Here is a 144,179-nt window from a genome sequence, read left to right on the forward strand (position 1 = left end):
GATAGAACCTGGCCCATTAGGGGGTTAGCCAAGTGCAGAGTCTTGAAATTTCAGTCTGAGCCATGACATTTCCTCTTGCTTTGGACAGTCACATTGGAATTTAAGGGTATCCACAGAGGGCACCACCATTTCTGGCCCATAACCCTGTGCGTGCTACGTCGCTTCAGTCCTGTCTGTCTGACTCTTGCCGTAACTTGCCAAGCTCCTCTGTCCCTGGGATTCTACAGGCAAGAATACTCAAGTGGGTTGCCGTGCCCTCCTCCAGGGGATCTTCCTGACCCAGGGATCGAACCCAGGTCTCATGTCTCCTGCACTGGCAAGCAAGTTCTTTACCACTAGCGCCACCTAGGTAGCCCTCATAACCCCAGAGGCAGCTATCTGCTCAGATCCCCTGCAAACAGCCCCTTTTCTCTGATCCTGCGGCCCAGGATCCCCACCCTACCTCAGGCAAAGTCTCAGTGGGGCCCATGTCCCTGCCCCTGGGCCACCACAGCTCACCCAGCTTATTGGAGTCTTGTGCTGTACCGCCTAGGATGAGGTGCAGGACTTCTCTGGGCTCAGTTCTCCCGCTTCCCTATCGGAGGTTCAACAAGATCGTCTGTCTCTGAGGTGCTTGAGCTCAGGGATTAAAATGCTAAGATTCTGAGGACCCATCTGAGATGCCAAGAGTTTTAAAAGCCCGTGATTCTAAAAGTCCTTTGTTTTCCCAAACCTGTGGTTCTCCAAGCTCCATAAAAAGCCGATCTAAGTCTCTTGTTTGGCCTCCGCAACTCCTTCCCTGTCTCCTTTCTGTAGCAGCTGAATGTTTCCAGACTCTTGGGCAGGGTTCCAGGTGCAGCTTGCTGTGGTTCGGAGGACAGAGGGACTGCTCGCCTCCTCCATCCCTGGTCATTTCTCCGAGCTCTGGTAGCTGCTCCCCCTTCCTACACAGTCAGGTCGGGCCTCCTCACACAGAGAACTAGCATGACCTCCAGGCAACAAGTTAGGCAGCCTCATTTTCAGATGGGGAAACTGAACTGGGAAGGGATTTGACCAAAGCCTCACATGGAGCTGGTAGCAGAGACAGGCCTGGACCCTCTATAGTGGCAGTCCCCTTTGGCACCAGGGACCAGTCTTGAGAAAGACAGTTTTTCCACGGACCAAGGGAAGGGAGTGGAAGTGGGGAGGATGGTAATGCCAGCAATGGGGAGGGCTATAAATACAGATGAAGTTTCACTCTCTGGCCGCCACTCACCTCCTGCTGTGTGGCCCAGGGGTTGGGGATCCCTGCTCTATAGGACGTCTGGTTAATGGCCACTACTTGACCAAAAAGCATATCCCCATTTGGCCTATTGAGTGCATGTGAAATGCCACCATTTGAACTCCAGAACTTGGAACGGGGGAATAGAAGTTCCCCTTATAAAGAAAACATCTGCAGGGATAAGGGCATCCTGGGCCGCTCTAGCTCCCTCACTAGGTCCCCAGCATGGACCTCTGTGGGCTCGGATGGGGGATATGTGACCCTGGGCCCACCCCTGATCTAGTCCTGGGGGTCTCCGCAGTCATGCGAGGGGCCTGGCTGGGGCTATGATCCTAACGTCAGTCATCTGGAGCCTCTCTGCCCTTCCCCCACAACCTGGGCTTCGCCCAAGGAAATGGAAACTCTTTCCCTGTCCCCCTCCCTCTGCAGGTGTCCAGTTCTCCTCCTTGGATCTCCTGGACCCTGGGGACCTGACCTTTTCCACCCCCTCACCCCATGGCTCAGATCTGACTCAATTTACTTAGAATTCTCCATCTCCCCTCACAATCTATCCCTAACAACTTATTTACCTCCCTCCACCTCTGCCATGAGCTGTGATTATCCTAATTCTGGCCAGGCCTCTTCCCCCAGCACAAGGTCCTCCCTAATGTCTGCATCCCCATCCAGCCCTGCTGTCCTGGGAGAGCCGCTAGGAACCCCTGAATGTAACTGAGTCGGGGGAGCCTTGGCGCCTGAGCTGCTGCCCTCAGTTCTGGCCCACCATAAGGCACAGCTCCAAGGGGCACGATTCACAGAGCTAGAAATACAATATGATTAGTGCCCCCCTGCTGGGCACCCCATGGTTGAGGTTGGGAATCTGCAGGGTGGGGCGGCTGGCTGTAGGAAACGGAAAGCAGTATATCACCTGTCCTGCTGGAAGGAGGGACTAAGTATCCCGGCGGAGGGTAGTGGGGAGGGAAGTGGAGGCAGGAAAGGCCTCCTGGAGGAAAGAGATTCAGGCTGGGCCCCGAAGAATGGCAGAAGCCTACCCAGTGGGCCTCCACTATAGATCAACTTTCACCAGGCCTTTTCTCACCTAACGGGTGGGGTGTCTGGAGGCGGGCCTCGGCCTCCTCAACAAGACAAAGTGAGTTCGTTCACCCTGGCTGCCAATTTCCAGGAGGAAAACGAGACCCAGTGAGGAGCATTGGTGCCCCGTTTGCACTGGCAATGATGACTGGTCTCAGAGTAGCATCCAAGTCTCCAGTCTATCTTGCAACTCCCTCTTGGTTTGGAGCCCAGAGGGGCTGACCCCAGAAGCGGCTGGTCTGGCACAGCCCCTGCAGTTCCTGCGGGACACGAGAGACGGCGACACAGAGCAGCACGGCCGGGCTGCAGAGCTCCAGCTCGCCCCAAGGCAGCCCCCAGGGGCGGGGGCCGCGGGCCGGGCTCTGACGTCGGGGGCGGGGCCGGCGGCCGTGACGCGCGGAGGCGGGGTGTGCGTCTTCCAGGCCGGGGCGGCGATTCATTCAAAAGGCGCGCAGCTTGCGCGGGCGCCCGGGCGCTCACCGACACGGGCTCGGGCGCTGCGTCGACCCAGGAGGTGGGCTGCTGGAGGGGGCGGCCAGGTAAGGAGGTCGCGCGGAACCCCGGTCCGGAGTCCGTTCCCCGCGGCAGGGGCCAGAGGGATGCGGAGCCGAGCGGCGCCCCCTGCCTCCCCGCGTCTCTAAGGAAGTTCGCCGGCGCGGCGGATGCCGCAGCCCGGGGCCGGCGCCCCCCCGCCCTCGCGTCTTTTCGTCTCTGAGCCCCCCTGCCCGGGGACCTGTGCGTCCTTTGGCCGCGGCTCCAGGCCCGGCTGTGCGCGGTGGGGAAGCGGCGGCGGGACTTACAGTTTGAGGAGCCAGCGGGCCGCGGAAACGCCCCCGGCCCGGGAAACTTGGACGGCGGCACCTCAGTGCGGCTGCAGCGCGGAGCGACCGGAGGGGGCTCTGAGCGGTGTCAGCCCGTGACTGTGGGCGACACGGCGCGTGAGGCGGCCCAGCCGGGGCGAACGTGTGGCCGGGACTCTGGGCGGTGACGCCGGGCCGAGCGGGAGACACAGAGGGGCTCTGTGTGTCTGTGACAGGCAGAGTGTGTGCGTGTGATTGTGTGTGAGACACCCCGGGTCACTGCGGGTGACTGTGACCCCCCGCCTGCTGTGAGTGAGACCCCGGGTCACTGGGGTCACCGAGTGTGTTTGTGTGTGGCCTGGGGCGTGACCAGGGCAGGGCCAGGGCCCTCTTTAACGTGGGTGAGCGTGGAATAGAGGGACAGGGGCCCCAGGTGATTGTGAGAACCAGCCCCCAGAGCATAGCTTGCTGTGGGGTCACGTTGTGCCGTGTGCGCGCCTGCACCTCAGGGAGATGAGTACCAGGTGGGAAGGAGGGACCTCAAACACCCGCTAGCAGATGGAGGGCTGGAAGGAAGGGGGCTCAAGGGAGGGGACAGCAGTCTCTCCAGGACTGTCCCCAAGAGGGCACCTCCTCAGGAGCCCAGTTTAGTGAGGGTGACTTACCCTGGCAGAAGGAGAGGCGCCAAGGCTGAGTGGCATCTCCTGGGGTGCCAAGTCTGGCAGCAGCAGAGGGCCCCTGAGGTAGCCTCAGGCTCCACCCTTCTCTGTCTTACACACACACACACACACACACACACACACACAGGCTCCACCCTTCTCTGTCTTACACACACACACACACTCAATCTCTCTCTCTCTCTCCCTCTCTCTCTCTGGGAGGCCTGGCAAAGCTCTGCCCCCGGGTAACCTGTATTTTCACTGGGCCCAGACATAGTCTTACTCTCAGATCCCACCCTCACCGGGCCTCAGTCTCCCTGTCTGCACACTGAGGTGCTGGGCTGTGAACAGACTGTGAATCATCACTTTGGGATCGTCTATTGTTTTTGGGTCAACTGTCTCTGTTCTCCCCTACCTTCCTCAGGCGCAAAGACTGCAGTGGGGGAGGGGGGCAGGCAGTCTGCTAGGGACAAAGTGGCTCAGGGGTTGCACCCAGGTGCTGGTGACAGGACTGACACACCTCCCCGAGCAAAGCTGAAAATTCTGAAGCACAGACATGGGCTTCTCTGGCCCCGTCTCCCTTATTCAGTCCCCTTCACAGGGGGAGAGGAGACAGGTTCCCCGGGAGTGGCCTCTGATTTGGAGAGCTGGAACAGGGCCTCTTCACCATCTGGACAAGACCCTGAGGCCCCCTCCCCCACAAGAGGCTCTTCTAGGTTCCTGCAAAGTAGAATGGAAATTAGGAGAGGTAAAGGGACACCTGCCGAGGGGTCTGGAAGTTCTCTCATCTGCTGTCACCCTTTGAAAACGTTGACTGCATTCTGAGTGGGGGCGAGGGTTCCAGGTGCCATGCTGAAGTTTATGGCATGCTCTCGGTGAATCCTCACAGTGGTTCTGAGATGCGGTGACTTTTCCAGAGAAGGAAACAACCTCAGAGAAGCAAAGTGACTTCCCCAAGGTCACGCAGAGTCAGGTCAGTGCCGGGACTGGAATTCAGGCCTCCTACTCCTGAAGCCCTGTGAGCTGCTTGGCGAGGGCCACTTCCCTTCACAATAAGCTGCTCATGGCGCATCTGGGCTTCCTTCTCTCAACCTGGGCTGGCAACGTGGCCTTGGCAGGGGATATGCCATTGCGAGTTCTGAGTATGGTGTGTATTTGCTTACACGTCTAAAACATCATGGGTGGGTAGACTATGTGGCCTTTCTCCTCCTCCTCTTCTCTCCCCCTAGCTCTCAGCCCGTAGCCAGAGGTCACCAGAAAGGCCTGTCTCCTGCCTTCTAGAGCCTGTAACTGGTTTGGGGAGAGTCTGTATAGCTCTTGAGGAGTGTTTGTAGAGCTCTGAGGAGTGTTGGGCGTCAGCAGCATAGCCCAGGCTCCAAGGGTGGCAGGAGAATTGGAGTCCCACTTGACCTTCACCATACCTGTGAGGACCTATGCCCCTATCCAGAGTTGTTCCAAAACCACCCACATGCTGCAGGAGTTAGGGGACAGGCCGGGAGTGACCTTGAGCTTGTGCCTACACTCTCCGGGCCTCAGCCCAGAGACCCCTGCAGCTGTGTGGCTGAGAGCTGGAGCTGGGGATCTGGGTGTCCCTCTGTCCTCTCTGGAATGACTGGAGTTGTGCTTCTTGGGGCTGATCAGAATAGCTGTCTTGGTCTCTTGGGACTGAGCCTGGGTTATTTCCATCCCCAGCAGAGAGGTGGAAATAGCTCAGGGCCTAGGAACGGGAGGGCGAGGGGAAGGGTTAACCGAGAGTTAACCTCCTCTTCTGGTCCTGGCCCTACCCTGTGCCCTGCCCAAGCCAGACTTTTCTGGGAACTTGGGTTCCCTGAATGACAGGGATGGTGGGGCCAGGCTGGGTTTCCAGTGGGGCCCCAGTTGGGATTGGTGCAACAGTTGCTGAAGGGAGGTATCTGTTTCTGGCAGGAGGGGAAGCTTTCTGTCCCCAGCCACTGCTCACAGGGTTAGCCTCATTTTACAAGCAGAAGAGACAGAGGTTCTGAGAACTGCTGGAACTTACCCAAGGCCCCCGCCACCCTGATGCTCTGGCTCTCACCCTTCAGGCAGGGGACCTACCTTCTCTCCTGCCACATGTTCCCCAGCAGGCTGGACATGGCCCAGGACTGGGAGCAGGCCCAGGACATGCCTTCACAAAACCAGGGCACCTCTTATGTTCCAGCTCTGGCCTCTCTGCCTCCATTTCCAGTCCCACCCCCGCTCAGTGCCAGAGTGGCCTCCCTAAGGCAACCTGTACTTTTGGCCAACAAAGTACAGTCCAGACTCATCACCCTGTCATTGAGGTTTTCTTTCCAGGACCTTTTTGAACTTTTCATATTCAGCCTTATCTCTCTCCACCAGATGCTGTGGTTGTGCTGGCCTCTCCTTCTGCTGGCTCCCCTTTCTAGAACCCTCCTGATTGTTCAGGGTACAGCCCCACCCCCACCCCCTCTCCCAGGAGCCCTCCCAGCCCAGTGTTAGTCCTTCTTCGTTGTGTGGTCCACGTGCCACCTGCCCGCCTTCTCGCTTCTAGGAATAGGTCCAGGGGTGGATCCTCGTGGGCGCCGCACGCCCAGCTGGGTAGGGCCGGCCTGGCCCTTATCCTCTCTTCTCCCGTGGTCATATCTGTGTTAGCCAGGCAGGAAGGAATGACAGCCGCTGTAGGCTGAGGGCCTACTGTGTGCCAAGATGCGCAGGGAGGTCTGTCCCTGGCGTGTGCTGGGGTTGGGGGTGAGTCCTCAAGGTCACCCCTCTGTGTAGGGGCAAGTCTGGTGCTCACTGTGGGCTCCTCAGGCAAGGGTCTCACCCCGGGCCAGCAGAGGAGGCTCCCCGTGGAGGCCCTGCGGTGCGTCAGGCCCTGGGTGCAGGCGCTGACAGCACGCTCCCTGCTCCCCAGGCTGCTCCGGGGGGCCCAGACTCTGAGGGCAGAGGGTCCAGTCCGAGTTTGAGTCACACAGCGGCTGGTGCTTGAGTCTGGCACTCCAGTTCCCGCCCAACCCCCAGCCCCATCTCCGCCAGACCGAGCTGAGGGTTGTCTGACAACTCTGGCGTCGGTTTTCAAAGAAGGACCAGGCACCTGTAAGGGGAGCAGGGAGTGATGGTGCTGCTGCCCAGCCCCTGGCCTGGCTGGGCAAGGCCCACTCCCTCCCGTGGGGCAGCCTTTCTGCCAGGTAGGCAGTGAGGGTGGACCAGAGGAAGAGGAATTTTGCCGGAGAACAGCAGCAGGGCCCCCACTCAGGAGTGGGGGTGCTGGCATGTGATCCCTGGCAGAGCTTAGCACCCAGCTGGGGATGGGGTGGCCGGGAAGATGGTGGAGCCGGTGCTGCATTCTGGCTGTATGTTCAGCCCTGGGCAGGACCCTGAGGCCCATCAGCGGCCCGTCCAGGTACTGGCCTCGAAAAGAGGGTCCAGACCAGGGGAGGGACGGGCAGGACTCCAGTGTCACTGAGATCCTAACCCAGGTCTGCTTGCTGGAAGACCAGAGCTCTTTCCCAGGCCTCCCTGGGAAAGATGAGGGCTCCGTGAATAAGCTGCCCATGTGGCCATGAACGTGTGCCCTGGTTGCTTGGCACCAGAGAGAGATGGAAGGGTTTTCTGCAGCCTATAGAGTCAGGGTCTGAGTGTGTGGGTAGAGAGAGAAGGAAGGAGGGCTTCCAGAAGGAGAGACCTGACTTGGACCTCATGCCCTCACCGTGAGAAGGAGCGGCGAGCACAGTGATGGAGCCGTGTCCCACCTCCCGGAGCACCCGCTGCCTTCCTCTTTAGACATGACCAATGATGGCTGAGGGGGCCACGAGAGGGGTGGGGAGGCTGGGAAGGCTTCCTGCAGGAGGTGGCACCTGGAGTGAGGCCTGATCGTAAGAAGAGCCCTGTTCCCTGATGAACTGTGGATCCTCCAGCCATGCCAAGCGGTCGGCTGGACAGGCACAGTTGTCCCAAATTACAGAGGAAGCAGGCTTGGGGATGTAGGGCTGGGTTGGGACTACTTAGCCCTCTTCTCCTTCCTCACTGTGACTTCAGTTGGTGTGGGAGCGGGTGGACACGGGCCTGTGTAATGGCTGGGAAATGGGCACCCAGGGTCCACCTGGGGAGTCCAAGACTCGTCACCCATGCTTTTGGGACTGATGTCAGGTTCCCCAAGCTCTCTTGCCTTCCCGAGTCACTGGGTGACCTCGGTGGGATGCCGCTCTGTTCTGAGCTTGGCTCCTCCTCTGGCTCTTGTGGGCTGTTGAGAACTGGTACTCAGGAGAGGTCTGGTCAGCCCAGGCCCGGGCCAGTACTACCCACAGTGGCTCCATTTATCCCCTCAGCATCCCTGGAGACAGGGACCAGAACCCCTGTCTGCAGGGGAGAACCCTGGAGCTCAGGAAGGGTAACCGCCTGAGGTCACAGAGCTCCTAAGCAATGAGCTAGAGCTTGAACCCAGGTGTGACTGCTCTGGGCCTAGCCTCCCGTGACCTCCATACTCAGGCTCTGCTGGTTGGGGCCTGATTGGGATTGCTGGGGGCAGGGAGTCTCTTTCCTCCAGCCCCTTGAGTCTAGAGGAGCTGGAGGACAGGGCTGGTTGGGCCTGTGGTCTCCCCTCGGTTCTTGAAGCCTCGCCCGAGTCAGCCTGGCCAGGGTGCCAGGGCAGGGCCTGTGCTGGGAGCTGCAGGCTGTCCTGGGGCAGTAGTGATTGGCACAGATGCACGGCTGGGTGGGAGGCAGGGGCGGCCTCTCAGAGGAGAGGGCGGCAGTGGCGAGAGCTGGTGGGTGGAGGGCTGGGCTGGAGCAGGGTGCGTGGGTGCAGGGGACTGCCAGGTCTGGGGCGGCCAGAGCAGGGGCTGCCCGCCTGTCCCCGCTCCTCACAGGGAGACCTGTCTCCTTGGAGGCCAGGTGGTGACGGGGGACTACCAGCCTCTCTGCCCTGTCGCTTCCTCGTTTGTGGAGCCCAGAACCCTGTCTTGGAGGCCTGGTAAGGGAATGGGCATGTCAGTCAGTAGGTCAGTCAGTTCAGTTGCTCAATCGTGTCCGACTCTTTGCGACCCCATGAACCGCAGCATACCAGGCCTCCCTGTCCATCACCAGCTCCCGGAGTTCACTCAAACTCATGTCCATCGAGTCGGTGATGCCATCCAGCCGTCTCATCCTCTGTCGTCCCCTTCTCCTCCTGTCTTCAATCTTTCCCAGCATCAGGGTCTTCCTGGTAAGGGAATGGGCATGTAATAGGTTCTTAGTAGCAGGCAGGGGTGCCCCAGCTCGGCTTCAGCATGACTGGCTTATTTGGGCCCCCGGCTCAGCCCAGGAAGGGGGCAGGGATTGCTTCTGCACTCAGACTGGGAGGGGCGGGTGGGCCCTGTCTGGCTGTCTCAGCCCTTTTCTTATCCTCAAGGGCCAATTAACCACCCCCAGCCCCTGCCCCCACCCGTGCCCTACCTCCCCACCCCACGCCCCTGAGCCTCCCAGGGACGGGCCGGGGTGCAGCTGCTGCCTGGTGGGCGCTGGGGCGGGATTGGGGGGTCTGCATGGCCTGGCGTCCTCACCCTAGGGTTATGACCTGGGAGAGCTAGGCTGCCTGAGGCTGGGGTGGGGGTGGAGATGAGGGCGCCCTTCTCACCGAGTGGCCCCTTCATCAGTCCTGAGGACTTGGCCTCCCGGCTGGGCTGTTCCTCCCCTGGGAATCCCCAGGCTTCCCACAGGTCCCAGTGCCTTTTCCTACTGGAGCTGGTGTAGACGGGGGCAGTAGGCGAGTCTGTGCTGGAAAGCTGAGAGGCCCCACTGGGGGCTGTGCCTCCTTGCCGGGGGCCCTCCTGGGTGCTTCGAGATGGGCTTTCAGTTGAACTGCCCCTGTGTGCTGCCAGCTCCCTAGCCTCTGCCACTAGGTTGGCAAGCCCTCAGAACATCTGTCTTATACTGGGCCTGGGGCCAGAGAGATGTGGGTACCTGGCCTCCATCTCTGCTTTACCACTCCCTGGCTGGGTGGGGTGACCCATAAGGTGACCTCCTACAGCCTCAGTTTCCTTAGGGATGAAAGAGGCGTGCTCAGCTCTGCTGTGAGGAGTGGAGGCACCCCCGGATGAGGGCCTGGCCCGAGGGAATGAGGATCTGTCCCCTTCCCTGTGAGGGCGGAGAAAGGAGACAGCGCCTAGCTGTGGGCACTGCCCTACTTCAGCCCCAGTTGCCAGGGAACCACTGGGTTCCTTGCTAACCTGGATTTCTCTACCGATGGGAGGCCTTTGTCTTCCTGCTTGGGTGCAGCCATTGCCGAGAGAGGTCTGTGTCCAGCTGTGTTTCCAGGCAACCCCAGCCTCTGGAGGCTGCAGGAGGTCCACAGGCCATAAAGCCACTGTCGGAAACAAATACCTGTCTCCCACCCCCTGCTCCAGGTGGGAACCGCCTCCCACCTCCGTCTTGCCAGCCCTGCCCCACTTGGCCGGCAGCCCAGCAGGCCTCTGAGACAGGAGTCGTTCCATGCCTTTCGCTCCCCTGCTCACCCTTCAAGGCTCCGGTAGGCCCCGAGGGCGGGGGGTGGAAACGAAGGCTTCTCAGCTCCAGCCTAGACTTGGTGGGACCTGGGCTCCGCCCACCAACCTCTCCTCTCCCTTCCTGCCCGCCCCCCCCCCCCAGATGGTCAGAGTATCTAAAGGAGCACCTCCCGTGTACCAGGCTCTGTGCCAAGCATTGTGCATGAATGTAGGAGAATCTCATTTGTACCTCGCACATCAGGTGTGTGCCATAACCCCCTCCACAGTGTACACCGGAGACAGGCGTGGTGAGTGCTTACTGAGAGCTTGTTCTATGTCAGGCTCTGTGCTGAGTATTTTTTAAGAGGATTGATTGATTTATTAGTTTTTGGCTGTGCTGGGTCTTTGTTGCTGCACGCGGGCTTTCTCTAGTTGTGGTGAGCGGGGGCTGCTCTTCGCTGTGGGGTGCGGGCTTGTTGCGGTGGCCTGTCCCGTTGTAGCCTGTTCGGTAGCTGTGGTGCTGGGCTCAGTACTTGCAGATAGCTGGCTCTTGAGCCCCAGCTCAGTGGTTGTGGCACACGGGCTTGGTTGCTTCGAGGCGTGTGGCATCTTCCCGGACCAGGATTGAACCCGTGTCCCCTGGAAGAGTGTTGGCGCGCAGACTCTTAACTACTGGGAAGCCCTGTGCCGAGTGTTTAATGTGAATTCTCTCTTGTCCTCACAACAGCCCTCTGAGAGATGGGGAGCGGGGTGGGGTCCACAGCGGCAGAGCCAGTGAAGAGCAGAGCAGGAAGGCTGGTTCTCCCCGAGTTAGGCAGGGGGTTCAGATCTGGCTTCAGTGCCCCCGACCCCAGCCCCACCCGCTGGGCCCCGTAGCCTACGGCCTGCACTCTGGCCCTCTTGACCCTGGGAGAAGCTGGCCCCGCTCCTGAGCACCTCTTCTGATCCCCTGGTTTGGCACATGCCTCTTCGGGTGCTGGGGGCCGGGCATGGGAGTGGGGGGCAGCACGGCAGTGGGGAAGGGGCTGGGTAAACACCCAGGGCGACAAACCCAGGGCACAGGTCGGTGGTAGTTGGGGGCTTCCAGGGGGAAGCGGCTTCCAGCGAAGCTCTGAAGGGCGGGTGCCGGGTGATGGGAGAGGGTTCTGGGCAGAGGAAGCAGCAGGTCCCAGTGCCAGGGAGAGAAGGCAGCTCAGAGTGGCTGGCGCTGTGGGGAGGCACGGGCCCAGCCCTCGGTGTTGAGACACCTAGGCTGCAGCTCGGCTGCACTGGAGGCCACTGCGGGGCGGGCTGGGGGTGCGGGGAGCCGTCGGAGGAGCCTCCTGGAGGCGGTGACCCCGTGAGCTTCAATTCTGGGAAAGGGGAAGCTGCTGAGGCCTGAGGAGGCTGGGTGGGAACACAGCTTCCTCTTTCTCCGGGGCCTGCAGGGCTACGCCACGCTGGGGCTCTGGCACCTCCTGCGAGGGGCCCTGGTTGCAGCTTTCCTCCTGGGCTTGCTTCCAGGGAATTTCTGGTCCTAATTGTTTGGGCCTTTTTAGGAGGGTGGGGACGGGCCGTGTGTGAGGAACCCTTCCCCCCCGAGCCCCCAATATCCCCATGTTTCATGGAGGCCTCCTGCTCTAGACGCTGGCTGGGGGAAGATTTTGTGGTGAACGAGACAGACATCCCTGCCCTTGCTGCTGTCTGGTCGGGGGGCAGACACTAAGCAAGCAAGCCAACAAATAATTGCAAACTCTGGCGGGAGGCACAGAAGAAAAGAGGGGAGGCAGTCACAGGACCCATGGCAGGCTACCTCATCTAACCTTGTGACAGCCCTGCTCTGGGGGCACACAGCTCCCACTTACAGGTGAGACTGAGCCCCACTGAGGTGGAGCAGGGGCTCAGGTCCCCTGGGGAGCTGGGGACTGTGGGAACAGGCGCCAGGCTGGCTTTCTGGGAGAAGTGGCCTCTAAGCTAACTTCCTTCTGTGCCCCCGGGGCCCTGAGGGTGGTTCTGCTCTGCCAGGAACCCTGGGGCCAGAGAGGACCACCGTACCAGCTGCCACCCTTTTCAGGGCCTCAGTCTCTGACAGCCCTCTCCCAGAAAGCCCTCGGGAGGTGCCCCGAGATGCTGGGCTTTGGAAGGTCCCTGATTGCCCTGCCTACAGGAAGGCAGGGTTGGGGGGCGGAGGCTTCACCCACCGCCCCCCCCTCCGCCCACCCAGCCAAGGGCTTGATGGGAACTTGCTCTCCAGTCAGGATTCCAGGGCTCCCAGCATAGGTGCTGGAGGCCTGGTGGGGAGAAGGCTCAGAGGGCAGCCAGAGCAGCAGGTGTCCGCATGTGCAGGGGCTTCTGGGTGGCGGCCAGCAGCTGCCTGACTGGACAGGTCTGCCGGGGGCTCAGGCTGAGTGTGGGGGCCCGGGGAGCTGCTAGTAAGCAGAGACTTGGGCGGTCAGACTAGAGTAAATGCTGGTTTGGGGTAATTAGAAGGCGCGTAATTAGAAGGCGTCAGGCGTGAGGCGGCGAGTGTCTGTGAATGTGCCAGAGGGGGCCCTCACTGGCTTTGAGTCTGGGCCCTTGGACCCTACTTTCCTCCTGGAAGTCTCGAGCGCAGAGCTCCCCGTCCATCTGGAGGTCAGCAGCTGCACAGCCCCTGCCTGCGGGCACAGGTCACCCAGCAGGTGCCAGTCACGGGCTGGGACTTGGGTCGGGGCGGAGGCACCTCTTCTCCGTGGCCAACCAGCCTCTTACTTTCCACGCCTGCCCCAGCCCCCTGGGCCCACCCTGGGGATACAGAGGGGCGCTGGGGCTGGACAGGGCTGTGGGGCTGGCATTGAGACCTTGGGACTCGGGGTCGGCTGTGGGTGAGCTCCGTGACGAACAAAGGAGGGAGCCATGGCGAGATGGGCTGAGTGGGAGCGGGGCCTGGGAAGGGGAGGGACACGTGTCCCCACGCTGGAGGAGGCGCCAGTGGAGGCTGGGTCAGAGGATGCCCCCCATCAGGCACTGACGGCCAGGGTGCGGCATTCACTCTGCTCCGTGGCCGGACCTTCTGTCCTGGGTTTTCCCTTGAGCTGGCCTTGGGCCGAGAGCCCCCACCAGTGACCTGGAGAGTCCCGAGGTTGGTGTAACTCAAACCCCCGGTCCCACGAGGTCCATGCCAGGCCAGGCCCACAGCGCGGCCGGGTCGGTTTCCTCTGCCTCCCCCTTCGTGTGGGAAGTCCCAGCCTCTCATAGGCTGATGGGCTCTCCTGTGACCTGGGCTTTACCACAGGCAGTGCTCCTTCTGCCAGGCTGCCCGTCAGACTCTGAGGCTCCAGGCGGGGCCCCTCCAGACTCTGGGCTTGGCTGCTTGCTGCCCCACGGGGGTCACCGGCTGCCCGAGACGCTCTCTCTCTCTCCCTCCCAAGCCTGGAGCACAGCCTCCTGGGGGACCGTCATGGGACTCCCTGGCTCTGCCACTGTCCCTTTTGTCGTCTAAGCCAAATCCTCCTCCCTGCTCTTCAGCCTTGTCTGCCAGCTGGAGACTTTTCTCCCGGCGCAGCCAGTGCCCGTCACGCTCTGTGCCCTCGTGTGCCACGCTTGGTGTCTTAGCCCTTCCCTCCGCCCAGCACGGTTGATCTGTTGGTCGTAGGTCTTCCTGGGGTGTGAGCTCCCTGAGGACAGGGGCAGTGTCTGTCTTGTTCGTACGCTTGCCCATGCTGAGGGCGGTGTCCAGCGCACAGGAGCCACCTGGGAGAAGATGGAAGGCTTGAGTGCGGCTGCCGCGGCCACCCCCTCCCCACAGATCTGCCCAGGGCTCTTGAGGGGCAGGCCCGGCGCTCTGGAGAAGCCGGCCCAGTGTGGACGGTGGGCCCGCGGAAGGAGGGGCTGTGGTGGGGTCGGGCTGGGGGAGGCCACACACAGGCGCTTTGGGGGAAGGAGCATCTAGAGGGGCCTCCGGCTGTGTTGGGGTTTGAAGTGTAGCGGAGCAGGCCTTCCTTGGAGCAGAAACAGCAAGAGTGAAGGCAGGCAAGCGGAGAGGTGGGTGTGCTTGTGGCCCCCGGAGTTCTGAGAGGCGGGAGCCCTGAGAGCTGGGGATGAGAGTGGAGAGGTTGGGCGTGGGGGTGCTGCCAGCCCGCTCGTCCCTCCCACCCGGCCCCAAGCTGTCAGTCCCTTCCTCTCACACTTCCCTGCTTGGCCTGGGGCAGCTGCCTGTTCATGGATGAGGCCGGAAGCCCTGCTCCCCTGGGAAGCCCCCCAAGCCCGTGCTGCCCTGCGAGGCTGCCCCAGCCTTCTCCTGCCCAGCACCATCTCCCTACCTTCCCTCCCGTCCAGCCCCGTCCGGGAACACACGCCGGGAGGACAGCGGCCGCCTCTGTTCCATCTCCACCCGCTGGGGCCTGAGGATGAAGCTGAGCCCGCCGCCCTGGCCCCTGTCCTGTGTCCTCGTGGTGAGTAGGGATGGTACTGGGGGAGGCGAGTCCTGAGCCCTCAGGAGCCTCGTGCCGAGGTGGGTGCTGGGGTCGGTTACGCAGCCCTTCCTTTGAGGAGCAGAGACAGTCTGGCCCGCTCCTCTCCTGGTGCCTCTGGCCTCCCAGTGCTTGGCACGAGCTGGAACCAGGTCTGGAGCCTGAGGAGGTCCCTCACGCCCCCCATGTGACATTCCCTCTGCCCGTTTGGGCAGCTGGCTCGACTCTGCACCTGTCCCAAGCTGGGGCCCCATCAGAGGACTGGAGGAGGGGGATTCAGGGTAGATAGTTCTTCACACCTGGAATGGGAAAAGAGGGCGCTCCAAGAGGAATGGGTGGGATACAAATTGAGAAGATCCTTCCCTTGGGACCTGTCATGCCCTCTGTGGGTGCCAGGCTGTGAATGAGCCAGCCTTGCATGGCAGGGAGGTCATGGAGGAGGATATGGTCCCAGAGCCTTGGCCAAGGGCCCAGAAGCACCCCTGTAGCCCCGGCCCCAGGGATGGTGAAATGAGGCTGGTTAATGACATTCTCAGCTGTGATGTGGGGGCGAAGGCAGCAAGCAGGAAGTGGGGCGGAACTTGAGAGAGGAATTCGGAAGAATGTCCTCCTCATCATCCAGGATAGCTCAAAGGGTGTGACTCAAAGACCCGAGGGTTCGAGAGCCTGACCTGGCCCTGTCGGGGTCTTTCTGGCACTTTCCAGAAGCAGATGTGTTCCCTTCTCCCCTGGGCAGTGGCAATGCATCAGGGCTGAGGCAGGCAGATTGGACTTGGGGCACAAGGGATTGCGGCTTGAGGGTGCCCCCGAAGCCTGGGGGCGGCCCCATAACCGGAGGCCCCTGTGCCTGGGGCAGCGGACAGCGGGCCCGGCGCTGCCATGCCCTGGTGCTTCCTGCCCTGAGTGTGTCCTGCCCTGTGCCAGGGGCGGCGGGCAGCGGGTTGGTGGGCCCGGCGCCGCCTTCCCCGGTGCTTTCTGCCCTGAGTGTGTCCTGCCCTGTGCCCTTCCAGCTGCTGCCCTGGCCTCTGGCCACTGCTACGTCGACAGCCCCTCGGCAGTGCCCACCCGGGCAGGAGCCCAATGTGGTGAGCTCGCCCTGCCCGTCGGCCTCTCCTGGGAAGACTGTCGAGGGCTGGGGCAGGGACTCAGGCCTGGCTTCTGGCTCTGTTCTCACTCTTTCCCTCCTGCAGGAACCGGGGCGGGGCACATTATGTAGGTCCTGCCCCCCAGGCACCTTTTCGGCTTCCTGGGGCTCTCGGCCGTGCCAGCCCCACTCACACTGCAGCTCTCGAGGGAGGCTCGAGGCCCAGGGGGGCACGGCAACGCAAGACGCACTATGTGGAGACTGCCAGCCTGGGTAAGCCATGGGGTGGAGCGAGGGGGCTCATGACCAGGCGGCCAGGACTTGAGATCCTGGGGTCCCAGCCGCACTCGCCCCTGAGTGGGCCCCAGACTTCCCATCTGTGATTGGAGTGGGTCGGGACCGGTGAGGGTGCCTGTGGGGAAGGTCCAGCCCCTCTGAGGATGGCCTTTGGGCTTCAGTAACATCTTCCCTCCCTGCAGGTGGTTTTCCCCCGCAGAGGCCCTGGGTGTCCCCTGCCAGCCGTGCGCCCGGACCCCCCTGGGTGGCCGCAGCTGTCACGGTGAGTGCAGACAGGGGCTAGGACGGGTGGGGGTGTGTGGGAAGGGTTCTGGCGAGCTTGAGCCTGAGGGCCCCTCTGCGTCCATCTGGGGCAGTGGGATCCTCACTCCCCTAGCCCAGGCTATCCAGCGGGATGTGGCCACTTGGTCCGCTGGCTGTCTCTTCTCTCTCCATCTCCGAGGGGCAGAGATTGTCCAGCAGGTGCTGTCACAGCTGGGGGCTCACGTCCCAACCTGTCTCCTCTCCTTCCTTCTCCCCCTCAAAATGACCCACATGGACGAGTGTGAGCATACACACTCACACGCGTGCACCTCCTCTCACCCGTGGAGTTGGTCGCTTTCTGAGGACACTAACCCGTGGGCCAGGCTTGTGGAGAGGCAGGATCTGGTGTCCCTGTGTACACCATTGCCTTTTGTTTACCCCTCTGGCCTAGATGGGGGGCTCAGGGTCTAGCCATCCTGATGGTCAAGTGGCCAAAAAGGAAGGGGCTGAGCTGGCCTTGGCTTCCCCAGCGTGGTGGACGGTGGGTGGCTGTGGACCTGTCAGTGCCACAAACCCTACCCCTGCCCCATGGCTCAGCCCTGGGCCTCGCTGAGTGTCTCCCTCTCTGCCTCTGTCCTGCCTCCGTCCTCTGTGGTGCTCAGAACGGGGGCGACGGGCCCGACGTGCCCGACGTGGCGTGGAGGTGGCCGCAGGGGCCGGCAGTGCAGGGGAGACGCGGCAGCCTGGGAACAGCACGCGGGCGGGCAGCCCCGAGGAGACGGCTGCCCAGTACGCGGTGATCGCCATCGTTCCCATCTTCTGTCTCATGGGGCTGCTGGGCATCCTGGTGTGTAACCTGCTCAAGCGGAAGGGCTACCATTGCACGGCCCAGAAGGAGGTCGGGCCTGGCCCCGGAGGCGGAGGCAGTGGTGAGCCCACGCGAGGGTCGAGTGGGGAGGCCAGAGGGCCTGTGTTGGCCCAGCCTAGCTCAGCTTGGGGTCACCTGAGGGGCTCTACTTGGCCTGGAAGGGTGATCAGGAGAGCTTCCTGGAGATGCAGCACATTGGCAAACTGATAAAGTGGAAGGAAGGCTGAGATGGCCCAAGGTGGCAGCTGGGGCAGAACAGGCAGAGAGGAGGTCAAGGGGTTGCAGCGGGATTCCCTCCCAGCTGGAGGAGTGTGGACCCCTTTGGGGCTGCCGTTGTGTGTGTAGTTCAAAGGTTAGACTGCCTCCTGGGTACTCAGGGTGACCTCTGGCCTCTGGCCTGAAGGGCTGGCAGGGCACCTGACCTGGACAGGCACCATGAGAGGCTCTGGTTTCAGCTCCAGGCTGTGGTTTGAGTTACAAGCACTGGAACCAGAGGGAAAGATGTTCCTCCTGCCCTTCCCCTAGGGCCCTGGGGCCCTTTCCTTTTTTCCCTCCCGCCCCACCCCCCACCCCCACGCTGTCCCCTGAGAGCCAGCAGGGCAGGGCCTCTGCATGCATACAGTTCTGTTCACAGAACATAGTGGCCAAGTCAAGACTGAATCGTGCCTCCCATGCCAGTCCCCTTTCCAGCCCCTGACTCTGCAAGGCCAGGATGGGGACAGGACGGGAACTTTGGGCAGGCCATTTAGCCTGGAACCGCACTGTTTTCCTAGCCTAGGACTCCCTTTAACTGGCTGGCTGCTGCCTGGGCGCAAGTCCTAGGACTCTGCTGCTGGCCCAGGACTGATTGTTTGGCCCATTCTCGTGCCCTTGAGGTCTGGGCCCTTGGTTAGTTACGAAGAAGACAGGGCGGAGTGACAGGCCCAAAGACAGAGTGTGACAGGCAGTGTGTTGGGGCTGGCGGGGGTTCTGGGCAGAGAGCCCGCCCACAGCTCCCTGAGGCTGAGGAGAGGGCAGGCCCTGGGAGAGGCTGGCCCCCATCCCATACACTGTGTGCAGGATGGTGGAGTTCAGAGGGCCCTGAAACCGCTCAGCACCTGGGGCTGCCGGAGCGGTGGTGCTGAGCAGTGATGGTGGTAACAGCTCAGAGCCAGAGCTGAGGCGCGCACACCCAGGCCTGGGGCGCCCTCTGCTGCCAAGTCCTGGCGTAGCCGGCGAGCAGGAGAGGGTCCCACCCACTATCTTCCCTGGAATCCTGGTGGTTCTCTCTCTCCTCCAGGGACCAGCCCTGCCTGCCGGCCTGAGGACACCAGTGAGGACACCATCGGGGTCTTGGTGCGCCTGATCACAGAGAAGAAAGGTGAGGAGGGAGATCTGGCCCCATCCCCGCGCCGAGCGGTGCTTTGCCCCTCCCGCCGGCGTGCCTCGGGCAGCCTGGCCCTCTGACCGGCATGGCTGGCGGTGCTGCCCTTTCTTGCTCGGTGAGCTGGGGAGGAAAAGGCACACAGCCGGGGCTGGGGAGGGGTGAGTGGGCAGGGGTTGGTGCGGGGGCGGGCCCTCCCTGGCTGCCCAGAGCCAGGTGCTGAGAGCAGCTGCCCACAGAGAATGCCGCGGCGCTGGAGGAGCTGCTGAAGGAGTACCACAGCCGACAGCTGGTGCAGACCGGCCACCGGCCTCTGCCCAGGTGAGCGGGCAGGCGGGCCCCCGACCGCAGGTACTCGGCCTGCCTCTGGGGACTCGCCCCTGGGGTGCGTTTCCTCTCCTGTCACTGCGGGGTCTCCTGGGCCTGCCCCACCCCGTGACCCTCCCGCCTGTGTTCTCCACAGGCTGTCGCCGGGCCTCCCCAGCATGCCGCACGTCTGCCCGCATCGCCAGCACCTCCACACCGTGCAGGGCCCAGCCTCACTCTCGGGCCCCTGCTGCTCCCGTTGTAGCCAGAAGAAGTGGCCCGAGGTGCTGCTGTCCCCTGAGGCCGCAGCTGCCACCACTCCTGCTCCCAGACTCCTGCCCAACCCAGCCAGGACCCCCAAGGCTGGACGCCAGGGCGAGATCACCATCCTGTCTGTGGGCAGGTGAGGGGGGCACAGACCACAGGTGACCCCCTGATGGCTGTTGGGGAGGCAGGGCTGTAGGTCGATCCGTGAGCAGCAGGTTTGGTGGCAACCCCACCCTTCCTGGTCTCAGTGGGCCTCTCTTTGCAGTGGGGGTGGCCAGGGTCCTCGCCCCGATAACACCTGAGCCCCCAAGACACCTAAGAGCCTGGCCACACATGGCCTAGAGTTGGGAGCCCGGCAGTGGGTGGGCAGACATGGGAGGGCTCAGGCTCTGATCCAGGAACTTGCTGTGCGACCCTGGCGGGTGCTGCGCTCTCCATGCCTGGGGATCCCCCTTAACAGGGGAAGATGGCACCACTGCTCCTCACAGGTTCCGTGTGGCCCGAATTCCTGAGCAGCGCGTGAGTTCAGTGGGCTCCGAGGTGAAGACCATCACGGAGGCTGGGCCCTCAGGGAGTGAGCTCCCCAACTCCCCACGACCTGGCCTCCCCAGTGAGCAGCGGGCACTTCTAGGAAGTGGTGGAAGCCACACTAAGTGGCCGAAGCCCCCAGCAGAAAACAAGGCCGAGGTGAGGACCCGAGTGGGAAGGTGTCTTGTCAGCACCTGGGCCACGTTCATGGCGGACAATGCAAGGGTGGAAGTCCAGAGGGCACTGGGCAGGGGCTGCTTTCTTGGAGCCAGAAGCCCCGACAGCTCTGACCCCTCACCCCTGTCCCCCAGGAGAACCGCTATGTGGTCCGGCTAAGTGAGAGCAACCTGGTCATCTGAGGGGCTGTCCCATCTGAGGACCCTGCAGCCCTGCCCTGAGCAGTTCCAAAGCCTTCCTGGAGAAGGTGGAGCTGCAGCTGGGCCCATGAGGATCCAGAAACGCCAGCAGACAAAACCGCCAAGGCCTGGAGGTTGGAGTGTCCACCCTGGTGAGGAGACAGGCAGGCCGGCCGGCGGGTGCTGTGTGCAGGAGCAGGTGGAAGGCCCCCCGTCCCTGCCACCCATTTCCCTCCCCGCAGGTCCCTGAGCCTGTGCCCTGCCCTGACCTCTGCTCCACCAGGCGGCTAGGCCTTGTGGTGGGGAAGGGCCCTCTGCCTGGCACCCCTGGCCCCACCCTTGCCTCTGTAGGGGACCGCTCCGTTCTTTTCTGACAGGTCCTATAAAGGACCTGGGCTGGGAGCTGAGTTCTGGGTTTTCATCTGGGGCAAGCCCCTGGCCATTACTGGGTCCCAGTTTTTTTTGACTGTGAAGTGGGGGTAGCAGCTTCGCGGCGCACAGGGCCTTCCCGCCTCGCAGGCTCTGGGCTGGGTTGTGGGGGTGGAGAGCTCGACTCCACGCCACCCCTCCCACTAGTAGCTTTATCTGACCCAGTTTTTGCTGCTTCAGGGCTTCCACCTTCAAGTCTCCCCCGGGGCTGCCTGAAAGTGGCTCTGCATATATAAGGGGCCTAATGCATGTGCCTGCCCCTGCTGTTTTTATTGAAACTGAAGAAACAGACTTGATCTGGGCAGGACTGTGGTGCAGAGCCCCAGCCACCGCCAAGACCTCAGGCGCTTCGGAGGGAAAGTGGTGTGTGTGACGGGGCTGGGAAGGGGTCTTTGGCCTCGGTGGTTTGTGTCCCTGCGGTGTTGGTGTCTGTCCCCTGGCCTGGGCAGTGCAGGCGACTGCCCCGCCTCCGTCTCCACGCTGGCTCAGCAGTCTCGTTATTTATGTGGGGCTGTGCAGGCGCGGGCCCACGGCTGTCCCCGTATCTCTTATTTATTGAAACTTGGCTGTTGTCCGTCCTTGTGTCTCCATACCCATCCATTTGTTGAATAAAAATGTGGGAAGTAGTGTCAGGAGGAGCTTCTGTCCTTGCACCTCCTCCCAGGTTGCCCGCCCACTGCATAGTTCTGTCAGGCCCTGTGTGGGGGACATGCCATCCCTCCCCTGGCAGTGTCTGCTGTTTGGCAGGTGGGGCACCAGGTGAAGTGGGGCCAGAGGTGGCCTCGCAGGTCGTCTGGCCTTATCTTCCCTTGGATAAGGAAGAGCTGCAGTCCAACCACAGGTATAGGCTTCAGGGAGAGGGGGTTTTTAGTTAATTCCAGGTTCTTTTGGTGTTTGGTATTGTTTTAAAAGATGGAAGGGGACATATTTAAACACTAATGGCAAAGAGGCTCAAGGAGAGGCTGAAGAACCAAGAAGTGATGCCTGGTGGAACCTGGGGTGGGGGTGGAAGGGGACACCCTAGGAAGGCTCAGGCTTGCTGCACCTGGGAGATGGCAGTGGGCACACTAGGCATATGCCTGAAGCCTGACTTCACATGGGGCAGAAGCCATGGCGGGGCCCGGCCTGGCAACTGAGGGAAAACTCCTGCCCTGAGGGGAGGCTGGGCAGATTCGAGTGGAGATTCAACCTCTCCCTTCTTCTCACCTCTCTAGAGCACAGGCTTCTCTCTGCAGCTTCTCAGGTGGGCAGGAAAGGGAGGGCACCTCTGAGGATCCAGGGCACAAAGCATCACCTGCTCTCAAGAGGGAGGGAAGGATACAGGCTGGACATCATGAGGAATTTTCTGGAGCATCAGAGGTTCAGCATCATCTAGAGCTCCAGAGTCTAGAACAGTGTTGCAGGGGACCAACGGGCACCAGGGCACCCATGTTCCCTGGGGCCACTGTGGTGCTGTTGCTGTCCCTATTTGCCAGGGGGTGGTAGACTTGGCTGCCCCCTAAGCCAACCAACCCCACTTCACCGAGGGCCTGGACGACACACTGAGATGAGGACGAGATCGTGCCCTGGGTGAAAGGGGAGGCTGACAGAGGGAAGCTGGACTCTGGTCTCTGGGATGAGGCACATACAGATGGCAGTGAGGGTGGAGACTGAGGCTGGGTCTGAGCTTCCCAGGTGAGGTAATGGACACCCATCTCAGTGCTGGCCCTTGGGGTAATAAGCACTGGTCGCCTCCAGACCATGCCTACCACCCCAATTTCCTACTTGCTGGAAGGTAAGAAAAAGGAATGGCTCTGGCCCCAGTCTCTTCTCTTGATCCTTGGGGATACTGAAGCCACCTCCCAAAAGAGGGAGATGAGCTGAGGACCAGCTAGGGGTGTGTCTGATGCGGTTGACCCTGAGGACCCCCCCCCTCACCTGGAAGCTTTCCTGGCTCTAAAGCCTACTCTTGAGCTGAAGGTAGGCCGAGGCTGCTGGCAGGGGTGGGAGCTGGAGGACAAGATGGGGCCCTTGGTGGCCACTGAGGACAGTTCTGAGCTTGACCTCTTCTCACTCCGCCGCCCCTCCTCCACGGGCTAGAATGGTGTCCACCTCCCACCTGCTCCTGGGGTCAACCCTGCCACTGACCTGGAGCCGAGTCCCTGAACAAAGTCCCCTTCCTCTCGAGGAGGAACTGCTGTGACAGAGCCCGGGAACATGGTCCCCAACAGAGCTTTCTGCCCCCGTAGGGGAGGGAGGTTCTGTGGAGGCCCGGGGTACAGTCTGGCAGAGAGGGCTCCAGAGTGTTAGTTATAGCCAGGCCACTTAGCCTCTTTGGGCCTCAAGGATTCTCCCCAGTTGAGGAAGCTGAATACTTGGGAGGCTGGCAGGGCGTGGACGGTGGGAGCCAGGCCCTAGGAGGGAACAGTTCGTGCGATGACCAGGGAGGGAAATCAAGGCCTGGACCAAGGCAGTGGCTTTGCCCAGAAGGGAGATTAGAGATGTTTTGGACATAAATAAAACTGACAGCTCGTGATGACAACTTGGATGGAGACCATATTATCACCTTCAGCCATCCTTCTGGGACTACAAACCACTTCGCCCTATTAAGTGGATGTAGGCACTGCCTCCTCCAGGGTGGGCAGGAGAACTTGGGGATCGGCACCTGTGCTTTGGAGCCAGACCAAGTGTAAGTTCCAACTCTGCCCCTCGCTAGCTCTGTAACCTTGACCAAGGTACTCGCTCTCCTCAGCTGCTCCCCCTCCCAAGGCCAGGGCTACACAGGGCTCACCTTCTGTCCTGCCGTGAGGACTGCCAGTCACCAAGCATAAACCACAGCACCGGCCACACGGCGGGCACTCAGCAGATGCAGCCTCCATCATTCACAGCTTCCCTGCACTCCTGTGTCACACACCTTAGCCCAGGCCCCTGAACTGTGAGTGCCAGGGCTACCCTGGAGATGCAGCGTAGGTATCACTCGACTGGTGAAAACAAGTTTAGAATCAACTTGGGAGAAACCCAGGGGACACTCACCAACCCAACAGGTGTCTGTGTCTCCCTCTCCCAAGAACCACAAGTCTGGTCACTCCAGACTTTTTTTTGGAAACTTTTTTAATAGTTATTGAATGTTCTACAGCTTACAGTAAATATCATAGTTACAAATTCTTGGCTTCAATCTTTCAGAGTGATCACTATCTGATCTTCAAAACAAAACGGAACAAAAACCCAAAAGAATCCAAAACAACAGAACAAAACCAGATTTACACTTCATACACACAAGCGAGGCCGCGGGGCTTTCCACTCTTTACACTCCAGGCTGTGTTTTGAAAACACCTATAAGTTCTTTGCTCAAACTACTTGGAAGACACCGGTCAAAGGTTTATTATTATTATTTTAAATGTTTTTCTTTTTAAAATGTGAGTTCCAATAAAATTTAAAAACTAGATTCCAACCTGTAGATTAAAATGAATTAAAAAATACAAAATCATATACAACGCTCTCTCACAGGGATGATACATGCCACGAGAACAAGTTTCTCTGTCATGTGATATGAACAGGGATGCAGATGCCTTTTAGTCAGGAGATGGGGACAGGCCTTCGGGCCTTTAGAGGTCATGACAGACAACGCCACGTTGCTAGAGGCCTGGCCTTACCTCCCCTTGGGTAAGGAAGAGCTGCAGTCCCACCATAGATCCAGACAAGCTGGCTGACCCGAGAAGGTGGTCTCCGGCCAGTCCCACTCTTTCCCTGACTCTCAGGCACGAGGAGGAAGGCTGGAGCCTGGAGATGCTGGTCTTGCTGGGGTCAGGCCCAAAGATGACTTCACCCATTTGAGACCTATGGGCTGGTACTTATCAGCAAAGCTGTTATATGTGTTCTCTTCAAAAAGGGAAAATAGCCCCTCTACCAGGAGCTGGACTGGGTACAGGGCCTCAATGCCACAGCAAGAGGACCCAGGGACTACAGATGCAGCCACAGGGAAGCAAGCATTCTAGTTTCCCTTTCTGGCTCTGTAGCAGCCAGTCCTAATCACCAGGCCACTGGGCTGGACTCAACAGCACACAAGGTAGAAAATACCCATTGGAGAAAGTGAGGAGTGAGACCCAAGTCTGGGTCAGGCAAGACTGGTTATGGAATGTTGAAACTGACCTGCCAGGAAATTTAAAGGCCAGGCCCTAGAACCATGTAATGCCTAATTTCAGAAACAGGTTTTCTAGAAGGGGACGTGGACAGGTAAAGGACAGATCCTGCCGCCAACCTGGCACACCCAAAGGAGGCTGAGCTCTCTCAGGCTCAGCTGTGGAATTTGATGTTAGCCTGGCTGGGTCTCCACTGTGATCCAGCTTTTGGAGGTAAGTCTAGCCTGGATTCTCCTGGGGCTGGACACCGGCATGGAGCCTGCCCCTCCACTGCCCAACCTGCCTCCTCTGGATTCCCAAGCTTGGCAATCAGCTGGGGACCACATGCCCTACAGTGCTGTGGAATACAGGGTGAAAAGCAGAGCTTCCACGTATACTTTGAACTGCAATTGAGGAGCAAATGCCATGGTGACATCTCAGTGATTGATCCAGCCACAGTGCTGTGACCAAGACCTGTGCCCTCTAGGCCTTCCTCTGGCCTCCCTCAGAGGAGAGCTGAGGGTCTGACATGCAGGGCTCCAGGCCAGATTCAGCCAGTGCCCCTCTGGACCTCTGGCCGAGTCCTGTCTGCACAGTGAGGACATCAGAACTCGGTGACCAAAGGATCTGCACTACTCCTATGCTCCATGTGATTCATTTCTGAAGGGTACTTGGAACAAAGTCAGCCTCTCTGGACAAACTCCCAGATCTCTGGAACACTTTGGGTGGCCAAGGGTAAAAGTTGAGATGAGGTGGAAGGACTGCACAGTGTCTCTCTAGATCCTGGTCCTCACCCTTGGGAAAAACAAATCCAGGGACTGGATTCAGATGTACTTTTGACCATTCAGGGCTACACCAGGTCCCCTGAAAGTGCCAACTCACTGGATCTGGATAGTGGGCCGGCTCTCCAGGGTCAGAAAGCAAGGGTACACAGGCTTCCTAAGGACATAGGTCTTTCAGTGGACAGGTACCTGGGTCTGCCCCTGAACACGTCTTCAGTCCTAGGCATCAAGACCCCAAAGTGCTTTGCTCAAGTTAGGCCTCTTATTGCAAATTCCTGTCCTTCGAGTGCTGCCAGCTGGAATTGCCTCTGGGTTTCCAGGGCTCCTCATAAAAATCTGCTCAGCGGGGAAGACTGACTTCCCAGGTTTCCCTGGAGTGTTCCTCTGTTTAGGGGCAGACAGGTAGCCTATCCCTTCTGGATGCTGGCCACCAAGGCCTGCAGGTGTCAGCAGAAAGAGCAGAGGATTTGAAGAGTTGGCTCTTCAAATCTTGGCTCTTTCTCTGATGAGCTATGTGACCTTTGGCAAGTCTCTTAAGCCTTCAGAGACTTAGTTTTTTCCATCTATAAAATGGGAATTTTGGCAATCAATATCAAAGTACTTCGTACACAGGCAATAAACTACAGGTGAGTGTCCTTTTTCAATATATAGGGAGGGGGATATTCACTTTATAGTCACTGCCAGGAGAGAGAGAGGAAGAGCAGCAACTGTCCTGTCTTGCAGGGAAGAAAGGAAATCAATTTTTCCAAAATGTGGCAGAAAGATTAAATTTCATGCTTTTACCACTTGGGGGCACTCCAGATTCCAGACTCCAGCTTCCTGGGCCCCAGGCTAAGGAGAGGGAGGCAGGTAGAAATGGGGGAAGCTGTGAGGGTTGGCTGGTGACTGGAACCACCTGTACCCCTAACCCTGCCCACCAAGCTTGTGGCACTGGTGAGAAGCAGTGGAATGGGGTGGAGAGGGCTTTGCTGGCGCCATGCTGCAGCTCAAATGTCATGTGGGCACACCCCTTGTCCTCTCTGGCTTGCTGGACTTCCTAAAATGACAGGGCCCTTCAAGCTCTGACCTTCTGTCCAGCTCGACCACTGGGCCATCCAGTTTCTGTGGATGATGCTCATGGTACCTCCTGATGGATGCCTGTGACCCCACGTGTGCTCATCCTACCATAGGCACACGACTGCCTCGTTCTCCTGGGCTCAGTCCCTCTGCAGTGACTCCCCAAGCTTGGCCAGGCTTGTGGATCTCCGTCAAAGGAAGAGGGCGAGGCCAGCTGAACTGGGGCTCCGGTGCTCAGCCCGCAAAAGGGGTGCTGTGCCTGGGTTCTTCCAGACCCCAGCCTTTCCACACCTTGTTTTTGCCTTGGGGTCTGTCCTTGATCTTGGATTACATACAAGGGCCAGGAGAGGGTGCACAGCATCGAGTTTCAGTCCACAAGCCTGTGTGTGGAGTCAGACTGGAGGAAAAGAGGCCACAGACTGAGATTCAAATAGCTCTGCCACTTATGAGCAAGTCACTCTGCTTTTCCAAGTCTCAGTTTCCTCATGAATCAAATGAGAGAATCACCTTTTTCATGGGGTTAAACCAGATGATGGGTATGAAATTGCTTTGTGAAAAACTGAGGTACTAGATGTTAGTTTTCACATACTGGTACAGAATGAACAAAGGTAAAAAGGTAATTCCTAGATCTCCTTTCCCCTCCTCTGGTTCTGCCCCAGCCCATCTGGAGGCAGTGGGGTTCAGGGGAGCCTACTGGGGTGCCAGCATTCTGCTCACTTTGGGGCAAGTTCCTTTTCCTGCTATTAAATAGGACCAGTTTCTTCATTTGTCAAATGGGTGAAATAACTCTGACCTTGTCTTTCCCTCAGGGTCAGTAAATTAAAGGCTGTGAAGTGCTCTGAAGTCTATGAAGCACCTGACAAACACATATGTTTCCTATTATTATTATAATCATTATTATTATTTTGGCATTTTCTAAACATGACATAATCGAAAACAACCTTCACCCACCCTTACACAACCAGAGAGTAGGAGGAGGTATTTGCCCAAAAAAAGAGAAAAAAAAAAAAAAAAAAAGGATTAACACTGGAAAACTTTCTATTGTTTTAAAACAAAACCTTTTCAGCACCCCTGAGCAGACCGTTTAGAACAGCGGGGCTTCTCCTTACTGGTCCTGCATTTCCCAGGTCGAGGATGCTGCTGGGCTGTGAACCCCTGGGAACAGCCAGATAGCCTCTGAGGTCCTCCTGGCCCAGGGGTTTCCTGATTATTTCCTCCTTTAGGGAGACATGGGAGGTAGGGGTAGGGATATATCCACATATGCATGAATTTAAAATGAAGAGAGTTATTTGTAAGTTCTAAATGTCATCAATGATCCCATTTTGTTCAGTAAAATGTTCCTGTGCACGCCACCCCCACCCCTCCCCCGCCACCAAGCATCCCCGAAGGGGCTGCTAACCCCTCCAAGTGCCGGGTGCAGGGGGGCAGTGTTAGACAGCTGGGCTCCTGGCTGAGACCAATGGGGCCTCCTGACCCAGGGGTCCCTCTTCTCCCCAGAGAGTGCATGTTTCCTCCTCTCCTCTCAGGATGAGGGGCTACTGTCTTAACAGCATGGACTCCTTTTCAGCCAGTCCACCTGCTCCTCCAAGGGCTGGAGTCAGGTATAGGATGAGAGCTCCGGATGTCTTCACAGAATTTCCAAATGCTATTTCCTCATTTGCAATTTCTGTTCCCACCATCTGCCCCCATGTGACCTCGGCCAAGTCTTCAACCTCTGCCTTTGAAATCCATGGAGGAAAAGAGCAGAAACAAAAGCCCAGAGACTGTTCCAGAGCTCATCAGGTGTGGGCACTGCTGGCTTCATTTTTACAAAGCCAAGCCAATCCATCCCTAGGTAAATTTTTGTGGGCAACATGCCCCAGGCAGGAAGGTTGCATTTAATGCTAATTTACTGCAAGGTCTAGGGGAGTCCCTTCCTCTTCTCTGGGCCTCAGCTTCCTTATCTGTCAAATAGGGGAATGGATGAGATGATTGCTAAGGTCCCTTCAGTTCCATGAGTCGATGAAATGTTTATTGCTATTGCTTTTCCTTCACTATCCTGACCTCCAGAGCCACCAGCACCCACCTGGAATGTGGTTCCTTCACTTTGGCCATGAATGGCACAAGGTAACCAAGAACTTAGCCTGTCTGCCAGCGCCATGGACAGACAGGTGAGCCCTGGCTCTGGGAAGGACAAAGGGAAGGGAGAGAAATGCCACAGGTTTCCACTCTACTCAGGAGCAAGCTCCTCACCAGAGTGGATCCATGAAGGCGCAGAGGCCAAGGTCTAGATTACACTGGGCACCTAGCCTCCGAGGCTTTGGGAGGCTGGGATCCCACCATCCTGCAGCTGCTTGGCAGGTCTGAGGTCAAAAATCACCTTCTGAGGAAGTGCCAGGTCAGTTAACATCACTGTGCAAATTAGAGGGTCCGGGCCCAGACAATTTGGCCAGAGACCTTACAAGCCAAAGTCAGCAGGCAAGGGCCTCTCGACTCTCTTCCCTCTGCCTTCCCACAGTGCGCCCCTCCCCCCACCCTCCCTCAAGTTCTCCCAAAGAAAAAATCTGGTTTTCCCAGGTTCTCATCTGGGGTATTATTAAGCTGCTATGAACGCTCCTACCTAATCAGGTGGTTTTGTTCTTGGTCTGTTGCGATGGTTCTCAGAAATATCAGAAGATATTTCATTTGTGTCAGGATACAGCAGTGTCTTTAACTAATCCTGCTTGAGAAAAATCGAAAAAGAAACCATCCCTCAGAGATGTGGCTTGCTCAACAGTTCTGAGTTCCTACCCTAGACCCAAGGGTCACATCCACTATGCTCTTCAAAGGAAATCGCACCTGCAGCTGAACCACTGCAACAGACCCCACTCTCTGCCTGCCGCTAGACTAGGCTCCCAGGACTGAACGCTTGGGGGAGGAAAGGAACAGAGAGGATGTGCCTGGTCACGTAGGAGAAGGGTGGAGCTGGGAGGGCAGCGGCTCAGGGGGATGGTGGGGAGAGGCAGGAGATTAGAAAAAGCAGCTTTTACAAAAACCAAAAATAAAAACCAAAACCGTTAATGATGCATAAAGTGACCCTTGCACTTCCGTTGTCTCTTCTTGCAAATAGAGGTGGTGCTGCTAGGGAGCTGCTCCAGCACCTGTGTAAGACTTGAGTAGTTGCATACAATGTGTGACTCCGGGTCTAGGGGAGGAAGGGGAAAGCTGTTAGTGACAGCAGTATTCCTGAGGCCCTTCAGGGAGCTCCTGGACCCCTTCCCCTCATGCTGAGAGCCCTAAATGGAGTTGTCTGTGCCTTCCCAGTGGAGCGGCCCATTTCCCATCCAGTGCTGAGAGCTCTGGAGGAGGCGGCAAGGGAGACAAGGAGGCATGGCAGTGATTTTCAGTGACATCCCTGGAGCTCTACAGGTCACTGGCACTGCCTCAGGATCTGCAGAGGAAGGGGGAGCCTGGTGGTGAGGGTGACCTAGGGCTTCTGCCTGGCCCCAGTCGGAGCCAACATCTGACTGCGATAAAAGTTCATTGGAAGGATAGGCCCACAGTTAGAAGAAGTCTGAAGTAAAGAGTACAAAATTTAGTACTAGAGGATTGGAGTTCAAGTCCCAGGTTAGTTTTTACTAGTTAAGTGATACTAAACTATATATTTATCTGTAAAATAGAGCAACGATCCTTACTTCACAGAGCTACTGTGCAGATCATGAGATAACATATGTAAAGTATCTAGAATATATAGAAAATGACAGCTGTCATAAAGAGTGATACTGCTGAAGCTGGAGCAGGAAAGCGACTAGTAACTGTCACCTGCCCCTGCTGACAGCTGTGCTGGGCCAAGCCAGGGGCTGTGGGACAGTTCTGCTAGCTGGTCACCCTCCCACCTCGCACCCGGTCCCCACTCACTTGGATGGGTGCAGGCTTTACCAGTGCGGGGGCACATAGCTGTACGCAGGGGCCCCTTGGGCCCTGTATGTTGGCATGGAGACAGGGTGTGCCCCGATCGCGGTGTGCTGGGGTGCAGTCAGCAGGGTACCTGAGCATCCGGAAGGAGAAGAGCAAGCCTGATGAGGCCGTCCCAGGTGCTGGGGTGAGGAGGAAGGGCCGTGATCTCTCACAGCTGCTCCCCTCCCGCTCATGAGCTGCCGCCCAGCCCTCCCCACCTTGCCAGGAGCCATCTCCCGAGGGGAAACCTTCCTGATGCTCCAGGACAGCCAGTCTTCAGCGGCCTCCCTTCACTCTTCTCTGTGTGCCACTCTCACTGCACATCACACTGAGAGGTGTCTGCTGCTTTATGTGGCGCTGGTCGTCCCACTAACCTAGCTGTTCCTAAGGGTAGGCCTCTGGTTTGGTCTATCGGTATTTGGTCCCCAGGACCCAAACAATAAGGCTGGCACCCAGCAGATCTCCATCAGCTTGCTGACCTGATCCGGGGAGTGAGAGGCCTCAATGCTTACATAAGGGGCAGAGGAAAATCCCAACTCCCACCTCCTGCCCACTCAAGCCCTTGTACTCTCTTTCCCCAGAAGATGACCTCGCTGATTCTCTGAAAGTTGGGTCTCTAAAGGTTATTCAGGGCTCTCTTGTCTTCTCATGCTCTTCTTCTAGTGCCAACTCATCCAAAGACTTCCCCAAACCTGCTCTTCCTCTGGTGAAGTGAAGTCGCTCAGTGGTGTCCGACTCTTTGTGACCCCATGGACTGCAGCCTCCCAGGCTCCTCCGTCCATGGGATTTTCCAGGCAAGAGTACTGGAGTGGGTTGCCATTTCCTTCTCCAGGGGATCTTCCTGAACCCAGGTCTCCTGCGTTGTAGGTGGACGTTTTACCCTCTAAGCCACCAGGGAAGCCCGCTTTTCCTCTGGTGTCTCTCCCTAACTCCATCCTCGGGGCTTCTGGAGTAAGCCAGAAATGGAGAAGGGGTTCTCCTGGACTCCTGTTTCTTCCAAGACACGCAATTAGTTACTGGACAGGTCCCGAAGCTCCTGCCTGCTAAAGAACACTGCCCTGTGCCCTCCTGTTTGGAACTCTGCTGCTAGCAGAGTCCTAGCATCATCATCTGTCCTCTAAAGCACAGCTTTCCCCCCATGTCCCCTCGACCCAGCTGTCTCCACCTTGCAGTCAGAGAGAACGATTAGACAAACCTCTCTCTCCCATGCTTAAACCTCTCTGCTAGCTCCCTGTTACCTACGTATTCGAGACTCTCCACCACTTTATCTCTGACAACTGCTCCAGCCACCCTTCCAACTCCACGCTCTCATTTTCTAAGTGATTTATACCATGTCCATTCTGTGAATGTGCTTTACTCATGTTCTCTCCCCTGGACTGCCCTTCCCTCTTTCATCTCTCTGATTAGCCTCTGTTCACCTTTTAAGGCCTAGCTCACTACATCCTCCATGGTGAAATCTTCCACAGCCCTGTGGACAGAGTTAGAGGGTCCCTACAACTCCCAGGCACAGGATTCTTCATGTTATGCTACAGTCGATCCCATGACTGTGTTTTCCACTCTGTCGTGAGTTCCTGGAGGAAGGGAATGGACATTGACATAGATGCTGCCCTTACCTGCTGACATTGCCATGGTGGTGCCGGCCACCATTCCCATGGCCACGCCGTTGGTCCTGGGAGCGGCGACAGGCGCCGGGTAGATAGCAGAGGGAATGCTGTTGGGCTGGACGACCGTGGTGTGGTGGATGACATGGGGCTGGGCAGCATACACCGGCTGTGTATAGTAAGCTCCCTGGGGGAAGAGGGGCTGAGGTCACACCGGCTTTTGGAGAGGTGGGGAGAGAGGGGAGGGGAGCCTGTCTCAAACATTAAGCGATGGTGTCTGAGAATCTCTGGCCCAGGGCCACAAGGTCTGGGGCTCTGCTCGTGGAAGTACCGTGCTGGTGTGAATGCTGCCATTTTACATACTAGAAAAATGTCCTAAATGCAGAGCGCTTCCCCAAATGTCTCTTACTATATATTTCCTTTTAGGCAAAAAGGTTGACGATGGAGACAATGGTCTGAGGTGACACCCCACTGCCTGGATCACATGACAGCGTTCTGCCGTCACAGCCCACAGGTCTGCTGATCTCTGGGCAGAGTGGACAGAAGGCTTGGATCATCTTAATCCAGAGCTTCTCAAATGCTTCTACTAAATAATAACAAGAGCTTCTGACTGTGGACTGAGGTAGAGTGAGGGTGTGTTTAGGCTGTAAGGTTACTGCTTCAGTGACACAAGAATGACAGCTGATCAGAGCCACAAACTCTCTTTTCCTCCCCCTCCACCCCACCCACCCAGGCTTGTGGCTCCTTTACCTGCAGAAGAGGTGGACCCAGGCTTCTACATGAACTTACCTGGGCATACAGATTCTGCTGGGGGTAGGCACTTCTGATTGGATACATGGCCGTCTGGTAGGGGTTGGGTGAAGGGGAGTAGGGGGGCGGAGCAGTATTACTCTGGGTCGGTGGGACTTTGTATGGTGTCCCTGCAGTATATCCTGTACCAAGGCAATAAGAGAGACTTCCAATTAGTTGGCAGAACAGCATCGCTGGGAGGCAGCAGGTCCCAGTCACGACTCCCCAGACAAGCATGGGCTGAATCCAGGCTGGAAACACAGATGAGAACAGACAGAGTACAGGGCTCCACCCAGAGAGCCCTGGGCCCAGAAGCAGCTCCCTCAGTCCTGGTGCATAGGGCTGCATGTGTGGCATCTTTTGTTTCTCCATGTCTCAGGGCTCTGAGACACAGATAAGAGGCTGGGACCAGATGACCTCTTAAGGGGCCCTTGAAACTCGGACAGTCTAGGATTCTGAAACCTGTACCATGAGACAGGCAGGTACATGTGGACGGGAGACCCTCAATCTGCTTGCTCTGTACTGCACTCTCTCTTCTTGCTTTTCAATCTCTTCACTCAGTACCCTGGGGCATCTGCTGCGGCTGCTTCTGTCTTGCTTTCTCCCTTACTCTCTCTTTTCTCCTTATATCTCTCTCCCTTTATGAATTACTCTCCACCATACTCCTCCTCTTCCCTGTCAAGTTTTAAGGTGGAACCCTCAGACAAAACACCATTCAGAGATCCTCCTTTGGTGAGATGCTAAAAATCTTTGCTCTACATAGCTGGCTTTTCCTCCCCTCCTGGGGCTTGGAGGAGGGCCACCACTGCTTGAAAGACTGAAGTCAGGATAAAAAAGATTCACATCGACCTGGAACCCAGGCCACGTCTGGTCAGCAGGGTGGACAGAAGCTGGGGAGGGGGGCTGAGAAGTCAGGCTCCGAGAAGTTCACAATCAGCCATTCACACAAACTATGCTGCCTTTGAATTTCTGGAAAAGAGAGTCAGATCCTAAGTTCATAGGAAAAACTTGAAACATAAATCACTCAGGAACAAGGCTATGTCCTTAGAGAATCACAACATGGAATGATTCTATGGAAACTGAGCGATCATCAGGCAGCCCCACTCTCTGAGTTGAAGGGACAGTGCCAGGGGACCTTGGCTTTGGATCGCCAATGGGGTGTTGCTGGAGATTCTTCCCTGTGGTCCTCCATCCTGACTTAGTCTGGCTGACACATCACGAAACCTCTCTTAGCTTCAGGTCTTTTGCCTACAAGACACTCAACAAGGACCCATTCAGTAACATGGAGCTGTTTTTGTAAGAAGGAACTGGAGGCAGAGTAAAGAGGGTGCTTTACTGGAAGAGAAAGGGTCCAGGCTTCAGTCCAGGCTTTCCTCCAATTTACTGCCAAGTCTCTGGGCCTTAGTTTCTTATTTTGTAAAATTAGAAGGCTAAGAATGAAGATCTCTTCCTGAACTAAAATCCCATTGTTTTAAAGACACTGGGTCTCTTCTACCCTAACCCCCATTTAAAGCAGGCTGCCATACAGTCACAAATCTCTCTCAGGTCACACCACAGCTTGGGCATACCCTGATGAGGTACTCAGGAGGATGTGAAAGCTACTGTGTAGTTACCACACAAGGCACTACCAATAGGTGTCCTGTCCTCTTCCCTGGAATCATGCCATTTATCTTTCCACCTGTAGATTCATAGTTTGTTCTGTGAAAAACTGGAGAAGCTGATTTTGTGGTCAAACATGCTTGAGAAATAAGTAGCAATGAGGATGGAGTGGAGAAAAATACACTAATGAGAAGAGAGCATTGGTAAGAATTAGAAACTAACTGAAGTGGAGATGTGAGTCAGTTAAGGAAGAAGTCTACAGCAGATTCCTCCAAGATTCCAGACTGCACAGCTAATCATGAAATGTGGTCCCGGGAGAAGCAGATACTGTGGGGGAAGTCAAGGAGCGTAGGTTTGCACATGTCTAGGAGCTGTTTGAGCTGTATTTCAACCAGAGACAGTTTACTTGTCTGTAGAACAAAGGGGATTCTCAAGATGGGCATGTCCCAAGAGCATGGACTATGATGCTAAGGGAGCCTAATTGCTATTCTGCCCCCTTCCCCCAAAGAAGAAGAAGGTGGGAGAGAAAGGGAGAGAAGAGGGGAGGAGGGAGAGGAGGAGGAGAAATATAAAATAAAAGAGAAAGAGGTTTTATTCCATGACAGTGACAAGTTTTAAAGTAATAGGATGAAATGTGAATCTCAAAGGACAGGCATATGCAGGAGACTATTTCCAGATTTACCACAGGATCTTTTACTCATACTATTTACATTTGAAACATGCAAACCACAATTTGTGTGTGTGTGACTGCAGCTTGTTTTAGTAAATCAAGTTTTACTGTAACACAGCCATGCCCATTCATTTACATTCTGACTATGGCTGCTTTACTGGCTGAATGGTGGTTATGTCAGAGACCATAAGGCCTGAATACCCTAAAATATTTATTATCTGTCCCTTTACAGGAAAAGCCTGTTAACTCCTGACTTAAAGAAATAAAACACTATAGGGAGTCCTGCCAGAATGGAGAGCACCCCTCTTCCATGCAGGAGGGCAGGACACCCCCAAATCCTAAGAATCCCTATCTCTGAAAGCTATATAGCATAGGGTTATGGTGCTGAGCAGTCTGGAGTCAGACTGACTGCCTGGGTCTCCTACTTAACAGCTGTAGAATACATCAGTTTCATCATCTATAAAATGGGGATGATAATAATATCACTTACTTCATAGGGTTATAGTGATGAATACATTAATAAGTGCAAAGCCCTTAGAAGAAAGCCCGACACAATAAGAATAGTTCATATAGGTTACCTATTATTCCTTTCTCTCTCCCTGTAGAGAGAACAGTAAGCTTCCTGTCCTGGGAAGTGTACCAGCAGAGACTGATCTGAAAGCTAAACCATGACTTTCATGGTGGGATCCAACTTGGAACACAGACTTCAGGATTCTAAAATTTTTAACTTTAGTGGTTTAAAATGCCATGATTTTAAGATTCTTTAAAGTTAACACACCAGTGGTGCTAGACTCTCCTTTATGCTCCCAGACAATGTGTGCTCAAGTTCTATCCTCTGGGAAGCCTGCACTCACCTTCTGTGTCACAAGGACAACCACATCTCACAAAGTGTTGAGACTGTCCCTCTGAGGGAAATCAAGAGGCGCCCAGAGACTGCAGTAGAATTTGGTTTCTACATCTAAGAATAACCTTGTCTGAGAGTGTTTCCTTTCTTCATGTTATGAAATAGACACACATGAACTCAGAATACAAATCAGTTTAGCCTTGCCCATTTGTCCAGAGAGGTCGAGGGGGGAGAGGCGAAACTGCAGAGCTAGAAGACTTCTTAGAGAGCATCAAGACCAGCACAGATGTTTCTGCACAGAAGACAACGAGAGCAAGCAAGCGACTGCTGACGAGCACCCAGGACTCGGTGCTCACGAGCACCCAGGACTCGGTGCTCCCTCCTCGAACTACAGTCCCAAGTCCTGGGCTCCGTCAGTGAGTCACGTCAATTCTTCTCTTAAGGAATACGTTCATTGGACTAGATAATATCAGAAGATCTTTCCAGTGCTGATACTCTAAGCTGTGAGTATTTCAGTGAGACTTTTATGAGAAAATCCTTGTAGAGGACATTCCGTAACTGACTGACGGTCCTGTCCACACCTTTGAGGATCACTGGAAATTCCCCTGGGCTACCTCAAGTATCACAGAATTCAGGGTTTACTACTTTATGCACCTAAATTAAAGAGGAAAAAAAGCTGTTGGACTTCATACAAACAAAACAAAACCAAGTCAAAACAAAGACTCATTGATTTTGCTCAAATGAACTTAGACTCAACTCATCACTTGAGGCCTGGGTCTCCTGAAAAGAGTTCTACCTAAGTCTGAAGGTTACAGAACTAGGACTTTGGAATGCTATCCCTTAAGGACATTAGAGACTTGAATTCAATCCTCTCCAATTCAGGTGAAGAATCTAGAGCCCAGGGGAGCAGCAACGTTTCCAAAACTGTGCAGCCAATCAGTGCAGAGCTGGGCCCAGAGATCAGGGCTTACCATGCCCTGGGCAGAGTTCCTTTTGGATCATATGTCTGTCTCTGTAGTCCAATCTTGGGCATCTGGTATATTGGCCTTTGTGTCCCCATTTCATTAAAGGCAATATTGTGAGAGAAAAAAGGAATTCAGTCACTAGCAGTCCCAGCCCTGTCTTTTGAAAAAGGCTTTGTTTATGGTACCCTATTCTTTCTCTCAGGTTCCTAACCATATTTTAAAGTCCATCAAATAGGGTAATAAAGAGAGTGCGTATATTAGCAAGATAAAACCTTTTTAGCCCTCTCTTTAATCCTTCTGCACTGTCATAAATCTTTTTCAGCTGGAGAGCCCCTACCACTTTCAAATGCATTGATGCTCACATCAAGGATACCTTTTAGACTGATCGGTTTATTGACTATCAGATTTATATGTCTGGACAAAGCTCTATGTATGAGACTTGCCTTGACCCCCAAGTCTCCTTGTTGGCAGCTGAACAAGAGAGTGCTAAGTAGGAGGGAGACCTAATTACAAACAGGCTTAGCAAGTGTTAGTGAAATTAAACTGAATTTTTCAAAGGGTCCCGAGTTTTCTCTGGTATTAGAAGCCACAAAATCTGTGTGCTGGGAGAAACTCTGGAGGGATATGGGAGGACCAGTCAATCCTACCTCTATTTATAAATTATAAGAAAGGGGGTATGCCTTGGCCCTTGCTAGTGACTGTGAGAGCCTGTGAGAGGACAGTGGGCTATAGCTACTGGACAGTTCAGTGGAACTTCAGGAAGAGGTTAACATGGTGAAAGGCAAGGCCTTCTAATACAGATACTTCCCCGCTGTGGAAAGGACTGCCTCTGGAGGGAATGAATACTCCACACTTGGAGACGTGTGAACAAAGGCTAGTTGGCAGCTGGAGAGAAGGCCTCTGACGGGGTGGAGGATATTGGGTATATAGCACCAAGATGACCTAGTCTAGTCTCATTTTACCTTTGGAAAAAATAAGGTCCAAAGCATGGGAATTATTCAAGGTTACACAGAACCAAGTCTATAATCCAAATCTTTTGGTCTTCCACTCCAGGTTTCTTTCTGCTACATAGTAGGTGTGTCTGTATGCATGTACCTCCCTATGTGCAGATACAAGAGATGTATTATATGCCCGTGCACCTATATCATATCATAGGTTATCTGGAAAAACTCCCTACTGCTATTGTCTCTCTCTTAAAAAACAGTAAAATTAATCTCAAGAAAAAAGTCAGTAATAGAAACTTATCCTGGGTGAAACCTTTCTTCAGTTGTGCTGCATTGGGCATATTACCTTTCTGAGCTTCAGCTTTCGAAATAGAATAAAAATCCACCCAAATATCATGTAGATTAAATGAGAGGGTGATCATGAAAGCATGTTCTTCAAAAGGTGAGAGTTATGTTGTATAAACTAGTTTATGTTGACATGAAGGGGCAATGATAACTAAGGAAAAAATAACACTTTAATGAAAAACTTTAAATACAACATATTCTTCTAATTTACTTACTTAATAGAGTAATACTTCATTGAACCCCAGACCATGGGCCTAGTCTGCGACATCCCTCTGAGGGCCTGACCAGCCCATGTTGGCACAACTTAAGAAACAGGCGCTTACCACATGCAAAGCCAGCTATTCCTCTTTTGGACGGCTCCAAGAAAGCATGAAGATTTTCCTTACACAGAGTCAAAATGCCACTCAGTAATTTCTGAACACTGGCCCTCATTTTACCTAGTGGAGTCATTTTGTGTTAAAAATCAGAGGTGAAAGTGAAACCATCGGTCAATCCACTGAGCCTCGAGTGAATGGGACCCATCTGACCAGCCAGACCAATTTCCGGCCTCCACCAGGACCCCCTGCACTTACGTTGCTTCCATAGTGTAGCTTCCATGCAAGGGGCAGTGTTTCTTAAGCAAGGGGCAATTTTGTACAACAAAGCCACCTCCCAACTAAGAATTATCTGCTCCTGATGTCCACAGTGCTGAGGCTGAAAATCCTTGTGCTAGCTGGAGGAGGCCCCTCTGTCCAAAAGTCCACAAGCCTTTAAACTGCCCTCTGTCTTTTCCCCTGAAATGCAGTAACGGTCCTTCCCTCATCAAACTTATTGGCAGATGAGTACTTCCTTCTCTCTCCCTCACTGCTTTGTGTCTCCTCAAAGTGGGGTGCATGATTAAAGAGGATGATCTTTCCCTGTATGCTGCTGCTGCTGCTGCTAAGTCGCTTCAGTCGTATCTGACTCTGTGCGACCCCATAGACGGCAGCCCACCAGGCTCCTGTATGAGGAGGGCCAATTTTTCGGTGGGTAGGAGAGAGAACCTCTTAAAACATTGTCTTACAAATGTCAGTTTTTAAAGTTCCCTTTCCTTTCTTCCTAAGAGACAAATCAGTCCCAACCAAGGGGAACAAGGAAAGGAGGAGACAGGCTGTATTTACTGAAAGCCGCAGAGGATGCTTGGTAAGTTCGGTTCTCGGTCCCGGTGTCCACTGGGAGGTGGAAGGTGCCTTCAGTGCCACAGGAAGACGAGTTCTGTGGCCAGGCCTGTTTCATCAGCAGAGTTGCTTAAGGGAAGACACAAGAATGGCATTAGGCAGAAATAAGAAGTGGGCACCACCAATCACAGACACAAAGCAAGGGTCTTGGGCTGGACGGAAACATATAACCCAAGGGGCCCCGTTCAGACACACAGGATGGTTCAGCTTTTCTGAGATGGGTGAGTGGTTGGGAGGAGTGCTGAAATGAGCTTCTAAATGATTTGAAGCTGAGGAAATCTGACCTTACACTAATCAGGAGAGTTGGGATTTTCTACCCACTACTAAAAGCATGACAATGCTTATGAATACCACCTTCTACTGTCTGGCATTCTGGCCTAAGGCTCTGAGATATACCTTAGCCACTTTCTTGTTAATGTGTAGCAACTTGGAACCTCTGACTGCCTACTGGGCCAGATCAACTGAGTACTCCTTTTTCATGCCTGAAATCTCAGCTGGAGGTGTATTTAACAACTGCTTTCAAAGAGAGACCCCAGAATGCTAATTACCACCTGACGTGAACCTTGCTGGACTGCCATCTCTTGTAAAGGGACTGAGCTTTGGCAGCCTGGAAGGCACAGGCTGTCCAGCGGGACTCTCCCTGCAAACTCCTTCTCCTGTGCACCTAGCGGGGAGCAGGCAGACAGACCTCTGGCACACCCTTTGTACCTCCTGCTGCAGTGCTCCACCTGAGACATGGCCTCATGAATTAGAGACGAAATCTTCTGGGCCATCAAGAAAGCAACTGTCAACCTTAGAGCAGATGTGAAATAGAGATGAGGCCCAGTTTGAAAGAAATCTGCAGAGACTTTCCAGGCTGACTCAAAGCTCAGCTTGAGAAATTTGAAGGATGATGCTTCCTATGTTCTAGAAGTGGGGAGTGACTCAAAAAACTTACCTTCATGTGTCCTGTAGGGAGGGTGAGGAATACAGTTTCAAAGGAGGGGGCTGCTTAACGTTTTAGGTATCTCCCTTGATCTATTTTCAAACACTAGAGGAGAAATATTCCTGACCCAAATTTCTACTTACGACTAAAAAATGATTTTAGCAGTATCTTTTCCACTCAAATAAGGTCTTAGGAGTCATGGATATGGGGTGTTTTAAAGTATATTAGTATTGGCAACAGTTGGATATACTTGAAACATTTTAACAAGGGGCTGAGGTAGACAGGGTAGTAAGAGAAGCAAATTTGCCTATACTCTCTCATTCCATCAGGACAAGGATAGTCCACTCCAGACAGATTCCCATAAACCCCTCTGCCTGTCCAGGTAACTGGAAACGCCTTTGTGTCCTTCAGTCATCAAAATACTGCGGCCAGAGGAGGAGGTCAAAGACACTGCTGTTTTAGCTGAACCAAGGAAAAGAGTGTAGCTGTTCTGGGCTGATTCTGAGCTTGCATCAATGGCCCGCAATATATACAGCAGATGCTGAGAAATGAGAAGGAAATCATGGGCAGGGAAGTGACACTAAAAGGAGAATTCTGGTAGAAGAAATTGAGATCCAGCAGAATTCCATGCAGAGTCCAGGGCCTTTGCTAGACATTAGATCATGACTCTGCAGACAACACAGGAGGAGGGCAGTCAATTTTAAACAATTACCTTGAGTTTCTTTTCCTGAGGGGCGGGGATGGGGGGAGTGGTGGGGATTAATAAAGGAACCAATTAGTGTTGAAAAATCCTATTAAGATGGCTCCAAGTTTAGAACCTGCCACTCCACTTGGCTGGAAAGCCCTAACCACCTAAGTCAACTTCCTAAAAAAGTATAACACTCAGCTCTAAGAAGTCAGATAGAGCAAGCCCAGGCCCTCTGGACCCCACAGGAATCTACCAGAGGGCAGGAGCCTGAAATCTAACTGTGGAGAATTTGGATGTCCTATTCTGGTCCAGTTTCTAACCCAAATGGTGCATACTTTACCATAGTTTTAACCATAAACCAAAAGTCTGACATTAGCCTGAAGGACCATGTGACAAAGTCAGTCAAAATCAACCAGAGCACGACTGAGGCCTACACTGCACTCAGCACTGAGGGGAGTGCCACGGTGGACAGAAACACACGTGGGTCATGGGCACCGCACACAAGGTTATTTATGGTCTAGCTGGGGATGCAACACAGCCACACGCCAACCAGAGAGTGAACAAGACAGCATCACGCACAGCAAAATAATGCTCCAGGTTAGCCAGGAAAGAGGCAAGTGCGACTGTGCCTTTGATTTATGTGTTTCCCAACTGAGCCAGTGAACTACACTATACATGTTTGTGAAGAAGTGGATATTTTTTTCTGGTTTCATTATAAAGAACACAAAAACTAATATTTCTGTAGTTTTCTATATATATGAATCTATAATAATCTACATAACTGGATAAATATGAAGACTAAAAACAACAAATAGCAGCTGTCAATTTGCTCTCCTCATTAGATATACCATATGATCCTCCTTGTCCATGTACAATTCTAAAGTAACCTGCTGCTGGTAGCGATTCAGAACTCAGTTGTGGGATGAAGACAATCCAACTGAAGCTTTGAGAGGCATGGTTAACAGAGAAGGCTGCTCTGACAGGCATGCCTGCTCCTGGTGCCATAAAACGTAGCAACTCCTAGAAATGATCTATATTTTGAATAAATACATGTGTATATATTTGTCAAATATTATTAAGGTGCATGTGTGAGACTGGTGAAACTTTATGGAGTGCTGTATATGTACTATTCCTCAATTTAAAAAGAGAGAGAACCCGTGGCAGTGAAGGGCCACGGCCCAGTCACAGCATGCTGCCCACGTCCAAGTGCTGGGTTGTTCACATCCCTGGACACGGGGCCCTCACGCCCTCTGACACTTGAACAATCTGTTAAGCACACTTACAAGGAGGAGAGGCAGCAAGGGACCATCATCCTGAACAATGTAGTGTGTCAGGAAATCTGAGTTCTGGCCTGGGCTGTGCCACTTATTAGCTGTGGGACCTTGGGCAAGTCACTATACCTTTCTAAACTTCAGGTTTGTTGTCTCACAATGTGACAATAAATAACCACTACTTGATTGCTTGACAGCACTGATTGTGAGGATCAAAAATCAAGTATCCAGTCTCACAGTTTCTGATTCCGGGGCTTGCCCACTCCTCCACTCCCAGATGTGGCAGCTCCATGGAAGCTCTCATCACCTCCCTGAATTACTGCAACTGCTTCCTCACTGTTTTCAAACCTGCCAACTCCAATCTCCAAGCTGCAATCAGAGTGATATTTCTAAGACCTGTATCTAATCACAAAACCTTCTTTCTTAATATCCCATGGTCCTCCACTACCTAACTCCTTGTGTGGCACTTAAGGCCCCTCAAGATCTAGTCCTATGATCTCTCTAGATTCTTTTTGTTCTCGCTCTCAAACCCTACACGTCAGCCACATAAATCGCTCACCATTCCAAGACTATGCCAAGAAGCATCACTTCTCTGTATTTTTGCTCACACTGCTCACTCTTCCTGGCACATCTTTCCCCAGATGCTGCCTAGTAGACATTTACTAATCCATCAACCATGAGCTGAAGACTTGCCTCCACTATGAGGTCCTTTTCTCCCCCAATTTTTGACCATACTTCTCTTGTGTGCCCCATTTGTTTCACTATCCCAGTTCCTGTGTTTCTTAGAAGTTCCCTGCTGGTTTGTCTATCTCCCCTGTTAAACTGTGAGCTCCTTAAAAACAAGAACTCTGTCTTACTGAACTCTGCAACTTCAAAGGGCCCTGGCTTAGGGTCTGGAACAGAACCATCTGTGAAGAGAAGAGCTCCATACTACTCTGAATATTTCAGATGCTACAACTGGAGCGGAAAGGAAGCAGGAGTGCTTCTCTCACTTTCTATTTTGCCTTCTGTTCAAGTTCATATATTCTGAGACAAACAAAAATGATTCCTCATAAACAATAAGAGAAACAGGTCTGTGACTAGCAAAAATGAAATAATAAGATTTTAAGAGGGCCTTCTCTTAGCATTTAAAGGGACCTCAGAGATCATCTGGAATAAAACACTTTATCTATGGCCTGGAGATATTAGCAAATTGCCCAAGATCACGCAGTCTATAGCAGCATAGAGAGATTTTCACAGCTCATCTCCTAAAAGACGGGCCACACACAAATTCAATTTTCAACATCCAAATAATTCAAGGTTAAAAGTTGGGAAAGTGTGCAGAGACTTTACAAAAACATTGTCCTAAGCAGCCCAGGCAAGGGTGGTGAAAGCAACAAGTCCCCCCTATGGTCCCTTCCTGTCTATGACAAAAAAGGACCTAGTCAAGTTACACTGCTGGGACCCTCACAGGTGCCCAGGAGTTCCCCGTGGTGCCTTGGGCCTGGAGTCCACACTGCCCAGAGAATCCAGCTCTGGTCCCTGGTTTATTAGCACACTTGACCCTCACCTCTCACCATCTAGGAAAATGTCTCCAGATGAGCCAGAGCTCAAGATCTGGGCGGAGGGAATAGATGCATCTAAAGTCAACCAGGTCTTTAAACATGTGAGACTGCCAATGCAGATGGAAAAATCTGATCCTGGGCCAGACTCGCTTTTTTTGCGTTCTTACAGGCATAATCCAGGTATTCCTCCACAGGGGCTGCCACACAGCCAATGGAGGATCCATGGAGGCCCAGGGATTTTTGTTCATTGGTTTGAATTCAGCAGTCACAGGGTGAAGGTTTCTGACCTAGGTCAGATGGGACCCCGGAGGTGAGGAAAGGGAGAGACAGACGCCTTTTAGTGCCATGATCCTTCACTGCTGCCCTAGGGGACGGTTCATGTGTGTCTCCAACCCATGATTTTGCACCATCAGACATGTTCCTGCATGCTTTAGGAACTGCTGCTGAGCCACCTGGGGGAGCCCAAGCCTAGGGGATGGGATTTGGGGAGGAGAGGAGAGGGGATCTACTGTTGTTACGAGATAACACATTCATAGGCCATAATACAGATGAGGAAAAATAGCTTTCCTACCATAAGCTGAATGCAGGAACTGAAACTCTGTTGGATAGAAATGTTAGTTGAAATTACCACTAAGAATCTGTGCAAAGTAGTACATTGCAGTTACAAAAACAGACTTTGTCTCAAAATAGCAGTTTCCCCCAGGCTACATAAGAAAACTGTGAATGCAAAGGGTACAAAGTACCTCCACCCTGGAGAGGGTGACAGACTTGCCATCCAGGAAAGCCCACTCACTGGGGAGGGGTACCCTTTGGATGCCACGACATCTTCCAGGAAGCTGACCCATAGCTGCCTGGAAGTGCATATGTCCAAGTTCCTGCTCTTTGCTTGTTTATGCTAAGAATAAATTTCAGTTCTCCCAAGCACTGCAGAGGGACTTCACACATGACAGAGGTGGTATGTGCTGGATAAAAAGCTAAAGGTTAAGGGACAAAACCACCATCTTTGGTCTCTGAAGAGCTCTCTATAAACTGCTGGAGGGCTAGGACCAATGCAGGGGCACTTTATTCCCTAAAACCTCTGGGAGAGTGTGCTACTGTAGCAGGGGCAGACTGTGGGCAGTCAGACTGGCTTTGAATCTGAGCTCCACTGCTCTTTAGCTGTGCAACTTTGCACAAGTAATTTTACCTCTCTGAGAAAAACTGGAGACAAGAATCTCTAACTCACAAAACTGTAGGGAAAAAAAATTTTTTGTGACAAGACCTGCATGGTGCCTGGATCATGGGAGGTGTTCAGAAAACACAAATTCCTTCCCCTTCCCAGGTTCATCATATGCACAATGGGAATAATGTATCTAGTCTAGAAGGCTGCTATGAAATCAAGTGCGACAACAGATGACAATGATTTATAAAGACTTTTTTTGTGAGGAGGTATTTCATTTTTATCTGTTAGTTATTCTGTTTTTCCTTTCACTTCATTTTCAAGTCAGATTACCATTAATATGACACATCCTTTGGTCTCTAGATTCTGTAAAGAAGTCTCTGTTGGCTACACCTCCTGCGGGGCCAAATTTAAGGAAGAGCCCTCAATTTGTTAGAGCTTGGAAAAAAGCTCCAAGTACCCAAGCTGCTTTCAAAACCAATGAAGGAGTGAAACATTTCCCTGCATTCTGGACAGATGACATTGTAGGGTACTCAGTGCTGCTAAAAATAGCTCTTTTTTGAAGCAACTTCTTTGTCTCCTTGAAGAAGCTGAGAGAAATTTCAACCTGATAGCCTGGCCCCCCTGCAGGATTCTATCCTGCAGCATTTCTCAGCATCACAAATGGCAGCTCTGGCAGGAAGCTGAGAGCACCTACAACATCTTCGCTGTCCTTGAGTCGGTGCCTCCACCACGGTCAACAGACCTGGAAACACAGAGGCCAGCCTCCCACCGTATGCCACAGACCAGCTGTGTGCATATGTAACTCCAAAGACAACAGGATCTGCCAAGGTCACACCAGAATCAGTAGCAGAGTTAGTGCTACAACCCTGGTCTTCCAACTCCCAGTTTGGGGCTTTCTGACACAGCATGCTAATACCACCCTGTGTAGTGGACTGTGTGGGTTTCTGAGAAAATGATTTAGTCAGAGCTTAGAAATATGCTGATTTTTAAAAATACAAATTGGGGAAAATCAAGTTAGATGTGGGTTGATATTTTGTATGCATTAAAATTAAAACTTAATCAGTACTTTATACACGCTAGGAGCTTTCCAATCTATCCATTCTCCCCCACGCCGCCATCCCAGTCTCAGGTTTTTTCTATCTGCTCTCCCTTCCCTCTCTCACCTGACTGCTCTAACATCTCAATTTCTCTCTAGTTAACTGCAACTATAATGTGGTTAAGAGTGTATGCGGATGTGGTGGCTGGATGCCTGGATTGGGATCTTTGGGCTAGTTCCATTAACTTCTCTTAAGTTTTAGTTTTCCCACTTAGAAAAATGGGAATAACACTAATGACCTCAAATGTCTGCTGTGATATAAAACAAGTTAATACCCATAAAGAGCTTAAAATAGCCCCTGACACACTGGGACCATTCAACAAATGTTAGCTATTTATTCCCTGTCCTTCTGCTTTCTTGGTAAACTGATCCTAAATCTATCATCAGAAGTTTGGAACATTATGAGAGAATATCCCAGGGCTGGGGGAGAGCCTTGAGAAACACACAGTCTCCACCTCAGTTGCACCTCCAATGTTACATGGCCGTATTACTGCTCAAGTCTCCTCTCCTACCTTTCACAGTAAGGCTCATCCCTGACCTCTCTCGTTGAGAACACTCCCTCTCTCCTTGCTCACTTGTCTCAGCAAATCAAGATCAGGAGATAAGAACTCTGCACTTCCCACTAGACAAGTTATTATTAGCACATCCACCTGTGACCTTTCCTTTACTCTGAGAGGAAGAGCTGCTCTTCCATGGGAAGCACCCCATTCCATTAGCTTCCCAAAACAAATGAGAGAATCGAGCTATGGACTTCCCACACCATCACAGCCTCCTTGGAAGCCTGGCTCTGTCTGACACTTGTTCTTCTGTGTCTCAATGTCCTCTCCACTTGCTCCTTCTCATCAGTACTTATTTAATGTTCATTTCCAGAAAGAACAAAAACAAAAACCCCCATTTAACCCTGTCTCCCCTTCTACTCAATCCTCCTCCATCCTCCTTTTGCTAGTAGCCAAGACTCCAGTACTCTTGCCTGGAAAATCCCATGGATGAAGGAGCCTGGTAGGCTGCAGTCCATGGTGTCGCTAAGAGTCAGGCATGACTGAGCAACTTCACTTTCGCTTTTCACTTTCATGCATTGGAGAAGGAAATGGCAACCCACTCCAGTATTCTTGCCTGAAGAATCCCAGGGACAGAGGAGCCTAGCGGGCTGCCATCTATGGGGTCGTACAGAGTCGGACACGACTGAAGCGACTTAGCAGCAAGCCTCTTGTAACTGGAGGCTCCATCTGCCAAACCCACTCCTTCACTCCAGCCTCCCCTCCCCGACCACTTCCACAGAGGTCACTGATGGCTTCCTGACTATGAAGATAACGCGTCTCCTTCACCTTGGATCTTACCTGACCTTCTACACTACTCATCTCATTGTGTTTTAGGCTGGGTAGTTTACCAAGACAATTCACAGATTTCATAGCATTGAAATCATTTCTATACTATAAGATTAGTATCAAAACCACCATGGTTTTTAAGTATGATGGAACTTATCAAATTGGATTAAGTCTTTTATAAAAGAGAATTTCTGTAGTTTTCACTGCTTCTGCCTCCTAGTATATGTTTTTTGGGAAATATATACCTTATTGATTAAAGTGAGTATAGAATAAAATATCTGTGGTGAGATATCATTAGAGATTTTTTTTTGAGCCTGTGTGTCACTGTTCCCCTCACAAGCTTTTTGAGGGCAATGACTGCAGTTTCACAAATCTGAATCATCTATAGGGTCTTCCAGAGTGCCCTTGGCATAGCAAGGGCAAATGGAATAATGTACCTATGTAAACACTTTAGGGATTAACATCACTTATTTGCATAAAATGGTTCTTATTTGCCAAAAAAAGAGCAGGGCTCATGATATGCATGTGCATGTGAGTATAATATGATCATGACATTAACCCTACTTTAGGAGGGGCAACTGAGGCTCAGAGGTCAGGAGACTTTAAGATTGCTAATCTAGGAAGTGACAGAGTCAGAATGCAAATCTAGGTCTTCTGACACAGCCCATGTTTGTTTCATTTAAACATCCTGGAAGAAAGGGAAGGTCAGTGGGGTGAATCCTGGATTGGCACCAAAAATCCTGAGACCAAGAACCCTTAGATCTTTCTAGTCCATATGTTACTGTTGATTCGTTGGGTAAGTTGGATAAAACACTGCTTTTCTCTGCATTGTCAAGAGAAGGGACTGAACTGGAGGCTCTCTAAGGCCTTTTCAAGCTTTCTGACTTTAGAATAATAATTACTAAACATGAAAATGAGGATATTATCATGACATTCAAGGACTCTCCAAATCTGGCCCTCGAACATCTGTGATCCAGATTTTGGACTGCCCTGCCCAAGAGCCTATGCTTCAATCATTCTCACTACTTTGATGTTCTTCAGTGTCATTCCTCCCATCTCCGTGCTTTTGCCCAGGTTCTACTCCATCTAGAATGCCCAACTTTTCCTTTGTATGTTTAAAAAAATGCCTCTCAGCAATAACAACAAAACCCAACCAACTAAAACAAACACACAAAAAAGAATTCCTCCTAACAACAACAAAAAACCCTCCACCAACCAAACAAAAAAGAATGCTTCTTACCTCTCTCTCAAGTATCCACTGCTAAATCCTCTGTGAAGCCTTCCCCTACACTCTGAACCCCAAGCAGAGGATGTTCCCTCCTTTGCTTCCTCTCCTCTTATATGTATTCCTTTGACAATATTCATCACACCATACAGCCAGGAATTTGTTTACATGTCAGCTCCTAAATCAACTGTAAGCTACTTTAGGCAAAGATAATATCCTTCCTTTTATTCTGTTCTAGTGTGGAGGGCATTTAGCAAATACTTGTTGAATAAATGAAAAGGAACTTACACAAAACCATCTACAACAGTGAGGTAGGTAGCACATTTCTCAGGTGGGGTAACTTGTCTAAGACCTCACAGCTAGTGAGTTAAATAATCAGGATTTAAACCCAAGACTTACAAACTGCAGAGCCCACAATCTTTCTCTGGCCCCTTGAGTGTTAACGCACCAGCTGAGAGTAGCTTTTCTGGTGGGGGGTGGGGCGGGGGGTGTGGTGCGGGGAAATGGAGGTTAACATCAGTGCTAAGACCTCTGCATTGCTCCCGAACTGAAACAAACTTCTTCAATACTTTCTAACCAAGGAGTGTTGGCCCTTTGTTATTTTTGAAAACCAAGTTCTTTGCTCCAGCTTGGAAACCAGCTCTTTGTGTCTGGTGGCAAGTCTCTCACTCTCTTCCAGGTTCACATCCAGGACGTCTGCTGTGTAAGTGGGTGCTCGGTGTGTGTGAGTGTGCACACGTCAACGGCAGCCTCAGGGGAAAGGAGCAAACACTGGGTGTGGACATTAGGAGAGCAGGAGGTTCTGTGAGGAGGACGCATGTCTCAGGTACTCTAGCAGAAGAGATGACTAACTGTAAGTTACAGAGAACAGAGGAAATTCTGTTCCCGCCCCAACTGGAGGCTGAACTGCCCCAGTTCCCAGAGGGGACTCCTTGGACAATCAATCATGGACAAGCTAAGCCTAGAGCAGTTAAGGACATGGAAAGGCCAGCAGGTGTTTTGAGTTTATTTTTTCCCAAGTAGAGCCTCACCTCCCATCCCACTCATCACTACTGTCTCCACTTTCTCCTTACCTGGAGCATAACTGGGGCTATTGGTGGGGTACAGGCTGGGATTGTAGGCAGGGGCCGCAGCTGGGTAGGCTGTGGGGTAACCTATGAAAAGACAGGAAAAAAAAAAAAAAACCTATTTAGTTGGGCAAGAAGAATGATTTCTGAGGAAATGGAATCCAAGTCCCAGGCTTGGACTTAAGCCTCTTCATGAGCCATTTCAGACCATATATGTGGCTCGTTTTAGCCTTCTGAGAAAAATAGAAAATATATACATATTTTTCTATTTTTTAAAAGCAGTATAAGATATATATGCCTAGATGCTCACTGTAAAAAAACAACAACAAAACTGAAACACCATATAAGTATATATGGTAAAAGGTGTAACTCTACTTTCACATGCCTGCCACAACACTATTCTCCTCCGCAGAGACAGTAACAGTTTGGCATTTAAGTCTCCAGATAGTTCTCTATGCATTTTTATACACATATATTCAGTGGTGTGCTGGTAAATATTTAACAACTGGCCCAGGGAAACTGCAGTGAAGCCCTATTTTGTAGCACTTGCTGAGTTCCATGCTGTAAATACTCTCACCATGGCTGGTTTCAAGCCAGCAACATCATCAAATGAATAGCTGAGAAGAGATGCTCACAAGTGGCCCTAGAGAGCCCATACAAGCCTGATCCAGTCCACCACTCATAGTATATATAGGGATTAAAAATTTTTTCTATTGTGACAAAATATATGTAACAAAACTTGTGATTTGAACCATTTACATGTATAATTCAGTGGCATTCATTACATTCACAATGCTGTACAACCATCCTATGTATTTCTAAAACTTTTTAACTACTCCAAACAGAACTCTACCTATTAAGCAATAATACTCCATTCCCTCTTCCCATAACCTGTATTAACCTTTAATCTACTTTGTGTCTCTATAAATTTGCCTATTCTAGATATGGTATATACAGGGAATCAAATACTATTTATCCTTTTGTGTCTGGCTTCTTAACAGAATTAAGCTCATCCATGTTTTAGTATGTATTAGAACTTTAATCCTTTTCATAGATAAGTAATATTCCACCGTGTGTGTGTGTGTGTGTGTGTGTGTGTGTACACACACATTTTGTTTTTCTATTCATTTGTTGGTGGACACTTGGATATTGTGAATAATGCCACGGAGAGATTAAGATTTCCAGGGAGACTTAAAGGAAATAGTTAACCAAGCAGATGGCTGAAGGAAGAGCATTTCAGATGAAGGAAATACTCAGCACAATGGCCCTAAGTTGGGGGTATATGATATGGGACATGTCTGAGGAACAGTGAAGAAGCCAGTGTAGCTGAATTGGAACAAATGAGGAGGGAAGAGGCAGTAGATGAGTCAGATAAAAGGCTGGGCAGTTCACATAGGGGCCTTATAGGCACTGTAAGGACTTCAACTTTTACTCTGAGTGAAATGAGAAGCCATGACGGGATCTTGAGCAAAATAATAACATAATCTGACTTAGGTTTGAAAAACATCACTCAGCTGTGTGGAAAACAGACCATCATGGGGGAAGAATAGAGAAGCCTAGAGACCAGTTAGGAGCTACCGTAAACTCCTTGCATGGATAACGGGGCTCAGATCAGGGAAATAGCAGCAGAAATAATGAGAAGTGACATGCTAAGAGACTTCACATACTTTGCCACATTGCTTTCTAGAAGGACTATCAATTTGTACTCACACTAGCAGTGTGTAAGTGCCTGTCTCACTGCTCGCTACGGTTATTTTTAATGCTCATTGGTATTTTGACTGACAATGGAAAGCTGATTTTAAAAGTCAAAGATTAAATCCCTAAATCCCTACAAGCCTCTTTGGGATTTGTAAATACTGAGCTTTAATAATGTATCTTTGTTAATATGCCTTTTCCTAAATCCTTTCCAACTCCAAAGAAAATTCATCTCTCTTTACTCCCCAATCATTTTCTGACTTCACAGCCAAGGCAGCCAACTTGTTGTCACTTAATTAGCAATATGCTGCTAAGTCGCTTCAGTCGTGTCCGACTTTGCCCGACGCCAGCCCACCAGGCTCCCCTATCCCTGGGATTCTCCAGGCAAGAACACTGGAGTGGGTTGCCATTTCCTTCTCCAATGCATGAAAGTGAAAAGTGAAAGGGAAGTCGCTCAGTTGCATCCTACTTTTAGTGACTCCATGGACTGCAGCCCACCAGGCTCCTCCACCCATGGGATTTTCCAGCAAGAGTACTGGAGTGGGGTGCCATTGCCTTTTCCAAATTAGCAACATGGAGGTCTGCTAAAGTCAAGGGTTTAATCTGGAAAACAAAGTGATCTGGTCTCATGGCTGAAATCTGTATTCAGCTTCACATGAGAGATGGCACAGCAAAGAGTAATCCCACCCCTATTACATCATTTCAGATGTCTTTTAGGGGCAATTATAGGATCTTCCTTCAGTGTTTCTAAGAATTTTTTTTCACTTGAATTTGGCAGGTATCAAAGAACAGCAGCATTAGAAAGACCTTCATTTTCTAGGTGACATTCTCAGGCTGAGAGAAAGGCAGGGACTTAGGGTCACAGATCTGCAGAGATTAGAAGTAACTTCAAAGCCATTTGGTCCACCCTCACATTTGAGGCTAGGGCTCCTCTACAACACATTCATGGCATCATTCATCCCTGCCCTGGATTTCTACTGACCACAAAATCTTTCCTTTCCCGAGACTCAGCACCCTCCTCCACTGTGAGACTGCTCTGGTTGTCTGAAAGTGACTTCTCATACTTCACTGAACTCTATCTGTCTCTTCTACCCTGTAGAACAGAACAGATTTGAAGACACATGCATCCCCAATTACAAAACTTATCACAGTGTACTTCAATGGTTTCTTTACATTCCCTGTCCTTCCCCCTTTCCTCAACCTGCAAGTTTTTTGAAAGTATAGCTATGTCTCCTTTGCTTGTACACAGTAGTGCTTGATCAGGTCCTCTTTCCTACTCCTTGAGCAAACCACCACCTCCTCCCCTCAGCCGGACAGCAAGCATCCAAGCTTCTCAAACACAGGCTCAGTTTAGTTCAGTCGCTCAGTCGTGTCCAACTCTTTGCGACCCCATGAACCAGAGCACGCCAGGCCTCCCTGTCCATCACTAACTCCCGGAGTCCAAACCCATGTCCATTGAGTCAGTGATGCCATCCAGCCATCTCATCTTCTGTCGTCCTCTTCTCCTCCTGCCTTCAATCTTTCCCAGCATCAGGGTCTTTTCAAATGAGTTACCTCTTCACATCAAGTGGCCAAAGTACTGGAGTTTCAACTTCAACATCAGTCCTTCCAATGAACACCCAGGACTGATCTCCTTTAGGATGGACTGGTAGGGTCTCCTTGCAGTCCAAGGGACTCTCAAGAATCTTCCTCAACACCACAGTTCAAAAGCATCAATTCTTAATATCTTTTGCTTCTGTTAGGTCCATACCATTTCTGTCCTTTATTGAGCCCATCTTTGCATGAAATGTTCCCTTGGTGTCTCTAATTTTCTTGAAGAGATCTCTAGTCTTTCCCATTCTATTGTTTTCCTCTATTTCTTTGCACTGATTGCTGAGGAAGGCTTTCTTATCTCTCCTTGCTATTCTTTGGAACTCTGCATTCAAATGGGTATCTCTTTCCTTTTTTCCTTTGCTTTTCACTTCTCTTCTTTTCACAGCTATTTGTAAGGCCTCCTCAGACAGCCATTTTGCTTTTTTGCATTTCTTTTTCTTGAGGATGGTCTTGATTCCTATCTCCTGTACAATGTCACGAACCTCCTTCCATAGTTCATCAGGCACTCTATCAGATGTAGTCCCTTAAATCTATTTCTCACTTCTACTGTATAGTCATAAGGGATTTGATTTAGGTCATATCTGAATGGTCTAGTGGTTTTTGCCACTTTCTTCAAACACAGGCTAGGGATGAATAGACTGTGTGGCCAGTAGAGAATATCCCTTCCCCACCATCAACTTCCTCTGTCAAGAAAGAGTATCATAGGTAAGCTGGGCTTCCTCCCAACAATGTTCCTGGTTTTGTTTTGCTCATTTTGTTTCCTTGTCCCTAACTCATATTACTCATCCTACTGCCTCTTTTGATGCTGCTGGGATCTCTGGCACCTAGCACAGATAAGAGAATTTATTGTGCTTCAGTTGTTAAGTCATGTCCGACCATCGAGACTCCATGGATTGTAGCCTGTCAAACTCCTCCAGGCAAGAATACTGGAGTGTGTTGCCATTTCCTTCTCCAGGGCATCTTTCCAACCCAGGGATCAAATCTGTATCTCTTGACTCAGCGGATTCTTCACTGCTGAGCCACTGGGGACCAGATGCCATGACCCACCACTGGATGGGCATCCGGTCCCATCACTTCACGGCAAATAGATGAGGAAACAATGGAAACAGTAAGAGACTTTATTTGGGGGGGGTGCTCCAAAATCACTGCAGATGGTGACTGCAGCCATGAAATTAAAAGACGCTTCCTCCTTGGAAGAAAAGCTATGATTAACCTAGACAGCATATTAGAAAGCAGATACATTACTTTGCCAACAAGGGTCTGTCTAGTCAAAGCTTTTGTTTTTCCAGTAGTCATGTATGGATGTGAGAGTTGGACTATAAAGAAAGCTGAGCACTGAAGAATTGATGTTTTTGAACTGTAGTGTTGGAGAAGACTCTTGAGAGTCCCTTGGACTGCAAGGAGATCCAACCAGTCCATCCTAAAGGAAATCAGTTCTGAAGACCTTGATGCTGGAAGACTGAAGGCAGGAGGAGAAGGGGACAACAGAGGATGAGATGGTTGGATGACATCACTAACTTGATGGACATGAGTTTGAGCAAGCTCTGGGAGGTGGTGATGGACAGGGAAGCCTGGCGTGCTGTAGTCCATGGGGTCACAAAGAGTTGGACACAACTGCGTGACTGAACTGAACTGAGCCATCCAGGAAGCCCCAAGGCAGAGAATAGGTACTCAGTAAAGAGATTACTCAGGAATTGTATTTTGGAGCTATGAAAGGTTTAAAAACAAAACAAAACAAATCCAAGACGATCCCTGGCCTTGAAAAGCTCACCAAGTAATGAAAGAGAAAAACAGGTAAATGGACAGCTGGAATGCACCTCAAAGAGTGCCTGACAAGGCTGTCAAGTGAGCAGAGAAGGGCCCTTCAACAACCAACATTTATTTAGTACCTACTGTCTGCCAGGGATTATACTGGGTACTAGGTGTCCCTGGATGTAGACAAAAAAAGAGGGAGGAAGAATATTCCAGGCAGAAGCATGAAGGGTAGCATTTTGGGGACATCCATAAGAAGCTTGGCTTGTTCCCTCCCTGGCTCTAAGAAGCAGGACTGATGGGTTAACCACACCTGAAAGCTAGGTTGCCTTTTAGAGCTTGATCTCATCACTTTTTCTTCTTGTGACTATATCTCCCTTTATGGTCATTGGCCCCAATGTATCTTTTCATTTTCATGTCCACTACCTATGCTTAAGTTTCATACATCTAGACTGGACTTCTCTCCTAACACCTGACTCAAATAGTATCTAACTGCTTACTCAACACCTCCACTTGGATGTTTGCTAGACATCAAGTTTAGATGGCAGAGTGGCTAAGAGTATGGTCTATGGAGCTATATCTAAGCTTAGGTTTGAATTTCTGGAACATCACTAATTATTTGTGTGACCTTGGGCCATTTGCTATGCTTTAGTTTATGAGAATAATAATATTATTTACCTAATAGGTTGGTATAAGTATTAAATTAGTAAGACCTCAAAGTGCTAGGAGGCAGGCAAACAGTTAAGAGTTCAAAAACTTAGGAATTATTATTTTAAATTATGATTCAAAATTAAATACTTACTATCTTCTAAATATTTACTTTCTACCTTCCAAATCTGTTCTCCAAGCTTCTTCTCCACACCAGTAAATGACAATTCGTTCTTTTAGTTCCTCAGGCCAAAAATCTTACAGCCATCTTTGACTCTACTTTTTTCTCCTATTCACATCTAATTCATCAGCAACTCCTTTTCAGTTCTACCTTCAGAAAATACTCAAAATCTGACCCTATCTCATTACTTATATACTTTCCATTCTAGTCCAAGTCATCATTATTTCTCACCTAGATTATTGCAATAGCTTCTTAACTGGTCTCTCTGCTTCTTTGTTGCCATGCAGTCTATTTCCCACAGCAGCCAGAACAACCCTTTAAAACATTAAAGCAGATCACGACACTCCTCTCTTTAAACCCCACATAGCTTCCCATGACAACCACAGAGAAATCCTTTCAGTGACCCACCTGGACTTTGGTTACCTCTTAACTTCCTCTCCTACTACTTGAAAGTGAAAGGGAAAGTTGCTCAGTCACGTCTGACTCTTTGCAACCTCCAGGCCAAAATACTGGAGTGGGTAGCCATTCCCTTCTCCAGGAGATCTTCCCACCCCAGGGATCAAACCAGGGTCTCCCACATTGCAGGCAGATTCTTTACCAGCTGAGCCACCAGGGAAGCCCACGAATACTGGAGTGGGTAGCCTACCCCTTCTCCAGCAGATCTTCCCAACCCAGGAGTCAAACTGGGATCTCCTGCATTGCAGGGACTCTTTACCAGCTTTCAGGAAAGCCCTACTACTTGCCTCCATGTTAATCTACTCCAGCCACAATGGCCTCTGCACTATTCTTTAAATGTGTCAACCATTTCCCCATCTCAGAATCTTCACCTTTCCCCTTTCCTCCTTTCTGGAATTCTGTTCAAAGGTCATTATACACTCTTTCTAAAACAGGACCTTCAACTTTCATTACTCTCTGTGCTTCTTATCCTGCTTTGTTTTCCTTCACAGCGGTTAACAACCTGACATACTGTATGTTTACCTACTTTCAGGAGACTGCCCATCTTCTGTCACTACAATGTAAGCTTCAGGATATAGTAACATTTGTTAGGTTGCAATTATTCCCTGCTGAAGTCTTCTCAGCACACTCCCAAGACTCTGGACAGGCTCTGCTCCACCCAAGTGAGCAGAGTGCATTCTAAGTCCCAGTTCCCCAAGACTGCCTGGATCTGCTGAAGTGCTTGGTGATACAATATGGATGTTTCATCCACCACTCAGACAAAAGATACTTTAATACATGTCTCAAGTCTCAAAACAACACTAACGTTATTTCCCCCATCTTGTAGATAAGGAAATCAAGGCTCACGGAGGTAAAGTGATTTTTTTGGCCAAGATTATTTAGTAAATCAGTGGTGAGTGAGTGAAAGTCACTCAGTCGTGTCCGACTCTTTGCAACCCCATGGACTATACAGTCCATGGAATTCTCTAGGCCAGAATACTGGAGTGGGTAGCCTTTTCCTTCTCCAGGGGATCTTCCCAACCCAGGGATCGAGCCCAGGTCTTCCACATTACAGGAGGATTCTTTAGCAACTGAGCCACAAGAGAAGCCCAAATCAGTGGTGGGAACTGGCTTTTTCCACACCTACCAAATAACTAGGACTTGGTCCTTGGAAACATGTATGCCTCTCCTGTATTTATATTTTTTGAAGGTCAAGAGTGATGAGAATAAATGGCCACAAATAAGTTTTTCTCCCTTGTACCTCAAAGGCTTCAGTAGTGATCAAGTTTCCTGGGATTCTGAGGTATACATTTTAACTGCTTTATAGATGTTAATACAATCTAATCCCTTTTACTGTTACTAGGATTAGGACTGAAGAAATATAAAGCTATTTTTTTATTAATACGGAAATCAGAAACTACTTTCTAGAGAAATTATTTCTGAAATGACTTGATCTTTAGGAAGTAAAAATAGCAGTGTATCAAAAAGCTAGCAGAAGACTAACTCCTTGGGTCAGGAAGACAAAGAGGATTTTGTCGTTGTGAGCAGGGGGGACACTTATGCAATGAAGACACTCCAGGTCTGAAGCTCACGAACAAAATTAAAAAACTGTCCCTCCAACCCCAGGGGTAACCAAAAAACCAAATAAGCAAAACAACTGAACAATAAAAACAAACAAAAACTTCAAACACTTTAATTCTCTCAAAATGAGAAAGAAGAGGGCAAAAAGAAGGATATATTTTTAATTTGGAATATGTTCTGAGCTATCAGGCACTTCTTTATCTACCCTAACTTTATGAAATATATTATTAGTCTCATTTTATAGATGAGGATATTGAAGCTTAGATTTATCTTACACAACTAGTAAAAAGAGAGTGGCTACAGAACTGGGCTGGCTGAATGAGACAAAGTCCACTCTACCAACCTCCCTCAAAACATGAGTCTGCTTTGGATAAACCTCTGGATTTGGCTGCTATTTTCTTCGCCAACATTCTTATTTCAGATTCGAAACCTGAAAAAACAGGAAATTACTCAAGAGAATTGCTTTGATCAAAGATGGTTCAGGGTTTTTTTTTTAAAAAGCTATTCTGTTCCCACTCGGTGTCCTAATATAGACCATGCTCACATTACTGAAAAGCATCACACAAGCACTGAATTACAGAGTTAGAAGAGATATTAGAGGTGATTGAGTCCAGTTTGCCATCCAGCACTGGAATATCTTCAATAATGGCCCGCATGGCTGGTCACACAGCCTATGCCAGCACACCTTCTAATGATGGTGTATTCAGAACCTCTTCAGGCAGTCAAAGCTTCTTCTGAAGAGCTCTGGAGGCTAAGAAATTTCTTTACTTGGCACTAAAAATCAACCTTGGAAGGAATCTAACCCTGAATAGCTTCCAAACTACAGGTCCTAGTTTCACCCTCCAGAACATGTCTGTTTCCCCTGCTCCAGCACAACAATCCACAGATATGATATCAGTCATTCTTCCTCAGTTTTTCCTTGTTCAAATCCAGATTCAGTTCTTTCAACTCTTCCCCGTCCTGACCACCCATCTTTGGCCAGAATTCCCAATTTATAAATCGCCTTCCCTAAAAATAATTTCATCTTCTCCCTGCCTTGCTCACTCTTTTTTCTCCCTTAAAAAAACCTGAATTGACATAATAAGACTGGTAATAAGTGGTTATGAAGGCCTAAAGTGACTTAATCCAGATTTCTTCATCATTATCCATCAGCACTGTTAGTATCGAGCAAATGCTTACTGCGTTAAGCATGGTGCAAGGTTCTCTACATAGAGCTTACAGTTCAACAGGGAAATAACATAGGTAATTTATATTAATCTATCTATAGGCAATATATATGATATAAAATCAGAGAAGGTTGGCGTGTTATTGAAATGCTGAGGAGGAAGTGAAGAACAGGTCTGGGATGGCTGGGAATAGTTTTTCAGAAGAAACATTTTAGTTGGCCTTGAACAATGAATACAGAGGTATGTGGGGTAGGGATTAAGAAATATATATAAATTTCATGCACGAAGACATGAAAATGCATGCCATATCAGGCAAATGACAAACAGTTCAGTGTGATTGGGTTTATAGAGTGTGGGTAAGAGTATCAGGAAATGAAGATTAAAAAAATACACTGGTAGTAGGTTGTGAAGAGATCTGAATGCCAGGCGAAGGCATGGAATTTATCAGTAAATAATCTACGGAAGGTGGTGGTACAGTGGGTAAGAATCTGCCTGTGAATGCTGGGGACACAGGCTCGATCCCTGGTTCAGGAAGATTCCACATGCTGAGGAGCAACTAAGCCTGTGTGCCACAACTACTGAGCTCGAGCTCTAGAGTCTCCATGCCACAAACACTGAATCTTGTGCTGCTTAGAGCCTGTGCTCCACAACAAAAGAAGCCGCCATGAGAAGCCTGTGCACCTCAGTGAAGAGTAGCCTGAACACAGCAACGAGTACCCAGCACAGCCAAAATTAAATAATTAATTTATAAAAAGAATCCACTGGACGATTTTAAACTGGGGAGTTTCAGATTTGTGTTCTATAAAAACGACTCTAGTAGCAATACAGAAAGGGGTTTGGAGTTGATGAGATCAGAAGAGGAGGAACCAGATGGGAAGTTGTGGCAACAGCCCAAAGGCAAAGCTAAAACAGTAACAATGGGACAAAGAGAGGGAAAGGACAAAGATGTTTAGGAGACAGAGCTCACAAAACTTCATCCTGATAGCAAAATTGTTTTTATTGCTTTGAGTTGACAGGCTACAAAGTAAAGATGGGAAGTATTTTAATTGCAGTTTGTGGGCTTTTTCTCTCTTTTCTTCAATAAGGAGGAGGAAAGAAAAATTAAATGGACCCTTGAATCTGTGAGTTCCAGGGGGGAAAAAGGCCTAAATCTTAATGTTCTTACTATTAGGAGGCCTGGCTGCTAAGAGTGATTTCCTGGTGAGAATGTAGGTTGGTGAAGGAGGCAGCAGCCCTGCAGTGCTGGCTCCAGACCAGCCCACTGACCTGAATATGAGGTTGTCTGTACTATGGATTCAAAGCCCACCCGCCCAGCCTGCCATTGCTGAGCCCCAGGATATAGAGGTGTGAGTGAGGCATTGTTCTTAGTTGTGGCAAGGCAACTTCCCCTGAGGTAACAAGAAAGGGAGGACTATCCAGTAATCAACTGTGCTCCAGTTATGCTGCACCTTCAGGGAGAACACCCATCAGGTGAGAGGCACTAACCTGTGGGTCATCCACCTTGGCTGGCCAGGAAGAGAAAGGCTGCTAAAACCAGACCAGGCTTAGTTTGATAAAGTCTTTAGTGGAAAAAAAAAAAAAATCACAGAAAAACAGAGATAAGAAAATAGGCTATATTAAAGCTAATAATAAAACTGCTTCTAAGTAAGCAGGTTAATCGGTGCTGTTGCTCAGTACAAAACATTCTTTTACAAACCTAAAAAATATTTCCAAAGTTCCCTATCTGCCAGTATGAGATAAATTTTAATGGAAAATAGATGACCTAGTCTGTCTCAATTACCAATCCAGGAGTGTGTTGCCGCTGCTCCCTACCCCACCCCAAATCTATCGGTATAAGACAGGTGGGAGGTAGTCAGCACTTTACAGATTGTTTGGTGCAAGGTTTCTGCTCTCCCTGCACTTCTTTTTTAAAAGAGAGAAAAAAGCAGTTGAAATTTTGCAAATTGATGATTTGGTCCATGAATCCCTTTTCCTTCTAGATCAATTCACTCTTTCATTTCACTGTTGTGTTTCACAAGATCTGGTAAAGGGAAGAATCCTGCTCAGATTCAGTAAAATATACTGGGATACTTGGTTTTCCATGTGAAGAAAAAAATATTAGATCCACCTCACACTTCTCCAATTCCAGAAAGATTAAAGACCTAAATTAAAGAAACAAAAAGTTTAAAACTATCAGAAAAAAAATAGTAGAATATCAGTCTGACCCTGGGATTAGAAAGTATTGGGCTTCCCTGGTGGCCCAGAGGTTAAAGCGTCTCCCTGCAATGTGGGAGACCTGGGTTCGATCCCTGGGTCGGGAAGATCCCCTGGAGAAGGAAATGGCAACCCACTCCAGTATTCTTGCCTGGAGAATCCCATGGACAGAGGAGCTTGGTGGTCTACAGTCCACGGGTCGCAAAGAGTCGGACATGACTGAGCGACTTCACTTCACTTAGAAAGTATTTCTTAGATGAGACCAAAACAAACAAACAGAAAACTATAAAGGTTGATAAATTTAACTTCTCAAAATTTAAATCTGTATGATAAGATGCTATTATAATATATAATAATAATACAAACAGTTAAAAAAACAAGCACAGAGTGAGAAAATATATTTATCACACATCTAAAATAGACTCTTGACAGTCCCTTGGATGGCAAGGAGATTCAACCCAGTCCATCCTAAAGGAAATCAGTCCTGAATATTCATTGGAAGGACAGATGCTGAAGCTGAAACTCCAATACTGTGGCCACCTGATGCAAAGAACTGACTCATTGGAAAAGACCCTGATGCTAGGAAAGATTGAAGGTGGAAGGAGAAGGGGATGACAGAGGATGAGATGATTAGATGATTGGATGGCATCACTGACTCAATGGACATGAGTCTGAGTGAACTCCGGGAGTTGGTGATGGACAGGGAGGCCTGGCATGCTGCAGTCCATGGGGTCACGACTGAGTGACCAAACTGAACTGAAAAAAGAACTAGTATCCAGAATAAAGAACTCGTATTAATCAATAAGAAAATGAAAATAAACCAACAGAATCTCATCATGCAATTCACAGAAAAAAAATCACTCAAATGACTTGGGAGATGGAGGAGAAAAGAAAAAGATGTCCAAAGATACCAGTAATCAGCAAAACACAAGTAGATGGGATATAATATCACTTCAAACCTATCAGACTAACAAACATTAACAAATAAGTCTGACAGTATCTAGTGTTAGGAAGAATCTGAAACAATGGGAATCAGTAAAAGCATTATGAAAAGCAATTTTGTAATACTAAAAAGAGACACACAACCTAGCAGAATCTGTTTCTAAGACTATAGGCTTGGGAAATTGTAAGCTGAGCCGGGCTTTGTGGGACAGGCAGGATTCTGACAGGCAAAGATAAAAGGATTGGCATTCCCAAATAAACAGAGCAGTATAGGCAAGGCCATAGAGATAGGAAATCACCTGAGGAACAGCCATACTGTATTTCAAAATGGCTATACCATATTTACACTCCCACAGGCAGTATATGAGAGTTTTAATTTCTCCATATGCTTGCCAACAATTGTTACTACCTGCCTTTTTAATTATAGCCATTTTAAGGGTATTAAGCAGAATCTCACTATAGTTTTCAATCAGCATTTCCCTGATGACCAATGTTAAACATCTCCTATGTTTATCAGCCATTTGTACATCATCTTTGGATAACTGCCTATTCAGATTCTTTGCATATTTCTTAATTGGGTTTTTTTTTTAGTTACTGAGTTGTAAGAGTTCTTGACATATAGACACAGGTATAAGTCCCTTATTAGGTAATTTACAAATATTTTATCCCAAATATGTGGACTGTCTTTTTGCTTTCTTGATGGTGTCCTTTGAAGTACAAAAGATTTTTTAACTTTAATGAAATCCAATTTACGAATTTTTTTCCTTTGGCTTCTTGTATTACTGGTGTCAATCTAAGAAACCCTTGACAAATCCAAGGTCATGAAGATTTATCTCCAAGTTTTCTTATAAGAATTTTATACCTCTTATATTTAGGTCTTTGAACGATTTTGAGTTAATTTTTGCACATGGTGTAAAGCAGGGATCCTATTTCATTCTTTCATATGTGGATATCTAGTTGTTCCAGCACCATATGTTGAAAAGACTATTCTTTCCTCCACTGAATTGTTTTTGGTACCCTTGTTAAACAGTCACTGACTGTAAATGCAAGGGCTTATTTCTGGATACTCAATACAATTCCAGTGATCCATATGTCTATCCTTATGCCTGAACCATCCTGTCTTGATTACTGTAGCTTTTTAATAACTGGGAAATTGGGAAGTGTGGGTCTTCCAAATTTATTCTTTTTCAAGACTGTTTTGGCTAATATGGATCCTTTGAATTTCATGTGAATTTCAGGAACAGCTTATCAAAATATGCAAATAAGTCAGCTGGGATTCTGATAGGGATTATGTCGAATCTGGAGATCAACCAGGAAAATATCACCATCTTAAAAATATTAAACCTTTCAATCCACATGGGGCATTTTTCTAATTATTTAGATTTATAATTTCTTTCAAGAATGTTTTACAGTTTTCAGAGTAAACAATTTTATGCTTTTGTTAAATTTATTCCTTTTTTGTTTGATGCTATTATGAACAGAATTGCTTCATAATTTCATTTTTGGATTGTCCACTACAATTGAATAGATTGACTTCTGTGTATTGATCTTGTATCTTGCAACCCTATTGAACACATTTACTAGTTCTAACAGTTTTGGAATGGATCCCTCTGAATTTTCTCTACTTAAGATTGCTTCATCTGCAAATACAGACAGTTTCAATTCTTCTTTTCCAATCTGGATGGCTTTTTATTTCATTTTCTTGCCCAACTGCCCTGGTTAAAACCTCCAGCACAATGTTCAATAGAAGTGATGAGACTGGACATCCTTGTCCTGTTCACAGTGTTATGGGAAAAGCATTCAGTCCTTTTCTGTTAAGTATGATGATAGCCATGGGTTTTCACAGATGTCCTTTATTAGGCTGAGAAACTTCCTTCTATTCCTATTTTGCTGACTTGCTTATTTGTTTTCTTAAATAATGAAAGGGTATCAGAGTTTGTCAAAAGCTTTTTCTTCATCTATAGAGATGATTATGTGAGTTCTGTCCTTTAATGTTTTAATATGATGTGTTGCACTGATTGATTTTCCTATTATGAGTGGCTCTTGCACCTATGGGATAAATCCCACTTGGTTGTAGTATATAATATAACCATTTCTATAAGTTATTGCTCATTTTGCTAGAATCTTGTTGAGGACTTTCACATTTATGGGATATTGGTCTGTAGTTTTCTTATGATGTCTTTGTCTGGTTTTGGTATCAGGACAGTATTTGCCTTATAGAATGATTCCCCCCTCTTCTATTTTTTGGAGGACTCTGAAGAGGGTTAGTGTTAATTCTCATTTAAATATTTGTTAGAACTCACCAAGGAAGCTATCTGTCCTGGGCTTTTCTTTATGGAAAGTTTGTTGGTTGGTTGGTTGTCTTTCTAGTACAGATCTTCCCTGACTTATGATGGGCTTACATCCTGATAAGTTGAAAATATTGTAAGTTGAAAATGTATTTAACATACCTAATCTACCAAACATGATAGTGTAACCTAGCCTACAATTAAATATGCTTGGAACACTTACATTAGCCTATAAATGGACAAAATCATCTAACACAAAGTCTGTTTTATAATAAAGTATTATATATTTTATTTAATTTACTGAATATTGTATTCAAAGTTGAAAACAGAATGGTCGTGTGGGTACAGAATGGTTTTAAGTGTGTTGGTTGTTATCCATATGATCATGTGGCTGACTGGGAGTTGCTGCTCATTGCTGCTGCCCAGCATCATGAGAAACTATAATACTGCGTGTTGCTCGCTCAGGAAAATGTCAGAATTCAAAATCTGAAGTATAGCTTCTACTGAATATGTACCACTCTCACACCATTGCAAAGGTGAAAAATCCCAAGTCAAACCATTATTATTAAGTCAGGGACCATATACAATTTGTCCATTTCACCTAGATATCTGATCTGTTGTCATACAACTGTTCATAGTATTCCCTTATAATCCTTATTTCTGTAAAGTCAGTAGTAATGTTCCCTATATCATTCCTGATTTTAGTAATTTAAGTCTTCTCTCTTTTATTCTTAATCAGTCTAGTTTGTTAATAAAAGTTTGTTATTTTGTTGCTCTTTTTAAAGAAACAACTTTTGGTTTATTGATTAAAAAATTTTTTTTAATTTCACTGATTTTTGCTCTAATCTTTATTATTTCCTTGTCTTGCTTAAGGTTTAGTCTGCTCTTTCCCCTCCTCCAGAGTGTTAAGGTGAGAAGTTAGGTTACTGAGTTGAGGTTATTCTTCATTTTTAATACAGGCTTTTATAGCTATAAATTTTCTTCTAAGTACTACTTTAGCTATATCCCGTAAGTCTTGGTCAGATGTATTTCACTCATTTCCAACTATTTTCTAGTTTCCCTTGTGATTTCTTCTTTGGCCCACTGATTATTCAAGAGCATGTTATTTAATTGTCACTAAATTCTAAACTTATTATTGATTTATAATTCCAATCTACTGTGATTGAAGAACATAATCTGTATGAGTTCACTCTTTTAAATGAGAGTTGTTTTATGGCCTAGCACACAGTCTATCCTGGAGAAGGTTATATGTGTTCTGGAAAATAATTAAATTCTTCTGATTGTCAAAGCCTGTTGTTGGGGTGTCCTACAGATATCTGTTAGGTGTAGCTGGTGTACAGTGCTGTTTAAGTCTTCTATTTCTTTGTTGATCTTTTGCATAGTTGTTCAATCCATTATTGAAAGAGAGGTACTGACGTCTTCAATTACTACTGTTGAACCATCTTTTGCCTTCATTTCTGTTAGCTTTTATTTCATGTATTTTGGAGCTCTGTTATGAAGTATATGTTTATAACTGTTTTACCTTCATGAATGACTCCTTCATTATTATAAAATGTCCTTCATTAACTCTAGTAACATTATGGTGATTGTTATTTTAAAGGCTAATTTGTCTGATAATAGTATAACCACCCTAGCTATCTCGTGGTTCCTATTACATCATCATCTTTCATTCTTTTACTTTCAACTTTTTTGTATCTTTGAATCTAAAATATATCTCCTATAGATATTAAATTCTTGAATCTTTAAAAAAAATTCACTATGACAATATCTTCTTTTTAATTGGACACAGAGCAGATTTAGTGAAGCTATTGGAACAGTTCAGTTCAATTCAGTTCAATCGTTCAGTCGTGTCCGACTCTTTGCGACCCCATGAATCGCAGCATGCCAGGCCTCCCTGTCCATCACCAACTCCTGGAGTTCGCTCAAACTCATGTCCAATGAGTCGGTGATGCCATCCAGCCATCTCATCCTCTGTCGTCCCCTTCTCCTCCTGCCCCCAATCCCTCCCAGCATCAGAGTCTTTTCCAATGAGTCAACTCTTCCCATGAGGTGGCCAAAGTATTGGAGTTTCAACTTCAGCATCAGTCCTTCCAATGAACACCCAGGACTGATCTCCTTTAGAATGGACTGGTTGGATCTCCTTGCAGTCCAAGGGACTCTCAAGAGTCTTCTTCAACACCGCAGTTCAAAATCATCAATTCTTCGGCGCTCAGCTTTCTTCACAGTCCAACTCTCACATCCATACATGACCACTGCAAAAACCATAGCCTTGACTAGACGGACCTTTGTTGGCAAAGTAATGTCTCTGCTTTTAAATATGCTGTCTAGATTGGTCATAACTTTTCTTCCAAGGAGTAAGAGTCTTTTAATTTCATGTAGGTTGTGTTAAAACATAAGTAAAAATGTTGATAGTAAAGGAACAGAGTGGCTATAACAGCCTGAAGAAGTAGGAGGATACAGAGGAATTTTCCATTTCGAATGAAGGAAAGACATTTCTCCTCCTGAAAAATGAAAGAAATTAGGGGCACAGATCTAAATGCATCTTTATTTATGCTCAGGTAGTTAACACTCTTACATTCATTTTATCATCCTGAAGCCTGCATCATTTTAGACTTTCTTAGCTAGCCCTTTCCCAGTGCTTGAATTAGCTGTAGGCTAGAAGGCCAAAAATTCAACTTTTTTGGATTGTGTATATATTAAAAGTTAATACCTGAGTGACTGCCTTCAAAAGTGAGTTAATAAACAAGCCGTGGTCAACTCAATTAAATAAATAAGTACGTTAACACTTATAACGCTTTAGGTACTATAACAAGTGCAAAATGAAAAGACAATCTTTGCCCTCTATGAACTCTTTTCCTCTATGAGAAAGACAAACATTTAAGTAACCCTGGAATTCGGTATCTTCCAATAAAGGCTGTCAAAGAGGAAAATACAAAGAGCTGTAGAACTGGGAAGAAGAACAAAAAGAATAGCAACTAACCTGACTCCTTTTCCCTCCAATTTGGTCTGGCTTCTGGATTGGAGAGGCTGCTGCAATTCTGAGTTAGTTACAAGAGAGACTTTTAAGTAGAGTGTTATTTTTGTTCAGATCATGTACTTTCCCTTACTTTTGACTCAAACAAGTAACACTGTAGTGGACATTTAGAGGAAGTGTCAAATTGAGACAAACTGCACAGTGTTTTAGAGACAGCAGGAGCTTCATTTACAGGTAGACCTAGATTCAAATCCCAGCTCTTTTACTTATTAGCTCTGTGACTTTGGGCAAATCAATTCTCAGAGCTTTTGTTTTGGTATTTTAAAAAATAGACAATAATTCATTTAATTGTTTGATGTATGTTTTTTGAGTCATATATGGATGTAAGAGTCAGACCATAAAGAAGGCTAAGCGCCAATGAACTGATGCTTTCAAACTGTGGTGCTGGAGAAGACTCCTCAGAGTCCCTTAGATAGCAAGGAGAGCAAATCAGTCAATCCTAAAGGAAATTAATCCTGAATATTCATTGGAAGGACTGATGCTGAAGCTCCAATACTCTGGCCACTTGATGCAAAGAGCTGACTCACTGGAAAAGACCCTGATGCTAGGAAAGATTGAGGGCAAGAGGAGAAGGGGGTGACAGAGGATGAAATGGCTAGACGGCATCACTGACTCAATGGATATGAGTTTGAGCAAACTCTGGGAGATAGTGAAGGACAGGGAAGCCTGGCATGCTGTAGTCCATGGGGTCTCAAAGAGTTGGATGCAACTGAGCGACTGAATAACAACAACACTTTATGCTGGGACCAGCGCCTCTTTTTCCTTCTCCTGTATCTGCATATGAGTGGCTAGGGAAGAAAGCAGGGAAGTCCTGAACTTGCTTTGTAGACATCCATCTCAATATTCCTACTGACAGTGAGGAGGAGGAGTTTCCTGCTCTGGACGTCTTATGGTAGCCATCATGATCCAGCAGGAAGAACAGGGGCTCTGAAGGGAGGCAGTGTGGATTCAAAATCAACAGAGGTACCATGCAAAATACCTAGCATAAATACTTGGCACAGAGCGGTAAGTGCTTTAATAAATGTTAGTCCCCCACCCGTTTTGGAAATGGTTGCATTTGCCTGTATATTTTAAGACTACTTAATGAAAAGCTTCTCAGTCTTCACTCATGTCCCTCACTCCTGCTTTTCCCTTTCCCTTACATGGCTCCAGGTGAGTAGACCTATCGCTATTTGGCCAAGCAGAGGCTAGACAAAAGCCATCTTAGTGTGTTTTTTTGTGGAAACACTGAATCAGTCATTATGCTTTCAGTTCAGTTCAGAAGCTCAGTTGTGTCCGACTCTTTGTCACCCCATGGACTGCAGCACCCCAGGTTTCCTGGTTCATCACCAACTCCCTGAGCTTGCTCAAACTCATGTCCATTGAGTCAGTGATGCCTTTGAATACAGGTAGTTGTTATGCTTTGAATATAAGAAACTTTTTGTGTGCAGTTGTGTGTATATTGTGTATTACAACCTTTTGTGCATTTTAAAGCATTTCTATCTCTTTAAAAATGTGTAAATATCAGTGTCCCCATACTTCGGCATTTTTATTTCTCCATTATTTTCAGTCTGTTATTCTGTTTTGTGCTATTGATTAATAGTGAAAGTTAAAGCAACCTCAATGTCGACTAACAAGGCATTATCCAAAACAAATCTAAATGACACAATTCATAATTCCTTAAACAAACTAAGGTGTTACAGGACAGAACATAGCATATAATCTCATTTTTGTTGAAAAATAATGTGTAGCGGTCTAGAAAAAAGAGACAGTGTACTGTCTCTGGATCAGGATTGGGTTTTCCAATACGCTAAAATATGAACCATGTCTCAGCTCAAGGATCCCCAGAAAATGCTTCCACTTCAACACATTTCTTGTTTAGAGACGCCACTAAGTTACTATGTGACCTGAGCAAAGCCCTTATAATCCTTATCAAATCTTGAATCTCTTTCTGCATTTGAAAAATAATACTAACAGTAACTATTAAATGAACATCTCCCATATTTTTAGAGGTGAGAAAACTGAGACTCTGCAAAAATAAGTAATTTGCTCATGGTTATCTTAGTGACAGTTAAGACTGAAACCAGATCTGATAAAGAAAAAGAATGATAGGGAAATGGTGGACTCTATGAGTTTTAATTTTTTTTCCTCTTAACACAAAGGAGGCATCAGTAGACCATTCTTTGTATAACAAAAATGATACTGTACAGTCTGTTGGATTGAATTAGAAGTTGCACTGATTTACAATTAACTCATGGCTGAGTACTCAGATCAATCTAATCTTCTAAATTTTATGGTTTGTTTTATTGTGGCCTATAATCAGTTGAAATCACAAGGGGAAGTTAAGAGCCTTACATGCTATAGAGGAAGGAACATCTCTCAACTCTTGAGTAGGTGAATGATCCCAGGCAAGTTACTTAACTATTCTGTACCTCAGTTTCCAAATCTGTAAAATGGGACTAGCACCATCTTGCCATGTAATTACCAAGTTGCATTAAATTTAGAAATCCCAGCACTAGAATAAAAGCAGATTCCTCAAGTGTTATGAGTAAATTATCTGAGAAACATCTTAAAGGACACACACTGGCCTCAGTACTGCCAAGAACTCAGTGAAAAAGGCATAACTGTGCAAACTGTCACCTAAGCCAGAGGAAAGTGAAAGTGAAGTCACTCAGTCGTGTCCGACTCTTTGCGACCCCATAGACTGTAGCCTACCAGGCTCCTCTGTCCATGGGATTTTCCAGGCAATAGTACTGGAGTGGACTGCCATTTCCTTCTCCAGGGGATCTTCCCAACCCAGGGCTTGAACCCGGGTCTTCCCCATTATAGACAGACCTTTACCGTCTGAGCCACCAGGGAAGTCCTGAGGTAAGTCCAGATTCCTCCTTTCTCTTATTGCCCAAATTCAACATCCAGTCCTAACTTACTAATTTATATTCCACACATATTAAATGTCTACTGAACTGAACTGAATGTAAGACACTGTTCTAAAAATGCCTCAAAGATGTCTCCACTCCTTGTTCACATTGCTTGACCAAACTATTTTTAGGGCTTCCTAACTTATTTTCTGACCTCTATTTTCTCTCTCTCCAATCCATCCACATTCATCCAGAAAGACCTTTCAAAACTGCTACTATGGTGATCAAAGATAAAGTTTCAAACAAGTATCCAAACAAGGATAAAGGTTATTCCTAAGGATTAAGTTACAAATTTTCTTAGCATGACATAAAGACTCTCCAATTCTGGCTCCTATCTATTTGAATGTCCTATTATTTCCTCTTTTGCCAATCTTGGCCTGGTACTTCACCAATACCAAACACACAACTATTCTAGCATACTGAATTCAACTGTCACTATTCAGGCTATCCCCAATGCTCAGATTGTCCTTCCCTTGCCCTTCACTTTATTCCCTTCTTCAAGAAGTCTCCCATAATCTTCGTCTCACCAGACCTGATTAGGGGTCCCTTCTGGCTACTCTTTTTTTATTTGTTTGGGTTTTCGTTTCTGGGCTTGAGCTTTCTCTAGTTTCAGGTGGGGGCTACTGCCCAGTTGCAGTGTGCAGGCTTCTCACTGTGATGGCATCTCTAGTTGTGGAGCACAGGCTCTAGGGCATCAGGTTCAGCAGTTGTGGCCCATGGGCTTAGTCACAGAGGCTTGTAGGATCTTCCTAGGAAGATCCCATGGAATCAAACCCATGTCCCCTGCATTGGCATATGGATTCTTAACCACTGGACCATCAGGGAAGTCCCTCTAGCTACTCTTATAACTGGCTTTTCTTAAAGCTCTTATCAAATTATATTTCCGATTTTCTCAAGTACTCATCCCTCAATATTGTGGATCTAGTATCAATCCAATGATGACCTCTTCAGTCATATTTCTCTTGGTCTTTATATGTCCCAGCAGGGGCTTCTGTTTGTGATCTCACTATCCAAACACACTCTTTTATTTTTTTAATTGTTTGATGATTGCTTTACTATATTTGGTTTGATTTCTTCCATATATCAACATGAATTAGCCACAGGTGTATGTATGTCCCTTTCCTCTTGAATCTCCCTCTCACCTCCTACCCTTTCCCACCCCTCTAGGTTGTTACAGAGCCCAAATTTGAGTCCCCTGAGTCATAGAGCAAATTTTCATTGGCTATCTATATTTTACATATGGTAGTGTGTACACTAACATGCTACTCTCTCCATTCATCTCACCCTCTCCTTCCTCTTCCCTGCCCTTGTCCGAAGTCTGTTTTCTATGTCTGCATCTCAACTGCTGCCCTGTGAACAGGTTCATCAGTTCCATCTTTCTAGATTCCATATATGTGTGTTAATATATGATACCTGTTTTTATCTTTCTGACTTCACTCTCTATAATAGGCTCTAGCTTCATTCACCTCATTAGAACTGTCTCAAATGTGTTCCTTTTAATGGGTGAGTAGTATTCCATTGTATATATGTACCACAGCTTCTTAGAGGAGCCTGGCGGGCTACAATCCATGGGGTCACAGAGAGTTGGACTGACGATTGAGCAACTAACACACACACACACACACACACACACACACACACACACCAGTTTCTTTATCTATTTATCTGTCGACGGACATCTAGGTTGCTTCCATGTCCTAGCTAGTGTAAATAGTGCTCCAATGAACACTGGGGTACATGTATCTTTTTCAGTTTTGGTTTCCTCAGGGTATATGCCTAGAAGTGGGATTGCTGGGTCATATGATGGTTCTAGTCTTTGTTTTTTAAAGGAATCTCTATACTGTGTTTCATGGTAGCTGTATTAATTTATACTCCCACCAGCAGTGCAAGAGGGTTCTCTTTTTCTCCACACCCTCTCCAGAACTTGTTGCTTGTGAATTTTTTGATGATGGCCATTCTGATTGGTGTGAGGTGATATCTCCTTGTAGTTTTGATTTGCATTTCTCTGTGGTATTGGAGAAGACTCTTGAGAGTCCCTTGGACTGCAAGGAGATCCAACTAGTCTATTCTGAAGGAGATCAACCCTGGGATTTCTTTGGAAGGAATGATGCTGAAGCTGAAACTCCAGTACTTTGGCCACCTCATGTGAAGAGTTGACTCATTGGAAAAGACTTTGATGCTGGGAGGGATTGGGGGCAGGAAGAGAAGGGGACGACAGAGGATGAGATGCCTGAATGGCATCACTGACTCGATGGATGCGAGTCTGAGTGAACTCCAGGAGATGGTGATGGACAGGGAGGCCTGGCGTGCTGCGATTCATGGGGTTGCAGAGAGTCGGACACGACTGAGCAACTGAACTGAACTGAATAGAGCAACACTGAGCATCTCTTCATGTGTTTATCAGCCATCTGTATGTCTTCTTTGGAGAAATGTCTTTTTTAGGTTTTTTGCCCACTTTTTGATTGGATTATTTGTTTTTCTGGTATTGAGTTGTATGAGCTGCTTATATATGTTGGAAATTAATTCTTTGCCAGTTGTTTCATTTGCTATTATTTTCTCCCATTCTGAGGGTCATCTTTTTACCTTGTTTACAGTTTCCTTTGCTGTGCAAAAGCTTTTAAGTTTAATTAGGTTCCATTTATTTTTGTTTTTATTTCCATTATTCTAGGAGGTGCAAATCTACTCTATTTTTAGTCTCCCTCCTTCCCTAATCACACAGCCCATATGGCTGATGCCATGCATCTGGCCAAAAAGAACTTACCAGCTAACCACCATTTCTCTGCTGACTCAACTGCCACTGCAGAAAAAGGAGTATGGACTTTAGATTCAGATATGGGTTCTAATCTGTTTCATCATTTTGACTTCTGTGAATTCAGGCAAACTATCTTTAAAAAATACGGAAGGCTTCACAAATTTGAATGTCATCCTTGCGTAGGTGCCATGCTAATCTCTGTATTGTTCCAATTTTAGTATATGTGCTGCCTAAGCAAGCATGAGACAAACTATTATTTCCACTTACTGAGCTTTGGCTTCCTCGTTTAAAATGGAACAATAATAACTTTGCAGAGTTGAGGTGATAATAATAGTAGCAATAAAAATAATAATATTACTTACTGTGTGTCAAGTATCATGCTACTGAATACTTTGCATTGATCTCATTTAATTTTCATAATCCCTTAATGAGGTTCCACTATTACCATTATTTTATAGATGAGGAAACCAACTAGAGAAGCTAACTTACTCATCCAGGTCATTTTGGTAGACCATGGGCTGGCTAACTCAATGCCCATTTCCAACCCCCTCTGCCCTCCTGAGGCTGGAAAAGTACCTGCTTTCTCAGCCTTCCGATTCCTTAGGACTAGCCAAGTGGCCCAGTTCTGATCAAGGAAATATACACATAAGTCTCCTGGGGGAACTGTGGGAAAGCCATTGTTTTTCTAGTAAAAGGACAAGTATTTCGATGTTCCATCACCTTTTTTCCACCTCGGTCACAGAGGTGACGCCTACAACTATAGCAGTCATCCTAGAACAAGTGGGAAAAGCCAAAAGATTCAGGGTATAACAGTCTTGAAATCACAGACCTAATAAATCAATGCCAACTGCCACTGACCTCCAGATTTTTTTTATGTGAGAAAAATACACTTTTATTTGTTTAAACTACCATTAGTCAAGTCTTCCAGTAGCATCGTCAGGTATTTATATGTGGTACAGAGTAATTAAATGATAGAGCTCAGTTCAGATAGTCACTCAGTTGTGTCCAACTCTTTGTGACCCCATGGACTGCAGCACGCCAGGCTTCCCTGTCCATCATCAACTCCCAGAGCTTACTCAAACTCATGTCCATCACATCGGTGATACCATCCAACCATCTCATCCTCTGTCATCCCATTCTCCTCCCTCCTTCAACCTTTCCCAGCAGCAGGGTCTTTTCCAATGAGTCAGTTCTTCACATCAGGTGGCCAAAGTATGAGTTTCAGCTTCAGCATCAGTCCTTCCAATAAATATTCAGGACTAATTTCTTTTAGGATGGATTGCTTGAATCTCCTTGCAGTCCAAGGGACTCTCAAGAGTCTTCTCCAACACTACAGTTCAAAGTCCAACTCTCACATCCATATGTAACTACTAGAAAAACCATAGCTTTGACTAGATGGACCTTTGTTGGTAAAGTAATGTCTCTGCTTTTTAATATTCTGTCTAGGTTGGTCATACCTTTTCTTCCAAGGAGGAAGCATCTTTTAATTTCATGGCTGCAGTAACCATCTGCAGTGATTTTGGAGCCCCCCAAAATAAAGTCTCTATTTCCATTGTTTCCCCCTCTATTTGCCATGAAGTGATGGGACCGGATGCTATGATCTTAGTTTTCTGAATGTTGAGTTTTAAGCCAGCTTGTTCACTCTCCTTTTTCACTTTCATCAAGAGGCTCGTTAGTTCTTCACTTTCTGCCGTAAGAGTCGTGTTATCTGCATATCCGAGGTTATTGATATTTCTCCAAGCAATCTTGATTCCAGCTTATGCTTCATCCAGCCCAGCATTTTGCATGATGTACTCTGCATGTAAGTTAAATAAGCAGGGTGACAATATACAGTCTTGACGTACTCCTTTCCTGATTTGGAAAGGAGTCTGTTGTTCTATGTCCAGTTCTAACTGACCTGCATACAGATTTCTCAGGAGGCAGGTCAGGTGGTCTGGTAGTCCCATCTCTTGAAGAATTTTCCACAGTTTGCTGTGATCCACACAGTCAAAGGCCTTGGCGTAGTCAATAAAGCAGAAGTAAATGTTTTTCTCGAATTCTCTTGCTTTTGCAATGATCCAGCAAGATGTTGGCAATTTAATCTCTGGTTCCTCTGCCTTTTTAAAATCCAGCTTGAAGATCTGGAAGTTCATGGTTCACATACTATTGAAGCCTGGCTTGGAGAATTTTGAGCATCACTTTGCTAGTGTGTGAGATAGAGTTATTAAGATTCAAAATTAGGGAGTCAATCATTAAGCTATATCAGAAACACCTGGCATTGGACTTGGCAGAGAATAGGTACTCAAATGATGAAAATGATTGTAATAATATCAATTACTCGGTCTACTTCTTCAAGGCCTCCATGTTCCTCAAGAAACACAGAATTGTCAGTAACCTAAATCACAACAGAGTTGCTCAGAACAGGCCAACTCTATTGGACCTGCCCATCCCTCATGTCTGTACTTCTCAATTCAGTTCTCCCACCTCAGGGGCCATCCTAAGTAGGGTAAAGGGAAGGAAGGTTTGGAGATAGATCTTGGCTGCTCACCCCAACTTATCTCATGGGCCACAAAGATTTCAGACTCCCTGCCATGCAAGTCTAAGATGAGAGAGTTCAAAGAACTAAGGAGAAACTTACAATCTTGGCAGCGTTTGTTGTGACAGTGATGGCCCAAGCTTCTCTCTCTGGCAGCCAGAGGCCTTTGGAGATAATAAGAAGTGTGGTTCTGTAGCTTAAACAAGACCAAGGGCTATTGATTTTTCTGCCTCTTTTCCTGCTGAGAGCGATAACAGCAAAAATCTGATTTAGACACTTAAATTCAAGTACCTTTGCCACCAGCTGAGCAATTTTCAAGTAATCACAAGTTTAACCTCACCCAACATATGTCCTTTTAAAGCCATGTTTTTGGGGGCCAATTATTTAGTTTTCCTAAGATGTATAGGGGAAAGGTAGACTTGTTGGCCATCTTCCTGAAAACTGTACCCTCTATTCCTCTGTCCAGGGTTTTGAGCAGCTTGCTCACAGACCTTCCAGTCTGTCTGGGAGGGGGCCAGCCACTCCTTTCACAGCTGACACAGGTGCCATAGCTGACATGTCTCCAAGCTAACATATTGCCTTTGTTTCTACAGCTGTTCAGAACCCAAAAGGTACTTCCTGGAGGAATGAAGACATTTACGATGGCAAGATTCCTAGACAAGCTCACTGAATTGGGAAAGAAGAAAAAAACTATTTATTAAACATTTAACTAAATGGCAGATTTGAGCACCAGAATCACCTAGGGAGCTTGTGAAAACATAGACTCCTGGGGAAGCTCTGGAGTTTTTAATTCAGTAGATCTGGGGTAGGGCCCAAGAATTTGTATTTCTAACAAATTCTTAGGCCTGGTGAGGACACTTAGAAGCCACTGCTAGAAGGTATAAATCTTTGAAAACTTACAGTTGGCTACCTTTTGTGAAAAGTCTCTCCAATCCTAAGAAGAGATACTCTATCCGGATATCATTTTGCTTACACCTTTTAAACAAACAAAAAACAATCCTTCCTACCCCACCCTCCAAAATCCCCCTAAAAGCAACTATTAACAGGTTTCTACAGATTTCTCTTTAAGGAAGGACTAGATTCCAAATGCTTCAGATCAGTGGTCAATGCCAGTGGGTTTTTAGAAGAGAAATTATCCTAGGAGCTCCAGGCAATACATTTTGGAAGAAAGAACAAGTTAACACTAGAGGTTCACCAATCTCCCAAAGTATGCACAGACTACTCACAACCAGCTGCCATTAAGAAAACAACAATGTTATGACGATGATTCTCAAGCTTTGTCCACAATACACCTGTACTTGATGGTACTGATCAGGGATGGATGGGTACATGGAAGGAGAAGAGAGAGTATGTATGAGTGTATGTATGAGAGGGTAAGGAAACAAACCAAAAACCACCTAATTCTGAGATAACTTTCTTGATGGCTTAGGAGCTGTCAGTGAGTCACAGGTGAATTGGGGTACTGCTTTCTCAAGCTCAGTAGAAATGTCTGGGAAGGGAGGGGAGAACAGAAGTTCCTGGACAGTCTTGTTTATCTAGAATTCTCTACAAATATTCTTTTCTGTGTAGAAGAACGTGCTTAGCGTTAACTGAATCACTGCTTTAGAAGGACGAAAGTTCTTCCCACCAATCCAGATGGTTGCAATCACCATCTGGATTGCAGTTCTGGATTGGAGCCCCCCAAAATAAAGTCTCTCACTGTTTCCATTGTTTCCCCATCTATTTGCCATGAAGTGATGGGACCAGATGTCATCATCTTAGTTTTCTGAATGTTGAGTTTTAAGCCAACTTTTTCATGCTCCTTTTTCACTTTCATCAAGAGGCTCTTTAGTTCTTCTTTACTTTCTGCCATAAGGCTGGTGTCATTTGCATATTTCAGGTTATTGATATTTCCCCCGACAATCTTGATTCCAGCTTGTGTTTCATCCAGCCCAGCATTTCTCATGATGTACTCTGCATATAAGTTAAATAAGCAAGGTGACAATATACAGCCTTGACATACTTCTTTTCCAATTTGGAACCAGTCTGTTGTCCCATATCCAGTTCTAACTGTTGCTTCTTGACCTGCATACAAATTTCTCAGGAGGCAGGTCAGGTGGTCTGGTATTCCCATCTCTTTAAGAATGTCCCAGAGTTTGTTGTGATCCACACAGTCAAAGGCTTTGGCATAGTCAATAAAGCAGAAGTAGATGTTTTTCTGGAAGTCTCTTGCTTTTTCTATAATCTAACAGATGTTGGCAATTTGATCTCTGGTTCCTCTGCCTTTTCTAAATCCAGCTTGAACATCTTGAAGTTCATGGTTCATGTACTGTTGAAGCCTTGCTTGGAGAATTTTGAGCATTACTAGCATGTGAGATACTCTTGTCTGGAAAATCCCATGGGCAGAGGAGCCTGGTGGCTGCTGTCTATGGGGTCGCACAGAGTCAGACAAGACTGAAGTGACTTAGCAGCAGCAGCAGCAGCAGCAGCATGTGAGATGAGTGCAATTGTGTGTTAGTTTGAACCTTCTTTGGTATTCTTTCTTTGCGACTGGAATGAAAACTGAGCTTTTTCAGGCCTGTGGCCACTGCTCAGTTTTCCAAATTTGCTGGCATATTGAGTGCAGCACCACTTTCACAGCATCATCTTTCAGGATTTGAAACAGCTCAACTGGAATTCCATCACCTCCACTAGCTTTGTTCGTAGTGATGCTTTCTAAGGCCCACTTGACTTCACATTCCAGGATGTCTGGCTCTAGATGAGTGATCACACCATCGTGGTTATCTGGGTCATGAAGCTCTTTCTGGTATAGTTTTTCTGTGTTTTCTTGCCACCTCTTCTTAATATCTTCTGCTTCTGTTAGGTCAATACCATTTCTGTCCTTTATTGTGCCCATCTTTGCAAGACATGTTCCCTTGATATCTCTAATTTTCTTGAAGAGATCTCTAGTCTTTCCCATTCTATTGTTTTCCTCTATTTCTTTGCATTGGTCACTGAGGAAGGCTTTCTTATTGCTCCTTGCTATTCTTTGGAACTCTGCATTCAAATAGGTATATCTCTCCTTTTCTCCTTTGCCTTTCGCGTCATTTCTTTTCTCAGCTATTTGTAAGGCCTCCTCAGACAACCATTTTGTCTTTTTGTATTTCTTTTTCTTGGGAATGGTCTTGATTTCTGCCTCCTGTACAATGTCACAAACCTCTGTCCATAGTTCTTCAGGCACTCTGTGGATCGGATATAATCCCTTGAATCTATTTCTTACTTCCACTGTATAAACGTAAGGGATTTGATTTAGGTCGTACCTGAATGGTCCAGTGGTTTTCCCTATTTTTTTCAACTTAAGTCTGAATTTGGCATAAGGAGTTCATGATCTCAGCCACAGTCAGCTCCCAGTCTTGTTTTTGCTAACTGGATATAGATTCTCCCTCTTTGGCTGCAAAGAATACAATCAATCAGATTTCAGTATTGACCATCTGGTGATGTCCATGTGTAGTCTTCTCTTGGGTTGTTGGAAGAGGGTGTTTGCTGTGACCAGTGCATTCTCTTGGCAAAAGTCTGTTAGCCTTTGACCTGCTTCATTTTGTACTCCAAGGCCAAATTTGCCTGTTACTCCAGGTATCTCTTGACTTCCTACTTTTGCATTCTAGTCCCCTATAATGAAAAGGACATTTTTTGGTGGTGTTAGTTCTAGAAGGTCTTATAGGTCTTCATAGAACCATTCAACTTCAGCTTCTTCAGCATTATTGGTTGGGGCGTAGACTTGGATTACTGTGATATTAAATGGTTTACCTTAGAAACAAACAGAGATCATTCTGTTGTTTTTGAGACTGCATCCAAGTACTGCATTTTGGACTCTTTTGCTGACTATGATGGCTATTCCATTTCTTCTAATTAAATTTCTAGAAGAAACTTAATATAAATACTATACTAAATATCATTCAGGGCTAAGTACATTTACCATTAAGTATTAAATTATGCTTCCATTAACTACGAATCATAATAGGGGTTTCCCTAGTGACTCAGACCATAAAGAATTTTCCTGCAATGCAGAAGACCCATGTTCCATCCCTGAGCTAGGAAGATCCTCTGGAGAAGGGAATGCCTACCCACTCGAGTATTCTTGGCTGGAGGATCCCATGGACAGAGGAGCCTGCTGGGCTATAGTCCATGAGGTCGCAAAGAGTCGAACATGACTGAGAGACTAAACACACATACACAAAGGAATCATCATAAACAACTAATAGAAAATTAAATTGCATGAACTTATTTAGTGAGAAAAGGGAATGAACTCACATGGCTTATCCTTAGTCTCTTTCAGGAGGATCCTTCTGTAAAGGCCTTCCATAGTTTCCTATTGGTCTTGCCCAAGAACATCAGGAGCCCTGGGGTAAGAAGACCTGGACTGACAGAGTTGCTGCAGGAGAGGATTCTGAGTAAGGGTACTGAGCTCACCTCACCTTCCTGGTATCTCAACCGTTCATTAAGGCCAGGGACTCTAAGAAGGGGCATAGAAAACTGTGTTCAAGAAGAGGCAAAAGAAATAGATTAAGGGTATGAGTTAGCCAGTTGCTTTATAATGAAAGAGCTAAAGAAAATTTATAGATTAATGCCCAGAATGTTAGAGCTGGAAGGGAAATTGCTGAACAACTGATGTAAGTCCCTCATAGCCTGGATAGGAAGTGAAAGCAAGACTCTCCCAGTGTCTTGCAGTTATTAGCAACAGAACCAGACCTGGAACTGAGAACTCCACCTTGTGGTTCAAGACCTAGTTCCATGCTTAACCTCTGAGAAGGCTTTCCTGATAACAACCTGTGAAGAGTTATGGCCCTTCCCCTATGTCCACTTTATTCCACAGCAGTTTGTAAGTACATCCATTTATTATGTTAAGTTCTTAGAATAGAGTGGCACATCCCTCTGAGACAGCATGTCTCACTACTGCAACTACCTCCTTACTTGTGTCTTTTTTCTCCTTACAATCTGTGCTGGTTAAGGGAGGAAGTCCATGGAGAGGTAACATACACAAAGGTCACAGTCATTGCATGTATGTGTCTTCACAAAATTGATAATCTTACAATTTGAAGAATAGAGTACATAAGAAACTGGAAGGTCAGAGTTCATCCTGACCAGCTCATTTCCCTCCCTCTGCATGTGGCAGGAGAACCCTCCCTTCAAACAAAATCTCACCTGGAAGTTTATATATAAGATAGGCCTGAGCAGACATTTACTAGAGGGGAAGAGAACACCTATTTTGCTTAACCCTGCCCTTTACTAGTTTCTAAGGCATCTTGAGGAGCAACTGCCTCATTTTAAAAAACTTATTTTATTATTCTTTTATTGAAATACAGTATATAAGTTACAAGTGTACAATATAGTGAGTCATAATTTTTAAAGTTGTAGTTTATAGTTATTATAAAATATTGGCTATATTTCCCATGTTGTACAAAATATTCTTAACCTCCTCATTTTGTTTTATTTTGGAAAGAGCAAGCTGAGCCAAAATAAAGAACTTTTAATTTCAGCCTCCTCTCATTCAGGATGTGATAGAGGTCAGAGAAGTCTCTGGAGCCTAGGAAAACTATAATGAAATCCTCTACGACCCTGGAAGTCATTTAACCTCCTTGCATCCGTTTTTTCATCTATAAAACTGAACAATAATGTCCATCTTGTGAGATATTAGGAGGCTTAAATGAGATGAACTATATAAAGCACCCAGCTTGTATATCTTGTTACTCAATGAATAGTTACTAATAGAACTACTATTATTAGATTCAAGGATGGAAAACCTGGTGTTCCCCAGAGCTCTGTCCAGCAATCCTGGTGCCAATCTAAAAAGTATCAGCAGTGTAAAGAAGTAAGGGCTAGTACCCTGGAAAGTGGCAAGTGTTAGTCACCCAGTCGTGTCTGACTCTTTGTAACCCCATGGACTGTAGCCCACCAGGCTCCTCTGTCCATGAAATTCTGCTGGCAAGGATACTGGAGTGGGTTGTTATTCTCTTCTCCAGGGGATCTTCCTGACCCAGGGATTAAATCTGGGTCTCCTGCACTGCAGGCAGATTCTTTACCATCTGAGCCACCAAGGAAGCAAAGCAAGTCTGAAATACCTTAAAGCAAAACCTTAAATGAAATCTCTCCAAGCATAAGAAAGCACCTAAATCTTGATTCAAAGCTCTCAGCATGCTAATGAATAAAGATTTTTTTCACCAGGGTAGAAGATAGGAAACCAACTGAGCTATAGGATAATATTTCCATCATTTAACAGAAATATGCCAATGACTGAATACATTGTTGTTATCTCAGCTACTTCTGAGAATCTGTCACTGTGAACAAATACATGGAAAGTACATGTCACCCACCATCAAGCAGGACAATGCTGGAAGTATTAGGACCTTACCTGGAAAAAAAAAAATCCTTTCCTGATACTTTCTTTTATGCAATGGTAACAAATCTTTTTTATATGACACCAGGTTTTGTTTGTTTGTTTGTTTTTAATTTTTTTAATTTTTTATTTTTACTTTATTTTACTTTACAATACTGTATTGGTTTTGCCATACATTAACATGAATCCACCACGGGTGTACATGGGAGGGGGGTTCATGTTTGGGAACACACGTACACCCGTGGCAGGTTTTGGTTTTAAAGGATACCTATATTGGGAGTGACGTCCTGAAGATGTCAGAACAGGAAGGTCCAGAAACTCATCTCTCCACCAAACCTGAACTAGCAGAAACTCTCTGTAGTAACTACTTTGGAACACCAGAATCTAGTCAATAAACAGTTCGTTTCAATCTTTTGCCCAGCCCATGCCCTTTCCCACACTCAGATAGCAGTGATAGTGAAGCCCTAAGTTGCTGGTATGGCCTGCTGGAGCTAGGGTTGGCCGTAAGAACCTTGTTCCTCCACAGGGTTTGTTTATGTGTTTGATTTCTCATAGCTGCTTTTGCTGGCTGAGGCACCAGCACAAAGACTGACAGCCATGGTTCAGCATCCAAGGGCTAAAGTTTATTCCACAGGATTTAAGGAGACAAATGTTGAATGGAATAAACAAAATGTGGCATAAATGAACTGTTACCCAGCTATCAAAAGGAATGAATTCTGATATATGCTACAACATGGATGAACCCTGAAAATATTATGCTAAGTGACATAAGCCAAATAAAAGGACAAATATTGTATGATTCCACTCTTGTGATATCTAAAATAGGGAAATTCAAGGAGGCAGAAACTAGATTAGAGGTTACCAGAGGCTAGAGGGAAGGGAAAGGGAGAATTATCATTTCATGGATAGAGAATTTCTGTTTGGGGTGATGAAAAAGTTCTGGAAATAATATGTTTATACAACATTATGAAGGAACGTAATGCCTCTAAACTCTATACTTAAAATTGTTTAAAATGGTAAATTTTATGTATATTTTGCCACAATAAAGTAAAAAAATTATTTTCTTTTACATATGCCTATTTTTCACTTAACAATTACAAGCTATAAAACCTAGGAAAAGTTAACATAGTTGAACCTTATTTCCTCATATGCAATAGCTCTTCCTTGTACAGTTATCATGAGAATTGAAGACAATGTTTATAAAGTGCCCAGTACTCCATTTATTAGTCATTAATGGTAGTTATTTAGAGGAGGAAATGGCAACCCACTTCAGTATTCTTGCTGGAAAATTCCAAGAAAAGACGAGCTTGGCAGGCTACAGTCCATGGAGTCACAAAGAACTGGCCATGACTAAGTGCGCGCGTGCACACACACACACACACACACACACACACACACACAATGGTAGTTATTACTATAAAATAATTACCTACAGAAACAGTAATTTATAATTAACATAAACATAATAACAATTCAAAAAATATTTAATGAGTAACTAACTGCCTGCTGTCTTCTAGGCACAGGAGGTTCCTAACCTTCATCCTCAAGGAGTTCTCAGTCTAGGAGACATGAAAAAAAAATGAACAGGAGAACAGGGAGCCAAGAGGAACAGGGAATAACCCAACACCGACACTTCTTTCTTTGGGCAAAAACACTGCTTTCCTTTCTACCAAAATGGGAAATTATCTTGTGATCCAAGAAAGTAGATCAATTATAAGGAAAGAAAAAATTAGTTTAATGCACATGATTCTTGTCCAAACAAGATTTAATCCATTTGCTCTTTGTACTGACATCACACATAATGTATCAGAGGCAGACATACTGCTTGTGTTCCCTTTAAAACCCAGAGAGCACTTGCCTGACAGCCTGGAATTAGATTTAGAGTCCAGTAAACTCAAGCGCTAGTCTTAGCATTGCCACTTACAAGCGATAAAAACCTGTACACATTTATTGACTTTTCTTAGACTTTCATCTGTAAAATGAATATTTTAATAAAAACTTCTACTTCATACAACTGTTATAAAGATTCAATGAAATTACAAATGGTAAAGTTGTAAAGTATTTTACTTCTTATCTATTATTACATGGGGTTCTGTGGACCCTTGTTTTCTTAAGCTTCAGAGAAAATTTGGCATTGGAGAGTTAAATTTTTTCTTCCAGTTTTGTTGAGATATAATTGACATACAGCACTATATAAGTTTAAGGTGTACAGAATAATATTTGACTTATATACATCATGAAGTGGTTACATGATAAGTTTAGTGGGCATCCATCATCTCATATATATACAAAATTAAATAAACAGAAAAAAAAATTTTCTATTCTTTTTTAAAAATATTTATTTATTTGATTGTGTGGATCTTAGTTTTGGCATGTGGGATCTCCCCTGACCAGGGATTGAACCTCGGTTCCCTACATTGGGAGTGAGGAGTCTTAGCCACTGGACCACCAGGGAAGTCCTGAAAAAATACTTTTTTATTTGTGATAGGATTTATTCTCTCAGTAAACTGCATATATATCATACAGCAGTGTTAATTATATTTATCATGCTGTACATTATGTCCCTCGTACTTATTTATAACTGAAAGTTAATTTTGTTTTTAGAAGTCAAATCTGGCTTTGTTAGCAAAGAAGCTGAGATCCAAACTACACCAGTCCAAGCTGACTACACAGGTAATACAAGAGTTCGAGCATACCTCTTCCTTGCAGAGAAACTCAAAGGAATTGTTAGATTTCAACTATCCTTGTTCTAAAAAGGAAAATTTGCTATAAACCAAATATGCAAGAGAAAAAGTTCCCTTTTGCTTTCTCTGAGGATCTCTGCAGTCTCTACATAACTCATAAAGAGAACCCATAAGGAGAAAAATTATAATATAATCAAAGAAGAGCAAGGAAACAAAAATTTCAAGAAGGGAGAAGTCAGGAGTATCCAATGATACAGAGGACAAATAGGATGAAGGCTTAACAACAGGGAGATTGTTAGTAACTACTATAGCAAGACAAGTTGATAAGAATTCTCCTTAGAGGCTATTCTGCAATCAAAGGTGGAAAAGTAACTTAGTGACCTGAGAAGTTTTTCTGAGCAGAGACCAGTTATAATATCAGAAGGGGGTTTCATAGAGTAGTTTCAGGAATCAATCCATTTTCCAGGCTCATCTCAGATCCTAATCACTGTGGTTTCCAAGACACAGTCAAGTGTGCTACAGCAGTTAAAAGCTCTTGCTTTGTAATGGAGAAAACTGGAGCTTGGGGGCTCTGCCATGTATTATGACCTTGGGAAAACTGATCTTCAGTCACTTCGTCTGGAAAATAAGGGCTATCTCCCCAGACTTGTTATAAGAAATAAATATGAGGGGGAAAAACCCATAAAAGTTATTTCCAAAGACCAAAGTACAAATGTCAGTCTTAAAACCTCCACCAGGTGGTCCTTGCAGTGGAGTAAAATGTGCAGGACCAGGTCACTGCAAAGAAAGACTTTTTTTTTAACCCTCAGATTATTTCATTGTATTTTCAGGCTATCAGCTTACTTATTAAGGTCCTCTAGCTGACAAACTGCCATGTCAAATACAAATCTGGGGACTTCTCTGGTAGCCCAGAGGTTAAGAATCCATGCTTCAATTGCAGTGGGCGTGGGTTTGACCCCTGGTTGGGAAATTAAGATCCTACATGCCATGTAGCATAGCCAAAATAAATCAATTAAAAGACATTTTTTAAAAAATCAGCTTCTTAAACTAATATATATTTTTTTAAGTAAAGAAAGCATTCTAGAGGGGGAAAAAAAAACTGGTGGAAAATGCTAGTAAAGTCTGAACATACCAATTTCCTAGCTTTGCAACCTTGAAGGCCATGTCTTTTGTGGGGAGGGGTAAATGGCATATTGAATGTGTTTGCTGTATATTGAAGCCAAGAAATTCATTTAGGGCTTAGCACAGGAGTGGGGAGAGCATGTGAGCTGGTGTGGCCCAGCAAAAGATGGGGAAATGGCCAGGAAAGGATGTAGAGAAGGAAGGTTTTCAAGGATAAAACCTTGGTTGCTCTTTGTGATAGTGAGACAATGAATATACAGACCCAGGATGGGTAGACTTTAGGTAACAGCCTAGCTTCAATACTTTCCTCAACAGTTCTTCATTGTCTCACCTATAAAATGATGAGTTAGTGCAAGGGGGTCCATCTGTTCTCACACTTCAGAATTCTTTTCTAACTGGATTTTTGAAATTCTACTACATGTCAATGGTTGGCCCCGTTACATTTATTACTCCCAGCTGTCTTGTAAAGGTGGCATTCACAGTCCTTTTTCTTTTTGCAAAGGATATACTGAAGCCCAGAAAGGTTAATAATTTATCTGATGTCACATAGTTTTTAAGTGGCAGAATCAGGTCTATAATCTAAGTCACTAACTCCATATCCCATATTCTTTTCCCTATATGGTATGCTCATTGCTGTGCACTGTGATAACCATTAACTGAGCATCAGTGATGAGCAGAGGCTTTATAAACATTCTCATGGACCAGTGAACCAACCATCTGTATAGATCATTATCCCATTTTACAGTTGAGGAAACTGAGATTCAGAAAGGTTAAATAACTTGCTCAAGCTTGCACAGTTAATTAGGGGCAGAGCCTAGATTCTACTCCAGATGTGACAGAATCCAAAACCTGTCCTCTTCTCAGCACATACACCTCTAGTGCCTCTAGTGACACTTGGACACTCTCACCATTAGAACATTTTAAGAAAAGAAGAGAAAAAGGAAAAAAACAGAAAAGTAGACAACGTTTAGATCTTAACTACGCTTCAAACTTCTAGCAGAGAAACATTTCTGAGACCTTTCAGAAAAAGAAATGTCCCAGTCTGTAAAGAGCCCATTTTCATGGTCAATCCATGTAAAGCATATTCAAGTGTTCACTGTACTTACTATCTTTACTGTAAGCTGGAGCTGCCACAACAAAATAACACAAGACTGACTGCGTAGTTTAAACAACAGACATTTCTTTCTCAGAGTTCTGGAGGCTGAAAGTATGTGGATCAGGGTGCCAGTCTGGCTGAGTTCTAGTGAGGGCTCTCTCTTCCTGGCTTGCTAATGGCAGCCCTCTTGCTGTGTCCTTCTGAGGCAGGAGAGAAATACCCCACTTCACCCCCCACCACCAGGATAAAGCAACTGGAAATTCATTTCCTATAGACCAAAACTCCAGAACAAGAAGAGCAGGACAATTAAGGGAGAAGGCTGGGCCCTGCCCAGATCATGTATTTCTCATTCTCGAAGTCAGAAGACCTCTCGGACTACACATGTGCAGAAAGGTTCCTTGGCGATCAAAGAGGAATATTGTCAAGGGATGCGTGCACACACATGGGAGAATCCCAAGATATACCAAATATGGACTGCAAACCAGGCAAAATCAAAATGATTGGCCAAAGGAAACCGGAAGAAATGCTCCATAAAAGTACTTTAAACTGAGGGTGCAACTCAGCAAGTCAGGGAGTGTCCCTCTGAGTCTGCCCATGTGTCTATCCACACATACTGTACTCTTTTTCCTCTTAATAAATACTTCACTTGCTTCACTACTTTCTGTCTTTGTGGAAAATCTTTTTTCCAGGTCACTGACCACTGCCTAATGGCTAGGATCTGGTACTTTTACCACCATGACCTGGCCTCAATCTCTGGCTGGAAACCAAAGCCCTGATACAAGCTGTTGCAGGCCAAGGCCACCCAAGATCACTCCCATGGCAGAGAGAGAACTCTGGTGTCTTCCTCTCCTCTTATAAAGGTACTAATCCTACTGTGAAGGCCCTCCTCTCATGACCTCATCTAAACCTAATTACCTCCCAAAGGCTCCATCTCCAAATACCATCACATTGGGGGGCAAGGGTTTCAATGTATGAATCTGGGGGGGCATAAACACTCAGTCTACAACACTACCTATACTTTCAGTATTTTAAAGTATATGAACAGATTATTCTTTAAATTAACTTTTCCAAGATGTGCAAGGAGCTAGTTATAACCACTTCATAGGATTACTGCAAACATAAAAATAAATAGTCTGTAAAACACTGAGCTCAATTTTTGGCATACAGTAAGTGCTCAGTAAAGGAGCTTTAAAAAGGAGATATAAAGAGAGAGAGAACTGTCAACTGGCTAGAAGATAGCTGTTTACTGGAATACACTATTGCTGTGATACTGTGATTTATAAAAAGCATAGATTTAGTCTTCATCCCTGTTCCTGGCACAGGGTTCCTAAAAACCCGTGAAATTTTCCTAAGTGATAAGAGCAATAAAGATGCCTTTTCTTGGGGAGGTCCATGCTATGTGGCATGCAGGATCTTACATCCCAAACAGGAGGAGAAGGACTGCAGGTTGAATCAAACTCCAATGGTCAATCATACCTATATACTGAAAGAAAGAAAGCAAAAGTCCCTCATCCGTGTCTGACTTATTGCAACCTCATGGACTATACATACAGTCCATGGAATTCTCCAGGCCAGAATACAGAATGCTATGTGGCATGCAGGATCTTACATCCCAAACAAGAGGAGAGGGACTGCAGGTTGAATAAAACTCCAGTGGTCAATCATACCTATATACTGAAAGAAAGCAAGCAAAAGTCCCTCAGTCGTGTCTGATTTATTGCAACCTCATGTACTATACATACAGTCCTGGAATTCTCCAGGCCAGAACAGCCTTTCCCTTCTCCAGGGGATCTTCCCAACCCAGGGATCAAACCCAGGTCTCCCGCATGGCAGGCAGACTCTTTACCAGCTGAGCCACAAGGGAAGCCCAATAATACTGGAGTGGGTAGCCTATCCCCGCTCCAGCGGATCTTCCTGACCCAATAATTGAACCGGGGTCTCCTGCATTGCCGGTGGATTCTTTATCAACTGAGCTATCAAAAATCAAAAAGGACAAAGTTCAGAGAGCTTCTAGGTTGGTGAACACGTAGAGGTACAGGGAGAGTGGCGCCCTCTAGAGGATCCACATTCCTTCCTGTATTCACTGTCTTTTGCATCTCTTCCATCTGCCTGTTCCTGAGTTACATCCTTTTATAATAAACCAATAATCTAGTGAATAAACTGGTTTCCTAAGTTCTGTGAGCTGCCCTGGCAATTAACTGAACCCAGGGAGGGAATTATAGGAACCTCAGATTTACAGTCAGTCAGTGAGAAGCACAGGTCACAACCTGGACTTGCGATTGGCATCTGAAATGAGGACAGTTTTATGGGACTGAGCTCTCAACCTGTGGAATCCAAGCAGACAGTGTCAGAATTGAGTTGAATTGTGTCAGAATTGAGTTGAATTGCAGGACACCCTGCTGGTGTCAGAGAATAGCTTGGTGTGGGGAAAGAATCCACACATTGGAATTGGTGTCAGAATTGTAACTGCAAAGCTGTATTTTATTTCCCTATTTCAGAAGGAATTTCAAATCAAGAATTTTTCCAACTTCTCCATTCCTTGTAGCCACCACCCTGTTACCTCTGAAGCAGACAACACCACAATGGACTTGACCCTCCACTTATACTGCCCCCACTCTGAGCCTACCCCAAACTGCTGTCAGGAGCTAGCTGCTTGCTCCTCAAACGTGAGGCTCCCTACGCCTAGAAACTGAAAAGACAATCCTTTCCCCTAGTTTATCATTGGAAGCAGTGAAAGAAGCACATATTTTAAGACAAATCAGCTTGCTATAACAGAAAGCATTATCACTTTGAAATCATAAAGACCCGAGTTCAAATCTTTTTCATCCTTCAGATGCTATATATATACTGGCCAAATAATACAACATGAATTAAACTATCAGTTACTTTAACTTAAAAGAAGAGTACTATGGAGTTTATGATTAGTAAGATTACAATTATACTGTTCATTCTAGGAATCAGCAAACTAAAATGGACTGGAATGGGTGAATTTAACTCAGATGACCATTATATCTACTACTGTGGGCAGGAATCCCTCAGAAGAAATGGAGTAGCCACCATGGTCAACAAAAGAGTCCTAAATGCAGTACTTGGATGCAGTCTCAAAAACGACAGAATGATCTCTGTTCGTCTCCAAGGCAAACCATTCAATATCACAGTTATTAAAGTCTATGCCCCAACCAGTAACGCTGAAGAAACTGAAGTTGAATGGTTTTATGAAGACCTACAAGACCTTTTAGAACTAACACCCAAAAAAGATGTCCTTTTCATTATAGGGGACTGGAATGCAAAAGTACGAAGTCAAGAAACACCTGGAGTAACAGGCAAATTTGGCCTTGGAATGTGGAATGAAGCAGGGCAAAGACTAATAGAGTTTTGCCAAGAAAATGCACTGGTCATAGCAAACACCCTCTTCCAACAACACAAGAGAAGACTCTACACATGGACATCACCAGATGGTCAACACCGAAATCAGACTGATTATATTCTTTGCAGCCAAAGATGGAGAAGCTCTATACAGTCAACAAAAACAAGACCAGAAGCTGACTTTGGCTCAGATCATGAACTCCTTATTACCAGATTCAGACTTAAATTGAAGAAAATAGGGAAAACCGCTAGACCATTCAGGTATGACCTAAATCAAATCCCTTATGATTATACAGTGGAAGTGAGAAATATATTTAAGGGCCTAGATCTGATAGATAGGAGTGCCTGATGAACTATGGAATGAGGTTCGTGGCATTGCACAGGAGACAGGGATCAAGACCATCCCCATGCAAAAGAAATGCAAAAAAGCAAAATGGCTGTCTGGGGAGGCCTTACAAATAGCTGTGAAAAGAAGAGAAGAGAAAAGCAAAGGAGAAAAGGAAAGATATACCCATTTGAATGCAGAGTTCCAAAGAATAGCAAGGAGAGATAAGAAAGCCTTCCTCAGAGATCAATGCAAAGAAATAGAGGAAAACAATAGAATGGGAAAGACTAGAGATTTCTTCAAGAAAATTAGAGATACCAAGGGAACATTTCATGCAAAGATGGGCTCGATAAAGGACAGAAATGGTATGGACCTAACAGAAGCAGAAGATATTAAGAAGAGGTGGCAAGAATACATGGAAGAACTGGCCAAATAAGATCTTCACGACCCAGATAATGATGATGATGTGATCACTAATCTAGAGCCAGACATCCTGGAATGTGAAGTCAAGTGGGCCTTAGAAAGCATCACTACGAACAAAGCTAGTGGAGGTGATGGAATTCCAGTTGAGCTATTTCAAATCCTGAAAGATGATGCTGTGAAAGTGCTGCACTCAATATGCCAGCAAATTTGGAAAACTCAGCAGTGGCCACAGGACTGGAATAGGTCAGTTTTCATTCCAATTCCAAAGAAAGACAATGCAAAAGAATGCTCAAACTACCGCACAATTGCACTCATCTCACATGCTAATAAAGTAATGCTCAAAATTCTCCAAGCCAGGCTTCAGCAATACGTGAACTGTAAACTCCCTGATGTTCAAGCTGGTTTTAGAAAAGGCAGAGGAACCAGAGATCAAATTGCCAACATCGACTGGGTCATGGAAAAAGCAAGAGAGTTCCAGAAAAACATCTATTTCTGCTTTATTGACTATGCCAAAGCCTTTGACTGTGTGGATCACAGTAAACTGTGGAAAATTCTGAAAGAGATGAGAATACCAGACCACCTAACCTGCCTCTTGAGAAATCTGTATTCAGGTCAGGAAGCAACAGTTAGAACTGGACATGGAACAACAGACTGGTTCCAAATAGGAAAAGGAGTGCATCAAGGCTGTATATTGTCACCCTGCTTATTTCACTTATATGTAGAGTACATCATGACAAATGTTGGACTGGAAGAAACACAAGCTGGACTCAAGATTGCCGGGAGAAATATCAATAACCTCAGATTTGCAGATGACACCACCCTTATGGCACAGAGTGAAGAGGACCTAAAAAGCCTCTTGATGAAGGTGAAAGAGGAGAGTGAAAAAGTTGGCTTAAGGCTCAACATTCAGAAAACGAAGATCATGGCATCTGGTCCCATCACTTCATGGCAAATAGATGAGGAAACAGTGGAAACAGTGTCAGACTTTATTTTTGGGGGCTCCAAAATCACTGCAGATGGTGATTTGCAGCCATGAAATTAAAAGACTCTTACTCCTTGGAGGAAAAGTTATGACCAACCTAGACAGCATATTGAAAAGCAGAGACATTACTTTTCCAGCAAAGGTCCGTCTAGTCAAGGCTATGGTTTTTCCTGTGGTCATGTATGGCTGTGAGAGTTGGACTGTGAAGAAGGCTGAGCACCGAAGAATTTTTGCTTTTGAACTGTGGTGTTGGAGAAGACTCTTGAGAGTCCCTTGGACTGCAAGGAGATCCAACCAGTCCATTCTGAAGGAGATCAACCCTGGGATTTCTTTGGAAGGAATGATGCTAAAGCTGAAGCTCCAGTACTTTGGCCACCTCATGGGAAGAGTTGACTCATTGGAAAAGACTCTGATGCTGGGAGGGATTGGGGGCAGGAGGAGAAGGGGACGACCAAGGATGAGATGGCTGGATGGCATCACGGACTCGATGGATGTGAGTCTGAGTGAATGGGAGATAGTGATGGACAGGGAGGTCTGGTGAGCTGCGATTCATAGGGTCGCAAAGAGTCGGACACAACTGAGCGACTGAGCTGAACTGAAGATTATAATTAATGAAGTACCTAGTATGTACTTGCCAAATGGTAATTAACACTCTTTAATATAACCATTATTTTTACTAACAATAATAGTGAATGTTTAAAGTACTGTATTTGACATCTGTTTTACAGGTTATGTCACTTGGATCTTTATTTCTTGCAATTTGGAAGAAAAGATAACTTGATTTGCCTACTCCATATCACCTAGAAAAGCTGGATAAAAAGTATAACAAGCATTTTATGTTATATAACAAATACAGGCAGACTTGAGATTTTAAGAAAGAGAAGAAATCTCCTGAGGTCAAAAAATGAAAAGGAAATTGAAAAGTAGAAAGAAAACTGGAAGCTTAGGTTAAAAAAGAAAATTTCCTTAAGAATTGAAACCTTGGCCTGTGCGAAGTTTGAATGTATTCTACTTATATGGAGTTTATACCATCTGTGCAGTCTTAGAATCCCAGCAGAAAAATTAAAAACATAGTTCCAGGCTGATAATAATCCTTGGTAATTAGTAGAAACAAAGACAATCCACCCCCTCTCTCCCTGCAGAGGAGTACTAATTATCTCATTTAATTCTCACAACTGTCCTATGAAATAGTATTATCCCAATTATAAAAGAAATTCAAATTTAGGAAGGTTAAGTGATTTGTCCAAAGTCATCTAGCTATTATCTGAAAAAGCTGGGATTTTAACTTGCTTGTTGTTCACTCAGTTGAAACACATTTATCAGTATCTTATACTGCTAATCTTCTTTGTGCAAATCAGTAGATAAATGCAACTGCTTCTTTCTCAGGTTTAGCAACTCAGTAAGCATGAAGGCAGCCAGGATCTCATGAAACCTGAAGGATTCCCCCCGGCTCTGTCTACCAAAGCAGCTCGGTCCCCTCTGGCAAAGGACTTAGGTTGCTGGAATATTCTGAATCAGGAAGAGAAAAAGCAACAGGCTCCCTGAGCTAGTGGGGCATAGGATACTGCCAAATGGATCCTGGTTACTGATATTAATGGTATTAGAATAAACATACTATAGAAGCCCAAACAGAATGTATTTACTATTGGAGTTAAGTCAGGATAATAAAGCTGTTGTGATAAACACAAACATGTGAAATTGAAAATTAATGATGACAGCTTAGTCACATCAGGCTCAATATATTCCTAAATATTATTTGGGTTGCACAGCATTCAGAAAATCCCGATTTACAAGCATAAATAGCTGCAAATGTGTTAGCACACACTGATCATCTTGTGTATATGCAGGTTTATAAAAATAGTTCTAAATATTTTTCAAAAATCGTATCAAATATTTGAGGATTTTTGAAGCCCCGCACCCCACAATGTTCTAATTGAACAAAAATTTGGAGCAACCAGACAAAAAGTTCTCAGAGATCCCTCTATTCTCAATCTAGGAATACAGCATACATAGTAAAGTGCAAATTTATAAAAAGGAACCAGTACGCTCCACACACCCTCTCTCCCTTCCAGGGTGAAACTCTCTATCCTCCCATCTCCGATTCTGCCACCACGACCGTTATTACTCTACTTGTTAAGCTCTATTTCCCATTTCCCCCACTCTTCTACACTTTAGTCCAGCTAATCTCAAGTAGACTGTACCTTGACCATACTTTCTTACCTCCAGGTGTTCATTCATACTGTTATTGTCACCTTGGATTTATTTTCATTATATTTTTTAAGGCTCATGATATACTAAGCACCATGCTAGATAATTTACATATATTTTCTCATTTACTTCCATTATGATACATCCTGCCCATTCTTAGTTATTTGTAAATAATAACCATTATTAAGTACTTACTTGGTGCCATATATTATATGATGAGTGCCTCACACTGCTCATTTAATCCTTGTAGCAGCCCATGAAACATGGTAACACTATTGCTCTCATTTTATAATGAGAACACCGAGGCTCTGGAAGGTTAAAAAACTTGCCCAAGGCCAGGTAAGGGAGAGAATCCCCCCTGGAAAAGTGCTGTCTGAGCTCAGAGAAAAGATGGTAAAGGATAGGGTGAAGCTGTCAGGAGATGGTGGCATTCTAGACGACATTCACAAAGGCAGTGCAATAGGAAACAGTGTGGTGTGCAGTCAGGAAAGAGATCAGCCTTCAGAATCAGCAGGCCTGGGTCAAACACCTAGTTTTGTTTTGTGACTTCACTGCAACTATATTTTTCTCATCTCTGAAATGGTGATAATAGGCTTCACCATGTATAATTAAGATTAAAGTTAAACATGATATGTAAAAGTGCCCAGTACAGGACTAGGCCTATGGTAGGTACTCAGTAATAAATAAATGTTACCTCCCTTCCTTTCCCCTAGAGGCAGTTCAATAATCCATGGTCTTAAGAACATCATTTTTATCTCCACTAAACTCCAGACATGTCTCCCTTCTACAAGTTTCCAAGCCTTACAAGGGCTTTTGGAGGTGTCATATGCCAAAGTCATTGAGCACCTTATGTGGTAGGGTCCTTAACCACCACTTCTCAAACTCATTCTCACACCACTCACCTGTGTAGGCCATGTTCTTCGGGTTGCCATAAGGAGCCCCAGGCTGCACGGGGCTATAAACAGGGTTCATTGTGGACAACTGAGAATCCTACAGAAAAACAAACAAACAAACAAAAAACCAGCATTGATTATTGATTGCTCATTCTCCCTGACATCAGCTTCTGATCTATAATCTTCAAGTGACACAGAGAAGCAACGTAGTATAACAGAAGGAGGACTTAAAAAAAAAAGCCGCTTGTTTGTACCTGGCCCTTTGCTAGACACTTTTCCCACTGTACACATGAAGATACTGAGAGGCAGAGAAGTGACACAATTGGCCTAATGTCAGCCCCAGCCTTTTGATTCTCAGCTCAGTAGTAGTCCCACTATCCCATAAGTTCAGCTACCATGAGTGTACTGTGTGGCACTGGCCAAGTCTCTTCCCCTCTCTGGGCTTCAGTGTCCTGACATAAAATCAATTACTTCAGGTTCTCTGCGGTCCTTTTTAAGGATGCGTGTCTATGAGCTAGGACAAGATGCACTTCTACTGCTCACCAGGGAGCCCCTGTGCCTGGTAATAAGCACACAGACTGCTGGAAGAAGAGTAGCAAGTGTGTTATCCACCCTTTGTACTTACAGAAGACAAGATACACTAGCAGCAGTTTTGGGGGAAAATGGGAAATTATTGCCATTGACCATTTTAATGCAAACAAGGAAACACAGCCAAGGTCTCTTTCAAAATTTATTCAAGGGAAAGAAACAAACTTGGAAATTTGTGTGCAATAAGTATCACCTGCACAAGTGCTGTGTTAATTACTTTAATGAAGCACATTCTCCATTCTGATTAATGGAGTATTAAGCTCTATTAGCCAGCCAATTTGTCCCATCTTGTTTAGGGAACCAACTCTGATACACAGGCCAACACATGTTTGAAAACGTGTCTCCAAATATATTATTTACACTTCATAAAAATCAAGCTATTTCCTCCTAACTAGGCTCACATGATAGAAAGGCAATATCTTAGGTCATTAACTTCTTCCATAAAACCTCAGGACAGGAAACAAGTCAAAAGCTGAAGACAAGCAGTTAAAGTCAACAGCTGGCTTGATGACAATTGCTCTGAGATTAATTAGCCTGTCCAGGGTTCTGGAATGAGAGGTGGAGGAAAGATGGGTTCCCAAAGAGAGGAAGGTGGGGCAAACAGGTAAAAAAGAAAATGCCATTGGTCAAATTCAGACGACAGAACTTCTTGAAATGTACCCAATGTGCAGCCCTGGCAAATCACCCCAGGGCAACAGGCTAGATTAAACCATCATCAGTTGACAACCTGAAACTAGAACAACCTGATGAAAGTTATAGGAAATATACACATTCCGGCACAAATTAAGAAAAAAACATACTTGCAGCCAGAGTTATCCAAGAATACTGCCAGAACGTGCGTGTGTGCTCAGTTGTGTCCGACTTTGTGATACAGACTGTAGACCACCAGGCTTCTCTGTGCATGGCATTTACCAGGTAAGAATGTTGGAGTGGGTTGCCATTTCCTTCTCCAGGGGATTTTCCCAACCCAGGAATCAAATCCACATCTCCTGCATCAGCAAGCAGATCCTTTACCACTGCACCATCTGGGAAGTCCACCGTCAAGTACATTCTCTCTCTAAATATAAGTACTCTCCTGACAAGGTGCTAAGAGAGTTCACAGATATTAAAATACATTGCAAACTACAAAGTGGAATGCAGATATAAGTAATGATGGTAATAGCCTTGGATCTCTCTTCTACTCAACAGGTTCTCTGTTAAATAAGCCAGGGTAAGGAAGACTGCTAAGCAGCACAACGGGTCCTACAAATATCTGAGCACTCTCCTACTGAGAAGCTACTCTTTGTTGCTGATTGGACAAAGTTTGAAATTGCTCTTCATAACCAAAGAAACTCATCAGTTTTGAAACTGGTCTCCTGCTGCTCAAAAATGAGAACCACAGCCACAGAAGGAGACCATGCCTGAGCAGCACTCCAGAACAGCGTGGACTCCAACCTCAACAAATCACTGGCAGAAATGAGATCTGCCAGGGGTTCAAAATGCAGAATAAGAATACAATAGGCAGACAGATTTCCTGGCTTTCAAGGGAAGGTCAGCCTTTTACAACAGAATCCACACACGAATAGTTTTAGGGACAGGCTAAAAATGAGTAGGAAGATCACAAGCTCTATTATCAGGCAGATTTAGGTTCAAATTCTGGAACTGCCACATACCAAATGTGGGACCACAGGCAAGTCCACTAACTTTCCTGAGCCTCAGTTCCCGCTAGACTCAAAATGGGAAAGAATAACACATACTTTGCAGAGTTGTTGTAGGTATTGTTTTAAAGCTAGGTTTATTGAGGTACAATTTACATGTAGTAAAATCTACTCCTTTTAGGCATACAGTTCTATGAGCTCTGAAAAATGTATATAGTTGTAGAAACAACAACACAATTAGGATACAAAGTATTTTCACCATCCCCAAAAGTTCTCTATCTTTGGGGTCAACACCCTCCCCTTAAATCCTAACTGTGGCAACCTTTGTTTTCTGTTGTTGTTTTGTATACTCAAATATCAACTTTTATTGTAACAAGATGAAAAAAGTGAGGCTGAGAAATGGCAAATGAACAGCCTGAGGTCACAAAGTAAGTAAGGGACAAGGTTAAGACTAGCACCCCATATCAAAGACCTAAATGAGACAGCTAAAAAGATAAAACTCATAGAAGAAAAAAGAAAAGATAGCAAAACCTTTACAACCTTGGATTTGGCAATGGTGTCTTTATTATGATACTAATAGCCCCTGAGAGATCCCACCATGGAGGCAACTACTGGGTCCTTGCTGGACACACACAGGCAGTTATGAGAAAATAAAGGCACTGACTGCCTGACTTCTATTCCTGCCAGCTGTACAGGATATTAGCTGCCACATGCTATCAGTCCAACCTGATTTCACTTCTTGAGTAAGATAAGTGCCAAGGTGTAGTCCCATTTAGCTCCCTCTCTAGAGCTGAGTATGGAGTTGCCCCTGCTCCCTGGGGTTGAACCACAGTAAGTCTACATTACTTGTGTCAGCAAACACAACTCTGCAATAGCTTCTCATCTCATTCAGGATAAAATCTAAAGTCCTTACATGCTTCAATCATGTCTGACTCTGCAACCCTATGGACTGTATGTAGCCCGCCAGGCTCCTCTGTCCATGTGATTCTCCATGCAGGAATACTGGAGTGGGTTGCCATGCCCCTCTTCCAGAAGACCAAAGCGGGATCCTCCCCACCCAGGGATCCTTCCCATGTCTCTTACATCTCCTGCACTGGCAGGCAGGTTCTTTACCACTAGTGCCACCTGGGGAGCCCCTATAAAGGTCTACGAGGACTTACAGATCTGGTCTCACATGCCCACCACTCTGGTTGCAACTCCTACTACTATCTCTTGATTTCTACAAGGGACATTCTTGTTCCCTGAACACACATGTATGCTTATGCCTCAGGGCCTTTGCACTTGCTCTTTCTCACACCAAAAATGCCCTTCCCCAGATATTCAAATAACATACTCCCTCACTTCATTCAGGTCTCTAAACAAATGTCACCGTGTCTGAAGTTAATTCCTTAGCCAACCTATCTAAAAATAACTCCTACTGTTATTCTGTCCCCAATTTCTGTTTTACTTTTCCCATTGACCCCAATCATTAACTGATATCCTTTCTTGTCTATTTGCTTATTCTTTCCCCCATTAGAGTTGTAAGTTCCATAAGAACAAAGATTCTGTTTATTTTTTCTTGTATCCCCAATACCCAAAATATTACCTAGTATATAATGGTCACTAAATGCATAGTAGTTGAATACATAATGAACCATCCTTCATGCTTCCCGCAAAAAAACAACTCTGGAATAGCTTCAAGGTGTTTGGCACTTCTTGGCATATTTCAGTTAACAACTTGGCTTCACATCTCTCCAGCATTTACTTCCAATGTTCAGAGAAGCCTCTACTGATAACTCATCTTGGGCAGTACAAGCAGTGGTGAGCTGAGTGGCAGCATGATGACTAAGGAAAACAGACAGAGACTGCTAAAGACTTCCCTCCTCGTGGAGCTGGACTTCATCCCCAGACTGTCTGACAAGTAGCCTGCTGCTGCTGCTGCCCTCAAAAATATCTGAACAATCTCTTTCAAATCAATAGCAAAATCTATGAGCAGAAAATGACAAGAAAAATTTCAGGGGTGAAGAGTGAACACTTAGAAGTACCATATGCAAAACAGGTTGCAGTGATTTAAATTAACGTAATTTACAAACTACCTATATAAGGTTTTAAAGAACTTTACCATTTACAAGGCTTATATAGATGGTACCCAAATTATGAAGAGTTTGGTTAAGATTTTTCAGCTTTACAATGGTACCAAAGCAATATGCATTCAGTAGGAAAATACTTTGAATTCTGAATTTTGCTTTTCCTGGGCTAGTGTATGCAGCGCAATACTCTCTCATGATATTTGGCAGCAACAGCAATAAGCTACAGCTCCCAGTCAGTCAAGGGTAAACAACCAATTTACATGTGCAACCATTCTGTATCCATATAACCATTCTATTTTTCACTTAAAATATAGTATTTAATAAATTATATGAGAGATTCAACATTACAAAATAGGCTTTGTGTTAGATGATTTTGCTCAAATGTAGGCTATTGTGTTCTGAGCATGTTTAAAGTAGGCTAGGCTAAACCATGATGTTTGGAAGGTTAGGTGCATTAAACGCATTTTCAACTTAACATGAGTTTATTGGGATGAGATGGCTGGATGGCATCACCGACTTGATGGACATGAGTCTGAGTGAACTCCGGGAGTTGGTGATGGACAGGGAGGCCTGGCGTGCTGTGATTCATGGGGTCACAAAGAGTCGGACACAACTGAGCGACTGAACTGAACTGAACTGAACCTCACTGTAAGTTAAGAAAGATCTAGTTTATAATGAGATTTTAATCACTATTTCACTTGATCCTCTGAAGTAAACAACACAAGGATTGCTAATTTCATTTGACAGATAAAGAAATGAAAGCTTACAGGTTTAATGTTTATTAGAATGGATACTATTAAAAAAACAAAAAGATATAGCGTCTGCCCAAAGGAGGCTATGGTCTAGTTAGGGAATTTTGAAAGTTAAATAAAAATAAACATGCCAAAAATAATGAAACTTTTAAGTTCAGAGGTGGAACTTCTGGAATACCTAAATTGCTTAGCAAACCCTCTTCCCTAAAAGCAACAATAAAACTGAATGAAACTGTCAAAAACAACTATTTTGGGCCTCTGAAAATTAACCAAAGGTATATATCAAACTGAGAAATTGTAATATAAGAAGAATTACTGAACCATATCAAGAACAGTGAGAATCTGTATCATTTTAGGCTCAGGCTGCTCCTACCCTATAGCCCCCAACTCCCTGGAATAATTCCATCATGCCAGGCCAGAAGGATGACTTGCCAGAGTGGACTGATTTAATTTGACGCTGAGTGTAGACAATTTTCTCTGGATACTGCCCAGAGTCATTGTCAAAAACAACAGAGGGACAATCTGGGGGAACAATAGTAAACTATCCAGGAGGGCCACTACTGCAGCTGGCCTAAGGTCTTAATACTGGTTAGGGCAGGCAACAGGCCTGCAGGTAAGCCAGAAATTTTAAAAGGAGTCCTTGGGAACAAAAGATGAGACCCACTATGGGATCCCTGGTGATGTGTAAGGTTTCATACACGCTAAAGAGAAACTGGAGCAGTTCTAGGTATCTATAGACCCAATGTGAATATAAGGCCTTGAACACACTGAAAGTAAAGGCTGGAGCAGAATTGCAAAAATTGCCTGAACTCTGAATGCATTCTCCCATCAACAAACAAATCCATCAACAAAGGGTGGAAGATTTCCTGGCCTAGGGCTGAAACCAGTCATTGTTGACCACTAAACTATGCTGACCCAGGGGTGACCTTCAGGAAGCCTAGTTTAAAAATTAAAATAATATTTAAAAAAATATTCCCTGGTGGTCCAGTGGCTAAGACTCCATGTTCCCAATGCAGGGGGCCTGGGTTTGATCCCTTCATCAGGGAAGTAGATCTCATACGCCACAACTAAGAGTTTGCATGCTGTTAAAGATACAGATTGCTGTAACTAAAAGAACCCACATGCTACAAGGAAGACTGAAGATCCCATGTGTGGCAACACATAAGACCCAGCACAGTCACATACATAAAGATTAAGAAAGAAAGAAAGAAACTCCTTTCATAGAGACTTTCTTTAAATAAATATGTATGACCACAATAAACTACTTGCATGTTAAATAAATAAATGTTCATGGTTAAAAAAAGAGACATCAGCAGTCACACATTACAAAGACAGGCACTATGAAGTAGTCTTGTTAGGGGAAGCACACTAACTGAAACCTCCCACCCTGGTCAGGCACCATAGTAACCATTTACATGAGTTGTTTTATGACAGGAGATCCTGGTAAGGAATACAGAACTAATACGCCACCACCAACCAGAAGAGTTCGGGAAACGTCAAAAGGAGACACCATGTGTCCGTCTACTTCCCAGAATCCCTCTCGCTAGCATTCATCTTGGCTGAGCAATGCGTGTGCCACCAGGAAAGACTCTGAATTAGAATGACTGGCCAAAGACAACCTGGAAACTAATCCCATCACCATAAAATCTGAGACTGTGAGCCACGTGGCAGAGCAGTTCTCCTGGGTTCCCTTACCCTACTGCTCTCCATCCAGGTGCCCTTTCCCAATAAAATCTCTTGCTTTGTCAGCACATGTGTCTCTTCAGACAATTCATTTCTGAGTGTTAGACAAGAGCCCAGTTTCGGGCCCTGGAAGGGGTCCCCCTTCCTGCAACAGTCTGACCAAAAAAGAGGGGTTAAAAAAACAAATGCAACAGCCCTCCCATTCCTTAGTGGTGGAAGAATCTGAATCAAGAGTTACTACATTTTATTATCTACAACATAGTTTTTCAACCAAAAAAATCATAAAACATCCAAAGACACTGGGATGACCCATTTACAGGGGGGATAAAAGGAGACTATAGATATTAGAATCAATAGATAAATATTTCAAAGCATCTATTGGAAATTTTTTTTAAATAAAGAAAAACATATTTAAAGAACTAAATGAAAGTATGATGATAATTACTTATCAAATAGAGAAATCAATAAACAGCAATTATAAAAAGAACCAAATGAAAATTGTATTCTGAAATCAAACATTCAAGAGGACTCAAAACAAATCTGAGCTGACAGAAGAAAGAATCATCAAATTCAAAGATGGATGAATACAGATAATGCCATCTGCAAAACAAAAAGAAAAAATGAAAAATAAAGTCAAAGACCTGTGGGAAACTATGGAACAAACCAACATACAAGTAAAGGGATTTCTAAAGAGAGGAAAGAAAGGAGTAGGAAAAATATCTGAAGATATAATCAGCAAAAGCTCCTCAAATCTGATTTTAAAAACATACATTACACTACACCCAAGATGGTGAACTCCAAGTGGGCTAAACAGAAAAAGAGACACATTTGTACACATCATAGCAAAAACCGTTGAAAGCCAAAGAGAAAATTTTGAAAGTGGCAAGAGAAAAAAACTTTTGAGATGAAAGGGGACAACAATAAGATTAAGGTTAACAGCTCACTTCTCATTAGAAACAATGGAGGCCAGAGGCAGTGGAATAATAAATCAAATGCACTGAATGAAAAAAAGTTTACCAATCACAATTTGTGACCCCAGTAAAACCATCATTCAAAATTAAAGGCAAAAATAAAGACATTCCCAAATAACTAACAACTAAGATAATTCACTGACAGCAACCTCCCTTTCCAAAAACCCTAAAGACATACTAAAGCCTTCTGGCTGAAAGGAAATGGCACTAAAGAGTAATTCAAATCCACATGAAAAGAAAAAGAGCACCGGTAAAGGCTATTACATAGGTAAAAATAAAGACAGCATAAATATTTTTCTCTTTTTCTCTTAAAAGACAGTTATGTAAAACAATAACTTTAAAACTACATTGTTGCATCTATGACATACAAAAATTTACTGTACAGAAAAACAAGACCCCAAAGTAAAAGAGAGGAAAAATGGAGCTACACTGGAACAAAGTTTCTAAATTTTACTGAAATTATGTTAGTTTATAATGTGAAGTACATTGATTGTATATGTGTTTTCTTCTTTTTTTCTTTTGGCTGCACCACAGGCATGCAGAATCTTAGTTCCCTGCTGCTGCTGCTAAGTCGCTTCAGTCGTGCTCGACTCTGCGTGACCCCATAGATGGCAGCCCACCAGGCTCTCCCATCCCTGGGATTTTCCAGTCAAGAACACTGGAGTGGGTTGCCATTTCCTTCTCCAAGATCAGGGACCAAATCTGTGCCCTCTGCATTGGCAGCACTGTCTTAACCACTGAAACACCAGGGAAGTCCCAGACTGTTTGCACATGAAGTAGATTATAATATGTATGTTATAATATGTAATGTGTAATAAAGATACATATTTAATCCCCAAAACAACCACTAAGAAAATAACTTCCAAAGTTTATTAATAACAGTATCAACAGTAAAAAAGAACAAACTACTGATACACATCATAGCATTAATTTACCTAAAAAATATTGTGCTAACTGAAAGAAGCCAGAACAAAAGACAGCATATTATGTGATTCCATTTATACGAAATGTTCAGAAAAGGCAAATCATGGGGCAGATAGATATTTGTTCACCTAGGACCTGGAGCAGAAATGGAGGTTGACAGCAAATGAGAGCAAGAGATCTCTTTGGGGTAATTCAAAATGGTTTAAACTAGATTTTGGTGACAGTTGCACAACTCAGTAAATTGACTAAACAGCACTGAATAGTATACTTAAAATGGGTGAATTTTACCATATATATTATACCTCAATAAAGCTATTAAAATAACACAAATTCATGATTCTTGAATCATCAAGGAAAAAATATAGAATTTTTTAATGCACTAAAAGGAATTAAGTCATTTAATGCAATATCCTCATTTATACCCATGAACTGAAATCTCTTGTGACAAGCTCTGAGCAAAGTGTTACTAAGTCAGAGATAACAGGACATAATTTCCGTCCCTGAGGTGTTTGTATGGGGGAGAAAAACACAAAAACTAACAATAGCAAAACTGTACTGTTATTATACGGAATGCTAGAATTTAAAGAAAGAACAGCTTACTAAAGGATGGGGGGGGGGAGGGTGGGAGAGATGTTCTGATTGCCACTAGATGGCAATATGCTTAGTTAAATGATTCTATTCCCTAGTCTCTCCTGTAGTTCAGTGAGGCTATGTGATTAGTTCTGCTCAATGAGATGTAACTGAAATATATTGTATAGGATTTACACTTAAAGGCTGCTTAAAGGGATCACTGTTAGCTTGGGAGAGGTGTCTTTCCTTCTCCTCTTCCTCATACCTGATATCTGGAATTAAGACATGATGACTGGAGCTCATCAACCTTTTCTGTGAAGTGACCTTGAGAACAGAAGTCTCAAACCAAGGATGACAGAAGAAGCCTAGATCCTTGATCATTTCAGCCCTGGACTACCTTTTTACTGTTTTACACAAGAAAATAAAACCCTATGTTTTTAAACTATTGTTATTTTAGATTTATTATATGTAGCTGAACCTAATCTTGTTTAATTAAGGAGAGAGATATATAAGATTTCAAAAGAATGCTATTTGATCTGTTTTGAAGGATGACAGGAATTCTACAGAGGGAGGAGAAGGAAAGGCCATTTGTGAAATTATACAATGAGAGAGCAAGGCACATTCAGAGAATACTGCATAGTTCTGAAAAGCTATAACAGAACTGCAGGGAAAACATGGCAGGAATATTCTCATCCTGTACGCATTTCTCAATTGTGTCCTCTCAGCTCTTATGAAGGATCTCAGAGAATTCTCTGGTGGTCCAGTGATTAGGACTCCATGCTTTCACCATCGAGGCCACAAGATCAATCCCTGGTGAGGGAAGTGAGATCCCACAAGCTGTGTGGTGCAGTCCAAATAATAATAAAAAAAATCTCAGAAAGCCAGATTGGGCATGGCTACAGGCCATTGGGCTTCCCTGGTGGCTCAGTAAAGCATCTGCCTGCAGTGCAGAAGACCTGGGTTTGATCCCTGGGTTGGGAAGATGCCCTGGAGAAGAAAATGGCAACCCACTCCAGTACGCTTGCCTGGAAAATTCCATGGACTAAGGAGCCTGGCGGGCTACAGTCCATGGGGTCGCAAAGAGTCGGACACCACTAAGTGGCTTCACTTTCACTTTTCACAGGCCATTTTATGATCCCAGGACTCTCTGAAACTTCTTTGTTATAAATACTTGTGGCTGTAATCTGCCTGCCCAATTCTTTTCTTCCTGATATATTTTAAGCAACATAAGGTTGAGGGACCGTATCTGTTTTATTCACCACTGAATTTTCAGTCAAGGGCTTGGTATAAAGCAGGGTGCACAGTAAAGATTTTCAACTAGATGAATGAATTAACTAGTGGGTAAGTTAAAAGAAAGCTTTTACTGGAATTCAACAGTTTAATATCACGTCGCTCAGTCGTGTCCGACTCTTTGTGACCCCATGAACCGCAAAAAAATGAAGTCAGCCATTGTTTCCACTGTTTCCTCATCTATTTGCCATGAAGAGATGGGACCAGATGCCATGATCTTAGTTTTCTGAATGTTGAGCTTTAAGCCAAGTTCTTAGCAAATTGAGGAAAACTTTTCAGTGTTAGTTCTCCTTAATTCTGTACACAAGGAAGCCCATTTTATCGTAGTAATCTATTTCTTTATACTGTCTGCCAAATGTAGTCAGACTGCACATTCTATTACTGCATTTCACAGTTGTGTATGTTATCATTTTGTCTCAGAAAACATTTCAATTTAAAGATGAAAGAAGGAGCACTTTGATTTCTAGGAATCAGCCATGAGGATCTCAGTATCAAAAAGGCTTCCAGAGATAACAGCTCTTTTCATGTAAAAGGTTAATACCACCTCTGTGCCTACCTGTAAATGAAATGCAGAGATTCCTGATACCTAGAACAAAGTCAAGCACAAAGTATGTACTTTGAAAATATTTGCTGAATAAATGCAATTTCACAACCACATAATACAATGACCTTAAATTATCACACAACTCTAAAGCAAAATTATAATTTGCTGGAAATGGGTTGCTGTGGCCAGGCTTGGTATCCCAAACTATAAGAAACAGTGATCAGGCATTTCTAGAGAGACTATCAATCAACAATGCTCAGAGAGCCCCTCTCTAATGTTTACAAGAGGCTAGATTTGCAATGCAAAAATATAACCAAATTTTATCTTCTTAGATAAGGCTTGTGACAGTAAAAAAAGAGTGGTGCTCCCTTTAAAAAGTACAAGTGCCATATTACCCATCACATTTAGGTGGAGAGAGAAAGTGGAAGAGGATTATGATCACAACACCCAATAGCTTCACTGACTTTTATTTATTTTTATTTTATTTTATTTAGAAGAGAAGACTAAGGCACAGGGAAAGGAAAAGACTACCCTAGAAATACATGGCAAGTCAGGGTTGTGGACAGGTGCACTGAACAAAACCCAGGTCTCCTGCCCTTAAACTGGAGACTTCCCATTGTATCACCTTGGTACCATCCTCAGGATAGACAGATAATCAAACAATTAGATGGAAAGACAAATGAACAAATAAGGTGTATGATAATGCAGTTCCAGGAATGCCCTTCTGCCCTTTTGCTGGTCCTTTATCTTTCTTGGCATTTTAGATCCATCTGTCACGAAACATAGGATACTAAGGGAATATAAAGAAATGCAGGTATTTGTTTGAAGAACCCATTCAGTCAGTGTAATCGGAATATTTTAGTTCTCTGAAGCAAACCCATGAAGCCCACTATATTGGGAATTCTCAATAGCAAGTTTATAGCACCCAAAGTTATTACCTTTCCCAGGGAAGTAATATGTGCAAAAGTGTTGCCAAGCAATTTCATATAGTGAATGGTTAAGAACATAGGGTTTTAAGCCACAGCAGCTGTGAAGCCTTGGATGGCTTACTTGCTTCCTCATCTGTACAGTGGAAATACTAGAGGTAATTACATTCTAGGATTCTTGAGGGGATTAAATGAGACAACACATGTTTTGCCAGAACACACGTAAACATATAACAAATGGTGGCTTTATCATTATTTCATCTTAGGAAACATCCTCATCACACATGATTTTCAATGACCTGGGATCCCTAATGTCCATAGGTTTCCCCAGGACTGTAGACTATCCTCCTCCCAGGTGTTCGGTTTTAGATCTTACTCAAAAGAGTAAGACAGGTACTAGTCAACTTAAGGCTACCTACTGTACCGTGCTAAATTGCTTCACTTCAGTTCAGTCGCTCAGTCATTTCCCACTCTTTGCGAACCCATGAAGTGCAGCACACCAGGCCTCCCTGTCCATCACCAACTCCCGGAGTCCACCCAAACCTATGTCCATTGAGTCGGTGATGCCATCCAGCCATCTCATCCTCTGTCGTCCCCTTCTCCTCCCGCCTTCAATCTTTCCCAGCATCAGGGTCTTTTCCAATGTGTCAACTCTTTGCATCAGGTGGCCAAAGTATTGAGTTTCAGCTTTAGCATCAGTCCTTCCAATGAATACCCAGGACTGATCTCCTTTAGAATGGACTGGTTGGATCTCCTTGCAGTCCAAGGGACTCTCAAGAGTCTTCTCCAACACCACAGTTCAAAAGCATCAATTCTTCTGTGCTCAGCTTTCTTTATAGTCCAACTCTCACATCCATACATGACCACAGGAAAAACCATAGCCTTGACTAGACAGACCTCTGTTGGCAAAGTAATATCTCTGCTTTTGAATGTGCTATCTAGGTTGGTTATAACTTTCCTTCCAAGGAGTAAGTGTCTTTTAATTTCATGGCTGCAATCACCATCTGCAGTAATTTTGGAGCCCAGAAAAATGAAGTCAGCCACTGTTTCCCCATCTATTTGCCATGAAGTGATGGGACCAGATGCTATGATCTTCATTTTCTGAATGTTGAGCTTTAAGCCAACTTTTTTACCCTCCTCTTTCACTTTTGTCAAGAGACTCTTTAGTTCTTCTTCACTTTCTGCCATAGGGTGGTGTCATCTGCATATCTGAAGTTATTGATATTTCCCCCGGCAATCCTGATTTCAGCTTGTGGTTCCTCCAGCCCAGCATTTCTCATGATGTACTCTGCATATAAGTTAAATAAGTAGGATGACAATATACAGCCTTGACGTACTCCTTTTCCTATTTGGAACCAGTCTGTTGTTCCATGTCCAGTTCTAACTGTTGTTTCCTGATCTGCATACATATTTCTCAAGAGCTTCAGTTGTGTCCAACTCTTTGAGACCCCATGGACTGTACCAGGCTCCTCTGTCCATGGGATTCTCCAGGCAAGAATACTGGGGGGTGTCATTTCCTTCTCCCAGGGGATCTTCCTGCCCCAAAGAATGAACCCTTCATCTCTTATGTCTACCTGCTTTGTCAGGCGGGTTCTTTACCAGTAGTGCCACCTGGGGAGTGAGGTTACCACTACAAGAAGACAATTACCTCTTCATCTATAAAATGGAAACTATCAACAAACTGTGGAAAATTCTTAAAGAGATGGGAATACCAGCCCATCTTACCTATCTCCTGAGAAACCTGTACGCAAGTCAAGAAGCGACAGTTAGAACCGGACATGGAACAGACTGGTTCCAAAATGGGAAAGGAGTACGTCAAGGCTGTATATTGTCACCCTGCTTATTTAACTTATATGCAGAGTACATCATGCGAAATGTTGGGCTGGATGAAGCACAAGCTGGAATCAAGACTGCCAGGAGAAATATCAACAACCTCAGATATGCAGTTTATATCACCCTTATGGAAGAAAGCAAAGAGGAACTAAAAGAGGGATGAAACTGAAAGAGAAGAGTAAAAAAGCTGGCTTAAAACTCAACATTCAGAAAACTAAGATCATGGCACCCGGTCTCATCACTCCATGGCAAATAGATGGGGAAACAGTGGAAACAGTGGCTGACTTCATTTTTCTGGGCTCCAAAACCACTGCAGATGGTGACTGCAGCCATGAAATTAAAAGACACTTACTCCTTAGAAGGAAAGTTATGACCAACCTAGACAGCATACTAAAAAGCAGAGACAGTACTTTGCCAACAAAGGTCCATCTAGGCAAAGCTATGGTTTTTCCAGTAGTCATGTATGGATGTGAGAACTGAATCAAAGAAGGCTGAGCACTGAAGAATTGATGCTTTTGAACTGTGGTGTTGAAGAAGACTCTTGAGAGTCCCTTGGACTGCAAGGAGATCAAAACCAGTCCATCCTGAAGAAAATCAACCCTGAATATTTATTGGAAAGACTTATGCTGAAGCTAAAGCTCCAATACTCTGGCCACCTGATGCGAAAAGAGCTGATTCATTTGAAAAGACCCTGATGCTGGGAAAGACTGAAGGCAGGAGGAGAAGGGGATGACAGAAGATGAGATGGTTGGATGACATCATCAGCTCAATGGACATGAGTTTGAGCAAGCTCTGGGAGATGAGGGACAGGGAGGCCTGGCGTGCTGCAGTCCATGGGGTCGCAAAGAGTTCAGTCAGGACTGAGTGACTGAACAGCAACCGTTTAGTATAAAAAGAATTGTTATGCAGATGAATAGGGAGCCATGAAGGATTATAGTAACAAAGTGACATAATCCTATCTGTGTTTTAGAACAATATTTCATGAGAAGATGGACAAACAGAAGGTCTGAACTAGAAAGAGCCGAAATAAAAAAGAAAGAAAGAATATAGGAAATACTTTATAGAGTTATAACTGACAGGATTTAGAAACTCTCTTATGAACTCTCTGTATGCAGTGCTTTATGTGGGGAAATAAGAGGTTTCTAAGGTAAGCAATGAAATATAGCATTCACTTTTGAACAAGCAGAGGCTGAGATGGCCAACAAACAACTGGGAATCTGGAAATATTGATCTCAGGGCCTATGACTGCTATGAACTAACTACCGACCAACCATTATGTCCATTTGCTTAGAATTCAGCAGAAGTAGTCTAGCAGGGGTATAAAGGCAATAAGGAATGAAGGAACGTGGAGGCAGAATAACAGCATGGCAGAATATGCTGTCAGATATAATTCACAGCAGAAATGGGTGCCCGTAAAGCATGTCTTTGGAACAGTCTCAGTTGCTAAAGAAGCAGGCCTGTTTGGCTCCCAATATGCTTGCTTGCTTCCTTCTTTCCATCAATAAATCTTCACTATGTCTTTATTTTATACCAGGCATTATTATCCCATATACCAGCATTAGGGATATAAAGATGAATAAGTTATGGTACAAGCCCTTAAGGACCCTGGAGCTAGTAAAGAAGAGGAACAAGTAAAGAGTCAAATAAGGATATCCATGTGCTATGGTAGAGAGGAGCATGCGGATCTAAAGAACCTAACGCCATGCACCCTTTCTCCAGTATATCTTCCCAGAATATTATATTAGCTAATGTTTATGAAGTGCTTAACTATGAGAGGAATTTTTCTTGGAGCTTTACATGTTCTTTAATTTTCACATCTACCTTATGAAGTAGGTATTATTTACTAACTCCATCTTACCCATGAGAAAACTGGACAGCCTATAATGAACTCTCCTCTGAGTTCTCATTGTCCTCCCAAAGCATTCTATGTCATCACACAGTACATTGTATCCTTGTTTTTTTTTTTTTTTTTAAAATACCCCTTAAGGACCAAGCTCTAATTTACTCATGTCTTTATCTCCCACAAGGCCCAACAGAGGACCAAGTATATGCTACAGGTATTCAGTATTTGCTGAACATCAAAATGACTGTTATGAAATCACTTCACTGTTTAAGTTTTACATTATATCCTTTATAATGTAAGCCATTCTACAGCAATCATTTCCTGTCCATTGACATAAGAATGGATAAAGAAGATTTGGTACATGAAGAATTTACTTGGAGGGCAGCAATGGAGAAACAGACATAGAGAACAGACTTATGGACATGGAGAGAAGGGAGGAGAGGGTGAATGTATGGAGAGAGTAACATGGAAACTTACATTACCATACGTAAAATAAATAGCCAATGGGAAGTTGGGGCTCTGTATCAACCTAGAAGGGTGGATGGGGAGGGAGATGGGAGAGAGGTTCAAGAGGGAGGGGACATATGTATACGTATGGCTGATTCATGTTGAGGCTTGACAGAAAACAATAAAATTCTGTAAAGCAATTATCCTTCAATTAAAAAAATAGAAGATGTGGTATACACACACACAACACGTGTGTGTGTGCCCACGCAATGGAATATTACTCAGCCATAAAAAAAGAATGAAAAACCATCCTATGTAGCAACATGGATGGATCTAGAGATTGTCATACTGACTGAAGTAAGTGACGCAGAAAAGGACAAATACTGTATGATATTACTTATTACATGGAACCTAAAAAAATGGTATAAACGAACTTACTCATGAAACAGAAACAGAGTTACAGATCTAGAAAACAATCTTACGGTTATCAAGGGGGAAAGGAGGAAGACAAATTGGGAGATTGGGACTGACATACACACACTGTGCTGTGCTTAGTTGCTGAGCTGTATCCGACTCTTTGCAACTCCATGGACTGCAGCCCACCAGGCCCCTCTGTCTGTGGGGATTCTCCAGGCAAGAATATTAGAGTGGGTTGCAGTGTCCTCCTCCACGGGATCTTCTCAATCCAGAGATTGAACCCAGGTCTCCAGCATTGCAGGGGGATTCTTTACCATTAAGGGGATTCTTCCCTTACCAGGGAAGCCCAAGAATACTGAAGTGGGTAGCCTACCCCTTCTCCAGGAGAAATTCCTGACCAAGGAATCGAACCAGGGTCTCTTACATTGCAGGCAGATTCTTTACCAGTTGAGCTACCCGGGAAGCCCCATATACACACTACTATATATAAAATAGATAATAAGAACCTACTGTATAGCACAGGGAACTCTACCAAGACTCTGTAATGACCTATATGAGAAAAATATCTAAAAGAGAGTGGATGGATGGATGTATATTTATAACTGATTCACTTTGCTGTACACCAGAAAGTAACACAACATTATAAATCAACTATACCCCAATATTTTTTGTAAAAAATCATTTATTTATTCAGTAGATTCATATTAAGCATTTACTCTAAGTCAATTACTGGTGCCACGTATAGACTAAACAGAAATAAACCATACACAGACCCTACCATCAGGCTTATTGTGGCAAAACCATAAATGTTGTCTATTGTTTAAGATGATCTATATTTTCTTCAGATATTACACCCAGGTATCAATGTGTGCCTTCTGACTATTCAAACACTCAGTAGGAATAAACTATCAGTTGAAAGAATAAATGAATGAATGATGGATACTGTGAACCTTAGACAAGGCATTGCTCTGGCCACTAGGACACTCAGGATTGAACCAAACCTTAGTAATAAGCAAGAACTTCTGGTTTCATTTATTCTGTTTTCCTTATTTCCCCCTTCATTATGAATCTCTTTATTTACTTTTGATCCTATTATATTACGCATATTTTAAAAACTAATTCCCTCTAGGGTAAAAAAATGTTGAGTATGTAGTATTAAATCAATCAAACTTTGATGAGATGATGTGATGTGATCAGTCTCCTTCATCAAGATGCTCTGCTGAAGATCTGGAGACAAACCAGACCCCACTTGCAACTCAGCAGTGCAGCACTCAACTGCTCTGCTGCTGAGCTCTAATCAAGGAATTTTTTGCTGGAGGAACTATCTTGCTTCAAAGATGCCAAGGCCCCATTCTTGAAAATACCCCACTTTAAGTTTTCAGCCCTTGCACTAATGGACAGGGAGGCTCTGGAACTAGACAGACCATGTGGTCTAGGCTCTTATCTCTGTCCCTGACCTATCAGTGACAAACCTCTTAGGATCTCGTATCTACTCCTCTCTACCCACTTCTTGTGGCTACTCTGAATATTCAAAGGGAAAGCAGAGGAGAAGACATTTCCTAAACTGTAGAGTACTACAGCACTGCAAGTGTTGAGGGAAAAGGGGTTCATCATTTGTAATACAATGCAAGGATGGCTGACCAAAATTTAGGCAACCAGTCTTGTAGGCACTGGACTTAAAACACTGGAGGGTTTTTTTGTTTGTGGTGATAAATATATATCGTAAAATGTACCATTTTAACTATTTTTAAGTATACAATTTTGTAGCATTAAGTACATTTACACTGTTATGCAAATCACCAACATCTATCTCCAGAACATCTCCATCTTCCCCATCTGAAACTCTGTACCCATAGACACTAACTCCTTATTTTCTCCACTCCCCAGTAACCACCATTCTATTTTCTATTTCACTACAGCATAATGTTTTCAAGATTTATCCATGTTATAGCATGAAAATACTAGTTTTTAAAACATTCCAGACTTTTAATTTCAGATAAAGTTGATCACAAACTATAAGGTTGACCACCATTTATTTAGCTTTTCAAGATAAACTCAAAAGTTCACTGCAGGAATTTTTTCCTTCCAGTTCCCTTGAGATCTCCAATTTGATCTGCACTCTCGCACAAATATTTCCAACTACATATCATTTGGATGGAGTAACTGGCTACTCTGAAAATAAATTCCAACATGTTCATTAGGAAGCAAAATGACCCTTAATAAAAAATGTAATATTATATCAATGTTTGGATAAAGAAGACTGATGTTTAGAAGGAGATACTGATCTGCTTTGATATTACCAAACATATTTAGGCAGGAGGATAAGTATGTATCTGTCTGTTTTTCATAATATACCTATTGATATAAATGTTTGCTATTCCAAAGTAGCATGTTTTGGAGGATTTCCCTGGTGGTTCAGTGGTTAAGAATCTGCCTTCCACGTGGCAGGCCAGACCTGTAGACTTGGGAAAGAGGAAGAAGGGTCTGCAGATCTCCACACTGCCTGCTGTGCTGTTGTGCGGGACATTTGGTGACAAGGAGAGCAAGCATCTCCGGGGTGCAGGTGGTCCTGAACCAGTGGCCCCTGGGAAGCTTTGGGGTTAGGAAAAGCACCCTGGTTGGGTGGCTGTTTGGGGCATAAGTCAATTGCTGTGTTAGTACTGTCACAGTGCTTTTCTAATATACACTAGATTAACTTGTCATGTTAAACACACAATTGCTTTTTTATAGCTAGGTTTTCATATTCAATACATTTATTAATACCTTGAAAAAAATAAATAATCCACCTTCCAATGCAGGGGATGCAGGTTCTTAGGGAACTAAGATTCCACATGCTTTTGAGGTGGGGGGGCGGGGGCAAGTAGGCTAGCATGTCACAACTAGAGAGAAGCCCTCGTGGCACTAGGGAAGACATCGTGCCATAACTAAGACCCAACACAGCCAAAAATAAATATTTGAAACAAACAAACAAAAAAACCGAGTAGCATCTTCATTGGCAAATGAAACTTCTATTATTCACACTGATTTATATTATTCACATGGATTATATTTTTATTTTGTACTGGAGTATAACCAATTGACAATGTTGTGATAGTTTCAGGTGAATTGCAAGCACCTCAACCGTCATATACATACATGTATCCATCTCCCCACACTCCCCTCCCATCCAGGCTGCCACATAACATGGAGCAGAGTTCCCTGTGCTATACAGTTGGTCCTTGTTGGTTATCCATTTTAAATATAGCAGTGTGTACATGTCCATTTCCAAATCCTCCCAAGCAATCATAAGTTCATTTTCCAAGTCTGTGAGTCTCTTTCTGTTTTGTAAGTAAATTCATTTGTATCATTTTAGATTCCACATATAAGGGATGTCATATGACATTTTTCCTCTCTGTCTGACTGACTTCACTCAGTATGACAATCCCTAGGTCCATCCATGTTGCTGCAAATGGCATTATTTCATTCTTTTTAATGGCTGAGTAATATTTACATTGTATGTATGTACCACATCTTTATCCATCACAAGGATTATTTTTCAACCAGCAAATCATATCTTATTCCAAATGTCACTGGAAGGATCTCAAAGATCATTTAATTCAAGCCTTTCATTTTGCAACAGAGAAAACAGAGACCCAGTAACTTGCTCAAAGTCACACAGCAAGTCAGTAACAGATCCAGGACTGCACCTCAGGCCTGCAGACTCACAAGCAGAAGAGTGACAGTGAGGCCACTTTTGTACCCAAAGGAAAAGAGATCTCCTCTGCTTACTGGTTAGTTCAAAGTCACTGAGCCCTTGCAATGGGAGATCAAAGACTCTGAATCAGGAGCTGCTGCATCCAAACAGTAAAGACTAAATACCAGGCCAAATCCTCTGTCTCAGGACAAAAAGGTTCAGAAAAACCTGGCAGAACCACCTTTATTAGGTGCAAAGGCCCCAGGATGCTCTGGGCTACAGTCCTGTGCACAGGATCAGTAAGCAATTTACCTTGATGAAGCTGGAATAAAAAAGGAAAAAAGGAGGATGGGAGAAAAGGAGAGTTAGATTCCTGCCTAACAGCAACAACACTCTTGAGAAAGCACTCTTGATAAAAGGGAAAGAGATTGTAATAGAAGAAGCTAAAAGATTAGAAAATGGAAGCACGGATAATATCAGGACACAGTGAAGACTCCCCAGGGAACCTGTCTAATTTGAAACTTAATGGTATAGACATCACAAAAGAATCAACCTGGAGACTGCATGTGATGCCAAAAACAACCCAGTCAAGAATAACGCAGCTTGAGTGATCCAAGCCTCCTCACCCTGCTTCACAGCTGCTGACCCACTCACCACCACTCTCCTTCAGAATCACCCGGGGTTCTTATTTACAACAGAGTTTTACAAATAATTCTATTCAACAACACGAATAGACATTTCTCCAAAGGAGATATACAAATGGCCAACACACATATGAAAAGATTACTAATCATCAGGGAAATACAAATCAAATATCACCTGAAATCTGTGAGGACAGCCGCCATCAAAATATAAAAAAACAAAAAATAGCAAGCACTGGCAAGGATGCAGAGAAACTGGAACCCTTGTGCACTATTTGTGGGAATGTAAAATAGTGCAGCCACTATGGAAATAACGGTATAGAGGTTCCTCAAAAATTTTAAAATATAATTATTATATTACCCAGCAATCCCACTTCTGAGTCTAGCTCCAAACAAATTGAAAACAGGATCTTTAAGAGATATGTGCACACCCATGTTCACTGCAGCATTACTCACAATAACAAGGAGGTGGAAGAAACTTAAATGTCCACCGACAGATGAATAGATAAAGAAAACTGGTGTATATATACAATATTATAATACCAAGCCTTAGCAAAGAAGAAACCCTGTTATATGCTACACTGTGAATAAACCTTGAGGGCATTATGCTAAATGAAATAAACCAGTCACAAAAAGGCAAATAAATACTACATGACAACACTCATATGAGGTATCTAGAGCAGACAAGCTCTTAGAAACAGAAGGAATGGTAGTTGCCAGGGGCTGTTGAAGGATGGGGAGCTGTTGTTTAAGGGATACAATTTCAGTTTCGTAAGAGGGACATTATAGAGATCTGCTGAACAACAAGGTACATATAGTTAACACTACTACACTGTACACTTATGGGAAATTCAGGAACCACTGGCTTCAAAATAAAGTCCAAACTTTATCTTAGCATCCAAAGCCCTCCACAAGCCCATCCCTCTCTCTCCACTTCCTCACCACTTGCTCCTCCTCAGGCCTCACTTTACTTACCCTCTGGCTGGTCCAAACAGAACTTTCTACGGTGACAGAAATGTTCTACATCTGTGTTGTTCAATATAGAAGCTGTCAGCCACATGTGCTGAGCACCTGCTATGTGCTACTGGCTACCGTGCTGAACAGCACACAACTAGAGCAATAGCTAGGACCCCAGAAGATAAAGATGGGCCAAGGATGAAACTCACAACAATGCCATTTACCCTTTTTTCCCTCACATGTTATCATCATGTATTCATTCATTCTACAAATATTCTTGCCTATTATGTGCCAGGTACTATTCTAGGTACTGGGGAAGCAACAGTAAATAAAAAGACAAACATCCCTGTCCTCAAGAATCTTATGTTTCAGTGAGGCAGTGTAGGACAGTGGTTAACAGCAAGAAATCTGGAGCCAGAGAGCTTAGGTTCAGATTCTGATTTCACTGCTAACCACCTATGTGTTCCCTGAAAATTACTTAACTTCTCCATGCCTCAGTTTTTTAATCTATAAAGTGGGGATAACAATAGTACTGCCTATTAGGCTTTCTATAAAGATTAAATTACTTAACATACATATAAAGTGCTTAGAACAGTGCCCTATATATAAGAATTAGCTGTTACTATTATTGCTATATTTTTTTGTTGTCATGAGTGGAGCAAGACAATCAACAAATAGCAAAAAAAAAAAAAGCCATTTTGTGATATGACAAAATAAAACACAGGGTAAGGGAACAAGGAGTGTCAGGATAGGGATTATATTTAAGAGGATAATTAGGGAAAGCTGCACACAAAGGTGATATTTGAGGAAAGGTCTGAAAGAGGAGGAGAGGAGCAAGTCTCATCGATATCTGGGGAAGCACTGAATTTTCTGAGATACTTGGTATTATTAACACTATGTTATAGATGGGAGAATTGAGGTTCAGACTAACGAACCTGTCCAAGGTCACATGGCTTATAAATGACTGAGCCCAGAGTCAAATCTGGGACTACTGACTCCAATTTCTTCTCCACGTCTGGACCCTTTTGACCTCCATTCCTTTCTGTGGTGAAACAAGACCAGTGAATCCTGTTCACATCAGTTTCCCATTCTGGCACTGAGATTTACAGACTCATTATAATCAGACAAGCTCTCTGGCTTAATTAACCAAAGGAGTTAGAGGCAAAAGCTGCCTTTAACTGCCCCCTCTCACATGTGCTCTCACCCATTGCTTCCTAAGCAGCGCCACACCAGGACTCCATGTTAACTGCATGCTGTGCATAGGAAACAGGCATTTATCAAGACCAACAAGACTCAAACACCAGGAAGGAGAGGTAAATTACACATAAGAAATTAAGGCCACTGCTTCCAACCAGGCCTTTGAGGGGGAAAGCTCTGCTGTATGTGCACTGCAGGAGAGCTATGATCAAAAGTTAGGCTCAACCTACTGAACCTGTCTAATCTAGAACTACAGGCTTCCCTGATAGCTCAGTTGGTAAACAATCTACCTGCAAAGCAGGAGACTCATTGGAAAAGACCCTGATGGAAAGACTGAAGGCAGGAGGAAGGGGGAACAACAGAGGGTGAGATGGCTGGATGGCATCACTGACTTGATGGACATGAGTTTCAGCAAGCTCTGGGAGCTGATGATGGACAGGAAAGCCTGGAGTGCTGCAAAGAGTCAGACATGACTGAGCGACTGAACTGAATACAGAACTGCAGAAATAAGAAGAAAAGAACAAACCATTATAGCCTAACTTTATCTGTAAAGAAGTCAGTAAATAAAATACTTTCAACAATATCTACTCTATACATTTTACCTGTATTCATGAAATCTCTGAAAAATATTGGCAATTTATTCCAGAAAATCATTAGTGCTGCCAGGAGCAGTGAATTCTAGTTCTCCTTAACAACTTACCAGAAAAGTCACTTCCACTCCATGGATCCCACTCCTCATATCAGTTAGAAGAGAAGTTAGACTAGGTATTCATTAAACGTTCCATCTTTAGCCCTTTATAGCACATTGTATTATAATACTAATGACAGCACCCCTGCACCTTCAGAGTCAGACCCAAAATACATTCATTCAATAAACATTTATGTAAGCTAGGCACTGAAAACACAAATATACTAAATGATAAGTTCAGGAAAGTTTCAAATACACTGCTTTCCCTATTCACATAAACATTTCAGAGTTGTGTTCCTACAAAAACAAAACACAGCTCCAAAATTTTTTTTCCTACTCATACTTAAGAGAGTTTTGTGTTTATTATATAGTACACTTAACACCCTCCCCCCAAATAAACCCTCTCCCTATTAAACCATACCTCACAATTATGTTTCACTTTAAATCACTCATAGCTCAAACCACTAAGTTAGAGGTTTTCCCCCACTTAATATATAGTGAGAGAACCTCTCATTCTGTATCTGTGTTTTTTTAGTATCTTCTTTTTTTCCTAATTTTTCTTTATTTAAAACATCTTTTTTCATTTTATTTTCATCTTTAACTTTAAAAAATTACTTATTTTTTGCATCTCTTTCTCTACAATCCATTATTAGTTCCTTGAGAACATCTTATTTTTCTTTGCATCTTAAGTAAGCCCTTTTTATAATTCATTTATAAATTTAAGACTAATCCAAAAGAACATTAAGTGATTCATCTTATTAAGATATAAAAATAAGATAGCTAAAAATAAAAGCAAAAAACCAGAGGTATAGGTTAATATCAAATGATCAAACTTCAGGTCCTACATTTACCATATATATGCCATGTGATTCTTGAGAAGGTATAATCTCTCTACTAAGAAAAATACAGTGGTATACCTCCTGTGCTGTGTGCTATGGGACATTCAGTCATGTACATTCAGTCATGTCCCACTCTGTGCGACCCTATGGACTGTAGCCCACCAGGCTCCTCTGTCCATAGGATTCTCCAGGCAAGAATACTGGAGTGGGTTGCCATGCCCTTCTCCAGCTATACCTCCTAGAGAGTCTGTAAAACGCAGAAGTTAACAGGACCAGCAGTTGTGAAGCCAGGCACTGTTGGCTATGGCTAGATTAAAATCATAACTCCATCACATATTAACTGTGTGAATGGGCATCTTACTTAATCCCTTTGGTCCCTAGTATCTTCATCTGTTTCAGATGGTAATAAAACCACTTTTACAGCTGATATAAAAGTTAAATAATACATGTAAAGCACTTAGCACTGCGTCAGGCACATAGTAAGTACTCAATAAAAAGTAACTATTCATAGCATGCATCATCTCCAGGTTGTTTATAAAGATGTATTAGATAAGGAGAAAAATAGCTCTGAAATTTAAACTGCTATGAAATGTTTGGAATACTTTTTACTATTACTCATATTCAAAACTGTGCAGCAAATTAATAAAAATGAGGAAAAAACATGTCCAAAGACAGCTATCTTAAACAACATATTTCTAAATATAGCTAGCTCCCTCTTCTGTATCTCTGGCCTCCTTCCAAACATCTTTATACTGCAGTAAAGCAGGAGTGGAAATTCAAGCTATGTACTTGCAACTGACAGGAGAGGCAAGGCTTGGGGTTTTTCCACCAAGTCAGGACAAAATTGCCTTGCCCCCTCCTTCCAGCCCTGAAGGCTGCTTGTGCAGGACTTGATAATCTGTAGCTAGCAGAAAGGTCAGTTTAAATTGAAGTAAGCTGGTTGTGTTTCTCTGTTGTATGCTTTTCTGACACTGCTGGAACACAATGGTATCTGGGCCTGGCCTTCTCCACAGGATGACAGAAGGTGCAGCCAGAACATGAAGGCAGAAGAGAACATAAAAAGGACAGGAGACAAGAAAAATACTCAAAATAACGGTAGCACGATCATCAGTGGGATCTGTTTCATAAGCATGTGATGAATAAGCCAATATGTGTGTAGTCACTGTGGTACAAATACATTTTAATACATTATGATCTGTGTACATGACGAATGTCAAAAAGGCTGATCTGCATCCCATATACAGAGTCCTAAAATATCAGAACCACAAGAGTCTTTAGAGATTATGCAGTCAGCATCATTGTTATTATGCATACAAGAACTAAGAGAAAGAGACTTATCAGTGGTCATACAGACAAGTCAGGGAATAGCTCTACGATCAGAACCCAGGATAGGCCAACTGTGGACTTGAGTATAAAGTATGTGGGAAGGGAATATATTAAAAACCATATCATTTGTGAACAAATCCCCAGAGATGGTTTAAGAATCCTCAAATTTAGACATGCCATCACTGCCTCACCAAATACTTTTCAAACGCTCACCTCAGGAAAGTGGGAAATGATGACGTGTCATGGATCTCTGCAGCCACTCAAGAACAGCCAGAGTTACATATGGTAAGTTTATCAAAGTGAAATGTTTAAAACAAAGTTCCAATCTGTACAGTGTAAAAAGGCAGAGAGTTCATTACTCAGCTGCCATCCAGGGTTCCCACAACTCATCTTCAAAGAAGTAAACATAAACCATGGTATTAATGGAAATAAAAGTAAAATCTTCACATCTAAATTTTATGCTTTCTAAAACCTAGCCCCAACCTCTATTCTCCAGCATCCTTCACTTGCCAGGGAATTCCCTAGGTTAGGGGCTTTTAAGGACTCTGTCAGCTTTTATATTCTGTAGAAAACAAGCACAAAACTAGCTCATTAATGAGGTGAGCCAAAAAGTGCAATACAGATAATGCCTAACGCAACCAGAAACAGGCTGCTGGATTCAATGGAAGCTGCTCTGTGACTGGCAGATTCAATGGAACCTCAAAGGGGGGATGGGAAAGTTGAAGCCTAATGATGAATACAACCGCTGCCAGGAGGTCATAGCGAACTACAGGAACATTCCTTACAGGAAGCTCTGCAAAACTCTCCACTGAGGTCCTAAAGTCCCTGCCCATACAATGGAGCCTCACTGACCAGAGAAGGGAGAGGGACTAGACAGGAGCCTGGCAAGAAAGACAATGGACAAAGCTGAATGAGACAGCCTGTCTCACCCAGAGATGAGGCCACATCTTAGGTCTTCTCAGTCCTCAGTTATTTTTCTTTTGGTTTTTATTTTTATTTTTCCTTGCCAGAGCAGGTAAAGGAAGGAATAAAACAGCAGGGCTCCAGTAGTTGAATTTTTTAATGTATATGCTGAGTGCTCTTTTAGCTGAAAAGAGTTTTTGTTTTGTAGGGCTTAAAATTTTAGAGAAGTAGCAGTAAATTGTTTTGTAAGCATCAGAAATAATACAAATAGGTTTTGCAATCAGTCAGACTCAGGTTCAAATCCCAGCTCAACTACCTATTAACTACACAGCCCTGGGTAAGTTATTTAACACTACTGGGTCTTAGCTTTATCATCTATAATCATATGACTAAGAATCCCTACCTCACAAGGTTTGCCTGCATTAGAATATATGTATATACTCTTTCTATATCTGTCTCTGCTATAAAACTGTCAACAACTTGAGAGCAGGGATTTTAATTCATATTTAAGATTCCCTAAAACAGTGCCTGACACAAAGGAGGAGCCAGAGGAAATCAGATGAATGTGTCTACCACGAGTCCAATTCTATAAAGGGAACAAAATAATGATCATGATAATGTTGAACATAATAATACAACCTGACAACAACAAACACACAGCATTTATTATGTGTCAGACACAATTCCAAGTCCTTTAACTCTTCCTGCTCCCATATCACACTTATAATAATAAGCTGATTAAGTATTACTGTCCCTACCTTGTTAATGAGAAAACTGAGGCACAGAAAGGTTAAATAACTTGCCCAAATCCAGAACAGGTAAATCCACATAGAAAGAAAGTAGTATGGTATTTGCCAGGGGCTTAGGGGAGGGGAGAATAGGAAGCAACTGCTAACAGGTATAAGGTTTCTTCCCATATAATAAAATGTTTTAAATTAGAAGTAGTGGTTGCACAAATCTGTGAATATACTAAAAGGTACAAACTGTATACTTTAAAAGAGTGGATTTTATTGTATATTATACCTTAATAAAACTGTTAAAAAAAAAAAAAAAACAACTTGGGAATTACCTGGCAGTCCATTAGTTAGGACTCTGTGCTCTCACTGCAAAGGGCCAAGGTTCAACCTCTGGTCAGGGAACCAAAATCCCACAAGCCACGTAGTAAGACCAAAACAAATCTCCAGAGAGTCAGAGAGATAGGAAGTGACAGACCCAGAATTCTACATTTTCAAAGTCAGTGCTTGCCAGGGGGCCAGCGTGAGGAACTCCGCCCATGGCAAAGGTCATGAGAAAGGAGGCTTGGCATACACAAAGGAGTGATCAAGCCTCAGGAAACCCCCTGTTCCCGAGCATCTACCCCAAAACCAGAGTCTCTTTTATGCTCTCACCTACACCTCTGACTTTACGGGGGGCTCTCCCCCATAACCATTTCTCTCGGAGAAGGAGTTAACTTGCAGCTACAAGTCAATAAAAATTCCTGGGCGTGACAAGAGTGTTTCAGCTTACGGACTCCTCTGAAGGTTATCTAGCCCACCTGTATAGGTTCGTCTGGCCACATTGTTTTAGACTTACTAAAGGCAAATTCGTTTGGGGAGTTGGAAATTATTAGTATAGTGGGTTGGTTAGGAATTATATTGGTGAAGGGTTTTTCATTTGTTGTGCCAATAATTGCTGCTAATTCCCTGCCCTGGGTGTGACAAGGGTGTTTCAGGTCAAACCCCTCTGCTGACAGACTAGCTTGTGTGACAGGATTATCCATACTCCTGCCACTACCCACATGATTGTTTACTACCTCTCAACCATAAACAGCACAGAGAGTTTTGGAGTATTTTGAGAGTCTTAATTAGCATAGAGCTTTTCTCATTGTTGAATCAATGATTGCCGACAGGCCTCCATATCCTTAGGCACCTGGGAATATATTAATCAATGTATTTGGAATATAGAAAAGGAAATATAGTAGTTTTAAGGTTAGCAATACTAAACTTTTTGAGTTAATGAATTTTCTCTTTTGTAATAGATCACTGTACTTTGTTATAAATCACTGTGTCCTTGCTATGTAAAATGTAACTTTATCACTGTCTTAAGACTAAATAGATCTTAAGGGGAGCATTGGTGAAAGGATTTTTATTTGTTGGGCTGAGGTTTGCTGCTAAATCTCCACGTTCCCTACACTTATAATGAATATAACTAGCATATAGGAGAAATATAAGTATTAACCTTTAAGCATATAGGAGAAATAAGCATTAACCTTTAAGATTAATCATGTTAACTTTGGGTTAAATAAATTCCTTTCTTGATTGTAACTCACTACACCCTCACCCTATAGGAATGTAACTTTATTTGGAGGGTGGTGCCTGGTTTAAGAAAAAACACCCTTGGAAGAAATAAGTTTTTTGGTTATCAGAAAGAAAGGATCATAAAATGTCAGCAGGTCTCACTCATGGCCAGAAGATGATGTAAAATCCCTAAGACCTTTTTATGTGAAGCACCTGATTTTGATAAAGGTCAGGACTGCTGACCCCCACGTGACTCTGTATTCATCCCTATATGTAACAAAAGGTATATAAGCAAACCCAAAAATAAAGAAACCGGATCAGTTTCCGGAAAGACTGATACCCCTATGTCGTTCTTTCTTGCTCCCCGTTTTTCTGGCTGAATTCCCATCTGGAGCATGGATGCTATTCCACATAGCCAAGTTATTCAGCCTCTTTTTCTCCACTAATTTCCCTACTACACTATCCATTTCCAATCTCTCTATATATCTGTGATTAAATATGTATTTTTCCAAGGACGCCAACGCCGTCCCCACCTTCGAATTCCCTGGATCCACCAGGGCTGGACCCCGGCAAGTGCTTTTAACCACCATTCTATACTGCCCTCAAGGAACATAAAATCTAGAACTATCTAGCTATTATTACTTACCTATAATATAGACAATATATATAGACTATATATTTTGGAAAGAAAACAGAGCCTGAAATTGCAGGTTTTCAGTAATGTTTAACTAAACTGAACTGAAAAATTAACTCATTTAATAATTTAAAGACTATACTTTCAGGGATCATTTCTATAGCTTATTTAATAATTTAATTCCTGACCTCGAGGCACTCACAGTATAAAACATGGCTCAGACATGTTAAATTATCCCTAACGCAAGTTAGAAGGAAACATGTTCTATGTAAAAATAACTGCCCCTAGGAAACATCTGTGTGAAGTGGTCTGGCAGACCCCCATAGCTTCCAGATCTGTTGTAGTTAGGTAGCACTAATGACCTATGAATGAAGGTGACTCACACTCTGGGAGAAGTATTCAAAAGCTGGTGTATGACCCTCCACCTCTGGCATGGACTCCCTCCCTCCCTCCCTCTCTCTCTTTTCTGCAAAGACATCCTAGAGGTCTTAAGTTGGGATTGTGGCAGCACAAGACAAAAGCAGCATAAATGTGCTAGTCATCACTTCCTGGAGGACAGCTGTCCTCCAGAGTCACCTGGCCTGAAATTGAATTCATACGAGCAAGAATTCCACAAATTTTTGTCATGTTATGCCACTCAAATCTTGTGGCCAATCTGACACCACAGTATAATTCTGTGTGTCCTCACTAATATAAGGGTTAGCAAAAAATGAACCCAGAATATATGAAATAAAATCTGCACTCTGCCACTTAATATTTTGACTAAGTTATCTGAACTCAATGGTCCTTGATTTACTCAACTTTAAAATGGAGGCAACAATAGCATCCTTACAGTTGTTATGATAATTAAATGAAATGTATGAAAACACCTGGCATAATGCAACTGCCTTTGGGGAAAAAATGTTACACTGAAGCTGATGGTTGACCGAGAAATTCTAATCAGAGTCTAAGCTGTCAAAGGCAAAAAAAGGTACACAGTTTGGGTGAAGAACTGTGCTTTAGCTAGTTCAGAAATAGCAGTTATTTACTGCTCTGGAGGATAAAAAACCATACTCCCATCTGCACAGCACTTTATAAGTCCAAATGATCTTCTATATGCTGCTCCTCCTATACATTTGATCTTCACAAGAATCCAGTAAGGTAAATATTATAATCAAAGAAAGATTAATACAAGCCCCCAAAGCTTAATTCTGTACCTACCCATAGATTAATAGGAAGAGTCAAATGTCCTTTTAAAGAAACAGAATGAAAAAGTACTTCCCTGTCAGCAACTTCCTTGCCACTACCTCCAGGTATGAAGAAGACGTACCATAATTCACTTTGCCTCAAAATAGCTCCCTTTGGCCAATTATAGTGACTTCTATAAGACATTTATTCCAGAAAGGGAGAACACTTCAACAGCTGTTACTTCTTATAAACCAAAGAAAACAACTATTTAATAAAAGAAGGAAAAGAAAAAGTGCCACTCTCAATCTATTTAATTAACAAAAGAATTCTAGTGAAGGTATGAAAAATTATAACCATTCATGATATATAAATTATAAAATATAATATAAATTATAAAAGCCCATGAACTAATACTGAAATATTCAGAATAGCTGCCTTCCCCTCAAGAGGATTTTAAGTAGGAGAAATGATGAAAGTTGGTCAAATACAGCATTTAAGTAAAACTGGCATAAGAATATTAATAAATGAAAAATGAGGCTGAAGAAACCACTTCCCATAGGAAAGGCATCATGAAAGATGGCATTCTGACTGAGTCCTAAGAATCAGAATCTTAGAAAGCTCACAAGCATTAGGAATTCTGGCCCTTTGAGGGAACACTACAGAGATCTAGAAAATGAGCCTATAATATAATATAATATAAAGAGCTCTGAGCTTGTTGCCAAAAGACTTAAATGTGCCCTGGCTTCGTTCTTTACCAGCTGTGCTACCTCAAGAAAGTTATTTAACCGCTCTGATTTCAATTTCTTCATCTATAAAATGGGGAATTGTACCATTTGTCTTAACAGATTGTTGAAAGAATTAAATAATAGATAAGTGGTTAAATAAATGGTTGAGAAAGTGCCTGATAAACTGATATTGATAGAACGCATCTCAAAATGAATATACTTGAGATTAACAGCTCCCCATTCCTGTACCATGATAGAATAAATTTAAGTAATTTTCCAACTTTATTGCTGGAATTGAATGCTATTATATTTCCAGTAATATATTTCAAACACTAAACTGAGTTTAATTTTTAAATGTAAATTATTCACCTCCTGCTCTAGGCTGCTGCAGAACTTCATACAAACTTGTACTACAACTTTTTTTTCCATGCCCACCTCCTCTAATAGATTTCAAGTGCCTTCAGGGCAGAGATCAAGGGCAATTCACCTCCAAATCAGAGCCTTGAAGTAAATGTCTAAAGAACCTCTAAATGAATCAATGGAACTTTTACAGAATGTTTGCATTGTAGAAAACTCTTCATTCATTCATCCAAAAATATTTAAGTCTTTCTATGCCTAATAATGAACAAGACAGATGTGATTCCTGCCTCATGGAGTTTGCTGACTAGTGAGGAAGACATATATGGAACAAATAATTAGAAGTACACTGATAAATTATTTTTTTTTAATACAGATTGCTATAGGGACTTAGAAGAGGCAAGAGCATGTGGTCACAGAAAACTTCAAGCAAAGCACCTTCAAGGTCAATGAGTCTATATACATTTTTAAAAATGCAACTGAGTGATAAATAATTTCTCCCCATCCCATTCTGTACACCCTCATCACACGTCATGCAGTTAGCCTATAATCCAAGTCAGCTGACTGCTAAAGGCTATTGCTCATTTTACTATTTTAATTCATAGCTTTCTAAATCCCAAAGAAATATATGCTATATATTAACATTTAAAGACCAGTTGTTTATTCGGGGGGGAAAAGATGAGTGGAAACAGAAGTCATGTGTATCATGATAGATTGTGCTTGACCATTAATTCCTGGAAAGTACACTCCTAAATGCAAAAATAAATATTTCTGTCCCTTGAGGAGATTGGGGAAAATATCTCATAAGCATCTTTTATACAGAAAAATCTTGGTTTTGACTCAGGAAATCACTTTTTGAAATACCTGACATGACCCTGGGTGTTTTTTTTCCTAACATGAAGGCATATTCTGTAACGTTTCAACATACGATAGGAAGCATAAGCCATTAAAGTTGGGGATCAATTACACAAGTATTAGATTTGGTAGTAAATGCCTATGAAAAAGGCAGTGGGCCTTAGGAAAACAGAAAAAGAAAAGCAAATTAAATCCAAAATAAACAGAAGGGAAAAAAAAGAAGAATTCAAGCAGAAAGCATTGAAATTGAAAACAAGAAATCAATAGAGAAAAACCAACAAAACAAAAAGATCAATAAAATCAGTAAGTCTCTGGGCTAAGAAAAAAAGACACAAATAACTAATATCAGAAATTAAAAAGGGACATCACTACAGATCCCACAGAAATTAAAAGGATAATGAAGGAATATTATGAACAACTCTACATGATATAGACCAAATCTTTTAAAGACCATCTGCCAAAACTCAAACAAAAAGAAACAATCTGAATAGACCAGTATCTATTAAAGAAATTGAATCAATAATTAATAATCTTCTAAAACAGAAAGCACCTTGCCCAGGTGGGTTGACTGGTAAATTCTACCAAATATTTAAGGAAGAAATCTTGTCAATTCTTTGTAATTTCTTTCAGAGAATATAAGCAAAGGGAATACTTCCCAACTCACTCTATGAGTCCAGAATTGCCTTAATACTGAAATCAGGCAAAGACATTACAAAAGAGAAAACTATAAGCCAATATTCCTCATGAGCACAGATACAAAAGTCTTCAACAAAATATCAGTAAATTGCATCTAAAAAAATATAAAAAGAATTATAGGGATTTCTCTGGTGGTCTAGTGGTTAAGAATCTGCCTGCCAATGTAGGGAGCATGGGTTTGATCCCTGGTCTGGGAAGATCCCACTTGCCACAGGGCAACTAGGCCCATGCATCACAACTACTGAGCCCATTCACAAGAGCCCTTGCCGCACAAGAGAGGCCACCACAATGAGAAGCCCATGCACCACAATTAGAGAGTAGCCCCTGCTCTCTGCAATGGAGAAAGCTGAATGCAGTAATGAAGACCCAGTGCAGCCAAAAATTTACCAATTAAAAAAAAAAAAAAAGAACAAATAATTTCACAATTTGTATGGAAATACAAAAAACCTCGAATAGCCAAAGCAATCTTGAGAAAGAAGAATGGAACTGGAGGAATCAATCTGCCTGACTTCAGGCTCTACTACAAAGTCACAGTCATCAAGACAGTATGGTACTGGCACAGACAGAAATACAGATCAATGGAACAAAATAGAAAGCCCAGAGATAAATCCACACACCTATGGACATCTATCTTTTACAAAGGAGGCAAGAATATACAATGGAGAAAAGACAATCTCTTGAACAAGTGGTGCTAAAAAAACTGGTCAACCACTTGTGAAAGAATGAAACTAGAACACTTTCTAACACCATACACAAAAATAAACTCAAAATGGATTAAAGATCTAAATGTAAGACCAGAAACTATAAAACTCCTAGAGGAGAACATAGGCAAAACACTCTCCAACATAAATCACAGCAGGATCCTCTATGACCCATCTCACAGAATATTGGAAATAAAAGCAAAAATAAACAAATGGGACCTAGTTAAAATTAAAAGCTTCTGCACAACAAAGGAAACTGTAGGCAAGGTGAAAAGACAGCCTTCAGAATGGGAAAAAATAATAGCAAATGAAGCAACTGACAAACAACTAATCTCAAAAATATACAAGCAACTCCTGCAGCTCAATTCCAGAAAAATAAATGGCCCAATCAAAAAATGGACCAGAGAACTAAACAGATATTTCTCCAAAGAAGACATACAGATGGCTAACAAACACAGGAAAAGATGCTCAACATCACTCATTGTCAGAGAAATGCAAATCAAAACCACAATGAGGTACCATTTCACTCCAGCCAGAATGGCTGCGACCCAAAAGTCTACAAGCAATAAATACTGCAGAGGATGTAGAGAAAAGGGAACCCTCTTACACTGTTGGTGGGAATGCAAACTAGTAAAGCCACTATGGAGAACAGCGTGGAGATTCCTTAAAAAACTGGAAATAGAACTGCCATATGACCCAGCAATCCCACTGCTGGGCATACACACCGAGGAAACCAGAACTGAAAGAGACAGGTGTACCCCAATGTTCACTGCAGCACTGTTTTTAATAGCCAGGATATGGAAGCAACCTAGATATCCATCAGCAGATGAATGGATAAGAAAGCTGTGGTACATATACACAATGGAGTATTACTCAGCCATTAAAAAGAATACGTTTGAATCAGTTCTAACGAGGTGGATGAAACTGGAGCCTATTATATAGAGTGAAGTAAGCCAGAAAGAAAAACACCAACAGTATACTAAGGCATATATATGGAATTTAGAAAGATGGTAACGATAACCCTGTATGCGAGACAGCAAAAGAGACATAGATGTATAGAACAGTCTTTTGGACTCTGTGGGAGAGGGCAAGGGTGGGATGATTTGGGAGAATGGCACTGAAACATGTATAATATCATATGTGAAACGAATTGCCAGTCCAGGTTCGATGCATTATACAGGGTGCTAGGGGCTGGTGCACTGGGATGACCCAGAGAGATTGGATGAGGAGGGAGGTGGGAGAGGGGTTCAGGATGGAGAACACATGTACACCCGTGGCAGATTCACGTTGATGTATGGCAAAACCAATACAATACTGTAAAGTAATTAGCCTCAAATTAAAATAAATAAATTTATATTAAAAAAAGAAATTAAAAAAGAAAAAGAATTATATACTATGACCAAGTGGGACTTATCCCAGCTATGCGAGGTAGGTTCAACATTCAAAAATCAATTAAATCACATAATCATATTAATAAACATTAGTAAACACATAAATTCCGGGAGTTGATGATGGACAAGGAGGCCTGGCATGCTGTGGTTCATGGGGTCACAAAGTCAGACACGACTGAGCGACTGAACTGAACTGAAACACATAAAAATCACATAATCATATTAAATAGAAGCAGGGAAAAGAATTTGACAAAATCTAACATGCATTCATTATAAGAATTCTCAGTAAGCTAGAGAGGAGAACTTTCTTAACTTGATAATGACTATCTACAAAAAACCTACATCTAACATCATACTTAATGGTGAGAAACTTGTTAACTTTTCCCACTAAGATCCCATACAAAGCAAGGATAACCCTTCTCACCACTCATTTCAACATCATACTGGAAGTCCTAGATAATGCAATTAGGCCAGAAAAGGATATAAAAGGTGAAACAGAGGAGGACCCTATGGTTCTTGCCCCGCTCCATATTCTCACTCTGCCTTCCTTTGCAGAGAAACTTCAGCCAAAGAGTAAGTTTAATCAGAGAACTAAAAAAAATGCAGAAACAAAGAAAAATAGTGAAAGGAGACCAAATAATAATAATGTAGTCATTAAGCAGAGTTAAGACCTTTAGTTCCTTCTCAAGGAGCAAATTCTAAGCCATATCCTGTGAGCTGTCTTATAGATACTGAAACCCCCATCAGGTGGAGATGTTAACTAACAAACCAGACTGTAGCCACGACATAAGCTGCCACCAATTCCGAGAACTGGCCTCAAGAAATGAAGACAAACTGACTCTGGAACTGAAGATTAACAGTACCTGAAACAGTTAAAGGGCTTCCTTGGAGGTTCAGCTGGTAAAGAATCTGCCTGCAATGCAGGAGACCCTGGTTCAATTTCTGGGATGGGAAGATCCTCTGGAGAAGGGAATGGCTACCCACTACAGTATTCTGGCCTGGAGAATTTCATGGACTGTATAGTCCATGGGGTTGCAAAGAGTCAGACACGACTGAATGACTTTCACTTCACAAACAGTTAAGGTGATGCTGCTCAGACCACCAAAGATCAGTTTTAAGATGACTGCCAGAATTGACTGTGCTGTTTCTGCATGTAGCCCCACGCCCCACGCTGTGTCTATAAAAGCTCTTGCCCCTGACTGTCAAGGGGTAGTTGGCCTTTGGACAAATACTCACCACCACCCCAACCCTGGTCACCAGCACCTGAAATAAAGCAAACTTTCCTTTCCACCAACCTGGCCTCTTTAATGGCTCTTGAGCCGCGAGCAGATAGACCTGGGCTCAGTAACAAGAGTACACAGGTAGGGAAGAAAGACATAAAATTGTATCTGTTCACAAATGAAATAATCATGTATACAGAAAATACAAAAACACTGACAAAAAAAACTCCTGGAATTAATGGTGATTATAGCAAGATTGCAGGATAAAAGGTTAATTACAAAAGTCAACTTCTTTTCTATTATTAACAATGAACGAGTTAATGCAAAATTAAAAACAAAATATCATTACAAAAGGAAAGAAAATTAAATACTTAAGTATAAATCTAACAATATATATATAAGACTTATATAAGGAAAACTACAAAATTCTGATAAATGAAATAAAAGAACAACTAAATAAAGTGGAAAGATATTCCACGTTTGGGAGTAGAAAGACTCAATATTGTTAAAATGTCAGTTATTCCCTACTTGATCTAAGGATTCAATACAATTCCAATAAAAATCCCAACAATTTTACAGATATTGACAAACTGATTCTACAGTTTATAGAGACAGGCAAAAGACCCAGGACAGCCAACACAACACTGAAGAACAAAGTTGGAGGAATGATGCTACCAACTTCAAGACTTATAGTAATTAAGACAGTGTGGTACCAGTGAAAGAACAGACATAGAGATAAATGGAACAGAACACACAGCCCCAAAATAGAGCCACATAAATATAGTCAACTGATCTTCAATGAAGGAGCAAAAAGGCAATACAATGGAGCAAGGACAGTCTTCAACAAATGGCACTGGAACAACTGGACATCTACAAGCAAAAAAAAAGAAAACAAATCCAGACACAGATCTTACATCTTTCAAAAAATTACCTCAAAACCAACCATAGATTTTCATGTAAAATACAACTATAAAACTCCTAGAAGATAACATAGGCATAATCTTGGGTATGGGTATGCATCTTTAAACATAACACCAAAGACACAAACTGTGAAAGAAATATCAATAAGCTGTACTTGATTAAAAACTTGTACTCTGCAAAACTCACACTCAAAATAATTAAAAGATAAACTATTGACTGTGAGAAAATATCTGCAAAATACACACCTGGTAAGGACTATTATCCAAAAACATACAAAGAACTCTTAAAATTCAACAATAACAAAGCAAATAACACAATTTAAAAAATGGACCAAAGACCTTAATAGACATGTGATCAAAGAAGATATACAGATGGAAAATGAACTCACAAAAATATCCAGGAAATGCAAATTAAAACAACACAAGATGCTACTACACACCTATTAGAATGACCAAAATCTGGAATACTGACAACAACAAATGCTGGTGAGGATGTGAAGCAATAGGAACCCTTGTACAATGCTAGTGGGAACACAAAATGGTACAGCAACTCTGGAAGACAGTCTGTCAGTTTCTTACAAAATTAAACATATTCTTAGCATGTAAACCAGCAACCACACTTCTTGTTATTCATGTCCACACAAAAACTGGCACAAAGATGTTTATAATAGCTTTATTCATGACTGTTTAAACTTTGAAGCAACCAAGATGTCCTTCAGTAGCTGAAAGGATAAATAAACTGTAGTACATCCAGACAATAGATTATCACTTAGTACTAGAAAAAAGAAAAAGCTATAAAGCCATGCAAATACACGGAGAAAACTTAAATGTATATTATTAAATATATAATCTTAAAGACTACATACTGTATGATTACAACGATACAACATTCTGGAAAAAGCAAAAATTATGAAGATGGATCTTAAAAAATGATATAAATGAACTTATTTACAAAACAGAAATAGACTCACAGACCTAAAAAACAAACATTGATTACTAAAGGTGATGGGGGAGGAGAAGATAAATTAGGAGTTTGGGATTAATATATATACACTATATATAACATAGGTGAAAAAAACAAGAAGGCTTCTCTAGTGACTCAGTGGTAAAGAACCCACCTGCCAATGCAGGAGATGTGGGTTCAATCCCTTGGTTGGCAAGATCCCCTGGAGTCAGAAGAGTGAATGACTATATTTTTTATACATTATTATAATGTCTTACAGAATATTTCATTGCTCGAAGAATCCATTCATCCTACTCTCCCCTTCCCATTCCCACCAACCACTAATTTTTTTATTGTCTTAACAGTTAAAATTTTTTTTTAAACTGAAGGATAGTCAATTTACAATGCTGTGGTAGTTTCAAGTGTAGAGCAAAATCATTCAGATATATATTATTTCAGATTTTTTTTTTACAGGTTATTACAAGATATTAAGAACAGTTCCCTGTGTGATACAGAAGGCCCTTGTTTTTTTTTGTTGTTGTTGTTGTTGTTATTTAATAGCTAAGTCATGTCTGACTCTTGTGTTACCCCATGGACTATAGACCCCAGAGCTCCTCTGTCCATGGGATTTCCCAGGCAAGAATACTGGAGTGGGTAGCCATTCCCTTCTCCAGGGTATCTTTCTGACCCAGGGGTCGAACCTGAGACTTCTGCATTACAAGTGGATTCTTTACCATCTAAGCCACCAGGTAAGCCCAATAATAATGTATTCAGTTCAGTCGCTCAATCGTGTCCGACTCTTTGCAACCCCATGAATCGCAGCATGCCAGGCCTCCCTGTTCATCACCAACTCCCGGAGTTCACTCAGACTCATGTCTATCGAGTCAGTGATGCCATCTAGCCATCTCATCCTCTGTCGTCGCCTTCTCCTCCTGCCCTCAATCCCTCCCAGCATCAGGGTCTTTTCCAATGAGTCACCTCTTCGCATGACGTGGCCAAAGTATTGGAGTTTCAGCTTCAGCATCAGTCCTTCCAATGAACAATAATAATGTATACATCTCATTATATATTTGTCCAAACCCATAGGATGTACAACGTCAAGAGTGAAGAGTATTGGAGTTTCAGCTTCAGCATCAGTCCTTCCAATGAACAATAATAATGTATACATGTCATTATATATTTGTCCAAACCCATAGGATGTACAACGTCAAGAGTGAACTACGGACTTTGAGTAATCTTGATGTTTCAGTGTAAGCTCATTCGAATGCACCCTCCTGATGAACGATATTGATAATGGGGGAAGCTACGCATGCACAAGTCAGGGGAGAGGGATATGGGAAATCTCTGTCCCTCCCTCTCAATGTTGTTGTAAACCTAAACTGCTCTAAGAAAAGTCTTAAAAAAAAAAAAAAAGAGGCAGTGGAGTTTAGGGGACTGTCTGCTTTGAGGGCAGTAGCAAAAACTGTATAGCTCACTACTATGTTCTCAGTGTCTAACACAACGTCCAAGACTTGGCACATTGTACTCAAAATACATTTACTGAAAGCCTGAATGAATGTAGAAACTACTTACATTTTCTGATAGGTTTTCTTTCTCTATCACTAGTAAGTGACAGAATCATGATCTGAACCTCTATGTTTCTATATTCCAGGGGTGTTTATCCAGGGATATCAGTAGTATAAATGCCAACAACAGAGCTACATTCATTTCTCAGAGGTGACAGCCAATACCCAGCCTGGAATAATGTATTATGACAGACTGTATTTTCCAAAGATTGCCACAGGCCACGAAGAGGTACAGCCTAACAATCCTCTCAGGGAATCTGAACTGGACTAGTCCAACCAATAGAAGGCATGGAAAGTAACGCTGTGTGACTTCCAAAGCTAAGTAAAAAATGGGCCCCCTAAATATAGTCAACTACAGGCCATTCAGTTTCTGTCTGGTTCTCCTAGATGTTCCCCCAAAAGAAGGGGCTCCTTCATTCATTCATTCAGGCTATCAACAAATATTTGTTACAAATTCCTACTGTGTGTCAGACCCGAGACATTGTGTTAGGCACTGAGAATGCAATAGTGAACCGCTCAGTCACTATCCCTGTCCTCACATAGTTTATACTCCAGGGGAAGAAAAAGACAAAGAGTAGGTAAGAAAAACGAATACATCCTATCATTACAACATGCAAGAGATGCTCATAAAGAAGCAAACAGAGATTTTCTCAAGAATGACAAGTCAAGAAAGAATACTCTAAGGTGGGGACGTTTAAATGAGTCGTAACAGAGGAATAGTTGGCCAGGTTGGAGGGAAGAACATGGAAACATTTCAGGGAAAGTAACAGCATGGGAAAAGGTACGGAGGCAGAAAAGAACTCGACATTCTTTTAAGAGAAGACTGTGTACAGTATCGAATGAACAAGGTGGAGAGTGGCAAAAAGACCAGACAAGAGATTTCTGAAGCAACAATATTGGGTTACTCACAGATCAATGAGTGCAGCACATCAGTAGATTCACCTCTCAAAACTCTAATTTAAATATTATTTGAAGCTAGCTTTATATAAGTTCAGATATAAAACAGAAGAACTCAAGCAATAAATGCTGATACTGAAACTATATGACCAGTTCAGTACAGTTGCTCAGTTGTGTCTGACTCTTTGCAACCCCATGGACTACAGCACGTCAGGCTTCCCTGTCCATCACCAACTTCTGGAGTTTATTCAAACTCATGTCCATCTCACCCTATGTCATCCCCTTCTACTGCCTTCAATCGTTCCCAGGATCAGGTCTTTTCCAATGAGTCAGTTCTTCGCATCAGGTGGCCAAAGTACTGGAGGTTTCATATGACCAGAGGTAGTCACATAGCAAGCACAGGAATGTCAAAAACAGGAATGTTTCCAAGACAAAGAACCATATGGTTTGAAGGACTTCCTGTAATTAACCTCTTTAGAATTTCAGGACACAGAAAGACAAATTTGACTTTCTCACTGTCTCATTAATGGTGCATTTCATAAATCATACCTGATTTGACCTAGATTTTTTTTAGCAGACATCTCAAAATGTTTCACTGAAACTACAATCCTTAAATGGGGAGGATGATCAAGCCTATCCCCAAAGGATGCCCCTGGCTAAAAAGAAATGGCTCCTTTATAGAATTCAGAACATGAAAGTGGCTCCCTACATATGCTACCCAAAGGCTTACTCTGCCCAAAGTCTTTGTCCTCTTAGCATCTGTCAAGCCCAGGAAAAAAAGAATCAGGTTTACACACTATTTCATACTACTGTCAAACATCTATCCCTGCACCCAAAGACAACTGAAATTAATCAGCTGAAAAAAAAACATTACTGGCAATTGTAGCTAGAAAACCACCTCGCAGGCCTGGGATCTCCCAGCAAACACTACTTTACAGCAAGGTAGTTTGGTCTGGAAGCCTATCTCTAATATTCGTTAAAACCAGCAAGTATCAAGTTCTAAATGAGCTGATAACTTTTTATTATGGTAGTTTTAGGAAATATATGTGCTATTATTTAAATAATAAGATTGATTTTAGAGTTATAATTTGAAAGAATTGATGGTTTTTCCTGCATGTGCAACCTAGCCTATGAAAGTTGATTGTGGCTCTCAAGCAGGAGCCACGAAAGAAGTCCTTTGGCCCCCTCTCCAGGACAGCCTGAATAACAGCACTCTTAAATTTGTACTGTTGTGACATCTGTGGAACCCTCCATAGATTGCTCCTCGGGAAAAAGCTGAGACACACCTACCTCTACACACCTTGTGATCAAGAGCACTTGGCCAGGCCAAGGGCCCCCCTCTTCCTCACCACTGAGCCCAGGGGGTGGCAGGTAATAAAAATGAAACTCTGCTCTTGGTTTTGCTCATATTTGGTCATGACATTTTGCTCTGGTGGTGATAACATCTTCACAGTTAGGAAATTAGTCTTCAACTGGATAAAACAACCAAAGAGCAGCCTCATCAGTAAGCAAGCAAAGAAAACCAAACGAGCTTACGGCTAATGCTTGTGGACAAGAACGCTGTAATGGTAATAACAGTGGGGAAGGAGGTAACCTAAAATTTTAAGTTTACCACTAGGGCACTGGCTCATTCTAAAGCCTTCACTCTGGACTTGTATCTTATAGTTGGCACAGGCAGGCAAAGAATGATTCCCCAGCACTAGACAATGGGATTCTTCACTGAAAATAAAATTCTCATGCATGATGAGTGAGCAATAAATCATTTGCAGACACAGAATCCAAAGAACTATTATGGGCACAGGAAATCTGGGAATACTACAGCTCAGCAAAGATGTCAAAGAGGGAAGTTTCAAGGAAGCTGAAATTGTAGCTTAGAAAAGAAGGAATTCTACTTTGCTGAAGGAGAAACAAACAACTCCCTCCAAAACAAAAACCAAAACAGAGAGTAGCCAAGCAATAGGTTGCATTCAAGTTCTCTGATTCCTAAGCCTAAGCTGTGACTTCCCTCTCTCATGACAGGAGTATTTTGTCACAGGCCAGCAACCAATTTTTAAACAAAAAACAAAACAAAATCAAAAAGTAGGTCCATATAATTCCTATAAAAGAGCCATCCCTAGTCCATCAAAAGAAATGAAAACGGCCATGGCCATCAAGTTGGCATTTCAAAAAAACAGTTTTACGGTGATTTTTTACCCCAGCATCAGTCACTTAGAAACTGAGTCTTGAGGACTCTTGTGTTTGCTGTATCACATATTTTGCAGTATCCCAAAGGCAGAGACTATAACAACCAATATAAAAACACTGAGAGGGCTCTGTTGGGAGCACAAGCTTTCACTCCTATGAACATCAGCAAACATGCCAAGGCAGGGTGAGGCAGAAAGGTCACTGGTGAGAGTAGGGAGCCAGAGCTGAAGGCTCAGCTTCTCTAGTTATTCATTCTAAAACTTTGGGCCCGTAAGTCTCTGGGCCTTATTTTTAAGTTTGGTAATTGTTGATTTCAGTCATATAACAAAAAGCAGTAATCCACTACCTTACTGAGAATTTCTGCTTCTCAAAGGCAATTACTTTCAACTTTTAGCTCTTCTAGTTTTTTCTCCTTATTTCCAAAAATACACATATACTGGCTCTTTGGGGATCAATTTTACTCACTATTTATCACCTTTCTGTTATGAAGATTTGCTCTTTCATATCGTTATCGTCACTTTCTTGACCACCCATATGTACACATCTACACACACTTCCCATTCCACTAACATAGTCACATCACAATTTTAGTTACATTAATATTTAGGATATGCCCAATCCATGGAATACTACTCAGCAACCAAAAAGAAATGAACCAGAGGGCTTCCTGCAATGCAGGAGACCAGGTTCAATCCTTGGGTCAGGAGGATCCCCTGGAGAAGGGAATGGCAACTCACTCCAGTATTCTTGCCTGGAGAATTCCATGGACAGAGGAGCCTGGTGGGCTACAGTCCATGGAGTTGCAAAGAGTTGGACACGACTGAGTGATTTTCACTCAGAGAGCTTCCCTGGTAACTCAGTGGTTAAGAATCTGCGTTGCAATGCAAGGGACACCAGTTCGATCACTGGTCCAGGAAGATTCCACATGCCTTGGAGCAACTAAGCCTTTGTGCCGTAACTACTGAGCCTGAGTGCCACAGGCTCTGAAGCCTGCATGACTAAAGCCTGTGCTCCATGACAACAGAAGCCACTGCAATAAGAAGCCCACACACAACAACAAAGGGTAGCCCATGCTCACCACAACTGGAGAAGGCCTGAGTGCAGGAAGGAAGACTCGTCACAGCCAAAATATAAACTAAGTTAAGTAACTAAAAAAAATTAAAAAGACTATTGATACATATAACCACTTGCATACTGTTTGATTCCACTTATAGATTTAATCTTGAAAAACAAAATTATACAAGTGTTAGATAAATGTGGTTTCCAGGAGTCAGAGAAGAGGGTAACAGGTGTTCTGTGACTATAAAGGAGTAGAGTGAGGAAAATTTTTGTAGCTATGGAATGCTTAACCATGACTGCAGTGATGGTTACACAAATCTACACATGTGACTCAATGGCACTATATACACACATTGCACCAATGTCATTTTCCTGGTTTTGATACTATACTACAGTTACACAAGATCTAACCATTGGAGAAAACGGGGTAAATGATATATGAGGCCTCTCTGTTTATCTTTGCAACTTCCTGTAAATCTATAATTATCTCAAATTAAATCACTGTTCAAAATTAATATTCATAAATCAACTATACCCCAATAAAAATTAATATTCAGAGTCTATATTATTTTGGGGGAATTACAACTGATTCACTTAGAGGGACTACAATTCAACCTACAACAGGCTGATTTCAAATTTTAGCTATTATAAACAATGTTTTTATGAAAATTTGTACAAAAGCCTTTATGTGGCTGTATTCAGTGCTGTGCTAAGTTGCCTCAGTCCTAGTCTTTGTGACCCTGTGGACGACAGCCCACTAGGCTCCTCTGTCCAAGGGATTCTCTGGGCAAGAATACTAGAGTGGGTTGCCATGCCCTCCTCCAGGGCATCTTCTCGACCCAGGGATTAAACCCAGGTCTCTTACATCTCCTACATTGGCAGGTGGGTTCTTTACCACTAGCACCACCTGGGAAGCCTTTTATGTGGTTAGCAGCTTTCATTTCTCTTGGGAATACACCAAGGTGTGATTACCAAAGCTTTTAAGTAAGTTTTGTTATCTGGAGGAACAAATATTCCAACACTTTCTTATTTTCTTCAAGAATACTCAGGGTCTATATTATTATTAATATAATGATTTTCACAGCTAAGCCACATAGTGTATTATGACTACACTGCCTTTCCTGAATAACTAGAATTCTGGTTTCCCTAGAATTAACAGTTGTTTCATTTTTAATTTGCTTGGTTTTAATGTCCTTTTCCCCAAGTCTCCAGGTTCTCCAAAACAACTTTAAGGTTCTTTTTAAAATGGTTGAACATGTTAGATAATTTACTGATGTGTTTGTTTTTTTCTTTAAAGCATCTCTTGGAGATCCCGAGCGTCTTGTTCAAATCTGATAGCTCTCTCTAGTCTTTAGGTCTCCTGCATAGTTGCAGTCCTTGAATACTCCTTAATCATTTGGGGACTTACATTCATTTTCTATGCTGGGTTCTCTTGTTTCCTGGGTCCATGCCTTCCTATTTCATCCTTATCCTCATTATGCTATATCAAACTACCAAGTTATCTGAGATAGCATCCATGGGAAACAAATCTTTTGAGATGTCAGAAAATGTCTCCAATTTCATATTTTATTGTTAGCTGTCAAAAATAAAATTCTAGGTTAGGTATAAAATGCTAGGTTAGAAATAATTTCTTCTCAGAATGTAAGGCAATTCCTCCACTTTCTTCTAGATTCTAATACTGCTTTTGAGAAATCCAATGCCTTTTTATGTGACCTGTTCACTCTCTCAAGAAGCTTTTAAGATATTCTCACTCTACCCAGTGTTCTAAAATTTTACAATGATGTGTTTCTTTTTGAAAATTCATTGTACTCAGTGCTTGATGGGTTTTTTCCAATATAAACATATGTGTACTTAAGTTCTGGGAAAATGCTGTATTATTTCTTTGATGATTTCTTTCCCTCTATGACTACATCTTACTATCAGGAGATCCAGAGACCTAAAGGGGAAAAAACTAGAGGAATTGGAGAGAATGAAATCATCAAAAATAATTACACCAATTTTCTTAAATTTAAATAACTTTTATAGTTAAATAAATTTAAAACTGATCCTCTTAGGATTATTATTTCTTCTCTTATTTTCTACTTGTTTTAAATTCTTTATTCTGATGTATCTTTTCAACTGTCCAAAATAGCTTTCTTGTCTGACTATTCCTTTTTTTGTTTTAACAGGACCCTATTCTTATTTCACTGAGGCAGTATCTTCTCTGGTCTGAGTTTTTTCAAATTTTCTTTTGCTCCCTACATTGTCTCCTGTGCTCTCTCTCTCCCCACTGCTCTCTTTTGGGTTGGGGGAGGTTCCTTTTCTGTTTGTTTTCATTTCTGTTATGTTAGAGATTTTTCTCAAACATCAGGAGCTCTTTGCCTCTTTTCTTCACATTTAGGAGGAAGGCACACAGAGATACACTGCATGGGCAGTGGGGCATGTTAACTTCTAGGCTTCAAAGTTAACAAGAGAAAATGTCAACCCAGTTTTTTTTTTTTTACTGCAGAGGTCTCCAAATGTCTGAGAGTCAGTTTCTCAGCAAGGAATCCTCTAATCTCCCACCTGAGGAGAATAAACCTGACTACCTATGTGTGAGACATAAGAACTAGATGGAGCCCTTCATATAATCCCTGTTTTTAGAATGTCACCTCTCGTTTACTCTCAGCTAAATCTGGTAATCCCAAATCCAGGGCCTCTCTGATTTTATTTCTCTGGAGGATAAACCTTCAATGTTCTGCTGAAATAGACAAAAAGATCTGATAGCTTAAATGTTCCTTATATACCTCTGAACTCCTGTTTTCGGCTCCATCTCTCATGCTAACATTCAAGGTGCCAAGAATCTCCAATACCAAGGACTTTCTAGGGTTCTGTATGACAAAGATGTCTTTATTCAGATTAATTTCCCTCTGTAGCTCCAGGTTTCTGCTTTCCCTAAGCCACTAAATCATTTCTCATTTGTGCCTCTTTCCCATCTTCTCAGGGTTTTCCTAGTGAGCTCAGCTGGTAAAGAATCCGCCTGCAATGCCGGAGACCTGGGTTTGATCCCTAGGCTGGGAAGATCCCCTGGAGACAGGAACGGCCACCCACTCCAGTATTCTGGCCTGGAGAATTCCATAGACTGTATAGTCCATGGGGTCGCAAACAGTCAGACACAACTGAGCATCTTTTCCTTTCACTTTTCACTTTCCCATCTTCTTTATTCTCTTAGTCTGTGCGAGTTAATACTAGTTTTATGCCATTTCAATGGAGTTTTTTAAAAAAAGTTAAAAAGTATGAGTTCAATCCACCTTATTTTAATCATAACCTCCCTGATGTAGTTACTAAAAGGACAAAATACAAAATATGAAAGCTTTTGGAAAACTTATAAAGTAAAAGTTCAGTAGTAGTGTTAGCGGTAGCAGCAGTAGGCAATTTTTTTTCTTTTTTTAAATCTCTTGTTTGCTTTTCTTTTGGTATGCTATTTTCTTAAATAGCTATTCCAATATAAGGGTGCTCTAGGGAGGCACCAAGTTTCATAAAGAAAACATCAAAAATATTTGCAGCATATATACCAAAAGCTGAATACCCTTGATATACAAAGAACCTCCCACACCCTGCAAAATTGACAAAAGACAACCTAGTGGAAAATGTGTAATAAATGACACAAAATTCACAGAACAACTGCAAATGGCCATGAAAAAGTGTTTAGAGATAAAAATTAAAATAAGACATTTTTCTCTTACAGACAGGCAAAAACTGTAGAAAGTGATAATATCCACTGATGATAAGGTATGATAATACTCCCAGTGATTATTAAAAACCTTAAAATAAAAAGGCCTTCTCGCTAATTCTAACCCTACCATTCACTCACTATATGACTCTGAACAACTCATATCTCCCTCTCTGGGCCTTAATTTTCTCATCAGTTTAAAAAAAAAAAGATTTTTAAAAAATCCAAATCATTAGGAGTATCTGACTTGCTTATCCCACAGAGATGTAAAGAAAAAAGCAACACGGGCGTTGAAATAACCTAGCAAACTTTACAGCTCAATACAATCCTGTAGCATTTATAAGAAGGAAAATCAGAGTATCCTCAAAATAAACTAAAAAAATATAAACTAAAATTAGCCTTGCTGGTTAAGCCATCCTAGGAAATAAACAATTACTTTCCAAAGAACTACAGGAAGAGTTAAAAGGAAGAAATCTAGGTTCTGGTTTTACCATATGACTTAAACAAGCCCTCTAACATCTTTGTGTCAGCTTCTGAAGGTATCTAAGAATTCTATATTTCTGTGACCAAAAAGAGAAATGAAACTCTGTACTGAAACAGTTGGAATTTAAACTTGCCAGAGTCTCTTGCCTAAAGAGGCTGAGTAGATCACAGGCCAGCTTTGCAGAGATATCTAGTTTATTGGTCCATAAAACATTTTTTTACGGGCCAGCCCTCCTTCTTGGCATATACCAAAGAAACAGCAAATAATAGCATGATCACATCTCCTTAAAGACCTTTGACAAACCCTCCTTGATCTTATATACAAAACACTAGACCCGGAAATACATGCTACTGGAAGTTGTGAACCATTAACTCACCCTTTGTACCCCCACTTTCTCTACAGAGAGCAACTTGGAACAACAAAATCAGGACTATAGCATGGGAAGGAAACTCTCAAAGAGAACAACTCCATAGCTGTGTCTGCAAAAATGATGGTAGGAGAAAGAAAACCAGCAGAGCAAAGCAAGTGAAAAGGAAATGATAAGAGCTCCCTATGGAAAGAATTAATCAATGAATATTTATTAAGCCCTGACCCATCTCACAGGAACTATGCTACCCTTAGGGATCTTTTCTCTTAGATCTTCTAAGAATAGTCATAGCCATTTACCTGCATGCCACTTATATTAGCCAGTTTCTTTCTCAAACCAAAGCTATTACTGAGGAATTACTGCCTCCATTTCACAGAAAATGGAGGTTCACAGAAATTCACTCACCCAAAATGGTGGATTGCTATTATTGTTGTTATTATGTATTACTATTTTCATTTTAATGATGAGGAAACTGAGGCTCAGGCAGTATAAAGAACTATTAAGTTATTAAGTAGAAGAATAGGGTTTTGCCAGGTGGCTCTGTTTTTAAAGCCCCTACTAATTCCATTACATTCCCTTTCTTGTTTGATGCTAAACCACAAAAACGAAAGTAAAATTTCAACTCTGTTGAGTATGCAGTTAAAAATAAATGACATGTACAGACTCCTTCTTCAGTTCCTTCCAAAGAATAAATGTCATCATTTTTGAAAAGCAGTTAGGCA

At 44.3% G+C, this 144,179-nt stretch overlaps 2 protein-coding genes and 1 pseudogene across 4 annotated transcripts; 1 reads left to right on the forward strand and 2 right to left on the reverse strand.

Moving 5' to 3' along the window:
* Positions 1–14,574: 14,574 nt before the first annotated feature.
* Positions 14,575–20,697, forward strand: RELT (RELT TNF receptor). Its single transcript, XM_068988713.1, has 10 exons — positions 14,575–14,619; positions 15,648–15,722; positions 15,828–15,994; positions 16,201–16,262; positions 16,924–17,190; positions 18,409–18,489; positions 18,732–18,813; positions 18,956–19,201; positions 19,554–19,752; positions 19,905–20,697. Exons 1-10 carry the CDS (start codon positions 14,575–14,577, stop codon positions 19,950–19,952), a joined length of 1,272 nt encoding a protein of 423 aa, XP_068844814.1. The 3' UTR covers positions 19,953–20,697.
* A 9,509-nt stretch (positions 20,698–30,206) lies between these two features.
* Positions 30,207–94,686, reverse strand: FAM168A (family with sequence similarity 168 member A). 3 transcript variants are annotated; one of them, XM_068989234.1, is made up of 7 exons: positions 94,617–94,686; positions 49,491–49,571; positions 44,181–44,207; positions 39,125–39,250; positions 32,619–32,761; positions 31,842–32,016; positions 30,207–30,319 (listed from the first exon to the last, which is right to left on the reverse strand). In XM_068989234.1, the coding sequence occupies exons 1-7, from the start codon at positions 94,684–94,686 to the stop codon at positions 30,207–30,209; spliced, it is 735 nt and encodes a 244-aa protein (XP_068845335.1). The 3 variants fall into 3 exon arrangements, with proteins under 3 accessions (XP_068845335.1, XP_068845334.1, XP_068845336.1); XM_068989233.1 differs by lacking the exon at positions 44,181–44,207; XM_068989235.1 differs by lacking the exons at positions 31,842–32,016; positions 32,619–32,761; positions 44,181–44,207.
* Positions 72,780–72,879, reverse strand: LOC138093331 (U6 spliceosomal RNA; annotated as a pseudogene).
* Positions 94,687–144,179: the final 49,493 nt, after the last annotated feature.

The sequence above is a fragment of the Capricornis sumatraensis genome, chromosome 16 (assembly GCF_032405125.1).
Source record: "Capricornis sumatraensis isolate serow.1 chromosome 16, serow.2, whole genome shotgun sequence".
Lineage (NCBI taxonomy): Eukaryota > Metazoa > Chordata > Mammalia > Artiodactyla > Bovidae > Capricornis > Capricornis sumatraensis.

Excerpts from the sequence above, each read along its gene's own strand:
- RELT (XM_068988713.1), top strand. The coding sequence starts at position 14,575 with ATGAAGCTGAGCCCGCCGCCCTGGCCCCTGTCCTGTGTCCTCGTG. Across the intron at positions 16,263-16,923 it reads GTGCGCCCGGACCCCCCTGG|AACGGGGGCGACGGGCCCGA; the intron begins GTGGCCGCAGCT and ends TGTGGTGCTCAG. Across the intron at positions 17,191-18,408 it reads CCCCGGAGGCGGAGGCAGTG|GGACCAGCCCTGCCTGCCGG; the intron begins GTGAGCCCACGC and ends TCTCTCCTCCAG.
- FAM168A (XM_068989234.1), bottom strand. The coding sequence starts at position 94,686 with ATGAACCCTGTTTATAGCCCCGTGCAGCCTGGGGCTCCTTATGGCAAC. Across the intron at positions 44,208-49,490 it reads TAGCCCCAGTTATGCTCCAG|AGTTTCAGTTCCTGCATTCA; the intron begins GTAAGGAGAAAG and ends TCTATCCAACAG. Across the intron at positions 32,762-39,124 it reads AGCATCCTCTGCGGCTTTCA|GATATACTGCAGGGACACCA; the intron begins GTAAATACAGCC and ends GCCTTGGTACAG.